Below are 140317 nucleotides of genomic sequence, written 5' to 3'. Positions count from 1 at the left end.
TGTCCTTACATATTCCACTTAAGGTTAACATGCATTAAAAAAAATCAATTACCACCAATACTTTTTTGATTTATGTTGTAGCACACACAAAAATATTAGCGAAATACGAATAAAACCCCCACGGCTGATAGTTGTATCCTGCTAGACACACCCAATACCCAGAGGTACAGGTATTCCCTGGGTTACATACGTTCTTAGGTTGAATATGTATGTAAGTCGGAACAGGTACATTATTTTAATAAATGCAATTAGGACAGATGTTTGCCTCAACATATTATTAGGCAGCATGGTGTCAGTTACTGTATCAAATCCTTAATGTAAGTTAATCACAAACAAAGCAAAAATAAAATGTATGGAGCCTAGACATTCATTAACTTCTGGAGCAAGCTGTGCTTTGATATACAAAAAGAACTGCAGAAGAGTTTGTCTTGGTCATTAAAGAGTTACAAAATATTACACATCAGCTCAGCTCTTAAGATCACCCACAACCTCAGATGTGTTTAGTAAAAGATTTCTTCTGCAAGTCATGCAAACCGCCCCCTCCCCCCATTAAGCCTCTGTCCTGCACACTAGCAAGCTGAGAAGCCCTGTTTGTATCTAGGAGTCGTCCGTATGTCTGATGTCATTAACTCGGATGACTACCTGTACTGTTTTTGTTATTGTCTGCTATTTGTTAGCAAAGTTTTTCAATCCTGGACCAGATCCATTCCAGGATTGTTGGATCACCCAGCTTCAATGATGAAAGTGTATGCTCTCCAGCCTTGGAGAGCTTTAATAAATCAGGTGCATTGACTGCATGGGCTTGTTTCATGTTGTTGACAATTACGGATCATGCCTGTGTATTGTATTTTGCAACAACCCATAAACAAGCCTTCGCTGACTTTTATAGATGCCATATGTTGCTGCAGATTTTGTGGAGAAGTTTAATTAACTGGCTTCATGACATTGAGCCAGAAGTGGTCTATGCCCACTCAATGGGCCTGATCTATTAAAGCAGCTGGAGAGGAAGCAGTTTCATCAGTAAAGCTGGGTGATCCAGCAAACCTGGAATGGATTTCTTCAAAGTCAATTGCTATTTGTACGCAAATGTTTTCAATCCTGGACCACATACATTCCAGGTTTGCTGAATCACCCAGCTTCACTGATGAAAGTGTATTTCCTCCACCTTGGAGAGCTTTAAGAAATCAGTCCCAAATGTTGACACAACCAATTTTAGTCTCACTCAGTAGACTGACAACACAGGATAACAGCTGGGAAACAAGGGGCAGAGCATTGTCACCCTATAGGAAGAAGTTAAACAAAGACTTTCATCCGCAGGTGTTATTTTAATAAAAAGCTGCAGATTTCCAAAACATTAAAAAACATTTTTGATATTGCATTAACATGTTGCAGATTATGTGAGATTTTAGTGATGGGGGTTACATTTACTTTAGGATGCCTTTAGGATATACTTTTAATTCCAAAAATGAAACTTACGTTGTACAGTAGCCTCGCTGAAAGCCCCCTTCAGTAACAATTTATGTATTCCTCTGCAAAATATGAAATAAAAGCAATCATATTAGAACACATACACATATAAAAACTTAAAGGTGTTGTGTACTTTTTACTTTCTAGTAACCAGCAAATCTCTTACTTGAAACCCCAAAATTTCTATAAATAGGAATAAAATACATAAGGGGGTCTAATGTTTTCACACAAGGTTCACAAGTATAACTGGAGTGAATTGTGAATCCAGTGTGAAAGCTGTGTGGATTTTGCACTTAACACATTTATAAATAGATGTCTCTAATGTTTAGCTTGGATTAAATATCTGCAGTCACTGCAATGAAAGTGTCAGCCAGCAGGGGGCAGGAGGTGGAAGCAGATTACCGGGACAACCAAAACAAACCGCATTATGAGGGTTGAATATGAGGTGACGGCTGAATCCAACAATTTTTTTAGACATAACTTGTTCAAAGTACATCTATTCATCTACTTTTTAACTGAAATATCTAATCCGCCATCATATGGTGACAACTCAGTACATTTATGCATGTAGACGATGTCATGATGACCTACTAAAGTTCCATCAGAGCATTACAATAGAGAAAATAATGGTTTAAATTACTTTGAATGCGGCGTGGTTGTTGGTGCTAGACGGGGTGGTCAGAGTATTTCAGAAACTGCTGATCTGCTGGGATTTTCATGCACAACCATCTCTAGGGCTTACAGGGAATGGCCTGAATATGTATTAAGTGGCAATTCTCTGGATGAAAAGGCCTTGTTGATGCCAGAGGAGAAAGGCCAAACTGGTCCAAGCTGACAGAAAGACAACAATAACTCAAATACCCATCCAATACAACCATGGTATGCAGGAAGACATTGAGCCTTGAAGCAGATGGGCTACAGAAGCAGGAGACCTCAGCGGGTGCTACTCCTATCAGCTAAGTACAGGCACCTAAAGCTATATCTCACATGGGCTCACCAAAACTTTACAAGAAAATTGGAAAAATGTCTCTGCTGTATAATTTGGATGGCAGGGTCAGACTTTGGCATCAACAATATGAAAACCAGTATCCATCAGGCTGACAATGAGTATGTAATGGAGTGGGGGATGTTTTCTTGGCACACTTTTTAGTTCCAACTGAGCATTGTTTAACCTCCCTGGCGGTATGATTATTTGAGCATTTTTACATGTCCATTCGGTACATTTGGCATGTAAAAATACTTCTAATTTTGAATTTGCCGCCGGTACCACAAGCCCCCCCTCTCCCCTGACACGGAAGAGCTGCCGCACACACATAACATTCCCACCCGGCATCTGCATCCTTTAGCCTTGCGTCTCCAATGCTCAAACGTCGGGATGCGGGGATGGGGCTGGGACCCCGATTCCAGCTGGGCATCACCAAGTGGACCTAGATGCTGGGCCAACATCGCTGGTAACCAGGTAAGTCCTTATTTCAAGAGGACTGTTTTCTGTAAAGAAGTTTTACCCCAAGCTACACTCCGGATACCGCCAGAGGGGTTAAATAACACTTTTCATAGTAATGGTACTAATACCTTTCATAGTAATATGGCTGACTTTGTCCATCCATTTCCATTCACAGTGTACCCATTTTCTGATAGCTACTTCCAGCAGCATACCATGCCATGTCACAAGGATCAAATCATCTCAGACTGGTTTCTCAAGTGGCCTCCACAGCAACCCGGTTTCCATCCAACAGAGCACCTTTGGGATGCAGTAGAACAAGGTATTCTCATAATGGATGTGCAACTATCAAACCTGCAATAATTGTGTGATGCTATCATGTCAATATGAACCACAATCCCTCAGGAATGTTTTCAGCAATTTATTGAATCTATGCCAGAAATTATCCAGCCATTCTCAACTCAAAAGATAGTCCAACCCAGAACTAGCAAAGTGCTGAAGAGTGTATATAATGCAAATGGTACCAAAATGGCATTGGAAATGTCTGCAGAAAATTGTGCTAGTTGAAAAAAGGAAACACAGGAAACAATCCTTTGTGAACGATTCCATTGACAGATGAACAAACCAGTTGTTCTGTTCAATGGAGTAAGGATGGCGATGGACAGGTGAGCGACCATCTCTGAAAACATCATTACCAATCAGTAGTTCATTATTCTGCTGTGGATTTAAATTATTTTTTTTTTAAACTGTCTCTTGGGGAGTGGTTTTTAGACAATGAGGGGTTCAAGGCAAATATAACATGGGAGTCTCAAATGTACAACATTCCAGTTCCCTGCACCCCTTGCCATTCAGTTGATTGGGACTGGAAATTGCACAGTTTGCCCCCCAGCCCTGGTTCCATATACCTGAAGGTTTGTACATGTTGATGTGTGCATAGAAAATAACACAAAGAACCATGTGGTATCATAAAATACTTAGCTTTCCAGACTCACATACAATTCCAGCTTTTTTTGGAGTAGGCAGCTAAAAGCAAAACACCACAATTTTCTTTATAAAGGTAATAAAACAATACCCCTAATAATCCTTCTTATCTGGTGCACTTCTACCATTGTTACTTATAGAATGGCCATGAGATGATAATGACAATGGTTAGGCATTAATGAAAAATAAAAGCCATTAGTGTCATCATTATGTACAATTAAATAATATTATAGGCATACAGTATGCAGATAATACATTATAATAAATGATAACAGTTATAGCATTTATGTAATATCATGCGTTAGAAAATTGAATTCTGCATGAAACTTCATGTATTAAAATATTGAAAAAATGATAATGAATTAAAAACCAATCCTAGAAAATATTATACTCCTATAAATGTAAAATATAGAACAGATTCAGTGACACGTAACGTAATATCTGAATTTTGGTTGAACATTCCTTCTAAAATCCAATATATTTCACAAATGAGTAATTTCATTTTGCTGCCCCCTGGTTTTAGGGTAAGTATTTTGATCCCATGGTGAAAAAAAAAACCTTGATGTAACACTTTGATGTACAATCAAAAAACGCCCAAAGATATTGGAAAGACGAGCCATTTATAGAATGAGACCAATGTTCACGGGTCAGTATTTCATTTAGGTATGAAGCAAAAAAAAAACATATTTTTGCAGCACATGCACATTTTTTGATCTGCTATCTCTTTAGAAACCTTACAAGTACAGAAAATGATATGATGAAATGCTCGACATCAAGGACGCTCTCAAATTTCTCTGGTGAGCTGACAACACTGTGCCCTTAGTGTTAGCCCTGATTGAGGTTTTCTCTGCTGGACTACAGATCATTCCTTCTGTTCTTACCTGTATAACATAAATGTTATGCATCCTGTAGTCCAGCAGTGGAAATCTCAGCCAGGGTCATTTGCAGCATGTAGACATTTGTATTCACATTTGAAACACATGTGTATTACTTCCCCCACCTTCTAGATTGTAAGCTCTTTGGGGCAGGGTCCTCTCCTCCTCCTGCGCAACTGTCTGTATCTGTCTGTCATATGCAACCCTTATTTAATGTACAGCACTGCATAATATGTTGGCGCTATATAAATCCTGTTTATTATTATTATTATTAATAATAATAATAATAATAATAATAATAATGTCAGACTGAAGTCAGCAATTGCAACGCATGGTTGAGAGGCCTAGGGCTACATTTAAACTGCTTTGCATTGCATTTTATGGACATGTTCTTTGTCTGATGCTTTTACATTGCTCAGATTCCTTGCATTGTGCATTCAGTCACATTTATTTCAACAGAGCTGCACTGGAAAAAGTTTGGACAACAATGCCTACACATGTCCTGGCACTGCTTGGAACTTTGGTACAGAAGAGGCACCACGTTGCCAGTTAAACAGGAAGTGATCAATATATTTTTGGCAGAACAACAGGGATTTATCTGCACCTGCATTACCACTCTGTACCTGTTTTTTCACTGCTGGTTTCAATCATCCTGTATGGCTGATACATCTGAAGGGACCCTCTTTCCAAACTGGTTGTTAGCATCTTAAGGAATTGATAATTATAATTCATCAAGCAATTGAACATTTATGGTTGTATGGATTCCTGGTATGAGGAAGCAGACAAATGTGCTGTGAAACGCGTTACCAATGGATATCATTAACAAAGATTTGTAATGATACAAGTAGTCCCTGAGTTAAGGACATCCAACATAAATACGACTCCTAGATACAAACAGGGCTTCACTGCTTGTTCCTGTGCAGGATGGAGGCTTGATGGGGGGAGGGACGGTTTGCATGACTTGCAGAAGAAATCCTTTGCTGTTCTGCAAGCTCTTGTAACTCTTTAATGACCGACACAAACTCTGCAGTTGTTTCTTTTTGCATATCAAAGCACAGCTTGCTCCAGAAGGTAATAAATGTCTAGGCTCCATAAAGTTTTTTTTTTTTTCGTTTTACGCTTTGTTCGTGATTAACTCACAGTGATGATTTTATACAGTAACTGACACCACACTGCTTAATATTATGTTGAGACAAACTTCTATGCTAATTGCATTTAATAAAATAATGTACATATTCCGACTTACATGCAAATTCAACTTAGGAACAAACCTACAGTCCCTATCTCATATGTAACTTGAGGACTACCTGTATTTACTGTACCTGTTTTAGCCCAAATCTTCGGCATTCCAGCTACCTGCACCCTGCAAAAGGGGAGCAATTGCCCAATGTGCCCTACCCTGAAACTAGCCCTATATGTTGCCACCTGTTCACCAGGTTTCCAATACAGACTACAAGTGGCCCTTTCAACCCTTAGAAATGCTATTTAGCCATTGCTAAGGTTCATCTATCCAGGCGCAGGGGATCAGTAGCACTGAGCACAGCAAAACGATAGAAAGAGCTGAAAATAAAGATTTGATATTTTTTGTTAAAATGACAATTGCTTATAATAAACAGTTCTACCGAAAACTAAATGTCATCCAGTTAGGGTTACATCTACTGTGATTGCTTTATTCAGCCAAGAAAAAAACAGTAATAGGATTTCAGCCCCTCAATAAAGAACCTTTTGTTCACAAACTTTATAGAGTTTTTCACTGAAGAACAAATCCAGAGCTGAACAAAGGAGAAAGAAGAGATGTTTAACCCGTTCAGAAATAGCAGTGGATAGAAGAGGGAATTTGTATTTATGATTTTTTTTTCATAATTCATATATTTTGTAACATATGTTAGGATTATTGGAGGTCTAAGGGACCCCAATTTTTGGCACACCATTTTAAAGCTTCTATTGATGCTTATAGGATTGTGGGCCAAAATTAAAGAGGAACTTTGCAATGGTTTATTGCAGAAAGGGCAGGTGATGTCTCTTCTGCAATAAAATAAACTTACCTGTCTGTTCACAATATTTTCTATAATTTACACTGTACATGCACAGCTCGGTGTATAATCCTGGGTTAGATGGCTGTAGAGAATGAATGATCTCCTGCACCTGGCCAATCAAGATGAGCGAAGATCCAGAGGAGGACTTGGGTGAAGATACCCGCACCCACAAGTGAGTGAGGAAAGGTGAATGTATTTACCATATTGTGACATGGCAGGTTAGTTAAGTTTATTGCAGAAGAGACATCATCTATTCCTTCTGCAATACAGAACTTACCTGCTTGCATGTTTTTTTTTTCTTTAGTTTCACTTTATAAAAGAAAGTCATCCAGCTCTCCTTCTGATGATGTGTATACAGCTGTATGTATTCTGGTAGGAAGGAAGAAAGGAACATTAAAAAAATGTTTAATTTAAATAAAACAATTCAACTAATGTTTGGACCTCTCCAAAATCCATATTTCTAACATTCAGAAATTCAATTGAATATTAAGAAAAAATGTTAAATTTTTTATATCATTGTGGATTCCATGAGGATTAGGGATACATAAAACAGATATTAATTGCAGGTTCACACCTGATTCAAGATAAAGCAATCCTATGCCTCTCCCTTGCACAATATTGTTGGTTCTTAAAGAACCAGCATCTGCGTATTTGGCATTGCCTATAGAGCTGCTACAATTTTCTTCTTCAGAGAGGCAGAGGTTCCTAGTTTGAGGAAGCAGTAAGCACACCCCAACCTCCCGCCAGTGTTAACCTAGCCTAACTTATATATTATCACCAACATTTTCAGTAAATTGCAGAGCCCCTGGAGATAGTATTATCTCTAAATGGTTGGACTGGGTAAGGGGGGGGGGGGACTTTACTTTAACGTTCATTTGTGTCCGTAGATAAAAGTTAAAGTAAAGCCAGGAAAACTAATTTTATTTTTTTTTTTATTTGTAATATGTTCCCACTATTCCCCCATGCCCAGTTCCAGCAATTTCAGTGGCAATACTTTGTTCATGGGGCTTTGCATTTAACTTGAAAAGTTAGCAAGTTACTTTAAAAACACCTTTTCCAACTATACTAGAAGTTTTATTATTTTTATTATTTAACTTGTGATGTATACCGACAGGACCACAGAAAACCCCAAGCAATTTTGGTGAACATACAATGTTTAGAGGCAATTACATTTATTTGTTAATTCAGCAAATTAAATGTGCAAAATGTCAAAATTTTATCTTTTATCTTTTTTTTTATCTGCACTCACTGAATTTTTTTTTTTGTTGCAAAATTAAAAATGTACCTGGATATTGGTAAGTAAAAGGTCTCTTTCGGGTTTAAGGTTTTTGTTGTGTTCTGTGCTATAACATATCATAGCAGAAAGTTTTAGAAAATCTCTCCAACACCAATGCCAGCCAATACTGTGTAAAAGTGTAAGAAGGTCCACAATGGTTTATCACTGTCTGTGCCTTTCTTTCCCAGTGTCTCACATACCACTGTTTGTGTATGTTATTGCAAGGCATCCTATGTGTAATAAAACTTTCGAGGTCCGTTGTAGTAAACACAAAGACAGATTATTAGGTTCATCCTGAAAACTATTTCACAAATGACTCTTCTGGATGTATCTGCTCATCATCTGAATTTAATCACCAGTCATTTGGGTCACATTGTACTGGAACTCTGAGACACGCACCATTAGCTTGCATTTCACTGGTGTGATTTATATTCGGGGGGATTCATTACTTAATCGTCAGCATGTATAGGAAGAGACAAATGTTTTCTTCTGGGACATATTAAACTCAAGTGGAACAAACTAAATGAGGTGGGAGCACTGAGGGGTTAAAGAAGAACTTTCCCCATGAACTGAATGCAGTGCAGTTAGCAATATTACTCCAATTTAATATCATAATGATCTTTTTTTAAAGAGAAATCAAGTAGTCCTGATAGTTCCTAAGCCTCTTGCACTCATTAATTAGAGTGTAAGCTCTGTGGGTCAGGGTCTTCTCCTTCTACTGTGTTATTGTTTGTGCTTTTCTGTTATGAAACTTTGTCATTTGCAACCCGTATTTATTGTACAGCGCTGCATAATATGCTTGGGATCCACAAATAAAGGTTAACAATGATAATAATAAAGATGTAGAAGTATAAAAATGCGGTCAAAACAACCCTCAGTCATAGGGGTCTGTTTATAAATGTTTTCACCCAAGATTTACTTTTGCCCAAAATGAACATATTTAGTAAATGTTACTTGTGATTCATACATTTTATGATTAAATCTAATGTAATATTGTTTAAATACAGGTAGTCCACGGGTTACAGACAAGATAGGGACTGTAGGTTTGTTCTCAAGTTGAATTAAGTAAGTCAGAACAGGTACATTATTTTAATAAATGCAATTAGGACAGATGTTTGTCTCAACATATTATTAGGCAGCGTGGTGTCAGTTAATGTAAAAAATCTTCACTGTGAGTTAATCACAAAAAAAGCAATAGAAAAACTTTATGTAGTCTAGACATTCATCAACTTCTGGAGCAAGCTGTGCTTTGATGTACAAAAAGAACAACTGCAGAGTTTGTCTTGGTCATTAAAGAGTTACAAGAGTTTGCAGAACAGCAAAAGACCTCTTCTGCAAGTCATGCGAACCACCCCTCCCCCATCAACCCTCCATCCTGCACACCATTGAGCAGGGAAGCCCTGTTTGTTTCTTAGAGTAGTCCATATTTCGGATGTCCTTATTGGGGACTACCTGCATTAGATAAAAATTAGGTAGGAAAATGTATAAATAGATTCCCATCAGTGAAACAATGAAGGCAATGCGTGAGACACAAAGGTGCAAATTTATAGAACAATGAATCTGACATTCCCCAAAACATTCACAAGTGGAGAATCAATTACTGCCATTGAAACACATAGACCTAAAAGATTCTCCACTGGGGTTTCAAGGAATGCCAGATTCACTGCTTTATAAATAGAACCCCCGAGACAGTGGTTCCCAATGACTTCCATTGAAATGCTCATACGGGAGCAGTCTTACCAGATAAACAAATGATTTGCATATTTTCACATTCAGTCCTCAGATTTACATGGAACATTACAGCCCAGGAGAATGGCACCATTTTTTTCTGATTTGGATCCTGTGGTGTTATTTGTACAGCAAGGGAGTAGCAGAAGACAGATGTCATCATTCCACTGTTCACTCTCCTCTCTCGTTTTATTACCATGTTGCTTCCCAGCACATTATTAATATTATTGTTATTAATATTATTATTATTAATATTATTATTATTATTATTATTATTATTAAACAGTATTTATATTGCACCAACATATTATGCAGTGCTGTACAATAAATAGAGGTAGTAAATGAAAGACAGATACAAACAATGACACAGGAGGAGTATAGAACTCTGCCCAGAAGAACTTACAATCTAAGAGAACGGGGAAATAGCACACATTTCAATGAAGCACACCTGAGCTTCCTCACTAACATCTTCAGTTTTGGACTTACCATACAAACTTGCATATAAACCAATTCAAATATAAACTAAGATACCTATCTTTACCTAAAAAACAAAACAAAAGAGACACTGCTTTGACACAAGTATAAACCTAGGGCACAAAATGTGGCTGTCACTGTTAACATTCATAAACGCAATCAATAGAAATGCCATTTTTAATAATGTGAATAAATATATTCAAATTACATGGGCACATGCTGTAGATCGTGTTTGGCCCTTTTTCCCGGTTAGAGTATTTTGTTTTTTTGAGTTGGATATAATGGGTCACTTGCTCTTCTAAAACATTTGTGCATGGTAGCTGTGGATATAGTAATTAAAGAAAGGGTTCCCTGAAGACCTGAGAGTTATTTTAAGGGTTCCCCGTGTTAAAAAGTTAGGAAAGGTTAGGGTAGACCATGAACAGGTCTTCTTGGGAGAAAAGGGCTACTGGAGGTCTATCAGCCATTTGTCTAGCTACTCCTGACATGACAAGGTATTTAAGCAACAATAAGCAATAAGAACTCAAAAAGACATTGAAGGCTCCACATTATGACTTTTATTGTGTACGTGGGGTTATATTGTGGTTTTGAGCAGATAATGTTGCATTGTGCTGTATGGTTTTGTGCTATAATTGGCCATCTTAGCCAAAAGGAAATAAAATGTTTTGTGTGAAATTTTAATATTTTACATGCATTCATTTCTGTTGCGTATTCCCTGCACTAATCTCTCCACAATATAGGGTGTCAGCCCTTATTCAAACCCCCCCATCTCTATAAGAGTCATGATAATTTTAGATGTCCATATCTATCACTGATGACAAAAAAACATCTGACAGTCCAATCTTTCCATGTATATTCAGCATTAGATGTAATAAGCCCTCTTCACATTAACACCCATTACTACACAAGAGGCGTTTTCATATTTTTTTCTTAATTAAAGGTTAAACAAATATTCCCAATAATCTTCTCATGCAGCATGTTGACAGACACGCTCCGTTATCTTTATAGAACATCAAATCACAACTGACAACTTTATGACAATGACCTAATTTTCTTAGATGAATTAATTTAGGGTTTTAGTTATGATCCATCATCATACTTAAGAAAAGATTGGCAGGTGGTATTTTGCATTTGTTTAGACTTAAAGCGTTTCCATGAAGCCCTTTTAATAAATCAAAAGAAGATTATTCGCTAAATCCTAAACTGTTAAGCACCGAATGTCATTTGATAAGGCAAAAGTGTGACAACTAAAGTGAGATCATTGAATAGCCCAATAAAGCTGATGTCAGGTGGACATCTTCAGTGCCATCTTTCACAATTTTAAGTCTATAAATAGTCAAATCAATAATTTTTGAATAAAATCTCTGTCAAGTTGTTTTTTTAGTGTCTGAGTGGGGAGGAAATCTCCCAAATGAGGGCAATTTCACTCCTTGGCAGTTGCCCCAGAAACAGTTGTTCTCATTAGAATATTTCCATTCACCTCTTTGGATTTTGGGGACAAGCCTAGACTTTTGCATTTCCCCTAATTTCTGTTCCATAAAACCTTGACAGAAGGTCTAACCCTTACCCAGTCAATGGTCAATGGTATTTCCCCTGCCAATGTTTTTCACCTAGAAATCTGGCATAACCATGCAAGTTATGATTAAAATGTATATTTCTGTAATGGAGTAGGGAAGGGTAAAACATCTAAAGCAGTGTTTCTCTTGGATGAACCCATAAAATATCCTTGAGGTCCAAAATCACCTAGCCCAGATGGGTTCTCAGCTTTATATTACAAGAAGTTTTCTGAAATCTTAACTCCCAAATTAGTTGATATGTTTAATTACATGAGAACCCACCCGGATCACCCAATGTGGCCTGGAAAGGACTCTTTGGACCCCCATAATTATCAGTCTGTTTTGCTTCTGAATGTCGATAAAAAAATTCTAACCAAAGTATTGGCCACCAGACCTAATCAGTTCCTTGATAACTTGATCCATAAGGACCAAGTTGGTTTTGCCCTGGGCAGACAAGCTTCAGACAGAACTAGGAAAATTATTAGTCTCATCCACCGTGTACACAAAGATTTGTTTATTTGCTGATGACATTCTGTTAACATATACCAAGCCAAGAAATTCACTTCCCAATTTAATGAATCTCCTTAAGCGATTTGCTACTGTATCAGGTTTAGTGGTTAATGAGCAAAAATCCGAAGCTTTAAAGTAGAGTACAACTCTACTACAAGAACAGTTCTATTTGAAGTGGGCGCCCAGCCATCTAGAGTACTTAGGTATTTATTTAAGCTTCTCGTTTTCAAAGCTTTTTGCTGCTGACTATCCCCCTTTATTTGCTGCACTTGGGAAATTATTGCAAAAATGGAGTTCTCATCCTATTTCCTGGATTGGCAGGATTAACTCGGTCAAAATGACAATTCTTTCGAAACTACTCTATTTCTTTAGAACACTCCCAGTATCTGTCCCCTCGCCAGTATAAAAGGCATTTCAGCGAAAGATTTTCTCCTTTATTTGGAACAGCAAAAGATCCAGAACTAGACGTGGCACTGTTTGCACATAAAACTTAGGGGGGTTTGGGAGTACCTAATATTACCAGGCGGCTCAAGTTACCCCGATAACCTCCCTTTTTGCTGGCCATAGAGCACTGTCCTGGGTATCTTTGGAAGCTTCCCTAATATCCCCAATAGCAGTGAGTTTGCTTCCATGGCTTCCCCTGAAGCTGCGCCCATCCTATATGAGCATCCATTTGCAACAGGTTCTCTAGGTCTGGGACGGTATTAGGTACTCGGCGGGTCACATGACCCGAGCACCAAATAGTGAATTGTTTCGCTATATCCAGTTAAGGCATTGGATAAAGTCTTTAACTTCCGGGGGGAACCTCTCGAATAGGCTGACATCCTTTGAGCATATTTGTTTAGGAAAGCCTCTCTGTCTGAAGTTGATCTCTATTGTCTATTCCCAACTGTCCAAAATCTCCCGGGCTTCCACACATGTATACAAAACACAATAGGAAAGGGACTTAAAGGGAACTAGAACATCTGAGGAATGGTTCCGCACATGGGCGGGAATAGCAACCTGCTCCATGAATGTTCATATTCTAGAGTCTGCCTTTAAGGTGATGATGAGATGGTATAAGGTACCTTCCAAAATGAAGTATATCTCCCCATCAGCATCTGAACTATGTTTTCGGGGATGTCAGGAACTAGGCACAGACTACCATATCTGGTGGACATGTCCCTCTGCTATTAGGTTTTTGGGGGAGAGTGTTTCGTATGCTGAGTACGTTTTTGCTTCTAAATAAGTTTGTAGGGACCCCTGAGTAGCATTGCTACATTTCTAACCGTATGGTTTTTCCAGGGCTCAATTTAAACTGTGTGTCTACATTCTGATTGCTACTAAACAAACCATTGCGAAACTTTGAAAAACCCAAGTACTACCGTTTTCGGAAGTTTAAAAGCGGGTTGACATTATTGCTGTATGGGAACCTTGGCAGCAGTATTCTTTGCCCAATGTGGGTCTTAGTTAACTAATTTTGTCTTTTGTTTATTTGAGTATCACTGAAATCAGTCCCCCTTCCCCTTTCTAACTTAAGTATTCCTTGTATTCCCCCTTGTCTTGTTTTTCTGTTTTTCTCATTGTAACTGTTTTGTCATGAATACACAAATCATCTCTTTTTTTTTTATTTGTACAACTAATTATTGCACTTATCTGTGTAGACATGATATTTTTACTGTATGCTACATTCATTTGTTCTTGTTATAAAAACTTATTCAAATTAATAAAAATTATTGAAACCAAAAGGGAAAAAAAATAAAAGAAAAAAGGGGGGAAAAAAACCCTTCTCTAATTACTACATCCACAGCCCATCATACATTAGCCTGATGGTCAGAAGGAAGATTGGGAGGTGCACATTGCTTATAACTTGGAAAAGCCAAATAAAGGAGAATTTTTTTTTGCAGTATGGTCTTGGACCACTAGGGGTCCAGGTTCCAATCTCTACCAAGACACTATCTAAATGAAGTTTGGATCCTCCCACAAAACAAAAATTTGAAAAAACATACTTGTAGGCTGAATGGCTTCCCCCAAAATTTGCTTTCAGCTAAGTTAATGAATTATGCTGCTGTTGAGACCAAAGTATTGTCAGCTCACTAGGTAGGCAGACCTTAAAATCCGCTGGATTAATTACAACTGGCTCTTGAATAATAATCTACGCAAGTTTGAAATTCAGTTTCTAAATGATATATGAGCCACCTAATTTAAACTAAAATTTTCCTTCCAAAACTTGCAAATCCTCTTTCATTTGGTTCTCCCATGCTTCCCTTCCCATACACTGCAGCTCACAGTGGGAGGGTTAGGACTAGGCGTGGCTAGGTCTTGAATGACCATCTACAGGCTTATAATTTAAATGCTAATCCACTGAATTCAGAAGCAGTGCAGTATTGTTGCCGCCACATATTAGGTGGACTTGAATGGCCGGACAAAGACATATTTATAGAAGAAGGAGATGCCATTATGCCATTGTTATTAGGCACTGCAGCACATTTTTTCAATTTTAAGCCAAATACACAGTTTTTAGCAGTAAAGTAAAATATGAGACAATATATTTTCTGGATAATTACTAGGAGCTGTTTTATTCCATATTTAGCTTTGTTATATTGTTAAGAATATGTGTGTTGTTAGATGGTAGCCTCTATATATGTGTTCATTTATTGTTCCTTTGAAATTGAAACTAGTAAATATTGTGCTGATACAGTCCCCATCGATTGTTACGTACAGAAGCTTTAGGCCGGGGGACATAAATTTGCTTGTTCCCATTAGAAGCAGTGACATTTACATAAGATTTAGAAGGTCATGACCTTCCTGGTTTTTTATCTGCCAGAAAGAAAATGAGTTTTCTTCAATGCCATAAATATCGAGGTGTTTTATTAGTACAACGTTTAGGAAATAGCGCCTGTAGCTTACACTGCTTTAATCTTTCAGAAAATAGATGAGTTTTGACTAAACTCTATAAATATGAAAGTTCCTGAGATATAGTTAAATGAAATATTTAGCAAGGTAATAGCCTGACTGAATATGGCACAATGAGCTGTCACCGTACAATGAATAGGTGTACTGGTGCTGATAGATTATACAAATCAATACAAGCTCAAGCCAAAACTCACACGTTAAAAATAAATAAAAATTACATAATATTACCATATCCTAAAAGAACACTATTTATAGTATATATTTCACATAAAGTCACTTTTTATTATAACAAAGCTGTGCTGTTAAGGTGCTGAGGCTTTTTGTTTTGTGAGATAAATTAAAAATATTGAAGATTAATATGTTGCATTCTGTTTTTGAGCCACCAGTGGCATTCTACTGCTTTTTTATATATCTGTAACCTAATCTTTTAACAGTTTGTTCTTTACAGGCTCCATAGCTTTATCTGCAATTTGCACACAATGTGCCATCATTACCTCCACTCACCCCGCACCCCACTTTAGCCATTAGCAGCTGTCCAGGAATTTCCAGGCTTCCATGTTCATTTCCTGGTCTGCACCATCCAACTCCTTGAAAACTTTTCCTTTGCTTCAGAGGACTATGATCTCCCCAAACATACTCCATTTGCTGATAGAATTGGAAACATCATCTAAGTTGCCTTAGCACTCCCTTTGGTGGCAAGTGGTGGTACCTACTTGTCACATAGTTTTCCCTATAGAGGGATGGAAATCAGTATGTTCCTTGAACAAGGAGGTTTTCATGGTCTCTTATTTCCAGGTTCCTGCTCTTGGATCTGGATATTGTTTTCTGGTCAGCCTGATTCCAAGAGGCTTGGTATGGTCAAGTAAATGAGAAACACACCTACACCCCTCCAATTTTTCCGTTCAGCCAGGTTCCAAGTATGAAAGGGTCTGGATTTAATATTGGGGGGACTCCACGCCAATGTTTTTGTTTTTTTAATGCAAAAAAAAAATACTCCTTCATTTGTATTGAAGAATTTGGCTAGCAAACGTTTGATGGAAATGCAAAGCCTCTGAACATGGTTTTGTCACCAAAGTTGTTGGAATATAGAGGGGCATACTTCTAAGCATAACCCTCTGAATATGAAAAAAAGTTTTGATAGGAAGATATGTTATTAAACCCATGGGGAGATCAATTTACATATAAATGACACAAATTAGCTTTTATTGATATTTCAATCTACAATAGTTTTTTTCAGTTGATCATTTGAAAATGTTTCTTGCAATGTTTGCACATCGTGGGACTTAGGGAAAAAACTTTTGCAGTATGTAGACACTTGAGGAGACAACATCAGACAGAGATCATCTCACTTTAATTTTCTAGATTTTCACAAAGTTGACAGTGCAGGTAATCCTTATGACCTACCCACCCTTCCTTGCAAACCTCTCAAAAAGTTCTTGATTTGCCCTTATTTTGAAGAACTGGTGCCACTATGTGCAAATTTAGGTCCTGCTGCCTGTCAATGTAATCACCTCCAAAACCTTAGCCAAATAACATGTACCAATCAATTTGTGGGGGCTCCTGTAGCTTCCCATTTATTCAATGCATCAGCAGGCTCTGGTCAAACTCTGTATGTGATGTCCTTCCTACCCACACTATTGAATAACCTATTGAGAATACCAGGCCTTTTATTTTTCTTACTGACCAATGACTCTGGATCATTTTACTTCCAAATGACCAGCTACATGGGGTTATGTTAACGTTACATTGACCAGCAACACCAGGTTATTTTTACCTTACCGTTTAACTATTGACACCTGGCCATTTCAATCTCATACTGACAAGTGATACTGGTTCATTTTCACCTCCCACTTTCTAGCAACATTGGATCATTTTTATCTGCTACTAATTATTGGAACCATGTTTTTTTTGCCCCCCACTGACCATCAGCACTTATTAGATTATTTTGACTGCCCACTGACAAACGACATCCGGATCATTTTTACCTTTACTGGCTAATGATATCAGATCGTTTTTATGTTTGGGTTTGTTTGTCCTGTTTGAATCAACGTAAGTTCAACTGGTCTATTGAAAGGAACAAGGGGGATTTAACACAAGCCAAAGATAGGCGCAAACCCAATTTTAATTCCTTGAAGGTTTAGGCATCTACAGGGTAATGGCTATTTGGCAGGTAAGCTGTGTCTTCTTTACCAATTTGAAATGCAACACTTTCATGTCTGATTGGAATGTATCCTTTATTATGTCATCAGGCCCGAGGAGAGGGGGGCGCAGCTGGTACATTACTTCAGGGCCTACGAAGCTCAAGGGGGCCCATGTAGCCCATAATTTTTATTAAAATTTGAACATTTATTTATTTAATTCATTTAATTTTTATTGTATTTTTTTTACATTTTGCAAGTCTGTTTAGTTTCAAAATTCAAAAGGCAAGTGGGTCACAGGGTACTTGACAGTAGTCAACAGTTTACAACGTAAGAGAGAGTAATGAAGGCCACCCTGGGAGAGAAGGGTATTCTACAAGGGTATTCCCCGCTCGGTAGGAAGTGACGAGGAGGAAGGGGTTCCAGACGCAGTCAGAAAAAAATCATCAGCCGGCAAACAAATACATCACGTCGCTGCGGTCTGAGATACTGCGAATTCGGGAAAGTGGACTAAGTATTCAGTATTGAGTCTGATCTAGCAAAACAGATTAATTTTGTTAATGTAATTCAGAGTTTCGCCAGGAAAAAGGCCAGAAAAGCACCTTTGTTCGGCAGACAATAAATGCTATTATAAATGTCTTTTACTATTATAAATATATTACTTTATTATTACATTTATAACTTTACATACTTATATAAATGTGTCAATGTAATCTTTGATTGTTTGAAATTAATATTATTACCACCATTTTCAGATATAGGTTCATTCCGCTCAAATCAACCAAAGTTCAACAGGTATGTTGAATGAGCGAAATTTAACCTAACTCAAATTCAAGAAAGGCTCGGACCCTAACTTCATTATTTTTGAGGGTTTAGCCATCCACACAGTAAGGACTATTCAGCAGGTAAGTTGAGACTTCTTTACTACTGAAATGCAATACTTTCACGTTTAACTGGGATGTAACTTTTAAATATGTGGAAAATGCCATTTGATACGTAGATTTCTATAATGTTCCCAATGACATAAGTAACTATTTAGAAAAAAGTTAGGTTTCCCTCCAAGATCCTTCTGCAGGTATGAAACTCAGGTGGCCAAGAACAAGCAGTGGGTGCACCTCTATTTTGGGATATGTTTTTTCTAATCAAATCATCCAAAGTTGAACAGATTCATTGAATGAAGAAGTGGGATTTAACTCAAATCCAAGAAAGGCTCAAACCAAAACTTCATTCTTTTTGAGGGTTTAGCAATATACACAGTAAGGGCAATTCAGCAAGTAGGCTGCGTCTTACTTACCAGTTTAAATGTACCTTTCAAATATGTGGCAAATACCATATGACATGCACATTTCTAAAGTGTTTTCCATGAGTTAAACAAATAATTAGGCTCTATTAGTCTGCTGTCAGTTTGGATGTATGAAAGCGTTAGTCCAATGACTAGTCTTGTTCCATGAAAGGTCAGGGTACATACTCTCCAATCTGCTGCTGTTAGCGCTGACTAATAAGGTGGCAGTGAAGTGTACAGGACTTGGCGGTTGCACAGCAGGCTTATTCGTTGGCACTCCAGGGAATTGTTTTCTGATTTTAATGCTCACATTCCTTCCAATGAACTCTTTCAAGCTTTTCTAATGTGAACAGAAACCCACTAAACACACTAGATTCATGAACACAGTTTGACCTGGTGAATTTGTTATAGGAATAATGGTCATTCTTAGTGCAACTGCCAGTCTTAATTACATTTCTACTTCTTATCCATGTGCCCAGTTTAATCATTAGTTATGTGAACGATTCCTGGAGAGTCAAACAAATAAAACCCTCATTATTTTGCTAAATTATATACATGGCAATGTTTGAAATGCATGGCAGACGTACATTGAGCAAAACATTACAGTTTGCTTCATGTTGCCATGGTGACTACAAAAAGGAGCAGATTGTAGAAATGATATCACTTTGATTTGTATTATAATGTTGGTGCATGACTTGTCCCTCTGTACTATGTGCAGCCAACAAAGGCGGGATGTATTACATTTGTTTTTTCGAAATAGTGAATAAAGTTTATGTTATTAACAAACTTCTCGTATTGTATAATATTCATTTAATAGGCACGTCAGTCTGAACAAACCTGGGACAAATACTGTCCTGTACAACTAGGTTGCTTTTTCAGCCCATTCTCATCATTACCAATTGTTGGCCTTACAAGTCAAGGCTGTACACTTGCTAAATTATTGTAGTCTAGTGAGTGCATAGCCGTCTGCCGAAGTGTCACCAATATATCCCGGTGGATCATTGAATGACTTGGGATGAGTGATGTATTATACTATGGAGCAGGATGCAGCGGGTTGCACCCTCACTCTTCCTCTACTCTTCTTCATCAGGAAAGATTGTTTTCAGCATCAGAATTACCATTTGTAAATTAAATTATTTTTTTTGTTGTTGGGCAAAATACAGTACAACAAATTTTGTATTTAAAAACCAATTGCCTATTGTGCCTGCTGTTTCCAGCTATTTATTGTATTCACCTTCTTGGAAACATTGATCATAATAAAGAGATACCTTTATGATTTAACAGATAAAGAGTTGATAAAAATAAGCCTCCCTAACAGTTACATGGAATTAAAACTGTTTCATTTACCCCTTGCCCCAGTTTCCCTTTGTGCTCCAGTGATGTTTGTAGCTTCTGTAGTTTCTTTTTGGGCTCCATTGATTCTGCGCTTTGTTGACTTTTTGTGCTCCTGTATCTAAATGACCTACGTTCTCCGAGGGCCCTGTGTGCTTCAGTGACCCCTTGTGCTTCATTTATCCTTGTGTGTTCCATTGACCCCTAGCTCCACTGGCTTTCTGGTACTGATTTATTAAAGTTCTCCAATACTGGAGAAGATAGACTATTATGGATGATGGGTGATCCAGTTATTCTTAAAAATCATTTGCTATCATTTGGAAAAATATTTTCAATTCTGGACCAGATCCATTCCAGGTCCATTGGATTACCCAGAGTCTCCCTTGATAGTCCATCTTCTTTAGTCTTGGAGAGCTTTAATATATTAAGCCCACTGTGTTCCAGTGACCCCTGTGTTTGAATGACAGTGAACTTCTGTGACTCCATACTTCAGCGAAATTGAGAAATGAATTTTCGCAAAACTTTCACAATTTTTATTCAACATAGTTAACATTACTATTCCAGAAGCCAGTAGAGCACAATGACATTGCTGTGCTTTAACAATATACAAAGCTTTATGTAGGGTCAGCTACCAACCCACTTGGTTTTAAGGTTTTTAGATCTGTGCAGTGCATTAATGTGCATTAACTTACCCTAACATGGAAAAACAATGCGCAGACCTTTTTTTTCTAACATTCTTAATAATGAATGGCATTGCAATGCAAGAATACATTACTTGTGTTATACCTGCAATGCCACAACAAATTCACCTAAATGTCTCTTTGTTTTAACACACCTTTTACTGCCAGTTTTGAATTTACCTATCACTTGTCCAGTAAAACCTTAGCAACGCAACCTTATGAGTTCCAAAAGCATCTGGAAATGTCCCCAACTAATGGGGAAAAGGTGGGTATATGACTTGCAGGGGGATTGAAATTTCAGTTTAAGGTAAACACAGAAATTGCAGTTCAAAATATTCCTTGACTGAAAGTATGCAATGCTTCTATTTTATGAGGGATATTTTACATAGAGATATACAATTCTCCTTTTATAAGCTATGAGAGACAAGTTCACTTTTGGCTGTGGCTAATTGACTAATGGGTTAGAAGCAATTATACCTAAATATTGTTTTATTTGCAAATAATTTAAAGCGTAATGGACATAAAGTAAAGCTGTGCTTTGGTCATACAGAGAAATAGGCAGATAATTGAAATGCTCCCTGCCTCATGACCACTTGGGACTACTAGGGACAAAATGCCTATCCCTGTCTAAATATTAATTGACTTTAAGTATTTATACACACCCACTATTATCCCACCTGAAAATGCACAATATAAAAGATAAAAAAGGGTTGGCCAAAGCCCTTCATTGGGGAAAAATGTTACATTCGAATTTTTAATAATTCATAAACAATTACCATTACCACCGTATAACCAACAATCTTGGCAAATGGAATTAATCACAACTAAGTCACAAAAAGAATGTTTTTTAATTAATTATTTAGTCAATCCGTGAGCAAATTAAATACATAAATCCAATCCACCTTTTTGGTGAAGGATCTGATCTATTTCTATTTGTCTTTTAGGTAGTTGCAGGTGGTTCATATCACTGGGAATTTCTATCAAGGACTAACACTTTAAAATACTGTTCTAAAGGACAGTATTTTTTCTTTCTATCTAAAATCACAATTTTCTGTGATTTACAGTTTTGTTTTGTTTTTCCATGTACATTTTGTTACAGGGACAACTTTTTTTATATTAATACCCTCCTCCAACAAACCACCCCCTTTTGCAGCTGGGATCTTTCCTGCATGATAGTAAACATATGTGGACCAGTCCAGCTGGGTTAATGCACTTTTCACTGTAAGTATATGGCACAGCCTGATTAATATATATTTCCAATGGAAAAATGTACCATATCTCCCATATTTCAATAGCCCAGATAGAACTCTGTCTCAATGAGAACAATATTTGGGTAATCAGTACTAATTGTGGCAGCTCTCTTCTTCTTCTGGGGTGAGTGTAGTAACTCATGGCAATTATAACACTAGGCCTTCATTTTACTTCTCTTGCTGTAATTCTAGTTTTCAGATCTCTGCTCCCAGTATAAAGATTCTGTAGATTATTGCAGTTCCTTTGAATCTGCAGAAACTGATCCATGGGAATCCCTCTTACTAATGGCCATGGGTGATGATTTCCCTAATTATACACAGAAGCATGTTTGTGTCTGACATCCAGATTAATGTTACTTGCACAACATTTGCTCTGGGTCAGCCATTTTATTGTTTATGTGCATTGTCAAGTCACAGAACAGTGCTGAGTGTTCCTAATCTCACAAGGGGAAATGTTCTATATTATTCAATGTAAAGGAAAGTGGTACATGTTCAGTGTTGTAACATTTGGCTTAGTTTCTTGTCTTTTAACAACATAATTATTATTTGTCTTTGTACGTATGTGCACTATGATGTGAAGAATAACTGCTTGCCCCACACACTCTTGGCATTGGTCCAACAAGTCCCCCTTGTCACAACTATTACTCTTTATAGACATAAAATGAAGGGGAGTGTGTCATGACTATGGGAGCCCGTATCCTGCCCTCCAGCCTTCCCCCCATTTACCCCCCTGATACCCAGCTTTACCTTTTCTCCTTGCCAGCCCCACTCTTCCCCTTTCCAATGAAAACTCCACACCTGTATGCATTTAAATTGGCTGGCAAGCAGCCGTTTATTTAACAAATTAACCATTTTAACAACATCATAAATTAACTTTATGCACATAATTAGGATAACAAACAACAAAATAAATAACTTGGAATAAATTTAAATAACATTTAAATAACATTTAAAGGAGCATTTAACATAAATATACTCAACACTATTAACATTAACCCTTAACAAACTAATCTATCACCCAAAACCACTAGGTTGCCGGTCCGGAAGGCAAAGTCTGCCACCACCACTTTTCCTTGAACACCACCATCATACCATTCTGGCCCCCTAGCAGCACAGCACCACCAAGGGGCCTCCAACATTCCACTTAACCGAAGGGGGAGGGTGGTTCACCACCACCTTGGGTGCCCCCCCCCCCTAACCGTAATTAAACCAGAGTCTTACCTTCCACCAACCTCAACCGCCCCACGCACCTAACTAACAGGGCGGGTGGGTGGGAATTTCTTTTCCCAAAAAATGTGCTGAGGATCCGTTACACCTTCCTTTTATCTCTTACACTCCTCTCCTTAAACTTCTGACCCCTCTCTCTTGTCCGACCCTCCCTTCCACTGTAACACAATCTCACACCTGCTCTCCCCCCCCCTTCTTCCGAGCAGCCAGCACGTGCCCCCTGTCATGTCGCCCCTTGCATATTCCCTGCTACGGGCCTCTCTGAACAATGCTAAAGACCTCTCTTTGTGCACAAAGGTCCCAGTTGCAGGATGCTAAGCCAGAGACATTGCCAGACAATTCAGTTCTAACACAACTCTATTGTTATTGGGTACAGACCTATTGATATTCATTCTAGTTCTGTTGATCATGTTGTGGGGGATAGTTGGATGAAAGTGAAGGTGTGGCACAATCCCAGACCACACTATAATAAGCCCTGGAAACCATCCAAAAACTTTGATTACATGACGCATCAGATATGTTCCCACATCTTTTCCTGCAGCATCAGTACAAGAAGAGGATCCCATAACTTAACCATTCTTGAAAACTTTGATAATGGTTGCCCTTAGAATAATCTCAGGAAGGCTAACTAGTGAACTTCTTTGTTCTTTTGTGATGAACCTGTAGCAATCTGAAACGAACCAAAACATGGTAAATTTACTACTTCTGTACCAACGAGACTAGAATTGAACAAACAAGATAATCCCAAATAAATGCAAACCTCACTAATCCAACATTCGTCCCTGAAATCTTTCTACTGGCTGCGGCCTAGTTAAACTGTACTAAGCAAAGAATTTCTCACTTTTTTTTAGATCCTTTTACCAAAGGCCCTAATATATCTCCAACCAGCAAACATAATGGATGCAAATTATTAAAGCTCTCCAAGACTAGAAGAGATAGCCTAAGGAAGAACCTTGGTGATCCAGCAAACCTGAAATGGATTTCTTCAAAATATTTTACATATTCCCTCATGATAGTCTATCTTGTCCAGTCTTGGAGAGCTTAAATAAATCCCAGTTGTCTGGCTCCCCCAACATCCTCACATTCTATTTAGGAATTATATTATTAAAATACCAAATGGCCAGCAAAATAGAAATCACTGGTTATGGGCTTGCACCCACAAAACTCCCCAAAAGTGTGATATGACCCTGGGCTCAGCATCTAGTTGGGGGTTCAACAGCTTTGGTTAGCCTTTACCCCATTAGGGCAATAGCCCTTACGGCATGTTCTAGCTGTATTTAGAAATGAACCCAATGGAATTGTACTCTTTATCACTGATACAGCCCACATTCCATGAGAATAACATAAGTTTGATGGTACAGGTAGTACCTTGAATGTTGCTGTACCCCAACCAAACATTGAGAGTATTTAAAAATAACACTTTTCCCTTTTCCAACCTTTATCCAACTTCATGATAAAGTCTTCCACCACAATGATATCAGTATTGTCATATTTCAAGTTCCATTCTAAAAATTATTCACCTTCGACTTCATTCCCAAACTGACAATCAGCAGAGCGACAGTTATATAACAACAGAGCTGTCTTAAATAACAACAATCAATGGCAAATCTTTCAACGCCAGGAACAAAAAAAATTAATTTTAAGTAAATTAAGTGTCCTCCAAAACCTGAAGAAAACTGAAGCGTGGAGTTGAGATTTAAATTTTTCTTCAAAGTTATTTGGTTTATGCATTTTGTCTAAAATCTGGCTTTATTGACTGTAATAGCACTTGATTATAAGGTAAGATGAATTTTATGTGCTGTCCTCTCAGCAAAGAATCAGAAAGCACTATCTGTCACACATAATTGCAAATGTTCCACCAAACAAACTCAAGTGTTTCTAAGGCATAAATTTTAGTTCTTCCTAGAATCCCCTCAAAACAATGCATTCAGTCACAGAATTGTCAAAATAGCACTCTGAACTCATATTAGAGTCACAATTTATTATCAAAATAAAACATGTATTGCTGCAGGAATGCATGAATATGTTTACATTTTTTTACAATTTTAGATGATACTGTTCTGTATACATATATAACAGGAGGTCTGAAATTTCAGTTTAGGGAATAAATGCCATCTTGTGAACTTGGTCACTTTTACAATTTATTCCAGATATTGTAACATAACTTCCAACAAGCCAAATCTATTTTGAACCCCCTTTCCAGACATAAACTGTGTATTATTGTTCCCTAGCACAATGCCCACTGTTAAGGTAATGTTTAAGCCAAACTCTAGTCTTGCATACTTGTGCAGTTTCCTCTACTGCACTGAAAATCAATTATCGGTAATACCTTATAACTGGATGTGGTCTGCCTGAGGTAAGGTGCTTTTAGTTTTTCTCTGCTTTAATTTATTATTTTATGTTTGGTTATATCAAATACCTGGAAAAGGAGCATGAGATGATGAAGACAGCCGCTCTTACTGTTCCAGTCCAATTCTGATATTAACAAGAAGGGGTCGGAAACATCGGGGTCAGAAACTCGCTGGTAAGGTGGTACCAATTCAGCAGGAAGAGACTGAGTCAGGAACAGGCCAACCCAGTAACTTGCCTGCAGTGAGGTACCAGAGTGTCAGGAAGAAGTCATAGTCAATGAACAAATCAGGGCCAATAGAAGAACAAATGAGCAAAGAAAAAAAGGGTTGCAGATGAGCAAAGGAACAAATCAGGTTAGTAACAGAAACAGGTCAGGTTGCAAGAATACTGCTGAAGACCTTTTAGCACTGATGCCTGGCAGGGCTGAAATATTTTGCTTGGTACCACTTGAAGCAATGAGCACACAGCCATGCACAATTCTATTCATGCAAACATGCACATGTACAGGTGCTCATGCTGGAATGTGGTATTCAGACTAGCACAATATTTCTGTCAGTTTGCATGTCAGAAAATCATGTTGGTCACACCGTAAAATCCAAAACTCCAAGTAGAGACTCATTGATCTTCAAATTCCCACAAATGGTCGTTTGTTCAGGTATGATTGGCATATTTATTTCTTGACTCTTTTTGGACACCAATATGTCCCATTCAAATGGTGCAAACCAAATCAAGCACATGTAAAAAGTTCAGGGAATCGGCACCCTAAAGACTATTCTTCAATAGAAAGCAAGGTCCTATGACTTTCTGAATATGTCAAGTGTACCCAGGTACAGAACCCCGATTTGTATTGTGACAATATCATCACAAAATATTATAATATTTACAATACTGACAATCAGTATCAATCACTTTATTTTTGCCATGCACTCCATATGAGCCAAGAGTCTTTGTATACAAACTGCAAACACAGAACAAAAATTTACTTTTTGCACTAGGGAGTGCACTTTAGTTATAAACACGTGGATGACTTTTATAGCAATATATTTATATTTCAAAGGAATTTGAAAGTGAAATATGGGAAGTTATGTTTTAATAAGATCTAAGTGTAATATTTATGATGTTTTTATTTTAGATCCTGGCAGTGAGCATCCCTGAATATTACCTAACTTTGTGACATGTGAAACAATTCTTTTTTATTGTTTAGATATATTATGGAAAGAAATTCACATTAATAAAAGCAAGTAGAATGATTTATAAATCATCTCAATTATATCCCTGTCTCAATCCACCAGAGAAACACTCAAGGGAAGCTCAGACTGATTAAAACTATATATCTACAAACTATATAGTGATCTACTTTACAAAAAGAGGTCAAACAATACCAAAATGGGAACAGATACTTTGCAAAAAAAGATTCTAACATACACACACAGTGTGTGTGTGTGTGTGTATATATATATATATATATATATATATATATATATATACAGTAAATATCTTTATGCTAACAGCTGTAGAATATCTTTCCAAATCTATAAAGTCCACTAAGAACTGCAGCAAATTAGTAGAATTTCAGCATACAAAGCTGGGGAGATTCGTCCCTCTACTTGTACTGGGGATCATTGTCAATTAAATCACTGAAAAAGAGGTGAAAATCAAAATGTTTACCTAAAAATGAAATGATAAAAAAACTTCTAGTAGGGATACCTGTTCTAGGAATAACTGTTTCCTTACTTTGCAAAATGTCTACTAACTTTCCGTTTTGTCTCTGGGACACAAAGTAAAGGGATAGCTGGAACCCACTTTCCAATATCAAGCTACAGTCCAAAAACAAACAGTTTTATGAGCTCAGGTGGTTTGCAGGAAAATGGTACAGCATGTTATTTCATGATAATCTGTCCCTTTCTCCACTCTCCATTATACTGAAGCATTGTGCTATACCATGAGCCTTTACAATGCTATAATCAATCGATGGGATATCCAGGAATCATTTCATCCATCTGGAATTGTTTGTTCATGGACTGCACCTATAACTTTGAGAATGAGCTAGAAACAGTGACAGCTAAAACACAGCACCAGCCATGGACAATACCAGCAATCTGACTATCTGACAACCAGTGAATTAAATATTCTCTAAATTACTGACCTGGAACAGGTCTACAGATAAATAGCTCTGACTTCATTCTTATTTTGTTTCCTGTCTTTTTGTTCTTGGTCAAAAGGAGGTGAGGAGAAACCTTCCAAAAAGAAAAAAAATTCTATGACAGTTGTCTACAAAGGGAATTCTAGGGAGATTTTCTCTTTTTCCTCACTTGTTATTATTCTGAAACCAGAAATAAAAATAAATATCCCCAATTTGGCACAATCCTGTTCCATAGGTGACCCCACAGAAGTCTAAATAGAACGACGTTGCAGGTGCAGAAAGACAAAGAAAGGGTTTTGTCCAAGAGATTAAAAGAGGATTTACAGTCTGACATAACATGCAGAAGAAACCTGTCCCCAACCCCTATTGCCCACAGTTATCCTTTAAGACTTTGCTCCAAAGTAAAGGCATCGGTGTAGGAACCCAATGCTCCCCTACTGATTTTTCACAGGGGCATTTTATATTTCCATTGAAATAAGGATATTTTTCCCACTGATACCAGAGCATTTAGGACTCCCATTGATGCCAGGGTATTACTTTACCTATGAACATTGATGCAGGAGCAGTATATACTCTAATTGGTGCTTGGGCATTTTTTTCTCCAATAGCCCTCTGATGCATGGGTATTTTTTGACCAATTCGACTTTAGACTGATGAAGCAGTATTTATATTTTCCTTCACAACTGGGCAGTTCACTCCCACAAACTAATGATGCAGGGGAATGATTTACTCGAAAGAAGGAAGATGACAGCACTGGATGCTATGGTGAGTGCTGGAGAGAAGAGGAAAGTTTGGTTTGGCATCACCTTCAGGTTAGGTAGGTTTAACATGAGGGGCCAATATTTTCAATCAAAATGTTTATTTTTTATTTAAGTATTGATCCTTCAACATCACTATGTTATTCGGGCAACTTGTACTTTTCAAAAGTAAATTAGTACAATGTTTATTATATATTTATTTTATATAATATGGTATTTATTACATATTTATTATTAAATTCTATTACTTGTCTTTTAAAAAATCTACTAAGCAGTCTCATTGTTCTGCCATCCTAAACTTAGCAACAGGAAATCAATGATGCCTAAAAACAAATCGGGCGGGCGCAGAACGCCAGCTCAGTTTGTATTTACAGGAAAAAGGCGGGCCAGTGACGCATCGCCGACCACGTTCCCGAGAACCAATCCGCACAGTGGGCGGGGCCACACGAGTTCTCTGTTTTCATTGTCCCTTTCCTTTCTGCCTCAGACCGTCTCTTTCTATGACGTAAAGATCAGCGTGTACTTTCCTTGGGAATATACCCTGGCGGACTGTACCATACATTAAGAAGAAAACAGAGAGCCGTCGGAGGTAAAAGCCCAAATCTATCATGTAGTGTAATACAATACCGTCTATTATATTAACTTTATGTTTAATTAGCCAGTGGCTTAACGAAGAGGGAGAATCATTTGTTTCTTTACACCCCCTGTTTGGTGTAATGGTTCAGTCTTGCACTGTATCTGTGTTGTATGATGTAGTTGTTGGTTCGGGAAGTACCACTGTTACGGGAATTGTAAGTAATAAGTTTGTATCCTGGTTTGTGTCTGTGTTGGATTCTAGTAATAAACTATACTTTAATGTTTGTGTACGAGCGGTGTTAGTGTGGTTGTGTTTACTTTGTTGTAGTTAGTTTACATGCATATAGCCCCCCAGGCTGTGGGGTGTTGGTATGATCCAGAGTGGGTGATGATAGGGGATGTCCATGCTGGTGTAGTAAGCAGGAGAAGCAAGCAGGGGGATCAGGCTGGATTCTACTCTATAGGACAGAGGTGAGTACATTCGCTGCCCATGTGTTCTACATGTGAGCAGGCACACTTTGTCCTCCAATACCTACAGCCTGAGATCACCTACAGTAGGCAGAATATTATTATACACAATGATGGCACACACTGTACTATGAGATCACTTACAACAATGAAATTACTATACCCTGACTTAACAATCACTTACATCACTTGTATTTTGTCTTCTCTCCTTTGTTGTTCTTTGTACTTGTTATGGAATCAAGTTGGTCATCTACAGCCTCAGTTTTTTGTACAGTGCTATGATATGTTGGTGCTTTATAACCTATTGGTAATAAGTAGATTGATTTGAGCAACATTGATTTGGCCGGCGATGAAATTTCCCTAAAACTAGTGCAACTCTTGTTGTTGTTTTTCCTTATTTAGGTCAGTGTTTCTCGACCAGTGTTTTGTAGTTTCCTCCAGAGATTACTAGGGGGTTCCTTGTGCGATGAGCCTGTTGGGTCAGTTTACTGATACCAATGATGTTTTTGGCTATCTGTAAAGGTGACATTCTTCCTACTGACCATCATACCAATATACTGTGATCTGTGGATGTAGTAATTATTTGCAGAGGATCCCTAAAAGTTCTTTGAACGGTTGAGACACACTGATTTAGATGGTGTCTTTAGGAGTGTTCTTTAGGGGTCTATAGTTAAAGGTTTCTACCCTATTTAATGTACAACGCTGCGTAATATGTTGGCACTATATAAATCCTGTTTATTAATAATACCCAAGATTCCAGGTTTAAAGTTTTGTTGATCTTGTGTTCTTGTGTAAAAACCTTCATATGTAGATCCCTTTGTGTTCTTTGTATTTTTCTTTTGTGCAATGTAGTGTTTTATCATTTTATTTTGCTGCTGCTTTCTGCAAAAAAAAAACATAAAATACTAAAGTGGATGGGGGATGTTTTTGAAACAAGAGCTGGTCAGGACATGTTAAAAGGAGTTACATAGAACTCAGTGTTCTTGGAGCTTACAGTGCAATTTTTAACACCCCTCCCCTCTGGATTTTGCTGAATTGACTTGATTGTTCAGGAATTCTTTCTATCACTTTGATCCCTATTGATTTGTGACAGTATGCAATGCCCTACAGCTAAGATCCCCAACTTATTTTTGCTTGATGGTGTGTTGATCTCTCTTGTGTACCGTCCTAACAAGGTAACACCAGTGACCACAAAACACTGGAATACTTGTTTTGTAACAATGATATATTCTATACCACAAATATAAACCTGATATTGTTGATTACTTGCTGGATTAGCTGTGAAAGTTATGTCATGCCTTTGTAAGAGTGTTACCATCCTTTGCAAAAAAGGGGATAGTTTGTATTATGTCTGCACGCATTCATTCCTTTGTTGTCTATTCTTCATGTGTGCTGCTGGAGTTGTTGTGATGCTATCAAAGTGTCTGCTGACACCATGGGGGGTGCAAGACAAGAAACATAGCCTGAAGGTCTGTAAACTGGCCAAAGTGTGGGCATCACAAACAGTTTGCATTCACAAGGTACTCAAATGATAACTAAATTATCACAACTTCTTTTTATTACTTTCCTGTTTAAACCTTTGCTGTTTTTTATTTCTTAGTAGTAGGCCCCTTCTCCCAGTGTTCCTTTGCAGTAATGTGTGCCAGTGCAACATTTTATATTATTAAACAGTATTTATATTGGACCAACATATTACGTAGCGCTGTACATTATTAGGGGTTGCAAATCAGACAGTGAGGACCTGCCCCAAAGAGCTTACAATCTAGGTATAGTAATGTAGAATTTACAGTGCCATATATTTTGAAGGGCATCCTGATATACTCTACAGCACATGGCAATGCATGTTCCTTGTGTTGTGGGGTGCAGTATAAATAAATAAAAATAGAAAGCTTTTCCACTTTTGGGCTATTATTGCCCTTAAAAAGCCTGGAAAACATTCCCTGCATTGGGTTCTCCCCATGAGCCCAGACTTTTATATAAACACTCTTGTATCATTGCAGGTGGGAAAGTGAGCATTTCCAGATAAATATATATAAATATTTTTTTTTTTAAATAGATCTTACTCCAGCCCACATACACCAGCATATACTTGTCTTTTCCACACTCCCCGCCACTCCCTTTAGCAGCAGGAAAACACCTGGTACTTTTGGTGTTTGGTTTCATGCAGCTCAGTCCATGTAACTGCTTTGAGCAAGTTAGTATTGTTAAACAAGGAACCTATGACCCTGTTTAGCTATGATTGCAATGTCAAATCCCTCCACAGTTCTTGTCCCACCTTCTGACCCCTAGCTGCTCTCTTTGCTCCTCTAACCTACTAATACATTCTCAACTCATAACCTCAATACACGCATGGCTCCAAGACTTTTCTAGAGCTGCCCCGACTCTCTGGAATGGTCTTCCTTGACCTTTTTGGGTTGCGCCTACTTTCTGCACATTTAAAAGAGCATTCAAAAACCCATCTTTTCAAATTTGCCTACCCGTCTTTTCCCGTCTCTTAAAACCCCCACTACTTGCCCCCCATTCCATATCTCCCCTCCTATTGTGGGAGACTTCCTCCACCTCCTAGATTGTAAGCTATTCTGGTCCTCTCCTCTTCCTGTGTCACTGTCTGTATCTGTCTGTCATTTGCACCCCCTATTTAATGTACAGCGCTGCATAATATGTTGGTGCTAGATAAATCCCTGTATATTAATAATAACGTCTTTCCGTCCAAAACACAATCATATTGTAGCAGTAATTTTAGGGAAGTTTTTGGCATTAGACTGCTTAGCGGCTCAGGGGTCAGACTCAACCTTTCTAACATAAGGAAAGCCTTTAAATTACTTTCAGAACTTAGGGAATTTCCTCTATAATTACTGAATATGCACAGCTCACATACATTAGTATGGTGGTCAATAGAATCCTTCTTACATTGCTGGCCATTGAGAACACTGTCACCCCTACAGATAGCCAAAAAGATCAACCTCCTATTGCTCAAGGAACCCCTAGCTACCTCTGGAGGAACCCAAGGGTTCCATGGGACTTTGTTTGAGAAACACAGATCTAAATAGTTCTACTTAAATCAATGTTGTTCTTCAATACCAAAGAGCTTTACACTGCTGGCAAATGTACAGAAATCAGCCAGCATAATTTAGTTTTAAATAAGTTTCAAAAGTATAAAACAAAATGCAGTAAAAATTCTGATTTGTGGTTCCCAGTGATCCCTCTGCCGATGTAAACAAGGAAAGTTTTCTGTACATTTATTTGTTTTCAGGATGTTTTTGTTATGAATTTCCAGAGCTCCATTCTTCTCCATCCCCCTGAGGTTGCCTTATGCAAAGTTTATTAACAAAGCATTTTAGAAAGGGCAGCGTGTGACTTCCTGATTATGTTTTCAGACACAATAGATTGCAGATAGTGTATTGCACTTTAACTTGATTCATTGTTGCCTTTATTTGAATTGTGCAAAAAGTGTGCAAATGTGACTGGGTAACATCTGTGTTGGGTTGCCTTAGTCATTTCACAGTACATAACCTCCCACTCTCTTCCTGAATTGTAATGTGCAGACAGTTGGCATTGTTTTCTACACAACAATTTAGAAGTAGGCTGGAGTAAGATGCAGTAAAAAAAAGTTTTCTTGAGAAAAGACTTTCAATGTAGTTGTGCATGTTCAATATAGCTGGAGAAGAGTCCTAAGCAGCTGTGGTTTTGTACTACACAGGTATGACTATTATACATGCAGACGGTAGTAAAGGTTTATTTTTATAAGTGCAGCTAGTCCCCGGGTTACATACGAGATAGGGACTGTAGGTTTGTTCTTAAGTTGAATTTTTATGTAAGTTGGAACAGGTAAATTGTTTTAATAAATGCAATTAGGACAGATGTTTGTCTCAACATAATATTAGGCAGCGTTGTGTCAGTTAATCACAAACAAAGCAAAAACAAAAAAAATATTTATGGAGCCTAGACATTCATTAACTTCCGCAGTAGGCTGTGCTTTGATATGCAAAAAAAAACAACTGCATAGTTTGTCTTGGTCATTAAAGAGTTACAAGAGCTTGCAGAAGAGTTCAGTCTCAGCTGTGTTTAGCAAAAGATTTCTTCTGCAAGTCATGCCAACTGCCTCCCTCCAAGCCTCTGTCCTGCACTCGAGGGAGCAGGGAAGCCCCGTTCGAATCTAGGAGTCGTCTGTATGTTGTATGTCCTTAATCCCCGGACTACCTGTACTGATGTCCTTTAATTTGCATGTAAACCCCAGGGGTTTAAACTGCAGAGAAAATACCCCTTCATTTATTGCCCTGGGGAGGCAATAGACTTAAGAGGAAAACTGTCCAAAGTGAGCGATGTGGATTTCCTTCTTTGTTACTGGGACAGCTTCACCCTTATATCATGTCTTGAAGTGCTAAAATTTTAGACTTTCCATCACTTTGTCTCATTGACAGTGACATTTAGATAGGGAAAACTGGCTTGGACTTCATAAGCAGCTCTGCTACAATATAGCAGAACCTAGCTCTGGCACTTGGTACCTGAAGTATATAGACAGGGCATAATTGGAAGTAAGAAGCTTGTATGCTTATATCCTATGCATGTAAATACCAAGTATCTGTATATAACCCCATTATGGCACCATAAGGCTCCCTTCAGACTTGCAGTAAACCAAAGTGTCCGGAATTTTTTTTTAGCTGAGTGGGAGGAAACTGTAGTTGGGTGGCAGTCCCTGTATTGTGGCCCAAATTTACAGTAACCATCCAAAAACCACCGGGTGGTTACTGAAATGTGCCGGGTGCTGCACCCGGCCAAAAGGGCCTAGGGAGAACACTGTTGTCATAACTCATGCTCACCCTCTCACCCAACTTCTCCCATTCAGCTTTATTGGAGCAGTTAGTACAGGCATATGCACACAGATGTAGTGGGGTTGTGGCATGGTTCCTGGAAGCAACATATTGCTTCTTGCCATGTGGTTTCTTTCCCTCTGGAGGAAGAACCATATTCAATCACTTGACAAGCCTTTGCAAAATGCTGTGATGTACTTTAAAAACTGCACATATTTGAGCAACTAAGCACGTTGTTCCTGACCCCAAGTCTGAAAGCGACCTAAGTGTCTGCTGGCCTGTGGATTCATAGATAGAATCAATATATTTTTGCTGACTCCAACTCCACGTACATGTTAATTACTTCTGGCTCCACAACCCTACAGTGACGAGCTTTGTTTCTTGTTTTTTCTTACAAGATTCCTTTAAGCATGCCGACCATTTGCCCTAGCAGTGTGGTGTAACATTTCACAGAAAATTCTTCAGTATGTGCTAATTGTTTTTGAACCGATGAATTTTATTTGGGAGAACTCCCAAACAGACATCGTCATCTGCTTTTTGCACATGCTTTTTTTCTTATATCGTGAGTCTGAGTCAATAGTAAACATGCACTGAACATTCCAAACAAAACTGTTAGTTATGTGATCTGTAAATGTGTTTGTCATACACAATGTTCTGTGCGGGCTTGTGTGGCCCCATAAAACACTGGATTTCTCTGTGTTCAGCCACCACAAAAGCCAGTGACCCCCGGCCTTTGGGACACGGTTCATTGCTCTGCAAGTGTTAGAGGCTGTTCAGTACCGCCAGCATTTTCCGCTTGATTATTTCTACAACAAGCTGTTTGAACTCTAGGCTGGCTTGCAAATTATATAGTGCTGCTTTGATCGCGGGCCAGTTTTTGACAGGAACATTGGAATATGTGAGTTTGTTGCCATTTTTTTTTCAGTCAGTCGTGTTTGTATCTTTATATCTGTGTTTCTGGCCCTTTTAACATAGGGGAACCTTTGAAAGAACTTTTGGGTCTTCATGAAACCTCTGCTATAATTGCTATATTTACAGCTCACAGTAAATTAGTTTGGTGATCAATGATAAGAATGCCTCATTTCTGGTCGTTAAGTTAGTCACCCTTACCAAAAGTTTGTGTCGGTTAAACTGAGCCAAGAGGAACAAACTACTCCATGCTCAAGGAACCCCTAGCAAGCTCTGGAGGAATCCCGGTTTAGAAATGCTGATCCATCTAAATTCTTGGCTGTTCTGAAATGCAACCTGGAATATTTTGGATAATGTTGACACTTGCTGTTACCTCCCACTTCACAATGATGGGTTGCTCCCCTGCCAATGAAAATTAACCGGGTGCCCCACCTGGCACTTTTCAGTAATCGCCTGTTTTTGGGTGGTTGCTGAAAAGTTGGGTCATAATACAGGTATGGCCACCCATCTACAGCTTCTTCACACCCAGTTTAAAAATATTTCTGGGGAGAATACTGCCATGTAATCAGGCTGTCTGCAAAGTATGAGGAAGCCACTGGCTTAATACCTTGTGTATGTAAGGATATATTGGTTTATTAGATAAAAGAACACTGAGCTTCGGAATTCCTGTGTTTGTTCCCGTTTCATCCACTAAAAGGACCAAATGTGTTATGACAAAACAGACAAAAGTTTTGTGTGTACAGTTGTTGGTGCTCTCGCTGCCCAAACAGCTGTGTTTGCCTGGACCTTTTATATTTTTTCCTCAGAAGCTCTCTAATAATAAACTTTTTCTCTTTCACTCAGGGGCACCATGGCTGAAGAGGAGCAGTTTGTGAACATTGACTTGAATGACGACAATGTATGCAGTATCTGCAAGCTGGGCACTGACATTGAGACCCTGTCGTTTTGCCATGTCTGCTTTGAGCTGAATATTGAGGGTAAGATTGACTTGTCGGCTCGTGTTTACATGATGGGGCCATGGCTGTATGATGCCCCAGTACACAAATGCTTTTTCGTCCTATTTATAGAATTTGGTTGGACATATCGGATTCAGGCAAACGTTTGAATAATTGTGACGATTCCTCTGACTTTCTTGGTATAGTAAATGAATGATACTATCATCAAGTTCAATTCAATATATGAGAGGTAACAATAAATTAAGTAGCACTTACATTTTTACAGTTTCAAAATATACTTCAGAAAAATTAGGCTGGCATTGTATTGTCTACGGGCAAATTTTCACCTCTCTGGATAGGCTCTACTTCTTAGTTTTATTTGGGTTAATTCACTGATTTGCCCATTTTATTATTTTAAGGTGCCCAAAACTTTAGTTTGATGCAAGATATTCAGTTTAAACCCAAATTTTGCCACTTGTGGAGACTTACCCTCCTTTCCCCAAACTATATAAGTCACCAAGATGTCAGGATAGAGCGGTTCCCAGTGGCTGGCATTTTGTTCCTAAAGAACCTATGTCTGCAGATTTGACAGTGAGTGGTACTCTAACGCTCATTGACGCCCCACCGATTTGTTTTATATGAAGCTGCCGTGGGTAGAATCTACATGTAGCAGGGATTCACTGGCATGACGAAACAGTGACCACATCACAACTTCATTCCCAGTCTGAACCTATGAGGATAGAATACTATGAGGATGTACCTATGAGGATAGAATACTTCCTGATTTTCCTAATTAAGCCCCCCACCAATGCTATGACTGTTCCTGGAAACAATATTTCATGATCGTTTCCAGTCACAGAATAATGAAAAGAACGCTGTACACACAGTGCTGTTATGTTCTATGGGAAGGAGAGGAATTAGAAAGTGGCATTGTGCTTTCCTCCATAGAAAAGCACAGCTGTTGTTCTCAACCAGTCCTCCATGGCGAAGCCGGCAGATTTTCACCCAAGACAAAGAAGACGTTTTTATTAGATGACAATCTTCTTGCAGGGGTCGCCAAACAGTGGTCCGTGGCTCTCGCAGGTGCATCCCCAAGCGGGGTCAGGAGAAGGACCCTGCTGGGGGGTGCACTGCCAGAGCCGCGAACCATGTCCCCCGTACAGATCGCAGGCTCAGGGAAGTGGGCGGGTTGTGGCTCCGACCTGCAATAGGAGAGTGAGCAGGTTCTGACATGACATAACTCAGGAAAGTTTCCTCCCCTTTGAGTGTCACACGGCTCCCCGCACATGTGCGGTCCAAAGCCGAAAATTTAGTGGCCCGTGGGTTTGAGAAGGTTGGCGACCACTGCTCCAATCATCAAATTTTTGTCTCGGCAGGGGGGATGGGTATGGTAGACCTCTACAAAGAAATTACTGATACTCCAAAGAGAACCGAAGGTCAGATTGCTTTGATCAAGATAAGATTTTTTTTTGTGTAAAGCTACGTACACACTTCCAATTATTATCGTTGGAAAACGAACGATCCTGCACGATATATACGAACGATCGTTTAGCACCGATCCTGCACATAGAGCAGAATAATGAAAAGAACGCTGTACACACAGTGCTGTTATGTTCTATGGGAAGGAGAGGAATTAGAAAGTGGCATTGTGCTTTCCTCCATAGAAATGCACAGCTGTTGTTCTCAACCAGTCCTCCATGGCGAAGTCGGCAGATTTTCACCCAAGACAAACAAGACTGTTTATATTAGATGACAATCTTCTTGCAGGGGTCGCCAAACAGTGGTCCGTGGCTCTCGCAGGTGCATCCCCAAGCGGGGTCAGGAGAAGGAACCTGCTGGGGGATGCACTGCCAGAGCCGCGAACCATGTCCCCCGTACAGATCGCAGGCTCAGGGAAGTGGGCGGGTTGTGGCTCCGACCTGCGATAGGAGAGTGAGCAGGTTCTGACATGACATCACTCAGGAAAGTTTCCTCCCCTTTGAGTGACACACGGCTCCCCGCACATGTGCGGTCCAAAGCCGAAAATTTAGTGGCCCATGGGTTTGAGAAGGTTGGCGACCACTGCTCCAATCATCAAATTTTTGTCTCAGCAGGGGGGAGGGTATGGAAAAGGGAATGGTAGACCTCTACAAAGAAATTACTGATACTCCAAAGAGAACCGAAGGTCAGATTGCTTTGATCAAGATAAGATTTTTATTTGTGTAAGTTAAGTAAATGGTAAATACCGGCAACAGAAATACCCTGACAGACATGATAACCCTTCCCATTCCAAAAAAAATGTTTTGGCTTTAAGAATATGTTTAGCATTCCACTTAAAAAGCCATAACGCTGCCACTTTCTCAAAGCTGGACTATATAAATAATGAGTTGCCTACAGTAATTGACTGCTGACAGTTTTGTTGCGTAGGTTGGAAAACCAGGGCAAACATCCTGGTTTAACTTGCAGTGACAGGCGTATGACGTACATGTCAAGTAGATCTTTCCCAATGCTTGAATATAGATAAACCATCCCAAAACGGTGGTCCTGGGCTGTCACGCTAGGAAAAATCCAGCCAGTGTACTCATGGTCCCATAGCCCCCTGAGCCACTGAGCTTCAAGGATACAAATACAAATCTTACACTTCAAAAACTTTTACATTTAAGAGCTAATCAACTCTTTTGCACTCCCAGTTCTGCAACTGTGAACTGATGTATGGAAGTTGTAGAAGTATAGGTTCAGGATTCCAACACCATAAGTATGAGGAGCATTGGTGTCTAAGGAAACAAATAGATTCTGTTTTCAAACACTTGCGTTCTTGCAAGAACGTTAGCGTTTATCATATCTTTATGTAAATGTCATTGCCTGTTAATGAATGTTTGTGTTACAGGATCATTGCAGGGATTTTTGTTTTTCCTTTTGGCTTCTCTATGTTGTGTTCCTGTTTTGTGCCATATGATTGTGTAAATGTGCAGTGCCATAACTTAGGGGAGTGATCAGTCAATTTTCAATGTTAGTTGTGATGGCTCCCACAGATCCCACAATGCTGTTTTGTTGTGCATGATTTTAGATTTACCAATATTAAGCAAATCATTGATTTCATATTTTTACCCCTGATACAGAAAGTAAAGCTGTGACATTTTGCTGCTGTGCCAAGGACAATCCAAGACCTTTCGGCTAGGGACTCTTCACCTGAGGGGGGTCCTGCCTCTTGCGGCTGTGGGCCCCTTCGCCTCGAGCGGTCCTGCCACTTGCGGCCGTGAGCCCCTTCGCCTCAAGCAGTCCTGCCTCTTGCAGCTGTGGGCCCCTTCGCCTAGAGCCGTTCTGCCTCTTGCGGCCGTGGGCCCCTTCGCCTCGAGCGGTCCAGCCTCTTGCGGCCGTGGGCCCCACCGTTCGCCTCGAGCGGTCCTGCCTCTTGCGGCCGTAGGCCTCTTCGATCTGAGCGGTCCTGCCTCTTGCGGCCGTAGGCCTCTTCGATCTGAGCGGTCCTGCCTCTTGCGGCCGGGGCCTTTTCGCCTGGAGTGGTCCTGCTTTATGCTGCTGCGGACCCTTTGCTTGAAACCAGAAGTTGTTGCAACTCTGTTGCAAAAAAAAAAAAGAACTAGCAAGTGGCACATAACTCAATGTTTTCTGATCATTTCAGAACATTTTTACTTTTCCTGTAGTTCTTGTGCTCTAAAGAAATGAAAAGTAAAATCTAATTGCAGTGGGTAGGCTCCATTTCCCATATCAGTCTAGCTAAGCACATCCTTATTTCAAAAGCCTGATCGTGACGGATTTGTTTACAGCAGCCGGCTGGAACTTTTCCGTCTTCGTCTATTTTCACCGTGGTCTCTGTGGAATTTTTCCTTCTCAGTCCAACATCCTGTTTTCCGAACCTTCTAACAACAAGTCGCTGTATATGTCTTGCACTTGCCATACTCTCAATGTCCCTTCTGACACTGATTATACATTATCTGCAGCTTGTCTGAGTTTATTTTCATTCCAAAACTAGATAACTTTGTTTAAATTGATTTTATATAGTGCTGGCTCAAGTGTTTACTGCCAAAACTGCTTTATTTCTCCAGAGGTCTTGTGCATCACATGACTACCACATTCTAGAATGTTTCATTATTTTAGGTCCCCCATTCTGATATTATATCCTATTTATTCTGTTTATTGTAAAGGGAACCTGTCACATTCTATCTGTACATAATCATGCCACATACTGGTTCTAGGGCTGTTTGAACAAATGTGGCGTTCCTCTGCAAATTATGGTATGTAAATCTGTAGAGGCATGAACAGGGCTTTCTGTGTGGGAACTTTCTTTTTACATTGCCTATCCTAGAGCAAGGTTCCAAACTGCAGTACGGAGCATCGTGTTCTTTATGGATGGTTGTTGACAGGCAATTATTTGTGCCCTTCCAGAAGGATGGAGAGTAGCATTTTTCTGGTCTGGCTATAGTAGACCACTCCAAAGATAACAATTAATCTGTTAGCAATCCCATTACTTTGCAAGTTGTTGGCATAAGGGAAGGATTTCTCTTCTGACATGGCTCTGTAGAGTCAGTCATCCTCTTTTTTTAACTTTGGAATTATTTCAAATTTCTCAGTTGGTATGCTGGTCTTTAAACCACACCCAATTTATTTAGATAAATTTATTAACCAGTTGATTCCCTTTCAGTCTTAATTTGCCCAGCTGCTGCCTCATTGCTATAATCGGTTTGAAAGCAAAGTTGCAATATTAAAAAGAACACAAAACTTTTCCAATACAGTTTGGAAGCTTAGCCATTGTCTCCAGTATTTACATAGACACCTCCTAAACATGGGGTCAAATTAGTCACATGGTCTAACTCAGTGTTTCTCATCCAGTGTTCTGTGGAACCCAAGGGTTCCTCCAGAGGTAGCTAGGGGTTCCTTGAACCATGGACCTCTTGGGTCAACTTAAAGCAGATCTAAACCCAGCTGGCTCATCTGTATGCGTTCTAGTGCCAGGTGCCATTTCTGGACGATCTTCAGCCAGTTTGAGTGACCATGCCATGATGACATACCAAGTGCAGGTGAGTAAGAATTAATTCATCCCAGTGCACTTCGGGAATGCTGTGTTTCCCTGTTAACTAAAGCTGATTCTTGCGATCATTTTGCCTATCTTTAAAGATGATTAGCCAGCAATGTAGGAGGCACTGACCGCCACACTAATGTACAGTGATTTGTTAATATAGAAATTATAGCAGGGTTTGACCTGAAAATTATGTTCATGTTTTCCCTTATGTTTGAGAAAGACTTCTCTAACCAATAGGTGTTTGACCCAACAAAGGTATACATGTGCTTTTTGGTTAATTTCCACCCCATTTTCTGAGCTCATATATTTTACTATAATAATATCTGCCTTTATGCTGGATTGTCTCACATTAGTTAAATCAGTCTTGCAGTAGAAGTGCCTCTTCTGTCATCTGATTGGTGTTACTAGGTATTAGGAGAAGGAACCAGAGCTCAATTTGATGTTGACAAGGAGTCCAGAGTGCAGACGAGTTGATGGCCCAGATTTGTTCCAAGTGTGTATTTACCCATTTTCCTTGATTTGTCCAGTTCTTTATCAGTGCTTAAGCAAGGCTGATAATCAGTGTGAGAAAAGATGTGAAGCTTCTTTGGAGATGTTGTAAACTCTTATGGATATTTACATTAGGATAGCAAATTCATTGTTGCTTTTTTAATCTTAACTTAGGCACTGATAACTTTTTCTTTGAAGTTGGAGGATCTCCCTGCGTAATAAAGTTCCTCTAAGGCTGGCCATGCACTATATATGTTTAATCACTTGAAAACATTGGCTTGGATCAAAATAATTCCACTTAGCTTTGTTTATGGTTGATACTCTAAAAATTGATTGGACAAGTCCTAATTCCAGTTGCTTATTCTTGGATGAGGAAGTCCATTCCAGAGAGTCGGGGCAGTTCTAAGAAAAGTCTTGGGAGCCATTCGTGTGATGAGGTTATAAGTGAGGAAGTCATTAGTAGGTTGGAGGACCGAAGACAGCAGCTTAGGGGTCAGAAAGGTAACTAGAATAAGAACTGTGGAGGGATTTGAAGGCAAAGCACAGGAGCTTGAATTTGATTTCAAAGGTGAAATAGAAGCCAATGGAGAGAACTACAAAGAGATGCAGCTGAGGAAGAGTGGTGGGAAGGATGGATGAGTCTGGCTGCAGCATTCATAATAGATTGAAGAGGATTGTTCATAGTTTATAAGGGTTTCCTTGTTTGCGTATCTCTTCCCAATGTTTACATTCCATTACATTTGAGCAAGGATGGAGGTATTCTATTTTGTGTGCAGTGAGGTGCAAAAAATGAACTTCCCTATGCGGAGTGCTCACTGTCCTCTGCAGCATGATCTCCAAAATCTGCGTAATCAGGCTATATAATGGGAAATTAACGGCGCTGGGTACATTACATGGAACAGACCTAATGAGCTGGGAGAAGTTCACCCTGTGGAAATGGAAGCGCCATTATCTGTGGAATATATAGTGCTGTTGTTTTTCTATTTCGGAGATAACATTTAGCATAGCACATTAACCGCTCAAATGTTTCCACAGTCAGGGCTTCTGTTTCACTTGGCAAATGTTTGTTTTGTTGTTTTTTTTTAGGCATTTTTTTTCAATATTACCCAGGAGATATGTTCTGTCTAATTCAAGAATACAGGCTATGGCATGGGACGGGAGCTATTCTGTATATTAAAGGAGACTGCTACAAAAATTGAGGTTTCAAACTGCTTGTGGCAGCCTTGATCTAACCATTTTGGAATTTATAGCCCAGTGTGCGCTATGACTCGGGCAACTTTTTGGTTGCTGAAGTCTGTGTAGCTTAAAGAGAACGAGTGCTTGCACATTGCTGTTTTGCAGCATTTTACTTGCAATTCAGATTAGCTTGGGATCATTCAGAATGTCTTCACAGGTTTTTCTGACCTGTTTCTGACCTACCTTTGATCACATTCTAAGCTGCTTCAACCTTCTTATTTCCCAGAAGATTCTTTGCATTGACTTGTATAGAAAGTCAATTCCTGTTAGCTTAGCAATTCTAACACAAACAAATGCTGATTTATATATAACTTTATATATCTATTATAAAACTATGATGATATATATAATATATGATGTAATATAACTTTATTGTTCTGTATTTATATTTTGGTACAGTGTGAATTTCTCTAAGTAAAGTTCTCTAGTAACTTTCTTTCTGTCCTACTCCTGTTTTTCTTCATTTATAAGGTGTCAATTTTGATATTTGTGGCACCGAATCCAAAGTCCTGGCATGCTGAAATAACACGCCTTCACCATCCTTCCCTACTATGCAGGACTTGCATTAGCCCTGCATTGTGTGTGATGTCAGAACTGCAGCTGGCAGGGTAACAACGTAAAGCGGCTCCGAGAGACTGGTTACGTGGAACAAACCAAGCCTCTGCTACTGAGGTTTAAATACGTATTTGTATTAATTTCTTTTCTACCTTGCCTAATTAGCATTTAACCTATGTTGTGCAGGAATGGAGAGCAACACTGCAGCACCCCAGAGTAAAGCTATAAAAGGTGTAGCCACAGGCTTGGAAGGATTCCGGTCACTGCACTTTAATGCTTAAAATAAATGTGGACTGGAATAGGGGAATGAGCCTGAATCTGTACTCCATATACTGGCTTTTTCAGATGTATTGAGATCTTTGCAGAATCCTAAAAAACTTGTTTAAAGCAAATCTGTTATGAAAACTGTATGTATAATCCAACATGCCTACACAAGCACAGACATCATAAAGATACCGCACACACCCATATATCCTGCTTGATTCCAGTAATCCCTATACTTTTACTATGCAAATTCCCCAAGATGTCGTTTAACCCTAACATTATATCACAGAGCAATGGGAGCCATTTTTCATTTTTAACACACCTGCTAAAAGATGACTTTATATACTTATCTTTCCAGGAACCCATTTCTGGAAAACCCACCATTTCAATGTTCTCTCCCCTCTACAAGTGTTTACACACTTTGGGGTTTATGTCCCCGCTATGGTCTCTCTCATTGGCTTGTATGTCAGTACTTCCTCAAGCCAGCAAGAGAAATTAAAACCAATGATGAAGACTGCCATTTGACCCATCGATGTGTTACAAAGACAAGTAAACTGTACCATCAGGTGTCCTTTTAAGTTCATCTTTTATTAACATGTGCCTTTAAAAAAAAAATTAAGGTGACCCTGTAACTATAACATCACATTGACTGCTTCTAACAAACTTTTTTTATGCCAAGTCTTAGATCAAAGCCACTTTAAAGGTTTGATGTTTTACTGCATCGTAAGGGTTCTCTGGCAGTTTTTATGCCTTACTTTGTCGCTTGCACTTCCAGAATATAAACTGGGCTGCATTGCTCACACAGATGCTCATTCCACAGCTGAGCACTTGCGCATGTCTCTACTGACTGAACTCAGGAAGCCCATTTACTGCAAAGAACATGGGACATATAAAGATCTCTGTTCTGTTCTTTAGCACTTGCTAAATTCTGCTCTGAATTTTACCATATAAAAACCAAGCAATATAACATTCATACTGCTTGGCTCTCCATTTAAAGTCAACCTGTTGTGTTAAATAAATAAAAAGTACCCAGCTAGAACCTGGTTCTAACACTAAGCTATTTATACTGCTTCACTCTGAGACTTTTTGTTTTTTCAGTAAAAAGGGTCTGCTTATAGTTTGTTCATAGGGAACAGCTGTGGTCTGTAAACCATATAGCCATACTTCACCCACCCTCATTTTCCGGCTTCATGGTACCATATGGCTAGCTTGTACCCATCACTGGCCCTGATTCATTAAAGCTCTCCAAGGCTAGAGAGTATACTCTTTTATCAGTGAACCTGGATAATCCTGGAATGGATCTGGTCCAGAATCCAAAACATTTGCCAACAAATAGCTAATGACTTTACCAAATCCATTCCGGGTTTGCTTGATCTCCCAGTTTCACTGATAAACGTGTATCCTCTAAAGCATGGAGAGCTTTAATAAATCGGGCCCACGGTGTGCACACTCAACTGCTATAGCCACAGCCTTCTTGGACTGTTGAATACCCTAAATCTTGTTATATGGCCCTCACCATGCTTGAAGCCACACCAGATAACTGGGAAGGAGAAGTCATAGACACACACTTCTCCATTGTACCATTAGTAGACTTGAAAACACACAAATATTCATTTTCAGTAAAAAAAAGTTTGTTGTTTTTCCTAAGATTGTATGTATATTCCTAGTTTGGTAATATGTGCTGCTTACTTTGACAAAAGTTTCACTATTCAGATTTTTCTTTGTCTTCTATTGACATAACAGTGCCTCAAATTTCTAAAGCCATTTATTGTGTCTAGAATTGAAAAATGATTGTAGAGTCATCCTAGCTGAAAGGCTTTGAGAACTGTGATTCTGGGGCAGTGGTAAGTGCCCAGTCTCCGATGGATTAATGTCATTTGATGGAGTGGAAAGACTAAAGTCATGCTTAGCCGCTTACAACACAAAATGCACAAACATAATAGAGGTTAAACAAGCAGGCGATTGCTGACTGGTTCCTTCTCTATAAAATGACATTTGTTGGCTTAAATGGCGAGGAGTCTTCACGCTCCAAAGCCCCTCTCTGATATTTTTTAGCCTTTATTTTTTTAGCTCTACTTTAGTGTATTATTGGTTGCTTGTTACCATACGATCCCAACACACCTGTTGGATTGCCCAATGTGATCTGAGCAAACTTGAGTTGCTTGGGTTTGATGTTTAGAGCCAGTGGTCTGTGTGCCGCCTTAGCACTATTTGTTTTTGGAGAAAAGGGGAGCTAGTGCTGGTTCTTTCAGCCTTGGTTCCACCAGAATTCTCCTGCAACTCAGAGCATGAACTTCAGTGATGGTAAACTTGTGGCCTTATGTGAGGCCTTCAGAAGACTCATGCTCAGCTCATCCAATCTTTTTGATGGGTAACTTTTTGCCCCATTCAATTCCTAACCTTTATACAGAGCCATTTCGGGTCTGTAACCCTAAACATATATGCAGATTAGCAATGCTGACCTGGCTTGTTGCACGCTTGGGTTAGTTACCTAGAATGCATTGAAGCCAAAAATAGAAATGCAAATATTTTCAGAAGGTCACCAGTGGCCATCAACATAAAGAAATGCTTAGCCGCTTACAACACAAAATGCACAAACATAATAGAGGTTAAACAAGCAGGCGATTGCTGACTGGTTCCTTCTCTATAAAATGACATTTGTTGGCTTAAATGGCGAGGAGTCTTCACGCTCCAAAGCCCCTCTCTGATATTTTTTAGCCTTTATTTTTTTAGCTCTACTTTAGTGTATTATTGGTTGCTTGTTACCACACCTGTTGGATTGCCCAATGTGATCTGAGCAAACTTGAGTTGCTTGGGTTTGATGTTTAGAGCCAGTGGTCTGTGTGCCGCCTTAGCACTATTTGTTTTTGGAGAAAAGTGGAGCTAGTGCTGGTTCTTTCAGCCTTGGTTCCACCAGAATTCTCCTGCAACTCAGAGCATGAACTTCAGTGATGGTAAACTTGTGGCCTTATGTCAGGCCTTCAGAAGACTCATGCTCAGCTCATCCAATCTTTTTGGTGGGTAACATTTTGCCCCATTCAATTCCTAACCTTTATACAGAGCCATTTCGGGTCTGTAACCCTAAACATATATGCAGATTAGCAATGCTGACCTGGCTTGTTGCACGCTTGGGTTAGTTACCTAGAATGCATTGAAGCCAAAAATAGAAATGCAAATATTTTCAGAAGGTCACCAGTGGCCATCAACATAAAGAAGTTCCAAAATGTCCAAAAGTCTGTGGCAACCATTGCTGATGTCTAAGGCATCTCTTGTAACTTTTGATGCCGTATATGAAACCTTTTGGAAGATAATATGATGATATTATGATTGTTTTGTGATTAAACTGCAAACATGCTGGATTTGACTTTTCTGTGTCTGTTGCATACACATATATTGTGCCTTTTATTAGGAATGCAATGTCATACAAACTGCTATGCGTAATGGGGAAGCCTGGCTTGCATTGTGATATACAGTAGTGTGACTATGTATACTGGAGGAGTTCTGCAATGTTCTGTATGTGTCACAGTTAGGAATTTGCTGTATATATGTGAAGCAGGGGGACGGTTACCCAGCTGCCAACTGCTCAGCTACATTTGTCCGCTATCCACAGAAGGATAACCCGAGCCTCCAGCCTTGTATTTTAGCAATATGCTCTGAGCCGGAGATGCACATTCCATGCCTGAGGCTTGTATCTGAGCTCAGACGAGAGTCTGCCTTTATTATCCTGTCTCTTTCCAATTTAGCACATAAGCCTAAATCCCAGCTGACCAGTTTAGCCAGGAATATGCTAGCTGCTCGTCTATCTACGACAAGGCTGCACAACGTTGTTCCTAGAGGACCACATAAACAGCCTTTCTGGGGCAGGCCTGGTCATTTTGCTTAGGGAACTTCAATTCATTGTCTTTTTAGTGGAATGAAATCTTAAATTGTAAGAATTTTAAAGAACTTATACAATGGTGGCTCACATTGCTCATTAAGACTTACAGTTTAAATGTTTATGACAAAGCACATAGACAAGGTCACAGGGTCATAGAAAATCAACTTATTCTACAAATTGGTTTTCTCTTTCTATTCAGAATTGATTACTTCTAAACATGTATCCCTAGAATTGTATTTTTTATATTATATGATAAAGAGTATGTAGAACCTCCTGTTGTTTCATTGTGGTCTCCTCCTGTTTTCTTTTTGGCCACCTGGAGTTCCGAATGGTATAGCATTTACCAGAATTGGAAAAACAGAATATTCTTCCAATGTCCACTCATTTCAATCATATCTGTCATTTAAGTAAATAATTCCTACACACCCAAATTTTACTTAGAGGTACACTATAGGGTCCAACAATAGATTTACAAAACATGAAAGTACTACCAGAAGTGTGCATTTGCATTGTAGATATTCCATGACTAGGCTTTTTCCTAAAGCTATAATTACAATAAAAGGGAGATGCAGGACTTCCAGCTCTCAATGTCATTATGGAGCCTTGTTTTTCAACCAGGGCTCCTCCAGAGGTTGATGGGGGTTCCTTGAGCAATGAGCAATTTGTGCCTCCTGGATCAGTTAAGTGACACCAATGGCCAGGGATATAAAAGGCATTCTTCCGACTGACTACCATGCTATTATACTGTGAACTGTGGATTTAATAATTATAGAAGGGTTCCCTCAGACCTGAAAGTTATAATGGTTGCGAAAGGCTGTTATAGAGTGATCATGTGACATGAGTGGTGGCCTTTTTGACAAAAAGTCTATGGAAAAGGAAGTAAAATGCTACAGTGCCTAAGCTTCTTGTAGCTATAGTTTAAAAAAATAAAGCTGAGACCAAAAAGGTGCCTAATGTTTATCTTTTTAACTTCCTAAATCAAAGCTTGACAAATCCTCACTGCCATTTTTAAACTACACAGGCTGTAGACTGACATAGGTGCCTCATAGTGGATGCATTTTGGAATACACGGATCCTTCTATTTCGCTCTCATCATTGTGAACACCCAGCATGAATGAGACGACTTGCTGCATTGGGTAACATGTATTACTGGTCTCATTCGATTCCCCTAAGGAAGCCACGCAACAAAACGTGTCAGGACAAGAGACACATATCTTTAACCCTCATTGTTGTTACCTAGTCAGGGATCCTTTATGTATAGTTATTGGTCTTTTTACCCCATGATATTCGAATGGGCATGACCACTTGCTACAATTGTTGGACTTTGCTGTTCCTATAATACTTATGTAAAAGCAACTTTAATACAAACATACTTTGCCAAAAAAAACTGCTTTTCTGTCTTCAATTTTTTACCCATATCTACTATTTCAGGGGTGTCAATTGCCAAAAAATACAAGAAGGATTGCTATCATTACTTCTCATACACTTGACAAATCCTTGTCAACAGGTCACCTTGGTGTTTGTTTCTTCATTAAATACTTTGGTTACCGGCTCTTCATTTTTTTTTTATTTGGCTCCCACTTCCCATTTCAGTTTGCCCCCACTATTCATGTACATTTGTCCATCTCTGTTGTGAGTTTGAACTCATACGTAGACATTCAGATGTCTAGTGATGGAAGCTTAGACGCCACAAAATAGCTATGTAATAGGCTTGTTGAGTGGTAGGGTCAGGACATTGCTCTAAGATGAGTTTCAAGTTAAGGCTCTTCACTCTGAGCAATATGGGAATCTGGGCCTGCAAACAATAAATTAGAGTTAAGTTCTGAAGTCAAAATTATGTAACCCAAGGTGCTTAGTCCTCCCCCCTATATGTTGGGGATCAGTGCTCCCTGATGGGCCACTTTGCTTCCCATATGGTATGGTCTGAAAACCAATAACTGTGAATTTCTAATCATAATACATGGACTGTAATACGTTCCCTTTTTAAGCGGGAAAAAGTCTCACACTATATTAAGACTACAAGTGACCTAATTTTTCTTTACATTCCCTTCTGTCAAACGTTTCATGTCCACAACCCCTGTCAAGAATTTCACATCCCTTTGTGAAATCGGCTAATAAGCGTGAAATTAAAACATTCTCAATCCTATCTCTGTTCCACAGTCCTACCTGATTTCAGGACAAGCCGTCTGTTCAGAGGGAAATTCTTTTAACATTTTCAGTCTCGTTTTAAGCCCTGGGTACTAAGCTTTTCATTTGCAAACAGGCGATTCCATTAAAAAAAGTATAAGTACTTTTAACCATAATCCTTTGGAAGAATAGTTTTCAGAGTTTGCCTTGAAGTACAGCGTTGAAAGAAAGTTCACCATTCGGGATTCTTGTTTAAAAACAAAGTGAAACATTGGTATTTTCAATAGTAACCTCAACAAACACCAGTGTGTTTGCAAAATTGAATAACTAGGCGAAAAAATGAAAAAAACAAATTTATTGTATATGAGGAAAAAATAGGGATGCCAGATTCACATCAGCATTTGTTTTTAAAGCACCAATACACCCAGAGGCTCTTGTAGTTGTCCCTACTGAGGACTTTAGCAGTGTAATCTGTAGCCCTCCAGATATGTTTGCTCCTCCTTTTACCTTGACATTGCTGTAATACAATTGAAAAACAACCAAGCAATGTGGAACACTCCTAATTATGACTGAGATAAGTTGTCAGAATTGGGAAGTAGGGCACAGATATTTTTACTGTTGGAGTTACTGGACTATCTGTTGATCCTTTTTCCACCATTGGCTAAACGGGACATTTATAGTGCTTCTCTATAGCTTGGAGACAAGAATTGGTCACATCATGCACTCCAGTCCAATTTTTATATTGCCTACAGTCAACTTAAACTCTAGGCAAGCTGGCACAGGAGTGAATGAGAACCGAGGGGGTCTTCCTTTGGTTATATACATGTTCTACTGATCAAACTAGACTGAATTCATTCATTTCCTGGCATTGGGAGAGACACAACAGTAAAGCTCTAATTGAGGTTATAACCCTCTTTTTGGCTATAAAAAGTATACACACCAGAGAACAAAAATGTAATCGATTGGAGTTTTACTGGTCCATGGATAGGACGGAACCCTGTTTTAATCCTCTGATCTTGCATACAACATATTTTCTGTCCTTGGGTCACAACACCACACCGTATCCCTATGCAGCCTAGTCACCTAAGGACAGTGTATTAGGACTAAAAACACCTCCTCCTTTCTTTTTCTTTAAAACAAAAAAAGGGAAGCTGCTTTGAAGTCTCTAGAGAGAACTGGTAACAATGCTTACAGATCCCTGTAGTAGAGCACAATATAATATATTAGACTAAAAAGAAGGTAATAGAAATTCATAGGCAGGGTTTACAAAATGAACAGACATAGTTGATACCATTTGCTGGTGATTGTTATCTGTTTTTGATATTTGCACTTTACATTTTTTTTTTTTTTTTTTTACTGCTCTTACTCATCGCTTTGTTGTTTTTGTTCTAATGGCTTTTTTTTATCAGGTGGAAAATAAATTATTTCATTTGGCATATAAATGCATATTTAAATTGTTCTTTGTTTTTTCCAAGGTATCCCCAGGACTGATCTTCTGCACACCAGCTCTGTACGAGGACATAAAGACTGTTTTGAGAAATTTCATAAGATTGCAAACCAGGGTTGTTCCCGCTCCAAACTCCCTAAAAGTCCCTATGAGGAAGTCAAAAACATCTTGAGCAAAAAGATCAGCCAGATTGTCCACTACGCACAGAATAAAGATTTGTACGCAGATACAGAGTGCTCCAAACAGACTCCTCAAAAGCTTTATAAGTTCAGGCAGCTGAATGACGGGTCCTTCCTTCCCCAGTATGACTCGCAAGTACCACGCTACTCTGAGAAATGGCTGGACACAGGAACACGTGGCCTTTCTAGCTGTAGTATGGAACAAAGCAACACTCTACAAAATCCCAGGACTGCTTTCTGCAATAGTCAGCTGTGGCCAAGTACCAGCCAATCGAGTGAGAAATCTGCCTTGGAATCCAGACTTACTGCACAAAGAAGACCTCAGCTATACAGCAGCGAGCAATGTAAGTTTGTTAAACTTATTAAAATTTACTGTGTTCAACCGTCATAGCATCCATTTACTTCCTAGCTCTCTTCCATTGCAGTACTTTGTTTACACATATACAGTAAACAACTATTTTCCACCACCCTCCACTTATAGTGAAACAAAAGTTTTACAAATGCTCGGTCAGGCAAGTCATTGTTGCAAAAAGACTGTTGATGTCCCTTCTTCAAATATCTCTCCTACCTGCCTAATCACTCTGGGTTTTTGGCGACAAAGCTGAGCTGGGCATGCACAGCATTAGTTTTGTTGTCAGGTAGACCCAACAATCCTGACTTCACTTGCATGTGCCGCGGATGAATTTTCGCTCTTCGCTCTGCTTTGTTAAGAAAGCTTGATGGTGTTTATAAAGAAGTAATTTTATTGTCTTCCCACTCTGCATCTCCGTCCCAGTGACTGACTTCAGAGGCCAGAGCAAGGTCACATCTCTTACATTGCCTTACAACCCTATTAACTGCCTTAAGAAGTTTGCATGCCTTAGAAAAGTTGTCGCTTTTGAATGACCGTAACACTAATGGACCATGACTGGCTCAGTACACATAAGTGTTTTAGGTTTTGCAAGCTTGTGTTCATGTAAATGTTTTTTTTTAATTCTTTGCATGTTATAAATGTTCAAAGATAAGCACTGAACATGTGCAAACTTGTCTGCATATACCTGATGTAATAGAGTGCAGAAATATTGTCCATTATATTCCAATGTAACACTGTTTGCTGGTCAGCTGGTGTAAATCTTGTTGACCATATTATATCAGACTTGAAACAGGGCTTGTGGTGTGAAACCTGTGCCCAAAAAGGAAGGCAGGGGACACCAAAAGACTAGTCCTCAGATAGCTATTTACAGCTGACCTTTTTCTCATTACAGACTTTCCATGCCCTGTTTGGCACTTTGTGTGAAGGTGTCTTTGTAAGAATAGAACTTTTGCTTCCTGTAGTTGGAGCTTGATTGATGACCTCATTGATGACTGCTGAAATTATAACAACAGGGTAGAAAACCACAGGTGATTAGAGTGTATGAAGCAGGGGAGAGCTTAGGACTGCATGTTCACAGATTTAGCTTCCTCTCCAGCAAGTAGCCCAGCAATCTTGCCAGTTATGGCACAGACTTACTTGTGTGCAGCCAGAGATATGGGCAGGAGTTGCATCATTAGCTGTCATCCAGTGGCGGAGGAGAATCTCGGACTTCTCTGAAGTGAAGGTGAAGATGGTGGCTTCCCCTAATGCAGCCATGACAGGTCCTGGTCCTGTCAGCACTGGACGGTGGCTTTTACTTTTGGGAACAATGAGATTATCTTCTGTTATTGGATGGCCAATATTAAAAATTCTTCTTAAAAGCAAGAACAACCAATATCTGTTAACCAATGTATGCAAGAGGTTCCACCTCTTTGGCTTCCTCTGAAACAGATTTACATTTTTAATAGGTAACAATGTTCTCCCCAGCTATTTTTAGCTGGGCGCACCACCTGGCACTTTTCAGTAATCACCCGGCTGTTTTTGGGTGGTTAATGAAGAGTTGGGTCACATTACAAGGGCCACCACCTACCTACACTTTCTTCCCACCCGGGTTAAACACTGGGTAATAAATCTCCAATAAAGAGCTTAGACTAGCAGCCGTCAGCAGTGTCTTGGATGATCTCACACTTTTGCACATTTTACATATTGTGGAGATCACTAATATTTTTCAGTATAAATTCAGGACAGAAGGATCTACCTGGACACAATTCACATTTCTATAGGATGATAATTTACCTTTTCGTGTTCATACCACTTTCATTTGGAGAGTGAGGAGAAATTAGAATTCATTAACTTGAAGTTAAATTATTTTAATGAGTCGGCAGTTTTTCAGCGCACCTCATGCCATTTCCATTCTGTGTCACCTGTCCGATTTAGGAGATAATCCTGCCCTCTAACAAAGTCATGCTGGCAGACGTTGTCATTATGATCTATGGCATGGCTCTTGCTGCTTGATTGCATAGACCTGAGTTAATAGCAGAGACTTCATGGGTCTCTAGTGCTGAGCCTCCCCCGCTGTGGAAATCAGTACAGCTCCGTCTAGTTCTGCTAAAGTCTCTGCAAAGTGACTGTAAACTATTAGCAAGTTCAGACTGGATCACTGCCCACCAGAAGTTTGCAGGAATGTTGGTGTGCGTTTTGTGTGAAGTAACTTCAAACTGAAAAAAAAAATATGATTAATGATTTACTAAAGATTAATATTATTACACAGTATTTATATAGTGCGGACATGTTACACAGCGCTGTACAAAGTCTATAGTCATCACTAACTGTCCATCAGAGGGGCTCACAATCTAATGTCTCTACCATAGTCATGTCATTAACACAGTACGAGGACAATTTTCGAGGGAAGCCAAATAACCTAAATGCATGTCTTTGGAATGTGGGAGGAAACCAGAGTACCCAGAGGAAACCCACACAAACATAGGGAGAACATGCAAACTCCTTGCAAAGAACCTGGGACCTAGCGCTGCAAAGGCCACATTGCTAACCACTGAGCCACCGTGATGCCCACTCCTTGACTATTGTGCTAACTCCCTGCCATTAATATTTGGGTTTATGATCCAAAACACATATTTAGAACTAAAAGGAAACAAAGTCTTTATACATCCTAATTCCGGTTCAGGAAGTCAAAATGGCCATATGAAAGTTCAACTTTATCAGAGAAAAGCCGTAGCTCCACAGCTCCACCTGACAATGATAAATGCTTGGAAAAACTGAACACTGTTATCAACAGTAGAAAGGTAGATCCTGCTGTTGACATAGGAGGTGAGGTTCCTTAAAGTGGAACAAAACACTTTTTAAAGAAAAAAAATTGCAGAAGAGACAGGCAATGTTACTTCTGTAAGAGAATAACCTTACCTGTCCTATCGTAAAATTTTAAAATCCACTCACCTGTCCCTGTTCCATTGAGGAAGCCGCCATCTTCTTCCTTCGCTTTGTTCTTGTTTTGATCTTCAGCCATCCAGAGGAAACCAGGTTGTGCTGATTGGTCAGCAATTTTTGACTGATGAGAAGTGCAGGCAGGTAAGAATGTTTTATAGCAGAAGGGATATCACTTTACCCCTTTCTGTAATAAAACCCTTCCTGTTTGCAGATTTTGAAAGCAAAACTTTAGTTCCACTTCCACTCCCTAGTTTCTTTTTTAACAGAAGTTTTTTAAACTGATTCAGCCCAACTAATTCTGGTCAGCCTGTACACCTTTAGAACTTTGAAATTTTCCCCTGCGCTGTACAGTTCTAGCTTTGCTTACTCTACCTATTAACTCTATATTACCCCAGGCACTGAAGACCTACAGTTTAATGAAACTACCACAGGAGCCATATAATTGGAATAAAGCAATTACTGTACCATAGCATTGCCAAATGTGCTATCAGCCAGGAGGGAATATTGCAGTGGATTGTGGGTGATAATAGGAGACACCCAGCTAACATGCTGTGCGATATAAAAGAATTTGCCAAGAGCTATTTCTAATTGGCAAGTAAGCTGGGCGGTCCCTTGCTTTCTAGTCACGAATGGGTTGACCAGAAAAATTCTTTGCTTTTATTTTTAGTATTGATCGCAACTAGAATTAGAGTGTCAGTAGGAAGAACTTATTGCTTGATCGGGGCAACTGTTCTATAGCCCCTTTAGCTCAAATAAGTCTACCCTAGTGGCAAATTTAGGGTGGACCGACCTTGCTAATACATTATATTGAAAATGTCAGAATTAATTATGTAGTCAACCTCAGTGTGCTGTTAAAATTTTCAAGGATTGCTATTTTCCTATTGGAATATTTGAGTAACTGACTGTGTGCTTCTCCCCCTCTTTTAGTGAATTTGATGAACACAGAAGAACTGGGACGAATAAAAGAACATCTCCTCCGGCAAATCAAGGGTACGTCTGAAAATCAAACATCTGGGGCGTTCTCTGGAGATCAGGGGGCTTCGGCTTTATGTAGTCTTCCGCTGCCTGTGTGTTTACAAGTTCTGTGTAAGGTTGTTGTGTACTTCGGGCACAAATAAAGAGATTTTTATTCATCTAAACCTGACTATCAACTGCGAACAGTGAAATCTATGGCCTGGTTTTTAACGATGTGTTTATTACATGTCATTCTCTTTATAATAAAGCTGAATTCCAGGCAGATCCAAAATACACAAAGGAAAGTAGTTCTGTATTCGCCAATATGTTTACTTTTTTATGCTGCCAGTTTATCCTGATTTGACTTGATATCAGCTTCTTGCAATCTTCTATGCCAACTTTTTAAATATGGGGGAAACCTTGAAATAACTTTCAGGTCCTTGGGAACCCCTGATGATAATATTATCCCCAGCTCATAGTGCATTGGCTTATTGGTCGGTGGAAGGAATGTCGGCTTTACAGACAGCCAAAAAGATTATTGGTATCAGTAATAACAAACCTGAGAGGCTCAAAGTGCTGCCTACTCCCCTAGCAACCGCTAGAAGAATCCTAAGGTTCCATGGAACAAACCATGGTTGAGAATCACTTCCCTGTATAATAGCACTTGGGCTTAGGGGCAGGACTGGTAAACCTGGTGCCAAAGCACAGCGGAGTTGGTATATGATATGGGCCTATTAGTCTGCTGCTGTCTTTTACTGTACATTTAGCAGGCTATGGGTAGGTAGGAGACGCCACTGATATCTTTTCTGTAAGCTGTAGAATCCTCCTGCCTATGAGGTCTGCCAAGATATGTGTTGATCTTAGGAAGTGATGGACAGGAAAAAATGGATGTCTCAACCGTTTATCGGGCTCCTTGCCTGGAATTCAGCTTTAAACTCCCATTGTCCACTAGCTGACCTTTTATCCTTTATATCACCGAAACATTCCCCAGTGTTGAATATTCTTGGTTCATGTGTTTAATTGGGGAATACCAGATTCACTGCTCAATAAATCGACCCATTACTGTTCATAAAATACCTAACAGCACACAACTTAGGCTTCATACACACGTCAGATGATTCTCATCTGATTAACGCTTGGGGCTAGTATGGGACGAGCATCTAACATGTGTACAGTGGCCGTCCGATATCATTCATGGATTCATTCTGGCAGGTCGACAACCATAATGAAAGGGGAGAGTGCGCAGTATGGTGTCGTTCACTCATACTCCCCTCTATAGAGCGGAAGAGCTCTCATTATTGCATCTTTCAGTCTTTTGTCCTTGGAAAGGATCGTGAAAGATCCTTTCCAATGACACAAATCTAACGTGTACACAGCCTTACAGTTTCCCTAACACACAAACAAAGGTGTCTTTACAGTAGGGCCACTCATTGCTTGTTATGTTTTTACACAGTGTGGATGGAAATGCTAGCACCTTCTCAAAACCAATCCAAAAATAGGAAAATGCATACCCTGATGAATATACCCCGGGGAGCTGTGTAGATTGGCATACATTGATATCTAATAAAGCACTGGCTGTGCTATAGTAGAACGGACCATCTATGTGCAGTTTCTACAGCCTTGTCTGCTGCACATTAGGCCTTCACAGTAAAGCCCAAAGCTGACCGCTGGGCATGTTTGTCATATGTATCCCAATAACAATTTGTACAATTAAAGCAGTTGCAAGGAAGCCATAAAGGAGTGGTACTGTTGGGACCACGTCCTCCATTCCACCATCTTTCAATCCCCATCGGCCCTTGTATTTTTTAGCTGGAGATTACACTTCTTTGCTGATAATCTGCATGTTGAGGCTGTGCCCATTCTGTCTTTTAAAAAGTCTTTTAAAAAAATGTCTTTTTTTGCGCTTAGTCACTCTTGAAGTGAGTTGCTTTGTTTTAATGAGGTTTTACCAGAGGAAGCGGTTCCTATTGTCAGGCAATCAGTAGAACATCGCCACAGCAGCTGTAGATGTGCAGTAATCTAAGCCGCCAGCTAAGTATAGGTTACAGTAAAGCTTATCAGTGCTTGATAGCATTAAAGCTTTTATTTTTAGCCTCTGCTTTACAAGGCAGAATAGCTTTAACAGCATTAAGTGGCATATTTTACTGAATGCAGGCATTTTTGTAACACAGTGATTCACATAATATAACCCTCTCATTGTATTCAGGTTTTCTTTAGTGATTTGAATAAGTGGGGTATGTAAAGAAGAGGACTGAACTCCTGAAATATATTCTTCTAAAGTAAAGTCCTCTTTCATGGTTGTCATTCTTTAGAAGACCTGAGATGATATTTGAGAGTGTAAAATAAAAAAAAAAAAAAAACTCTCATCATATGCAATGCACATGGCTGTGTTGTTAGTAAAGTCCAATTATAATTGCCACCATCTAATAGCACACACATGTTCCGTGTTATCTTTTTTGCACCAACATAGTCCGGTGTGTGCACACGTGACAACTACGGGTCTTTAAACGGTGGAGGGATGAGGATCCAAATGGTGGAAATATGGCCTAATAGCCAAAAGTATGTGGCCATTTCTCCAAATGAGTTCAGTTATTTCCAGGCAAGGCTGTAAATAAAGCTACAGAATATAAAGAATTTTTAGACGATTATGTGCTTTCTGCAGTGGCAGTTGTTTAAGGAGTGCCCTTTTCTGTTCCAATATGATTGTGCCCAAAGCTAAGCCCATAAAGTAATATATGTTTTTAGTGGGTTGATGTGGATTAATTGGAGTAGCCTTAAGAGTTCTGACTTCAAGAAGAACGTAAACCCTGTGTTACTTGCCTGTCCCTTTTCTTTCGCAGGGTGCTCCCATTTTGTTCTTTCTTCGCTTCCTCCAATGGTCAGCTTGGGACGACACAACTTCCATGCAGGCGCACGGGCGTTCATTCATTACTGGCATGTGCAAAGGAAGCCAGAAATGTGGGGTACCCTAGTATCTAAAGCTGGCACTGCACATGTGTAGCTCAGCTTTGTCACCAGAAACCCAGAGAGATTATTGTAGAATGGACTTCACCTTTCTGCAATAATGACCTGCCTGATCTGTATACTTAAAAGTGGAACTTTAATTCTGCTTTCAGCTCTGTTTACCTTTTATGATGAATTGGAATTCTGATTATGAGAAAGAACATAAGATAAGAAGAACATAATGTTCTTTTGGCTGAATGGAAACAACCACAGTCATACTGGGAAAGCTGCTTACTATGAAAATCCTTGGAAACCTTTCCTTAGAAGAGTTCATTATAACAGCACAGGGAAGGCCATCTCTATATTAATAAGAGAACCAATAACTTCATATAGACGAGTGAATGCCCACAACTTTACCCATATAGTGTTTTACCAATCACATATTGTGCCTGACAAACTGGTATTTAGAACTGTCAATTTACTCTTTTGCATATTTATTTATTTTTATATATTTTTTTAATTTAGATGTATTTGAGGACCTCAGCAGCGTTGTCCAAGAAAAGGACGCTCTGTCATCGGAACTCCACGTGCGTCACATTGCCATAGAACAGCTTCTAAAGAACTGCTCAAAGCTTCCTTGTCTCCAGATGGGTCGGGCAGGAATGAAAGTTAATTTGACAATCAATAACTAATGCAAGCAAGGTTCGGTTGCACAGTGAATGGGCAACTAATCAGCCTCCAGCAAACAACCATAAAGATGACTCCATTGAATCTCATCCATACCATGGAAGAGAGAAGCTATGTACAAAGATCAACTCTGTGGTTGGCATTTTACTTCGGCTTTCAAGATGAATATGCTAAAACCATTCCATTTTTGTGGAATGAAAAGATTTCTTACCAACTTCATACAGAAAATATTTTTCTACAGATATTTAACTTGTAATTTGTGAAGACAATTGCTGGCTCTTGATTCCCTTGCACGTAATGTGCAGGATTTTTCTATCCAGACAGAGACAGTTAGTTGTGGGCTGTGCCCGACCTACTATTAGCAGGATGTTTTGGAGTAAAAAATTATCTAAAATGGCTCCATCTGCTTAACAAAAAACAGCTTTTTTATACTATAACAACATCTCTGGCTTTGCTCTTCAGGAGCATCTTGTATGCCACTTTTTATACTGGCAAGTATTGTGACAGACCATGCAGCCTCAGTGCCTATTAGAAGAAGTTGTGGAAAGTTATGGGTTACATTTTTATAGTTGCACCTTGTTCTTCCAAAAAGCAGCGTTGGTCTGTATAATACTTACTAAAACTAGGGCTTATGTAGTGGGTGCTTTTTGTCTGCCCTTGGGTGCTTTTCCTGCAATTGTGGTCAGATTGCCGATGATTCGGGTATTTGAGATCTTGGACACCACGAACAGTGTTCCTTTGAGCCCTTTGTATGTATGCAGCAATAAACATGAGAATACTTAGCGGAGCAGGACAATAGCCTGAAGAATATTGTAATATATGTGGGTATTTACTGTTTGTTTTTCTGGGTGATTTGACCAGGAGCTCCCTTTTGGGATCGGTCATATCATATTTTTTCTCAGCCACTTCATCCGAATTGGGCTCCCTCTTCCAGACTCCATTAAGCCAAAGGGCCTTCAGACTTGTGTCCGTGGCATCTGAGAAGCTGTTGAGATCATTGACAAGCTTGATTTGACCTGCAGCCCCCATTCTTGCCAGAATTTCAGCCATTTCATGCAGGTTTTACTGCAAATGTTTTTCTGTGCAGCAGAGGAACCTTCCCTTATTTGATGTATGCTGTGCAGAAAGCAAAGCTCTATCTTGGTGCTTTTAGACTACAGTGTTGGTAATGCAATTTCAGGGCATATAAAGAGTGCAAACTAAGAGCTATGAATGTGCAGTTTACCATAACATGGAATAAAAGGTGCTGTGCACTGTTTTTTTTCCCTTTAGGAATTCTCAAGTGTATTGCTGTGTATCCACCCCATTGAGTACTTGCTCACCAGAACTCTGCAAACACATGAATGGTCCAGGCCGTATGTACTCCTAGTTGTCCATGGACTGATTTAGAGGTTTTTTCTTATCTAAGAAAGGCCTGAATAAATGAAAAGAGGGTCTGTGTTGTATAAAATGCTTACATTAATATTTCTGGACCCTTTTCTATGTTTACAATGAGACTTTTACTATCTACTGTTTTTTACAAAGAAAACCTATTTTGGTACATTTTGTAATAATTCTTTATGAAATCTTTGCTTCATATAGTGTTCTGCTTTGCACACATTATTACAATTGTGGGCAGAGGATTTATTTATTCTTATCTATAACTTGTGTTTTCCTTTTCTTTGCTTTTTTAGGGGTTTGAATGCACTAGTTAGGCGGATGCTGGCATATATGGATTTGTAGCATTGGGTTTTTTTTTTTTGTATTTCCATTCTAGTGTTCAGCATAAATTCAGAGCTTTTGAAGCCATAGTATACACACCTTTCCTTTGCACCTCTTAATTACTTCATTGAATGCTGGGCACATTGAGTATGGGCAAATGTCACACACATTTACAAAAATGGGCCAATCAGCGCTGCAATATTTGGAATCTTTAACTAAAGCTATGTACAGAATTCACAATTGTATGTTATTGTGTAAAAGCTGCACAACTGACTTTGATCCTAATTGTTGCAGTTCTTGCTGTTGAAGATCAACACTTTCCAACATGGCTGGAGAGGCATGCTGAGATATGTAGTTCCTTAGGAGCTGAATCTAGAGGATGAGCTTTAGACTATCATATGAAATATAAATACACAAATCTGCTTCATTTTGCTGGTTCAGCACAACCAAAGTTTCCATTATTATTTCTTTATTGCCATGGAAGGAACTGTTAATTAACCCTGTATGGAATGCTGTGTCTGTTCTGGCATTCTGTAGACAGTGATAATCTACAATTTAAATAATAAAGCAGGGTGGAGGGCAGAATGGGGGCATGTACAAACCTATCTGTTGGGTCTATTAAGCAGGTCCCACTGCACCTGGCGTCAATCCACAGTGACTGTGGCTTCTGCTGACATCTTTGCCTACAATGCCAAGCTTATGGGGGTCATGTGACCCAACACCAGGCGCGTGCCCTGGAACTAAAGCACAAGGGTGTCTCTGCTTAATTGTATCTGACGTGAAAGTTTAATCACATTCCTTCACCTTCTAATGCCCCATATGGCTTCTTACTTAAAGCAGACCTGAACTAAAGGTTTAAATTTGCTTTATTTAAGAACCAGAGTTTTTAAATCCACTGTTCTTGAAGTAGCATTTAGAATGGCAATGTTTTTACTAGTCCCTGCTCCAAAGTTTGGACAAAGCTCATCCTATCTTTCAGAACTTACAACGGCAGATATAACAAATTATTTGGAAATTTCTTGATGGTTATAGTGTGACAAAGATTCCCAACCACCCCCTGTGTGTGCCCGGAGACAAATATCGATAGTTTCTGTGTGCTGGAAAGTCATTGCCTTTTTTTTTTGTTTCCCCTCCCTGGTACCAGCTGCTGCCAGCTCTCGCCAAAAGTTGCTCCAGTTGTATAGATGGCATGGAGTACGGGGTACCCTGTTTATTTCAGAAGGGTCCTGATTCTTTAATGTCAAATGTTTTGGTGAATATACAATCTGCCTTTCATATTTTTTTTGTGTGTGTTTTTGCTTTAATTTAGTAGCCCGGTGTTTTGGTTTTACCACTTCCCAACACACACTGATCCTATTGTACTTCCCTCACTGCCAAAGTAAGACACGTTTTCATTGTGAGTTTGTGTGTATTTTTTTATCAGTATTTGTGATAGTCATTACTTTGTTTTCCTTTTTTTTTTCTTTTTTAGGGTTTAGTTTCTTCATTTATTTATAAAAAACAAGATTGTTTTAGGGTAATTGTTACCTGACCAACCAATTTATGTGTTTATATGTGTGGGCTGAGAAATGTCTTACAATGTATGTTTTGTATTTGAAAGATCTTTACACTGTTAAAAAGCTGTGCTTTTTAGAAAGCATTTTATAAAAAAAAAATAATAATAATAAAACAAAAGTATTTTTTATTTAGGTTTTTTTTTTTAGCATGTTTTGCTTTTAAGCTGTTCATCATTGCTTTGCATTACCTTTGTGTTGCACTGTGTGCTGTTTTTTTTTTCATTGGTTTTGAAATAAAATATTATTAATAACATCCGGATGTCTTGTTTTTACTATTAGGGTATCTTTGGTAATCCTGTCTTAGAAAAAAAATGGTAACACATGACAACAGACAAAGTAAGGTTAAAGTTTCATGGCATTTCATGGGTTTGGGGTGTTTTAGATGCTTTGGGTCTGATTTAATAAAGCTCTCCAAGACTGTAGAAGATAGATTATCATGGGAGAACTTAGGGTATTCAGCAAACCAGGAATGGATCTGGTCCAGGATTGAAAATATTTGCCAAATAGTAGCAAATTATTTTTAGGAAATCTATTCCTGGTTTGCTGAATCACCTAGGTTCACCTATGTTAGTCTATTCTCTTCAGTCATGGTGAGCTTTAATAAATCGGAGCATTTGTCTTCTTGCCCATTCAGTATAAAGGTGGTTGGGCACATCTATTGCATGGTTCCCGCAGACTACATATATCCACAGCTCGAAATGACCTTCATTAGAGACTACAGTTACATGTGCATTCATGATGGTGAAATATGCCTTCATATTCGTACTACAGTAACGATGTCTAAGGACACATTCTTTGTATTCTAGCTCACAAAGCTCTTAATTTGCAGAAATCTAGAAGTCAGAAACCACTGCTGGGCTGACTTATTAAAAAGCTCAGTATGGTTTGCCAATTCAGTGTCATAAAATACACTAGAACATCCTAAATGTAAATTTCTAATATTAAAATGTTATACAAGATGTAAAAAAATGTAATGGAAGAAAACAAAAATAATTCCAGTTTTTTTTTAATTTCCCATTGCCACTGCACATCAACTGATATTTCAAAGCAAGCAAATAATGGAACAGAGCAGCTCTGATATGGCATTATGCCTGTGGCTTCAAGGCATAATTTCACAAAGCCTAAATCGCTGATCTTTCATACACAGCGTTGTTATAATACTTTGTGCCCCCTTCCCTTACACTATACTAACCAACTGTTTATCATCATGGATGTAGTGCTTCCCAAGATCTGATGACTGGTGGTTCTCCTAGGTTTTTACATCTATCACCCAGGTTGCGTCAGTTCAGTACATCCCTATAGACTTCTACAAAGCAGGTAAATGAATCGGGCTACCAGCTCTTTTGAGGTCTTTGGGGCTTTAATGCACAGACACTGACAGGACATCACTGAATGTGAGCCAACAGCGGACCATGACCTCATGACAACCTTTCTATCCAAAGAGCCATAAAGCTGTATTAGCAACATTTTCTTTCTAGCACAGCTTCATCCTCCAGGTGTATTCTTGGAATCTTTATGACAACATACATCAGGCAGGGAAGTAGACTCGAAAAGATGAGCAACTTGAAGCTCTGGACCTCCCTACGAACTGGCCAGTTGGGATCCCATAAGACCCAAGTTTTTAAACAAGCACCTGGAAGTGTTAAAGGACTTTATTGAAAGATATGTTCAAATTCAGTTGATTTTATTCTTTCATTATGTTTACTCTGCAAATATAATTTAATGTTGAACATAGATTTTAAAAAGTTAAATATATAGACTGCTAATTTACCCGGATACATTAGCTGGGAGTAGTTGCAGTGAATGTGATGAAATGTCTTCTCTCAGGTAGAAGTAATGCCTGACCTTTCTTCTCTAATAAACCATTCATTCTCCTTAAATTATAGCACTTGGCAACTGAACCGGGACGATCATATGACTGCAAAGAAAGTTCAGAGCTGCCTGTGGCTAACCAATGAACTGTACAATTATGACACCCTCTGGTGATCTGTCCTACAGCTACTGTGGATTCTAAATTAGGAGTAACGTGATGAATGCTATGATGTGCTGACAATATAGAGCATGGTGGCTGTGATACGAACACTGTCCCTTCAATGCCAATCTTTGTACTTAGAAGGGTTCTTTCAGCAGTTGGAAGACTATTAACCCTTAAAGTTGAATTAAACAAAAGTTTTAAACTTCCGCAGATCCCTGTGGAGGTTTCCTGGTTTGGGTCTCATGCCAACACAGAGGAAGCAACAGGCGCTGCCATTTTGTTTCATCTTACTCCTGCTTCTACCTGTCACCTGATTCTGCACTGATGTGAGATCGAGTGGCGTAGTCTGCTGTAAATGGAGAAAAAAAAGAGTGCCAATCTCCCTGCTCATGCGTGAGATCAACATTTTTTTTTCCCCGTTAAAGAAAAAGCTCCTTGATCTTGGGTATACGCAGAAGGAGCAGCTGGAAGCCTCCTGGGATGGGTGACGTATGTACTCTGCACTACCATTCAGGGGAAGGGCTTCACCATTTTACCAATATGTACCAAATGTCTTAACAAACAACACACCATACATTTTATCTGTATTTAGACAAAGTTATTGACTAAAGGTGATGAAACATTTTTGTTATCTTCAAGCAAACTCATTCAGTAGCTGATGCTCAGATTCGGAAGCATTTTGGCCCAATCCTGCATAGGAAATATTTTCAGTTTGTATATATTTGTGGAATGTCTTCCTACTCCCCCTTAAAGTTATTTAGGTTATTGGTTAAGCCAGATGAGCTAAGTCTGTCTGGGTTTCTTATCTCTTGAATACTCCCAATACTGCCATCTTCCTGCCTTTCCTACCCCTGTTCATGTCCTTTGTGTGTTGCAGCTGCCATCTTTGTTTATCATGAGGCTTACCACCCACTTCCTGAACCAAGATGTTGATGGCATCTGAAAATCACTCCTGGTACCTGTGCAGGTCTGTGCAGTTCTTGGTTCATAGAAGTCCAGCATAGGTTAGCCCATGCTGCAGCCTCTTAAGGTACAGGGACGCAGTCTGAGCACTGAGGCATAGACACTTCCTCCAGGGAGCAGAAGACTGATGACATTATGCCAGTCAAGGCAAAACCCCTAACAAAAAGAGCTCAAGAACTGCCTTAGGCTAAATTCAGGTGCCTTTTTTTTTCTTTAAGACTACTACTTTGATTTCCACCATCAACCAGTACTGAACCACTTTAACCACCACCTTTTACTGAAATGAATGGAAGGAGTTGAAATCTCAATTTTTGCAGGCTTTTGAAGGTGGTGCTGTTGCAATGCATTTTTTCAATCGCTACATGTGGATTCCCAAGCAGATTCCACATGACCCTTTGCAACATGGGGGCAAAAGAACCGCAATTGAACGACATCTGCTTAACATCTCCACCGTCCATCTGAACCCAGCCTATTAATGATAAACAGAATGGAAAAGTTTGAAATAATATTCTGTTACTCTATATTGTGCCACTAATATTGTTCACTCTTTTTAAAATGTTTATGAATCCCAAGATGTATAATATTACAATTTATCAGTTCCTAGATGTGTTGACTGCTTTAATTTTATCCTTTCTGGTACCCCCCCTTTTTTGAAACTGGACATTCTATAAATAACATACAACGTTGTTTACCAATCCACTGTATATATGGAGGCAGCCATGGTTGTACCCCAGATGGACTACTCATAAATCTGTGTTTGTTCATATCTATTAGTGGCTGATGGGATTAGAACATAGCAAAAACAATAAGATAACATGGACATTGCATTTTCATCAAGATCAACAGGTCTTGTTTGTACTTTCCGAAAATATTCTTAACCTGAAAAAGGTAACTACTGCAGCCACCGTAAAAAAGAACACATATATATATATATTACTTTTCTGGAGGGGGGGTATACAAACAAAAGATATAAATGTATCAATAAAGTAGATAATTTAGCAATACAGACATCACATCTGTATATACTTTTTTAAATATTAAAGAGAAATTCATTAAAAGATGTCCTGACTGCTACATGGTGCAAGTATGGCACTGTGACTCTGAAACCCTTATTATGTCCCAATTAGTCCTGAGCAATGCATGTCTCCCTGCATCATATCTTAATACACCCGGGCTAAACAGCTTGCCTTTAGAGATGTTCCGCTAATACAAGCTTCTGATTTATGCAGGCTTTTCCCCGGGCCTTTTATCTATATTATAATTAGCTAATGCAGACTTTCCAAGTCTGTGATGGGTTTATCCGTAATTAGGGTTATGGCTCCCAATGCTTACCAGTCTTGCTGTTTCTCTCGTTATTATGCAGAATGATTAGTATATTTCCAATTTAGTTGTTACCAGATTTGAACTTTTATTTCTACCTGGAAACATTAAAGTATAATACATAATGGTCATGTTCTGTATGTAAACATTCCCAATGCATGTTCTCTGCAAATGTCTATAATTTGACAAGACAGGGATTATACTACTTTACATTTCATTAAGGTTTAGCCAGTCAAAATCAGTTGGGTTTGCTGAAATGTAGACATTAAATATTGTAATGATGAGCAGGGATTATGTTGCTGTAATCTGACAGCAAAGTATGGTTGTGATTTATGACTAGAGTTGGGAATATGGCTAATGCTAACAGACTGGCACCATGTAAAAGCCATTTTTTTGTTTGGCAGGGTAAAATCTCAGATGGTAAAGTAAGATTATGCTAATGAACGGGAGATGGCTGATCTCCTATACACTACTGCTGCAAAAAAAAGAGCCGGGGCAAATAGGTGGGGGGATTTCCCTGTAGGCCTAAAAAATGGAACATTTTCATATTAACCATAGAAGAGGTTAGCATTATTATAAATAAAAAGAGCTTCAGAGCAATACTCACCATCAATTCAGAAGAAGAATGATCAAGTTGGCTCAAATGCATGTGCATACTTTTGTATATGTGCCAAGTCACCACCAACAGGTTTGTGGGGTAGGGAAGCTGCCCTCACCATTTTGGGCATCCACTAGGTATGTAACCATAGGGTTTTTTTTTTGCCTTGCTTTAGATCAATAGTGTCAATGGAGTTTTATCAAGGATATGTTGGTTTGTAGTATGTTCATTTCCTTGCTGGTTGAACTTAATGGAGTTGCAACTTAAGCTGCGTACACACATCAGATTTTTCTCACCCGATAATCGGCATCGGCCAGATATCGGGCGAAAATCTGGCGTGTGTACAGTCGGCGTCGTCCATCGTCTGAACGACCGTCCTGGCGGAACCACGGACGATGAACGACGACCGATCCTAATGAAAGGGAAGGGGGAGAGCGCGCAGCAGGGTGCCGCTCCGTCGCTCTCCCCCTCCCCTCTCCATGGAGCAGAACGGTGCTGTATGTACAGCACCGTTCATGCATCATGTAGTCCTTTGTCGTTGGAAAGGATCGTGAAAGATCCTTTCCAACGACAAAAATTGCACGTGTGTACACAGCTTTAGTTGTAGTAAATCTTTATTGACACTGGATGCCGGTAATCTGATAGGGTAAACGACAGCCAACATCTATCAACCCAGCCTAGGCCTTCGTTAGAGAGCTCAAATTGGGAAAAGGTCCTTCATTTCCCTCACCCAGGCTCTCTTTCAGACTCAGAAAGTCAGAGCATATAAGTTTACTGCCACTTGCACTATTCAGCTACAGGCTGGGCTGGGACAAAACCCATAGGTGTAACTTACCTGCAGCAGAGAAAAATCATATTTTCTGCCCTGCCAGACAGGATGGTAATTTATGATAGAGCTGAAAACTCCTTTACAACACAGATGGACAAACACACAAGTTCTTTGCCTTATAAAACAGCTTCCATATTATAATTATCCTGTATTTACTAATTTATATATTGTAACCTGTATATCCTCGTATATAGTGCCGACATGCTACCCAGTGCTTTACAAAGTCCATAATTGTCCCTCAAATGGGTTCACAATCTAATGTCCCTACCATAGTCCTATGTCATTAACATAGTCTAAGGACATTTTTTTTTTCTTTAGGGAAAACTGATTACCTAACCGAATGTTTTTTGGCATGTGGGAGTAAACTGGAGTACCCAGGGGGAACCCACGCAGACACGGGGAGAACCTGCAAACATCTTGCAGACAGAGTCCTGCCCAAGATTCAAATCTGTGACCATATTTGTTTTTTGATCTGATTGTTTGGAGTTCAGACTAAAAGAAAATTGGTTGGTAGGGAGTGAGTGAGTGAAATATTTCCACTGTGCGACAATGGTGGAAGTGAGAAAAGTTGAAATCAATTCAGAATTTTGACTGTGTCAATTTCATTGTTTTTATTCTGAGTTTGCAGAAACCCCACTACTGATTACTGTCTCGGCCAAACAGAAAAGTCATTTTCCCTAGCAACCAATTCAAATGTAGTCCACCAGCTCACAATATTGGTGTCTTTGCAGCCAAGAGATTTCTGTAGGTTTAGATGTGTAGTTAGGAGATGGATTGGAGAAAGATATAAAGATGGAGAAAAAAAAATTGATAGAGTTGATGAATACTGAAGGAAAGGCAAGACATTGAAGGAGAGAATGAAGATTGATGGATGATGGAAATGTTGTAGATGTAGGAGGGAGATTGAAGGAGTAGAGAAAAGTGGATCCACAATGGCAAACTGATGAACAACCAATTGGGAATGACCACTGTGCACTCCTAAAAAGAAGAGCACAGAGGGGTACGGCTCACTCGTCCTCCCCCTTCTCCCCTCCATAAAACAGAACATCACTATGTGTACAGCAATCATCTGTCACTGGATGCAATCACAGAACATCATTTTCAGCGACAATCATTTGACGTCTGTACAGGGTTTTAGAGAACTTTGTCGTAGTCATTTACTCATCCACCATATTTCCTATTTGATGAATTCTTTCTGAATTCTCCTTTAAATTCTACAATATTCACATTTGACATTTATTTTGCTACACTTTATCTAACTGCCAGCAGCACTCACCTGACTATTTCCCCTTCTCAGTGTTTGGAAAATAACACTTTACTTGTTTGTTTAGATGATGATTGACTTGAGCGTCCCCCATGTAAGCCGCTCGTCCTCTGTGAGTCAGTATGTGACTCATATTCGTTGACAGGGATCATGCTAATTGGACAGAGGTCAGAATCCTCCAGATTGCTGCTAGACATTTAGAGACACTTCTCTGTGAAGTATTCTTATCCTCCTGTTGTGTAACAGCCACCAACAGTCACCGCCGGCTTCCTGTCACCACACATCAAATTCTTCCTCTGACATTTTATTCTTGCATCTCTTCAACAATATACTGGTAATATTACACAACTACCTACCTGGGCGGATTAGGCCGATGCTATAGCGTTACCCTATATTGACCTTGGGGTTGTGCTAAAGGATTTTCATAATATGGAATTGTTACAGCTGTAGTCCAGAAATAGTAAAAAAAATTATCATATACTTAAGTGTTTACTAAAAAATAGATTATTGTATATTTAAATAAAATTGGTGCAGGTAATTGTCTTGTTTCCAACTTCATGAAACTGCATGCACACCACCAGCACTGAAAGCCAATCAGGGTCTGCGGTAGTCCACATGTGCTGACAACATGCTGATACGTGATACGTGCTTATACTCGTTCACCATCCAATCAGCAGGCTGGAGGTGTGTTTTGCAGCAGGGAAGCTTAAGAACTATATAGAGAACACATATTTTTTCTTAAGATTCTCCCAAAACAATGGTGGAAGTGAGAAAAGTTGAAATCAATTCAGAATTTTGACTGTGTCAATTTCATTGTTTTTATTCTGAGTTTGCAGAAACCCCACTACTGATTACTGTCTCGGCCAAACAGAAAAGTCATTTTCCCTAGCAACCAATTCAAATGTAGTCCACCAGCTCACAATATTGGTGTCTTTGCAGCCAAGAGATTTCTGTAGGTTTAGATGTGTAGTTAGGAGATGGATTGGAGAAAGATATAAAGATGGAGAAAAAAAAATTGATAGAGTTGATGAATACTGAAGGAAAGGCAAGACATTGAAGGAGAGAATGAAGATTGATGGATGATGGAAATGTTGTAGATGTAGGAGGGAGATTGAAGGAGTAGAGAAAAGTGGATCCACAATGGCAAACTGATGAACAACCAATTGGGAATGACCACTGTGCACTCCTAAAAAGAAGAGCACAGAGGGGTACGGCTCACTCGTCCTCCCCCTTCTCCCCTCCATAAAACAGAACATCACTATGTGTACAGCAATCATCTGTCACTGGATGCAATCACAGAACATCATTTTCAGCGACAATCATTTGACGTCTGTACAGGGTTTTAGAGAACTTTGTCATAGTCATTTACTCATCCACCATATTTCCTATTTGATGAATTCTTTCTGAATTCTCCTTTAAATTCTACAATATTCACATTTGACATTTATTTTGCTACACTTTATCTAACTGCCAGCAGCACTCACCTATTTCCCCTTCTCAGTGTTTGGAAAATAACACTTTACTTGTTTGTTTAGATGATGATTGACTTGAGCGTCCCCCATGTAAGCCGCTCGTCCTCTGTGAGTCAGTATGTGACTCATATTCGTTGACAGGGATCATGCTAATTGGACAGAGGTCAGAATCCTCCAGATTGCTGCTAGACATTTAGAGACACTTCTCTGTGAAGTATTCTTATCCTCCTGTTGTGTAACAGCCACCAACAGTCACCGCCGGCTTCCTGTCACCACACATCAAATTCTTCCTCTGACATTTTATTCTTGCATCTCTTCAACAATATACTGGTAATATTACACAACTACCTACCTGGGCGGATTAGGCCGATGCTATAGCGTTACCCTATATTGACCTTGGGGTTGTGCTAAAGGATTTTCATAATATGGAATTGTTACAGCTGTAGTCCAGAAATAGTAAAAAAAATTATCATATACTTAAGTGTTTACTAAAAAATAGATTATTGTATATTTAAATAAAATTGGTGCAGGTAATTGTCTTGTTTCCAACTTCATGAAACTGCATGCACACCACCAGCACTGAAAGCCAATCAGGGTCTGCGGTAGTCCACATGTGCTGACAACATGCTGATACGTGATACGTGCTTATACTCGTTCACCATCCAATCAGCAGGCTGGAGGTGTGTTTTGCAGCAGGGAAGCTTAAGAACTATATAGAGAACACATATTTTTTCTTAAGATTCTCCCAAATATTTTCTCTGTGGGACCTTTATATTTTACTATACAAAACTACAAATCCTTTGAAGGGTAAAACAGTATACAGTGTTCTCCCCAGCCCCTTTTAGTCGGGCACACCACCCGGCACTTTTCAGTAACCACCGGCTGTTTTTGAGTGGTTACTGAAGAATTGGATCAAAATACAGGGCCACCAAGTACATCAAAATTGTACTTATTGTAATTGTTCATGCCAACATGATGCTGGAAACTTTCCTCAAGGATTTTGGTCCATATGGACATGGTTGCATTATGAAATTTCTGCAGATCCCTTATGTAAATCTTCAGTTCTACTCACCCCAAAAGTATTGGATTGAGATCTGGTGACTGTGGAGGCCATTTGAGTAGTGAGATTTTAGCTTTGTGGTATGTTGCTTAATCCTGCTAGTAACAATCAAAAGATGGGGACACTTTGGGATGGACATGGTCAACAATAATACTAAGGCAGGCTGTGTCACATTGGACCCCTTATTTGGTACTAAGGGGACCAAAGTGTGTCAAGAAAATATCCCCCACACCATTTTACCACCACCAGCTTGAACTGGTACGCCTGTTCAATTGATTGCTAACACAAATATCACAATGGATCCATGTTTTCATGTTGTTGACCTCAAATTCTGACCCAACTATATGAAAGTCACAGCCGAGACTCAACAGACCAGGCAAGGTTTTTCCAATTTCTGTGGTCCAGTTATGGTGAGCTTGTTGAAATGTAGCCTCAGGTGCCTGATCTTAGCTGACAATGGTAGCTCCCAGTGTGGTCTCCTGCTGCTGAAGGACATGTTGTGCATTCAGAGAAGCTCTTCTGCAGACCTTGGGTGTAATGAGTGGGTATTTGAGTTATTTTCTATCAGCTCAAACCAAGATTTTTGGGCCAGAGAACTACCTCTCAATGAATTGTTTTCTTTTTTGGACCATTGTTTGTAAATTTCAAAGATGGTTTTGCATAAAAATCCTAGCAGATCAAAAGCTTCTGAAATACTCAGACCAACTTTTTTGGCACCAACAACCATGCTTTATTCAAAGAAACGTAAATCACCTTACTTCCACATTCTGATGTCCAGTTTGAATTTCAGTGGATTGCCTTAAGAATGTCTTCATACCTAAATGGGATATAACAGTAAACCCTATGTCTGCTAAACCCTCACTACTTCCCACCACTACATATCGCCCATCCTATTGTGTGTGAAATTCCCCCACCTACTAGATTGTAAGCTCTTCGGGGCAGGGTCCTCTCCTCCTGTATCACTGTCTGTATTAGTCTGTCATTTGCAATCCCTATTTATTGTACAGCGCTGCGTAATATGTTGGTGCTATATAAATCCTGTTTAATAATAATAATAATAATAAACAGTAAAAATCCAAGAGGGGTATCCTGAAAACGTGATATAAGAAATGAAATTGCCTAGCCTGAAAGTGTCACTTTTGAAATAAAGGAAAAGAGAGAAGGAAAGACATATGACATATGAATGCCTTCAAACGCCTGTCTTTCCTTCCCTCTTTTTCTTTATTTCAAAAATACATACCTAAATATATTGAGTTGGTGCCATGTGATTGGCTGATATTTGTGTTAGCAAGCAATTGAACAGGCGTACCTAATATAGTGGCTTGCAAATGTCAGCAAATGTTGCTTTGTGGAGAGATTTTTAAAACTTTATCTGTATGCTGTACGAAATAAGCTTTTTGTATCCTCTGTTACTAAAAAGTTTGGAAATTATTCTTAGTCACGGCTACAAATGTGCAGGGAAATTGCACAGAGACCAGCGCATTCCCTTAGTTATAAACTAGAATTGTAACAGGAGAATTATAGAGGGTGAATCAACACAGGAGCCAGTAAATATACAATTTGATAGGTCAATCTAGCGGGTAAATTCATTCTTGGTGATAATTTTCTCTCAATCCAGCAGAGAAGTAACAGATGGTAAATAATATGCAAATCACCTTCAACAATGTCTTCTCCACTGGATGTTAATTTATTCCATTTACAAACATTTCTCTTCCTACTTTTACTGTAAATTCTCTGACGAATCCCTCAAGCCATCACCAGTCATCATCATTAACATATGTCTAACTCCCTCGATACTTTACTGTTGACAACTAACACAACTGTCTTTATCGGTATCCTCAGATGATCTCCTAGAAAGACTTTTTTCCAGTAGTTTCTCTTCTGTTATGTTAGCAGTGTAAATCCCCAGACAGGCTCAGTGTCAGGATTTGTGAGAGAGCAAGATCTAAACCTTCATTGTGACCTGTCGTTACGCCAAAACCATTCCCAAAAGAATCAGCCGAATTCCACCAGGGAATCATAGCACAGGTTATTCTATGCTGCCTATCTGACACAGTGTACATACATATTTGTCATTTGACATATTGCAGCAATCATTTCTGCTTTATTATTTACATTATTATATAGTTTTGGTTGCATGATCACAGTATTACTATGGTATTTTTTATATTGTAATAATGGTATGGAAACTAGCTTCAATGTTTGGGTTGGTGATACAAGTTGGCTTTAGGAAGAAAGTTGAGAACAAGGGTTTAGCTTTAGGGGTAAGGTAGAAGTAGGGTTTAGATGTGGGGACTAAGTTGAATATAAGCTTTAGTTGACAGGTTGAAGTTAGATATGTAGGCTTAGAAGGTAGGTTGAGGATATGGATTTAACATTAGGAGATAGATGGAGAATAAGGGTTTAGCTTTAGGTGGTAGGTTGAGGGTAATCATTTAGCCCGAAGGGGTAAGTTCATGATAGGTGCTTAACCGGAATGGGCATCTTGAAGATAAGGGTTTAGGTTTAGAGGGTAGGTTGAGGATTTTGGTTTAGCAATAGGAGATATATGGAGAAGAAGGGTTTAGTTTTAGGTAGTAGGTTGAAGGTAATCATTTACAGGGTAAGTTCATGATAGGAGCCTAACCTGAATGAGTGCCTTGAACATACAGCAGGCTGAGGATATGGGTTTAGCATTATGGGGTAGATGATGGAGAATAAGGGTTAAGCTATAGGTGTAGTTTGATGGTAATTGTTTAGTGGTAAGTTCATGATTGGAGCTTAACATGAATGAGCGAATTGAGGATAAACTTTAAGTTTAGTTGGTATGTTGAGGATAAAGATTTGGGTTTAAATGGTAGGTAGGCAGAAGAGGGTGGTTGAGAATAAGGAGGAGGAGGGAAGGAAGTTTAGTTTATGGGGAGATGCTCAGAAAAATCATGGGGCCAGTTTAAGGATAAGGGTTTATGAAGAGAAGAGTTAAGGTTAAGGGTTGGCTTCAGAGCAATGGTTCTTCATTTACTAGTTTTAGATTTAATATTCAGTAATGTAAATGGTACAGAATACTGTCAGACTGCAGAGAAAGAAAGTTCAAAGAGTGGAAACATTATACAGGTGTGGTTGTTGCCTGAAGACAACTGCAAATGGAAATCAGAGACTGGGGACATGTTGCCGGAGACTGCTAAAGATCATTGACCTTACTGTTTCTATACAAATCATTGCTCCCCTTACCAGATGCTAGCATTAAAAGGCACACAGCTAATAGCAAGGATGTGTGGTCCTTTGGCTGCACATATGACACCTGGTCATTAGAGGTTAGCATATGATCTAGCACTAGAGTTTGGTTTAAATTAGGGAGAAGTGAATTCAAGGGATAATTTGAGGTTTTGGTTTGGTTGAGTTGGCCACAGATATTAAAACATAGAGAGTAACATTTTTGTATTATATTCTGTATTGCCTATAATGCCTATATTCTCTTTTACCTTAAACAGGTGTTTTTTAGTGCCAAAGCATGTAGTGGATAACAGACATTGGCTTGTCGTTTATTAGACTGTCATGTAACATATTTCTCATAAAAATGCACCAACTAGCCCATACAGTGCAAATCTTGAATTAATATTACTATTTTTAGGACCAAAAATGTATTTGTTGAAAAACATTTACTATAATATGTCTATGTCAAAATCAGACCCAGTTTTTAGGAGTCTGAAATCAAGCTCATAAAAGAGGTGGCCTGCCAGGATATGCCAACAATATTTCCAGAACAAACGTGCCTGCGGATGGCTCAGATCAATAATTCAATAATACCCGGACATTCAATTTCTAGCAAGTAATTGTGTAGAGAACTAATAATACTAGAACAGGACTCATTTCAGTACTTTGTTTTACTAAAAATAAACCTTTGCTAAGCTGCTTTTGTTGATCTCCTGTAAAATGCTGGCTGCCTGGCTGTTATGTTGATCCCCTGGTTTAAGAATTCAGACTTAAGCTCCATACAGATGTCAGATAGATCCCATCATTTTTTAGGATCCTTTCCAGTGACAGATGAACGTATGAGGACCAGTTTTTGCTATTGCTGACTACCATACAAGGCCACCATAGCAAAGTATTAAATCAAAAGTAGTAGTAACAATAACCGAAAAATAAAGGCATATGTGTGCAACATATACATTGGGCCTGATTTATTAATCCTCCAAAGCTGGAAAGGATACACAGGGTGATCCAGCAAACCTGGTATGGATTTCTTCAAAGTTTCTTCAAAGCTAACAAATGTTTTGAATCCTAGACCAGATCCATTCCAGGTTTGCTGAATCACCCAGATTCACTGATGAAAGTGTATTCTTCCCAGCCTTGGAAAGCTTTATTAAATCAAGCCCATTGAATCTGCCTATAATATATTAAGCCATGCTCCTTTGGCATGTTAAATATTTTGCACAAGGCTGCCAAACCCACACATTTTATCATAGAGCACTGTGCACACTGTATGTTATCTGCACCAAGTATTGTTTGTCAAACTTTACAGCAGAGAGAAATAGACAGGCAAACAAGTACAGAGGAACACATGGGACATATTGAGATGGATTTAATAAACCTCTTTAAGACTGGAGAAGATAGAGTATCATGGGAGAATCTGGGTGATCAGCAAACCTGGAATGGATTTCTTAAAAATCATTTGCTATTAAGCAAAAATTTTTAATCCAGGACCAGATCCATTTCAGGTTTCGGGGATCACCCAGGTCCTCCCATCTTCTCCAATCTTTGAGTGCTTTAATAAATCAGGTCCAACAGAAGAATGTTGAACATGGGCAAGGAATGGATAATCACTGTCCATGGGTAGTGTTTAGGCCTATAGAAATTTCAGGAAGGTACATGCAGGTCCCGAGGACAACAAATTGGACTGGAAATAAGAATTTAGATTTTTAAGTTATACTTAATGAATCTGTGTATGTGAACAAACATCAGAAACCAAGCACTGAATCTTGGAAACAATTTTCATCTCGTAAAAGCAAAATAAACAGCCTAATACTCCAGAGTAAGATGTTATAAGTTCTGCAAGAATTCATTGCTGCAAAGCATTTAGTAACATTCCAATACTCCTTGGAATGTAACTGTTATTCATTGATTATAAGTGTTTTCCAACAGATCATGCCTTACGAATGTATCTTTCCAATATTCCCACTACGCCATTCTCCTACTTGTTGTGACAATTATTTTTGAAGCACAATTATTAAGGATTACGGTAAGCCTAATGATACGTTGCCACTAAGTGGGGATATTTATTATATCTTCATATTATTTTCGCTGAGCTGCCCAGGGATAAGATGGTGGGCGGAATCTTACCAGAGATAGATTATGATAATATTGTCAGCCTGTCTCCTGAAATCAATTCCCTAGTGATGGTAAAATGTGCAAGGCCTTGATAGATGAGCTGCATTTTATCATTTGTACTTAGCAATTAGCAGCCAATTAATCAACACCCCCCTCTTGCGGTAAGTTGTGCTAACAACAGCGCAGCAGTCATATAATTAAGAAACATTTAATCAGCCCCGTTCCCTTGCGATCAGCTACTCATGTTTATAATGAGATTTTCTTTTCTTGCTGTAAAAAAAGCAAGATTTTATGAGATACATGGAATAATTTGTGCTGGTGCTTGCCTGTAAGGAAGCTTGCAATCAAATATTCCTATTGTAGACTTTAATTTCTTACAAACAAAATAAAGTCATTAAAAGACCATGATTTTTTTTTTAATATTAATTTGCAGTCCCATCTCAGATAAATCCTAATATAGGTTGACAACACTCTGTCTCTCTCTACCACTTCTGCTCATATCATTCTATCCCAGCGATTCCCAACCAGGGTTCCTCCTTAGGGGTCCTTGAGAAATGATCAATTTGTGCCCCTCAGGTCAGTTACCACTAACACCAATTATATATTTGGGTATCTGTAAGAGTGATCCCTACATGTGTAATGTGTGCAATGTATTCAGCTCATGTATGTTATCATGTTATTTTTAACTTTCCCTGATTTTTCACAATGGGAAGAGGCATATAAGATTTTAAATACATTTTTTAAAAAGTATGTAAAAGTATGATAATTTATGATATCTAACTGCCATTAATGTCCCATATTTTGATATTTTTTATATTCATGATTTATCTTTAAAGGTGCCTTTCTTCCCACTGGCCAACAATGTAAGAGTCATTCTTCCCACTGACAACCAGGCAAATGTACCATTAGGCATATCATAAAATTTGTCAAGAGTTCCCTGAGACCTTAAAGTATGTTCAAGGGTTCCCAAGGGTTCTCAAGGGATAAAAACTACAAGTATCTATTTCACACGTAAACAATGCCCTATTCAGCCAACGCTGGGGTGCATGCATGTAGATTGGGTGGAGGAGGGTGCAGAAGATTAGCAGCACTGAGCAGCAAAATATGGATGATATGGATGACAAAAAAGTGAAAACATTATTTTGTAACAAAACAAACACAGCATCAGTTTTTTATAGACACATCAGTGCCTAAATATCATTAGATGTAACATCTACTTTAAATACGGGTAGTCCCGAGTTAAAGACATCCGACATATGGAGGACTCCTAGATACGAACGAGGCTTCCCTGCTCATTCGTGTGCAGGACAGAGGCTTGATGGGGGGGAGGGGGCAGTTCGCATGACTTGCAGAAGAAGTCTTTTGCTGTTTTGTAACCTCTTGAAACCTCTTTAATGACCAATCAAACTTTTGATTTACTCACAGTGAGGAGTTTATACAGTAACTGACATCATGCTGCCTAACAATATATTGAGACAAACATCTGTCCTAATTGCATTTTGTAAAATAATGTACCTGTTCCTACTTACAAATTCAACTTAAGAACAAACCTAAAATCTCATATGTAACCTGAGGACTGCCTGTATAGGAACTGTCTTTACTGGCATAATACCAACAATTCAGAATCTGTGTGTCATCAACCTGATCCTGGATGTATTACTTACTGATTAGCTGAGCTGGAACAAGCATGCAGTCAATGAAGTCTGAATGTCTGACTCCCTGATGATTGGAAATATGGCACCTGTACCTTAAACACTAGCAGTTCCTAAAGGTTGTCTTACTTTAAAAAGGATCTGTACTGAGCAAGCTGTGCCAAAGTTGGCAAGCAAAGGTCAAAGACTTTTTCACCAGTATTTATTGGGGTCTACGTGGATCTTTTCTCCATTGCTGATTAACCATGCTTTGTTCTGCATTCATCTCTTTGTGAAGGTGGCCATCTTGGTAGGGCAGGATTTTTCCTATGAGAGCAGTTCATCCGATAGCTGGCAATCTGATGTCTGGTGGGGTAATATTCAAGATGCAGCTGAAGAGGTACAAAAAGCACAGATCTACAGAATGAATAAAGCAGGGAGATCCTTGTGCTTTGGATCCTCAGGTACACTTTTCTCTCCAGCAAGTAAACAGCATAGTAATGCCATCACCCAACCTCACTCCAAATCTCCTGAGACCAGAAGTCACCAGCAGCAATGCCTGAGATCTCACACTGGAAATGCATTGCTATTTTTCAGACTGAAATAAAGATGAAAAGTTGACTTGCCAGGATTCTGCTTAGGCACAATGAACATCTCTGGATATTCCCTATAAGATAGGGGTTATAGGTTTAGGTTCACTTTAAAACAGCTCTGCTATGAGATAACTACCGGGGCTGCCATTGCTGGCCACTTCTGTAAATATTAGTTACCTGTTATGTGTACATGATGGCTTTAATGCTTTTTGAGGCACTGACATGGATGGAAGAAGTATTTTAGGAAAATCTGAGAAACGTCCTTTTCTGCATTGTCCCTGGTATATTGGCATACATAATGAAATTCAGATCATCATTTTGACCATCTGTCATCAGGACAGGCAATGGCAAACTAGAAAGTTTTTTTTTATTAAATGGTGGGAGACTAATATAGAGTGCATTGGTACATCCCTAATAGTAGTCAGTGTTTAACAATGCCATCTGGCTGCACAAGAGAAGATGATATTATAGGGGCTGTGATGTAGAGTTAAATGTCTTCACTAATGGGAGGAAGTGTGCTATGGAGAATTCTATACATATTATATTCTATATATATTCAGTGCAAATAATGGGTTATTTAAGGGGAGGTTCACTTCCATTTAGTAAATTGCCCCAATGGTGCTAATCAGGCTCTTGCAACCAAGCACCTGGTACTGATAACATAGCAGTGTTTAAGCAGTGGTAAGATGGCATAATAGACATAATAAAAATACTGTTATCAAGGCATTGCTTGAGCTCCTGGTGACATGATACTTTTAGCTGTATTTCATATACCTTGTTGTATTTCTCTCCACTCTTACATATATATCATCAATATGTTATCTGCACAAGAATACAATCGGATTTATGTGGGATTCAACCTAAATTGTTTAGCCTTGCTTGATCCAGATATATGCCAACAACTCGTGCACCCATTACCTTTCTGGAAATGTTATCTATGATGTGCAAAACCTCATATCAAATTCTATAGACCCATGTCTCTGTGCCCTTTCCCTTTGTCAGATAGCACAGCTTTAAGCAATTTTTAGAGCACAGATTTCACTGTTGTCTTTGATACACTTTAGATACACTGGAGATGATTCACTGGAGAATTTTAAGCTATTCACTTACCGAGGTGAATTATCACTTAGTTCACTTAGCTTAGTGAATGTCATGATAGTTTTCTTTTAAAAGAATAGTCAATCACATGCAAGGAGATATTTAAAAGATACAGGGATTTTCCCTTTACATGATTGAATAGTTGAAGTCAGCAGAGTTCCATCTCATGTGCTAGATTAAATAAAATACCCCCTTGCAAGGAGATATTTCACTTTGCTTTGTCACTCACAATGAGTTTACTTTATACTTTACAGGTTTAAAGCTATCAATCCCTCCACAAACCGAATCCAATAGGTCCCACGCCTACACGGCTTCCTTCTTCTTTCTGGCATGTACTGGACAGTGGGCCCGGTGATCCTCTTTCTTCTTCTTCTTCTGCTTACATCATCTGACCTCACACCCTGATCTGGTGACAATAGGTAATGGACGGAAAATTTATTTTAATATTTGCCATCACAAATTTCTACAGCCCATGCTAACTAAACTTCCCGGGCCCTGTGTCAAAAAGTTTCAGCATTGTAAAAAGTCAAGCTCGTTTGATCAGGGGTTATCCCCCCAGAAGGTGGCCCTGTCCATGGGTAAAGGATATTTATCCTGTTAGTTTCTGTGGATTACAGGGTCAGCCTTTGACATGACTTCATAGATTTTTTTGGTTAGTTTATATAGGGTATGCAATGTTTAGCTAAGATTAATACTTGGGTGCAATATATTGTGTATAATGTGTATTGTTAGCTAATACCTGAGGCTTATTCACATTATTATACTTAACAACTAATATAAGGTTAGTGTAGATTAGGAAATATAACAATGCTATTGGGTACATTCACTACTTACCAAGGATCCTTCTGAGTTCCATTGGTGGTGCCATTGACTTCCTACAAAGCTGTTTCAAGCTACTTTTGCATTCTCATCGACTTGGCAGAGAAGAAGTGATTCCAGCGTAAATAAATGCCCATGTACACAGGCTCTTAGTCTTGGACCGCATTCTTGGTTCTGTACTGGAAGATCATTACTTCTTGTCAATATTAAATTAATTAATTTATAGTTAATGATTCATTTCAGTACAATAAACCAGGTGTTTTAAATGAGTACAGCAATAGATATAAAGGATTTGTGACAATGGAGTTCATTTGAAATTAGTTTAGGATGCGTCTACATTTAAAATTCATTAATGCGTAAATTTGCCCTGCAGTTGACCTCCTTCTGACCTGGTTCAGGTAAGTTGTGAATTACCATAGACGTGTATGAGAAAGCAAAATCTACCTAATGCAAACAAAAGCCCAATAACTCAAATCCTAGAGCATTTTGATAAGAAACACAAAAAATAATCATAGTACCTTTTTTCTTGTAATATATTCTTGTTAGAGGTACCGGAAAATATCAACCGGAAAGCTTGCTTAGAATTTATGAGCTATAGAACAGTCTGGGGTCTCATTTAGTTAAAATTGTTAAACTGCCTGGAGACCAGGAAGAAGAAATAAGAGGCCCACATGTGTTCCCATAAACACTTTTTAGCCATGCCTGCCATAAACAATCATGAGCATAACTTATCACAGTCATACGGAATGTGCTAATTGGCAATGTTCACTGCAAGCCGTCATTTTTTTCTTCTCACTTACCCTTAGTGGCTCTGGGGTAGTGACATTGCTCAAAATGTAACTTAATATGTTTGTTTTTATGTGCTGCTGTTGTTGACTGTTAAATAATGTCTATGATGTATGTTATAGTTTTAGATTTTCCATGAATACAAAAATAAATCAGTATATATAATTTTATCCACATTGATTCAGTAATAATCAAGCCCCAGGGACAGTTTCTGGCATTGTCACCGGCTGACTGACTTTCCCAGCACTGTGTGACAAATAGGAATATCAGGAAAAGATGTACATCCCTAACCGTTCACTTCACTTCTCCAATGACCTACTAATGACTTCCTCTCTCATAACCTCATCACACGCATGGCTCCAAGACTTTTCTAGAGCTGCCCCGACTCTCTGCAATGCGCTTCCTCGTCCTATTCAGCTTCCTCCTACTTTCTACTCATTTAAAAGAGCCCCTAAAATCCATCTTTTCAAACATGTCTAGCCATTTTTTGTCTTTTAAAACCTCACTTCTTACCCACTATGCCATATCCTTTCGTACTGCCTGCTACTTCCTCGCCTCTTAAATTGTAAGCTCTTTCGAGCAAGGTCCTCTCCTCTTCCTGTGTTAATGTTTCATTCTGTTTGTCATTTGCAATCCCTTTTTATTGTACAGGGCTGCATAATATGTTGGTGCTATATAAATACTGATTATTATTATTACTATTAATAATAATAAACAGGATTTTTATAGTGCCAAAATATTACGGAGCACAGTACATTAAATAGTTTATTTATAATATTAAAAATGTTCCTTCTCTCCTGAATTTGAATTTCATCTACCACTGCAGATCTACAAGATTCCTGAAAAACTTTAACCTCTGTAACCTCTACCCTCTGTGTTATGTGATTATGATGGTGCTCCTGAGTTAGTGTGCCTTCTAGGGGTTAAGCTACGTACACACTTCCAATTATTATCGTTGGAAAACGAACGACGAACGATCCTGCACGATATATACGAACGATCGTATAGCACCGATCCTGCACATAGAGATAACGACACGATCGTTCGTAGATATTGTGCACACAATAGATACGATTGTTTAAGCGATAGAGGAACTATGTGCACGACAGGAAAGTGAACGGACGTTCGTTCATCACGCATGCTCTGAACATGGACGATCAACGAACGACCGTACACACGAACGATGTTCAACGATCGTCGTCCAATCCGATCCGCCGGTCCGGTCGTTCGTTTCCAACGAGTTTCCTCGTTCGTCGGCGTCGTTGGTTACTTTTTTACGAACAATTTTTTGCCCAATCGATCGTCCGTCGTTCAATTGGAACGATAAAAATTGGAAGTGTGTACGCACCTTAAGGATCAGTAATCAAATGCCCACCGTGGGCCTATGCCATTTGATCCTCCAATATCATATTATCACTTTCCTCTTTAGAATCCTGAAAGGACCGTGCAACTGGACATCGAATAGAGGGATTCAACATCATGGAACAAAAACATAGAATCCAGAATAACCATCCCATTCTGCAGTACAGATAACGTGATGTAGGAATTCTAGCCAAGGTTGTGTTTTACCACAATTGTTCAGAGATAGACAAAAGAGTGAAGCTTATAAAAAAAAGTGTAGACTTGGTCATGAAATGATAAAAGGAAATGCCATCAAGATTTATGTGTTGCCTAATAAATGAACAAATAGAATGGCAAAGGGGGGCACCGTGGCTAGTACTGTTGTTTTGAGGCATTATGGCCCAGGGTTCAAATGTTGATTACAACCCTATATGAATGAAGTTTTTATGTTCCTAAATTTCTGTGGTTTGTCTGGGTTTCTTTCCACATCAGTTAGTTAGATACTTCCATGATCAACAGAATTTTTGACCTGAACAAAAATTGGTGATATATGGGTTGTCTTTCCTAAGCAGTTGAAATCAAGTTGAGAACTGAAAGAGCTAAGAGCCCATAAGCTTTGGGCTTTTGTTGAAGGCATCATTTAAATGCTTATCATTCAGAAATCATTGACAGGTCCATCTGACCTGCAGTTGACCTCCTTCTGACCTAGAGTTGCCCACCTTTAGGTGAGTTTTGCATACCCATAGATCTGTATGTGAATGGAAAACCCATCTGAAATGAACAAAATCCAGTTGACCAGAGCACAAGGCCTAGTATCCAGTTGCTTGAAGCACTTGAAGCCCTTGAAACACACTCCAATTCCATTAAAAGTCATCATGGTTGTGTTGCCCAGTCATGAAAGTCTACTGCAGTGTTTCTCCACCCTAATAACATGGAGGAACCCCTTGAAATAACTTTCAGGCCCTAAGGAAACCCCTGCTATAATTTCTAAGTCCACAGCTCACAATATATTAGTGTAGTGGTCAATAGGAAGAAGGCCTCTTACATTGTTGGCCATTGGGAAGAATGTCACCCTTACAGATAGCCAAAAAAAATTGGTATGATTTAAACTGAACCACAAATTGCTAGATTCCCAAGGAACCCAAAGCAACCTCTGGAGGAACCCTTGTTGGTAAACTCTGGTCTACAGCATAGCTCTGTGTTGCTCTATTTTTTTTAAAATAGAAAACTAAGCAAAGCTAAACCGTGCCATTCTTTTCTTGCCACAGAAGGCATTTTAGAGGCTTCATAAATTCTCTCTTTCTCCTAGAAAATAATGTAAGTCCATACTGCTATAAATATTTCTTCCTGGGACATTTAGATTTATGGAATTGGACCCCAATCTAATATCTAATGTAGCAAAGGACTTTGCAGATCAAGTTGACAAGCAGTGCCAGAGGTTGGTACACAATATATCTTTGCCAGGGGGTGTTTGTATGCAGAGTGAAAAGTATAAATAAATATATGCGCAATCAACTTAATCATTAAGGATATTAACCACATACAGGGATTGGAATCATTTAAAACATTTTGTTATCACCATATCACAACATCATTCCCCTTTCAGACTGAATATTCAGATTCTTGTGAGAACCAGGTGACATGACCAATTCTCTAAAATGCTGAAACACCTTTTTTTCCGCTTAGATGCATTGCTGTAACGCACAACGCACCAGGATGCCAAGGTTTGAATAGCTCCTATTATTCTTATATACTGTCAAGTATTCTAGTTAGACATAAAAGTCTGTTAACTTTGAAAGCAGTCAGAGGCAAATAACTGAAAAGCTCACTTCTTTACAATAAATTGCATGAAGGTCCAACCTTCCATCTCATTTATCATATACTTGTATGCTCAATTGTTCCTTTAATGTATCTTCATTTTGTCATGCAGATTTGGACCACTCATCTCCTGTATGCAGATCCTTGTCTTGATGAATCTTGCGCGCCCTCACACCCACACAGGATAATTATCGTTATTAATGAACAATGGCTCACAGCAAGCACTAACTGTACAAGCTCAGTATCATGTGTTCTGCAAGGATAAATGTGCGCAGTTCAGAAATTCACAGGAAGGTTTGTCAGTCTATTTGTGTTTAATAAAGCTACTTATTGCATTTTCAGCCTGAAAAGGTTCTGGATTCAGATCTCTGCACATTATGCGGTTATATCCATGTCCCCTAGTGTTAAATCTCCAGCAGTTTTCATTTTATCTTTGGAAATTCTGTTTTCTGCTAATGTAAAAGTATATTTTTTATGGAAGAAAATGAAACAGATCTGTCATTGAGCAAACATGCCATCTTGTGGATGAAGATTGTTTTGCACTGCAGAAAAAGTTACTTTATACGGTATTACCTACTGCATATATTTATTAAAGACTTGTACCTAATACCCATATATTAAAGCAGAAAGTTTGTAGTTCAAGTGTTTGGGTAAATTTTTTTATTATAAATTCAAGCTAGCTAATCTGGTATGAATCCTCCATCAGGCTTTACAGTTGTTCCAAAAGTCTTTCTTTTGGGACAAAATTCCTGTGTCTCTCTTTATCCATCTTTTAGAACTGCTGTATAGATCTGTATATGTAACTGGCATGTTTAAAGTGTCCAGCCACCAAGAGATTACGGGCACCATTGTAGTATATTGCACAGGGTGTCCCCTGCTGAGTACTGTGGTTCCTCCAGCCAGTTGCTATGTCCTACAAGAAACAAAAATGACCAGGCACACATTCTACCGATATGAGCTCACTGAGTTCAGTAACAGAAGAATTCCCTTTAAATCTGTATCCAATAGTTCTCTCAGAATGCATACACCTATTTATGAGAATCCCTTTAAACCAGATTTAAGTAGACACATAGTGTGAGGCTATGTATCTGTATGTTACTTTGAGGTGTAGAGCAACTATACCTATAGCATGTGTAGAAAAAGTATAGGTATCCATTTGGCCTACCCCCTCTATGAGCTAAAGGAGTGCCATCCTCCAGTCCAGCGGTCCCTAACCTGTGGTCCGCAAGACATTTTTGGTGGTCTGCAGCTTTGGCCTGAGCACCCCTCATTGGGGATCCTGCTTAGGGGGGCGCACTGGCCAGAGCTGCTGACCATGTCTCCTGTATGCATTGCAGGCTCAAGGCAGTGAACAGGTTGTATCTCTGGACACAACCCACCCACTCTTCCATTGCAGGTTTAGGCTTGGGATGGGGGAGAGGGTTCTGCCATCATGACTTCACTATAGGGGAAGTTTCTGTGGAGTGACCCGGCTTCCTGCTCATGCACAGTCTGGAGTCTGTAAATTTAGTGGTCCGTGACATCCAAAAGGTTGGCGACCACTGATCTAGTCCATGTGCATGGGGCCATCTCCTGGTAAAGGAGATGTTTGTAGACAGCCCCAGGTCCAAAACAAATGAGTCCCTTAGGGCAGGGCACACCTGCCTCTGCATTGTACTATTTTGTGTGGCTCCCTGCAGCTGGCACCTTGCCAGCCACTCAAACACTTGAACGACAGCATTCATTCTTAAAGAGACAGCGACTGCACACATGATAGGTGTTGGCAGTGAGCGTTATACATGTTGCGTCTCCCTGAGAGGCAGCGGTTCTTATACATAAATCAGTGGAATCCTTGTACATGAATATGCCACAAAAAGATGGAATAGCAGCATTTGATAGGAAATTGGAACAAAAAAACTTACCTACAGAACAAGTCACACACTTTATACATTTTATTCTAACATGCAAAAATTTTGGAGAGGATTTTAAGCTGTAAAAAATGGGAATGGAAATAGGAGCGCAGTTTGTATCACAATACATAATTCTATTTTTTTGGCAAGACTTCTCATCTGCTTGTGCCACCATACCAAAGACATTCCTTCAGTATACCAACAATATTCTCATGATCCAAACTGCATATTAAGGAGCACCTGTTACTGAGGTCTCTCACTGGGGGTATGTCACTAAAGGATCTGAAACTATGGTCCATCACTGGGAATCTGATACTGGGGTTTGTTACTAAAGGACCTCTGACAGTCTACCACTGGGGTGCTGTTACTGGGGGTCCATCACTGAGGTCTACCAATGGGTTCTGTTAGTGAGCTTTATTACCAAGGAGGTTCGTTACTAGGGTCTCCTAATTGGTCTGTCACTGTAGTGTATTCCTTGGTTCTATCACTAAGGCTCAGTGTTGCCAACCATGCATAAAGTCATAGACAGCCTGTAAAAAAAGACTTTTAGCTCTTTATACGTTATTCTGATAAACAAAGATTTTGAAAAGAACTTTAGCTGCAACATATGGCAATAGAAAAAAGGAGTGTAATTTGCACCACAATACATAAATCTCCTAATGGCAGAACCAGAGGATACATACTTATCCATCTGTACCACGAAACCAACGACATACCTTCAGTATATCAATGATGTTCTCATCATCTAAACTACTTTTAGGAGGACTTGTTAGAGAAGTAAATCACTGAGGGGTCTGTTACTAGGCTCTGACACTGGGGGTCTGTTTCTGGGGTCTATCATTAAAGATCTGCATGTACTGTCAATTATTGGGGTTCTGGTACTGAGTTCTGTCACTAAATAATCTATCACTAGGGGTTCACCACTGCGCTCTGGTAATGAGGTCTGGTATTCATCACTCAGGTATGTCACTGAGGGTCCATCACTCAGGTATGTCACTGAGGGTCCGTCACTGGAGTCTGTCACTGAGGGTTCATCACTCGGGTCTGTCACCGAGGGTCAGTCACTCGGGTCTGTCACTGAGGGTTCATCACTCGGGTCTGTCACTGAGGGTTCGTCACTCGGGTCTGTCACTAGGGGTCTGTTTCTAGCGTCTGTAACAGGGGATCTGTCACTGTGACTGTCTGTAAGGTTCTTTTACTGTCACTAGAAGGTCTGCCCTCTGGGTTTGTTACTGGCGGTCTGTTTTGGGGGGGGGGCGTTAACAAAGTCTGGCTTTGGGGTCTGTTTTAAGGGTCTATTAGTAAGATCTACCCTATAAGGGGGTATGTTACTAGGGTCTGTTACTAAGGTTGGTCACTGGGTTCTGTCACTAAGGTCAGTGTTGCCATCCATACAGTCACAAAATAATAGGCACAATATTAATACCACTTTGTAAGGAGTCTAGACATATTTTTCATAATCCAAAGAATAGACACAATGAAAAATACAATGTGTTCTGGTGGCCAAACCAATCCTTTTTGTCAGAGCTATAGAAAGTATAAAACAAAAAAAATATATATATTTATATAGAAATTCAGTAGTAGAGGTAGAATGAAATCTATATATCTATCTATATATATATATATATATATATATACCGTATATATATATATATATATATATATATATAAAATGCCTATTTAACATTTGGACAAGCGCTGTACACATGTCAGATTCTTGTCCGATACCAGCCTTGAGGTGATAATTGGACAAGAATCATCTGACGTGTGTACATAGCCTTATTTTTAACCAGAGTCCCCAATGTTCCTTCTCCTTTATACCCCCTTGCTAGCATAGGCAGCCTTCAAGTAGAGTAAGTGAGTGACTCTCCACCTTTCTTCAGTCATTCCAAGCCCCGCCATGAGTCCATCACAATAGCCAAAATATCTGATAATATAGCTCTAATCATTCTATGCTGACGTTATAAAGTCGACAATGTGACCACGGCAACTAATTAACCACATCCTCCATCTTCCATTCATCCTTCATTTCCCCACAGAGGACACCCCTTATCTTTAAAGAAATTAGGTTTCCATAATTTTTTGGACTTCTGTCAAAAATAAATTAGGAATACGGTTAGCAATTTGCCTGAGGGTTGGTCACTGTCATAGGAGGCCTGTCACTAGAGGGTTAATCTAAAAGAAGTTGTGTTATCTTATAACTAATCTGTAATTACTTTGGGATGAAGACAGGTAGGATAATTATATGGACAAATAAAAGTAAGTAAACCATTTATTGTATGGTATACTAGACTGCAATTCTACTAAAAAAATAAGAGTGCCACGATAACATGAGCTTGGCTAACGATATTAGACCCAAAAGCTTAGGCTAGGTTCACACCTGCGATGAGGTTGGGGTGCAGTTACTGCCTCCTCATGCCAGGAACTACACAGTAGTGTCTCCCTGCAGCAGCCCCATAGGGAATGAATAGGGGCGGCAGTGAGTGGTACCGGTAGGAACCAGCACTGCCGTGTGAGTGTTCAAACAGCTGACAAGGGGCCAGCCTTGGAAAGCCACAGGATGGCATAATTCAGAAGCAGGTCTGAATTTGCCTTAACAGATTTGGGATCCAAACAGTAGCCTAGGTGAATTGGTGAATGCATAGGTTGGGTCATACTAAAGACTTTACATTTGCACTTTGGGCTCCCTTACTTGGCATGTAGCCTGTAGAGGGGAAACTGGTTAGCCCAGTGTCAAATTGGGTAAGTGGGTAGGCTGGGTATCTTTGCCAGCTGTCCCGGTGAGCACCCCTGCACAACTTAGACACCAATTTCATATTGCTTTAACATTGTTGTCATTAGAAACCAATCAATTTCTTGCCTTGGTGAAATATCTTGTATGTTCCATGCTTTCAATCAATGTAGAAAATAATATTTTGTATAGTATTAAAAGTGAACTAAACTCAAATTTAGAAAAAAAGTCACCAGGAGGGAAAAGTTTCTGGCAGAAACCACATGCAAAATCGCTTTTGCCAAAAAATTGACCCATCAGCAGTGATGATGGTGATTGCGGAGGATATAGTGGTGACAGAATCCGGGACCTTTCAATGCTGCAGGGTGCAAAAGGAAAAGTAAATATATGGCACAAGCAAGAGTCATAGACATCATAAACTAAGCTGGCATGGAGTTCAGGACTCTATCTACTGACAATCAATTTGATGCTGCAGGTATGGTATATCTATGCATAGTAGAAAAAAAATGGAAAACCTTTCTAAACATAAATTGCACTTACAGTTTTCTTCTCTCTCAGTAACAGACAGCAGAGAGGGGTGTAAATAATAATCTCACTGATAGGGCTTTTATTTAATACTAGCTGATCACCCCGCGTTGCCCGGGTATTTATTTATTACAATCTTATTTTATACAGGAAAAGGAATCAAAAAAGCTATAGTGATTTTCTTGTCTACAGTGTTATTTTTTTTTTTTTCCTTTGATTGCACTCGGCCAATTGCCTTACGTTTTCTCAAAGGCATTATTACAGGCCAGAAATTTGTAAAAGAGTCCAAATAATGTATTTAAAAATATAAGCAAAAGGCACACTGTCACTGAGCAATACATACACACATGCATACTTACATACATACACACACACATACATACATACACACACATACATACATACATACGCAGACGCAAAGAGTTGTTCTTTGTAATGATCTCAAAGTGAATAATTGGGAAGAGAGTTCTCTATATGGACTGTTTATATATTTATACGGGGTGATTAATTGTGTGTTATTCAACCCCACATTCAACTTTCACTTTCAGATCACTTCTCACATACAGACAGACACCACCACCCTTTTGTTTAACTCTGTCTCTACGAAAGAGAGTATACCCAGGAATATTGACAGCCCAGTCACGTGAAGAAAAAAGCCAGGATTCAGCAATGTCAACTAAGTAATAATTCTCTTCACTCATTAAGGCTTCTAACTCGGCTATTATGTTTGCTAGACACCAATCCTTCAATTTACAGCTTAGTGGGCTCCCTTACATTTTTAATGTATTTTTAGGTAAAATCATGGTGGAATCGGGACTTATAACTGCAGGGATACATTATACAGAAATGTATGACTACATATGTTAATTCTAATCTGCAGATTTTGACCACTTTAAAGTAGATTTTTGGTAAGATCAAGTAATAGAATAATTCTGCTGGGCAAAAATTCGACTTAATTCCACTTGAATGTTCCTGGCATCATACGGTTTGACCTCTGTACACAGGGTACAGGGTGTATCAAACTCTTTACAGTTAGTAGTTCAGTGGGGAGGTCCCAAGTCTTTGTTGTCCTTAAGTTGAATTTGTATGTAAGTCAGAACAACTACAACATTTTAATAAATGCAATTAGAACAGATGTTTGTCTCAACATATTTTTAGGCAGCATGGTGTCAGTTACTGTAAAAAATCCTCACAGTGAGTTAATCGCAAACAAATCAAAAAAAACTTTATGGAGCCTAGACATTCATTACCTTCTGGAGCAAGCTGTGCTTTGATATGCAAAAAGAAACAACTTCAGAGTTTGTCTTGTTGATTAAAGAGTTTTAAGATGTTGCAGAACAGCTCAGCTCCTAAGATCACCCACAACCTCAGCTGTGTTTAGCAAAAGACTTCTTCTGCAAGTCATGCAAACCCCCCGCCCTCCATTTACCCTCCGTCCTGCACACAAGGGAGCAGGGAAGCCCCGTTCGTATCTAGGAGTCAGATGTCCTTAACTCTGGGACTCACTGGCTGGATTTATTGAGTTGTATGTTGTGTTTATCATCAACCACCAGCTGGATTAGCAGAGCTGGACACTATGCCATTTATTGACAGAAGGTCAATGACAGGTTGATAAGGTGATTACAGGTACAGGTCAACTAATAATTGTGTGTTATTCAACCCCACATTCAACTTTCACTTTCAGATCACTTCTCACATACAGACAGACACCACCACCCTTTTGTTTAACTCTGTCTTTACGAAAGAGAGTATACCCAGGAATATTGACAGCCCAGTCATGCGAAGAACAAAGCCAGGATTCAGCAATGTCAACTAAGTAATAATTCTCTTCACTCATTAAGGCTTCTAACTCCCCTATTATGTTTGCTAGACTTCTAGCATTGGTGAACAGGCTCTTTAATTTATTGCTACATTTACCAGCACTGTTTGCCAAATCGTTTTCCTTTTCAGTACAACTAGTACTGCACTGGTACAATCCCCAGTTATATTCTGTGCTTCTAGAAAAGCATCCAGATTTTTCTTAAAGCAATCTATAGTAGTTGCTGAAACTATTTTGCTGAGGGAGCCGATTCCACATTTTCACAGAGATAGCTGAATTTTAATCCCATTCAAGCCCACCAAAGAAAAATTCTGCTTTGTATTCTGGTACCTGGGGTGCTTGTAGGGCAGCCAAATACAACAAAAATGGCTTCCGAAGATCCCCACATGTGTACAGAACACATTTTTGTTAGAAATAGTTTTGGTTGAATTTGCTTTTGTTTCTTTTGCCAACAGTTTTCCCCCATGGATCCCAATGTTTAAGTTACATAGCTGGTCAGGTTGAAAAAAGGGGGTGATCTCTATAGCCTTGGGGAAGGACATTTTGTGTGATTTTTAGAGCATCATAGGAGAGACACTTGAATGTTCCTGGCATCATACGGTTTGACCTCTGTACACAGGGTACAGGGTGTATCAAATTCTTTACAGTTAGTAGTTCAGTGGGGAGGTCCCAAGTCTTTGTTGTCCTTAAGTTGAATTTGTATGTAAGTCAGAACAACTACAATATTTTAATAAATGCAATTAGAACAGATGTTTGTCTCAACATATTTTTAGGCAGCATGGTGCAAATTACTGTAAAAAATCCTCACAGTGAGTTAATCGCAAACAAAGCAAAAAAAAACTTTATGGAGCATAGACATTCATTACCTTCTGGAGCAAGCTGTGCTTTGATATGCAAAGAAACAACTTCAGAGTTTGTCTTGTTGATTAAAGAGTTTTAAGATGTTTCAGAACAGCTTAGTCTTTAAGATTACCCACAACCTCAGCTGTGTTTAGCAAAAGACTTCTTCTGCAAGTCATCCAAACCCCGCCCTCCATTCACCCTCCGTCCTGCACACAAGGGAGCAGGGGAGCCCCGTTCGTATCTAGGAGTCAGATGTCCTTAACTCTGGGACTCACTGGCTGGATTTATTGAGTTGTATGTTGTGTTTATCATCAGCCACCAGCTGGATTAGCAGAGCTGGACACTATGCCATTTATTGACAGAAGGTCAATGACAGGTTGATAAGGTGATTACAGGTACAGGTCAACTAATCCAGACAGAGATACCCAAGGAAGCTTGAGAGAACCAGGGCATTTATTAGAGAGGACCATCCTAGGAGCCAATTCTGATCACCGAACAATTGTAATGTTTGACTTTTTTTGCTTAGGCCGAATGACCGATGTTCAGATCGAATTCGATACCCAAAAGCATTAGACACTGCACGCAGCTTTTTTCTTCTTAAATCCCTCAAAGTGTATTTGCTAATTATTGACAAATGTTGGCAACCACATGGCAGGTACACATGCTAATATTGGTAATCCCACAACCGAATGTGTTAGAAGAATTTTAGGGCTATAATTTGTTTATATCGAAAATATTCAGTTGCAGCTGCCATCATTTTATTAAATATAGGTCCTCTGCTTACTGAAATATATCATTTTTGGTTTTTAAGGTCATGTGAAAGTGGAACTAAACTTTCACTTTTATGTTTATATGATCAGGCCAGTCATTATTGCAGAAAGAGACAGGCGATGTCCCTTGTGCAGTAATGTGACTTACCTGTCTGATTGCTCCAGGTATCTGGCAAAAAGCTGAACTGAGTGTGCACAGCGTCAGCTTTAGTTGCCAGGGAAAGCCGGCATTCCTGTTTTCCCATCTGTGTTTGCTGGGGTGACATATGGGTATGTCAATCGGCGTCTCCAACCATGATGGCCAAAGATCATCCAAAAGCATAAATATATTGTGTGCTGTTTCCCTACCTCCTAGATCAGTGGAGTCAAACTCAGGCCCGCGGGCTGATCTGGCTGGCACATCAATCAGGACTCACAAGCGCCCCCTCCTCTGTTGACATTCATTCGCGACCTTCCTTAAATGTAAATATTTTTTCAAAAAATATCAAGGTTGGCCCGCAACTTTGTCTAACTTTTTTTTTTTTTTGGCCCACTGTGTATTTGAGTTTGACACCCCTGTCCTAGATTGTAAGCTCTTTGGGTCCTCCTCTCCTCCTGTGTCACTGTCTGTATCTGTCTGTCATTTGCAGATCCTATTTAATGTATAGCGCTGCATAATATGTTGGTGCCATATAAATCTGTTTACTAATAATATTAAAATGGCCCTGGTGCGTGGATAGGTGAGCTGGCCAGGTTTAGTTCTGCTTTGTAAACTATATAATATAATATATAATAATATCATATTATAAAGTGCATTTAAAAAAAAAAAGGAAGAAAAAGTGGTTTGGCCTCAAAAGAGTTAAGATACTCCCTTTCATATCCAAAAACTACATTTCAGTTCTCCTTTAACTAACACAGCCCATACTTTGTAAGGTTGGAAGTTCATTCAGCGCTATCCCCCTCCTCCTCCTTTTTGGCATGTTGCCCAAAACAAAGATGGCATCCGGGGTTTTCACATCTGAATTGTGATTGGATGAGAATGGTAGCAGCGGCCTCTAGCGGTACAAACTGGAAACTCCCAATGAACTCGACCCCAGATGGCCGCTTGACGTCAGCGAGCGGGAGGGCAGGCGGGAGCTGGCCGGACACAGCTTTCTCCTTCAGCATCACTTCGTTCCCGGGCAGCGAGTCCGGCTTCAATGAGAGCTACCTGGGGTAAGACAGAGCGCTGGGCTGCTGGGAGAGGGAACTTTTCTGGGTGACCACTCTTCATTTTGGGTTGAGGTATTCGGGGTAAAGTCTTATGTTACACTTGCTGGCTCCCTTACCATCCGATTGTATACTTCAAACCAGCAAAGGATTTCTAGTCACAGCTTCCAACTTTCCTAGTGAGTCACCCCTTCCCTCAGCCTTCAGACACTGCTGCAATGAGGAGTGCAGTAAAAGTTGCCCATAGCAACCTGCCAGACTTGTATGGGGTCATAGGGGTCATATATATGGGGCGGCTGTGTCAGGGACTGCTATTGAAGTTGAATTGTTACCCATGGCAACCAGTTGAACATTGATTGAGTGCACTCGCCACCAATAGCTTAACTCAATGAGAGAAGCTATCCCTGCTATTGGTGGCCAGAGCAGGAAGGGGTGGGAGCATCAATTAGGGGCTGATTGATGGCTGCATGGTAACAATATCTAGGCGCTATTGATCGTTTATCGGATTTTTCACCTGTCGGTCAATGTACGCCCGGACTCTGTGCAATATGTCATTGAAAGACTTTTGTAGAAAATCTTGGTAATCCTACCAGAAATCTAGTGCTCTGATAACTTCCTGTGCCTTATACTGCACTGCATCCATTAACATGGTTCTCAGATCTCTCTGAGGACTACAAATCCCCCCCCCCCCCTATGTTATAGAGAAGAGGAGGGGTGATCTGCAATTATGGAACCAATCTGTCCTTGGGTGACAACATTGCTTCTCTATAGATACAGTACAGTCAGCGTTGTCACCCTGGGACAGGAAGTTACTGGATTAGCTAAGTTAAAGGGGGAGGGGAGTAAAGTGACAATAAAAATGGCTCTGGCTACAATGTATTACAATTGTTTATCATGGGTTTAGATCTACTTTCCCTGTATTGCTGTCTTGGGGTCTGACATGTCTCCTAGATCAGCGGTTGCCAACCTTTCGGACCTTAAAGAATACTAAATTCAAAATTTTAAATCCCACACACCATTAATTTGAATTTATTTAAAAAGATAAATACAATTGTAAAAAAATTGATCTTTCTGATGGTTCAGGCTCTGATTCATTGATCAGCTCACGGTAAGTATTACTATTATTATCATTAGTTGCATTACCTTTGGTATTATAAAGAAATGCTAAATATTAGTTTGCATGTACTCACTCATTTTAAGTTTATTTCATTAAAATCTAAGACCAAACAAGAAATGATAGTTATCAAAGTCAAACTATTTGCTACCATTAAATATAGCGGGTAAAGAAAATGCACAGTTAAGGTCATACTTACCTAAAGGAGCATCTGAGAAATAAACAAATGAAATAAAACAATTTGATGAGAATCGGTATTGGCGGAGCGGGGTGACTGTTGTAATGGTGGAAACAATACTGAAGTGTAAAGCTCGGCAATGTGTTACAACTTATTGTGTTACTAAACTGACGTCACACTGCGCCTCCCGTGTTTTTCTGTCTCTAGCACACTACGTGAATTTAGTGCAATATAAAGGTGAAAATTGTCATTCAGCATATCAGAATTTATTAGAAGATTATTTTTGTTTTATTATTAATAATACATATTTTTTTGTGGACCCCCAAAATTTTCTCGTGGACCACCAGTGGTTCAAATACCACCTGTTGGTGACCACTGTCCTGGGGGATATTATACTGCAGGTGACAGGTTCTCTTATATAAGGGATCTGTTCGGTACTGTCATTCATCGCACACACGTGATTGGGTGGCTGTACAGACCATTGCATGTGAAATCTCGGTACTGGGAGAAGAAGATAATCGGTCATCTGGTGCAGTGTTCGGGAGTTTGTGTTCTAGCAGTGCCCGTGATGTGTGCTGTGCTGGCAACAAGGGCCGTTACAGAGACATGATGAGCTGCTATGGGTTCCACTACTCCCATTCAAGTGAATAGGAGCTACTGAGAACTATTTTTTGCAAGCTGCTGCAGCTAATGGCAGCCTGGTTCCCAAAAGTAAAAAATCCATTTTAGCTGCATAGTTATTGTTTTAAAATTTGACAATGTAAGTGGTTACCACTACTTGTAATAATTGCATGTGCCACATCCTTTATAATATAAATAGAATTTACAGGACAACAGACGATTTTTTGGGGACTTTTAAGGCACCAGATTCTCAATGTTTAGTATAACAAACACTTTAATTAACAAATATTATACAAAAAGAATTTTTTAGAGTACAGAAAATAACATAATTTCTAAAAATCACATATTAATACATATAGCACGGAAGTAATGCTGGATTCTCGACGTGTTTCGTGGAGCTAGTCCACTTCTTCAGGAGGAAAAAAAGAAATATAAAAGTCCACATGGCATCATGGTTTCCCCAATTGTTTTCAGATAGCAGATCACTGCAGGAGAGCAATGGGATAGATCTCAGTTCCACTGATCTCATTAAAAGCTGTCCAACATCACACGTCATGCCCCATACGTCATAAGGAACTGCAGCATTTCTTTCTTTTCACAGCAGTATTACCATGCTGTTTAAAATCAGCAGCCACGTGCACAGGAGGTTACTGATTGCTTGCTGAGCTGCCAACCACGCAGGAAAAAAAACCTACACATGTGAAAAGGCCTTAAGGCTTCGATCACACTGCATGCGATATACAAAAACATCAGACTAATGTCTGGCATTTTCAGTGTATGCAGTTCATACAATGCACACATGTCCAGGATTTTCCCCAGCTCCTTTTAGATAGGTGCACCACCCGGCACTTTTCAGTAACCACCCGGCTGTTTTTGTGTGCTTACTGAAGAGTTGGGTCGCAATACATGGGCTGCCACCCAGCTTAAAGAAAATCCAGGTTGAACCCCGATGTCTGTCCATTTTTGTAATAAATGACAGCGATGAAGGTGATTTTGCCATGGGTTGCAGTATAATGTACGACAACATGCGTTCCTATTGTATGAATGAGGTCCAATGGATTGAAGGTCACTACGTTTGTTACAATCTGACCACATCATCTGTCAACAACCATATTATACCAAGGTGCTGATTGGATAGTCCCTGGAGGTCCTCATATACTTTATATACTAGTTTTTGTAGATCTATGTTCGGCCGTACACACATAGTCAGATTATTCAGTTTTAAAGTAACATAAAATCACCTGGAAGTGAAGCTAACAGACACAAGCGACCTGCAATGTCTCTTCTGTCAAAAAAAAAAAAAATAATGCCCTGGTGGCTTTTTGTTTGAACTGTAAACTGTATGGCCCTGCACCGTGTAGTATAGAGTTTGGCTCGGTGTGCAGCAACAATGGCGCCTGCAGAGGGTGCAGCGATCATCACTGAAGGGCAGCTGCACACACACATTCAATAATTGTCGCTGTAAAGGATCGTAGAAAAAGACTGAATGAGTGCTGTACATACAACTGTTCTTCTCTATGGAGAGATGAAAACGTGTGAGCAGCACCCCGCTGTGCTCTCCCCCCTTCACTTGGATTATGATTGTTCATGGATTCGCCATGAATGATGTTGGATGAGCGCTGTACACACATCAGATTCTCGCCTGATACCAGCGATTGTCGGACAAGAATTATCTTACATGAAGTCTGTGCTATAAACGGCACAGATATTAGACTTCTAGTTTGTTGCATTTTCTGCACCTTTTTGGTTCCCACCACCACAGTCCACATTTACACAGCAACAGTTCTGTGCGATGGAGCAGTACAGTTCAGCGGCGCGATTCATCTGCATTTTGCTGCATTTCTTTGGTCTGCAGATCCTATTGCTGTTTGATTTGAATTGCAGGCAGAGCAGGTCAGCTCTTTTCTTATCAAATACTTGGCTCTGTGCTTCAAAGCAAAAGGCAGCACTTTATTTGGATGCTGGTTTGTAGGAGCCCCTATCCTGTGCTTCCCAGAGCCTTGTACCATGACCAGGTCAGGTAGAGTGCTGCCGCGCATGATTTTGTATATTGCATTCCACATTCCACATAATGCATTGCCTCCACATAATGTATATCTAATTAGAAATAAAATAAGAAGCTTTCAGTGTCTGCTGTCATTTTCCAGTCACCAGGACCAAGATGCTGAAACTATTCAAGTTTGCTGCAAGATCTCACTTCCAAAATTAGTTTTTCTCTTAAAGAATGAGCTTCTGTCCGGCTCTGCTCACACAGGTGTTTGCTTCTTGCCAGGTATTGAATGAGAAGCTTTAGAAACACAAAGAATATATTCTTGTTGTGCAAAGTATGTTAAGACCACATTGTGTGATGAGACACAAACCCCCTCAGCAGCAATGTCCTTGGACATCGGATTAGGACTGTGTAGTGACCGAGCAACAATTCCATTTGTGTCTTTTTGGGCAATCAGAGCCCGATGGTTACCAAACAATGGTGACTTGGTGAGGGTAACAATTGTAAAGCTACAATATTTAGAATAACTTTGTCCATCTGGAGCCTCCCTGTGTAGTATTGTACTTTTTATGTGGGTGAGGAGGAGACTTTAATCTGACTAAAGAAACGTAGAGATAACAAACGTTTCCCCTCCCTTATGTGACATCGGTGGGACAGTCCTCAAGCACAAGAAATGTTATATAAGGAAAGTGAGAGAGATTTGCTTCTCTGCACCTTGTGGTACCAGTCATTTTCTTTGCTAGTGAGTGTTGCTGGGATGAGGGTATTTATAACAGCTTTGGGATGAATCATGTAACCCACCCAGTCATCTCTTTAGTACAGCACAGTAAATGTGTACTTGGACTAAACATGTTGTTGATTGTGGCCCAAATGTACCCATGAGCAGCAATGACAGGCCCAGGACTGGTCATCCTTGGAAGGCGGCATCTTCATCGCCAGCCGCACAGTGGACTTCTGTGAAGACAGCCATCCTCTTCAGCCATTGGTGGACCAACTGACGACGTGTCCACAGGATTTACAGCTTTGTGTCCGGCTTGGCCATATACAGAGCTGAGCTTTACACTATAAGGTACAATCACAGTATAGTGTAGAGCTTAAAGAGGAAGGTAACTCAAATCTGCCCAAAACAAAAAAACACCTTCATCGCCACAGAGCAGTCAATCGGTCTGGAGGTTTCCTTCCATCAGGGCCCGTGTTGTCCCGGTTTCCATTTTCGAGCCGCCGTGCTAGGCTCCCCCACCTTTTCCTCTTCTTCCGGGTTCTTCTTCCTACATCACCCGACGCAGGCGTGAGATCGGGTGACGTATTTTGGGAACAATCCCTGCGCATATATGAGAACGGCAATTTTCTGCCCTTTTCACGAAAGGGCTCAGAAGGCATGCACAGAAGCAGCATCCAAGAGCCTCTTGGGACGCGTTTTTTTTATAATGTATAGAAGTGTAACTGTTTTTCTGTTCGTTACAACACTTCACTCTCCTCCAAAGTATTTCCTTTTTTTAGTTCTGATTATTCATACATCCCTGTCATGTCTCAGATATGTGGTCACTTTTTGTTCAGGGTTGAAAAATGCAGTCTTTGTGTCTTTTCCCGTAGATTGCCATCCATATCAGTGATTAATGCTTGAAAGTTCTGGCTTCTGTGGTTGAATAAAGTTTCCGTATCTCAGAGTAGCCTTCCTCATGTTTAATCTGTTATGGGTGGATGATGGGAGGCCCAAGTAAGTTTCTATCTTGCCAGCCTACATGCTTTTTATTTGGGTTAGATGGATATGAGAATGGGAAGCTAGGGTTAAGCAAGAATATAATAATGTGAAGTTTATGGCACTTTTCAGCAACCTCCTGGCTGTTTTTGGGTGGTTACTGAAGAGTTGGGTTACAATACAGGGGCTGCCACTCTCCTACAATTTCTTCCCATCTGGCTTAAAAAAAAAATGCCTGGTTTGAACACTGGTAATTTTTGGAGAGTTCCTTGAAGAACTAAAAGATATTTCAAGGGTTCCCCCACAATAAAAAGGTTGGGTAAAGCTGCAAAGCAACTTTAGGTGGTGGCCAATAGTTGACCAAACACAAATGCATATTGGTGCCAATAAAAATATTTTCATGGATGACCCTAGTTTGGCGCAAGAGTTGAAATTGTTCTAGTTGTTGGCTGCTTTTTTGACCCTCTTGCTGTACTGATATGGACAGATTTGTACCTATGCTCTTCTTGCTTTTTCAACAAATGTACAAGTTGTGGGTCAGTAACTCCATTATAGAGGTTATTGGGTCACTGTTATCGGATAATATTTTCAGAAGGTCAGTGATGGTCACTTCTATATGTTTCTGAACAGTTTGAGCTGTCTATGTGGCAGTCTCAAAGTTGTATGTGTTGTATAGGAACCTCCAAAACCACAGTTACATCATTTACCACCCGTCCATCAGATTACCACAGCACATTCCTCGGAATCTGGCTTTTACATCGAATATTCTACACAGCCCTTCCAGGAACACTTACTGTGCTGAATCTGTGGAAAAGGATTTCAAGAGAAGCTTCGATGCACTTTGCTTTTAGAAATATACTTGTGTTCTTTTTTGCTGCAAACAGGAAGAAAATTGGCACTAGAAAATGTAGAGCTTGACGTTCTAAATGGTGGTTTCGCATGCTATATATAGGGAATTTTAGGTACGTAAAAACTGCAAAGTTAGCTCAACAGAATTACAAATATTTTGGCAGGTAAAACTATTTATGTATTTGGTGGCTATTCTGTTATTCAAGAGCCAGGATCTGCACACATTTTTGGCATTTCATTTATATTCAGTAGTGGGTGAAGTACAATACAGCTTACAAAGAGCCTAAAAATTACTTTGGTTATACAGAACTGGCTTGTATTGGGGTCCTTTACCTGATTTAGACTAGGGATTAAAATGTATTTGGCTCCATATTGTAATCATTATTGATGTTACCCCTTCTTGATCGGCTTTTATTGTGTATGCTTGAAGCTTGTAAAACACTTAGGGTTCTGTGGATGCATCTAACAGTGTACACTCATTGTGCCCAGAGGCCCATGTATGCTCTTCTGCAGCGGTCGCCACCTTTGGGACCTCACGGACCACTAAATTCATAATTTTTAATCCCGTGGACCATTAGTATAATAAAAAATAGAAATTCATTTTAAAATAATTATCTTCCTAATGGTGCCTCATAAGGACTATGGAGGCTCTGATTCATTGATCAGCTCACGGTTAGGTGAAGTATTACTACTGTTACTATTATCATTAGTTGCATTATCTTTGGTATTACTTAAATGCAAAATAATTATTTGCTTTTTCTCACTCTATATGGGTTTATTTCATTGGAATCTAAGACCAAACAAGAAATGATAGTTATTAAAGTCAAACTATTTGATGCCATTAAATATAACGGTTAAAGAAAATACACAGTTAAGGTCATACTTGCCTAAAAGAGCATCTGCGAATTAAACAATGTATTGTGACCCAACTTTTCAGTAACTACCCAAATACAGCCGGGTGGCTACTGAAAAGTGCCCAGTTTTGCGCCCGCCTAAAAGGGGCTGGGGAGAACACTGTTTATTACACTTTTTTATTTTAGGTGAAACCAGCTCAAGTGGTCTTTGCTGGTCACATCATTTGTTCGGAGACTAAATACGCTAAATTATTAGGAAACATTATGGCCCCTTTAATTCTTTCCTTAGGAAATCACAGCCGTTAAGCCACCCAGCTTTGTCTTCTATGCCGTCAACCACTTTGTCATGTGGTTGAGATGCAGTTCTTACTCTGCAACCACTTGGCCAGAAATGACAGTCGCATTCAAAAACATCAAGTAAACTAAAATCACACTTCACCTATTAAATGTGCATTGATATGCAAGCTCCAGACAATTGAGGACTTTGGTGTGTTGGTTCCTGCACATTGGCCCTTATTTATTAAGACTTTCAAAGACTAGAGAGGATAGACTATCCTGGGTGATCCTGCAAACCCGGAATTGATTTCTTCAAATCATTTGCTAATATTGGCAAAGATTTTCAATCCTGGACTAGATCCATTACAGGTTTGATTGATATGTTGGCGCTATATAAATCCTGTTTAATAATAATAATAATAATAATCACCCAGTTTTCAGTGATAGTTTATTCCCTCCAGTCTTGGAGAGCTTTAGGAATTAGGCCCGAATTTTGTCTGTATTCACATTCTCTGTTTTAAATCCTTACATTGTAAATATTATTCTTATCTTTGAATATCATAATCGAGTAATAAAATTAATTTATATTGCTGACTTTCATGAGTCCTTTTAATGTATTTTCTGTATTACACAATATGGTAACCGTGTTCTGTTTGTAAACTTTTTTTTTTTTTGTTATACGCTACATGGGTGATCTTTAGTCCGTCATTATTATTTGCCGTCTGTCATTAAACAAACATTTTTTTTCTCTGATATTTGTTACGGATCATTGTAAGTATGACAGATTTACCGCCTGCTGTAAAATTTCCATTGGTGTCTGAAGCCTTGTGCATGTCAAAACTTGCATAGGAGAGCCGTGCAGCAAATTAACCTTTTCTGGTCGCTGGTTAAAACTTCACCTGAAGCAGAAAGCTGCCCTGACAGATTGAAATAGAAAAGAAACAGAATATGGGCAATATTTACGAGTGGAGTGTTGTCAGAGTGAAGACCATCGGTGACCTTTAAGTCTGCTGAAGTTGGGTTGCTGAATTGTTCAAGCTGAAAGTCACTGAAAAACATTAGGTGTGAGATGGGGATCAACGTGGTGGTCTGCTTCTTTTCATAGAGCCCTTTAAATATGATAATTGTAAAATATTGACAGGTTGGAGAAACACAGCAGAGATTTAGGCTTTGTACACACAAGGATTCTTGTCCGATAATCGCCTCAGGGCTGAGAATCTGACGTGACGACGCTTCTCATTCATGGATCTATCCTGGCGGATCTACGAACAATCGTAATGAAAGTGAAGGGGAGAGAAGGCAGTGGGGTGCCACTCCGTCGTTCCCCCCTCAGAGCAGAACGGTGCTGTATGTACTGCGCTTGTTCATGCATTGTGCAGTCTTTTGTTGTTGGATAGGATCATGAAAGATCCTTTCAAACGACAAATATTGTACGTGTGTACGCTGTTCTTTGGCTCACCCAACATGGCCTGTGTATAGAAGCTGTTGTAAGTTCCATATCAGAGCTGTCAAACATTTTCCCTTGCTTGGCCATATTTTCCAACTGACCAAGTCAGAAAACATTTAATAACGTTTGCCTGACATGCCCTATCAAAAAAAAAAAAAAAATTGCACCTTACAACATGAGATATATTAAGCTTGTGTAGCACTTGTGCTAACAAAATACTAAAGCGCATATAAACTCACCACACTGTTTATTAGCAAGAATAAAACTAATGTACATCCCACTGAGTACAGGGGTCAAGCAGCGTGTAATGTAAAGGGTGCAGGGGTCAGGAGTAAAATATTATACAGGCCAGAAAACAAGGTGCGCAGTTCAAAATTATATAATGTAACTATGAAAGGGTTAGGAGTATAGTCCACAGAACCCTACATTCATTCCTTTAACCCCTAACATAGCAGATCAGTACCCCAATGAGATGTTCCAATAATGCCTACACTCTTACACTTGCAAAGATATGCCCATCCACACACAACTAATACATAAATATAACCCCTCAAGCCTCTTTAGTTCTTTGTCCTCTGGGCTCCTTCAGATTTTTCCGCAGGGACATGCACTTAATACACAGCAGCCGCTCACTACTTTTATGTGTAAACAAAACCAGTGCAGGAGATCTCATGCTACTTGCTTTCTTTGTCTGGTTCTGCTACATCATCTGTTAGAACCCAGAGAGCAAGCAAGTAATTAAAGTCCTTTGTTTACAGGTTGCAGCTGTGGTGTAATAGATGCAGGTCTGTGCATACAGCAGTGTAATTTGGCAAACTGAGATTTGCCCACAAGTTGTGCTAAACAACCCAGTGCTCAAATGTAAAGAAAACCCAGGATGGCAACTCTAAAACACAGCAAAAATTTACATGAACACATTTTGTTTTGTTTTTCTTTATCCCCTAATTCTTTTTCCACTAGATGGCCTAACCCAAAAAATAAATCCCAGCCAACTGGAAGAGGAGCAAAGAGGTATATATATATATATATATATATAAAACATTTGTGTGTAAAAAAAACCATTTACCTTTAAAGTGGAACTAAACCCTGCTACTTGCCTATCCCTATTCCATCACAGGGCTCTATCATCTGGCTTCTTTTCTTCTTCTTACTCTTAAGTTTTTCAGCCATCTTGCCTGGCCATGCTTGGATAAGGAAACTCCCCCCATTGGCACATGGAAGTTCATTTTCAGCACATGCAAGGGAAGCTGGGTTTGCCTGGGAACCACTGTTAAGCTGCGCATGCTCAACAAAGGGACATTGTCTGTTTCTTTTTCCAAAAACCATGTGCCTGAATTGTTAATGTTAAAAGCAGAACTTTAGTGAAGATCTGATTTTTCACAACTGCTATCCAGGGAATGCTAGAGAGCTGTGACCAGCAGAGAGAAGGAACAATAAAGTATTGCTGATAGCACTGGGCTGGTAAATGTCTGCAGACACCTCACCTATGAGAAAAGATGCTGTACATATTTGGAAATGTCTGTACTGGGTTATGTTTGGCAACCAAACTCTTCACTTACACCCACACAATATTCAAGAACTCTAAAAATGATTTGTTTGGAATATGAAAGTCTTTTATCAGAGGTATTAGCAGCACCTGGTAGTTTCAGATGACTGAGAAGAATCCTTGGTTAAACATCTGTCACGTGTAGGAGTCAGATAATGCAGGGAATTTTTGGGGTATGCGATGTGAAACAAAGAATGGGTGACTCAACAAAATAAACTTCTTGTGTAGAGGTGGTATTACTAGTAGCTGTATGAGAATGGCTCATGGGTAGGTGTCTGTTACCAGTGCTGTGACAAATGAAAATATATATTAGGAATGAGCATGAGAACATCTTCTCTCTTGTATATAAAGGTAGGTGCAATCCTCATAGAAGACAAAGAAATCTAATCGTCCCTTGGATCCAGTACAGAGCGCAAGTAGCAGTCAGAGGTAAAATTGACAGTTTAAGAAATGCCCATTAAAGAGTCCACGGTTTTCTCCCCAACCCCTTTTAACTGTGCGCTTCACTTGGCACTTTTAAGTAGACGTCTAGCTGTCATCAAACAACCACTGTAGCTGGATTTTCTGTAGAGAGAGCTGTCAGAAAGTTTGGGCATAATAGGAAGGTACATAAATGATGCAAATATATATATTATGCATACTAAGGGCAAAGCATTAAAGTTAGGACAAAGTAAAGGGGGGGCCGGGCAATAGAAAGGGGCCACACATAGAAGTTACAGGATGCCTATGGCACAAAACTGGGAATACCAAATTTGGCATGTATTGCACCGCCCATGTTTTGACCACCCGGCTACATCCTTATCCCTACGGGGCTATAAAAAATAACACTCTGGGGAGAACGCTGGTCCATATTGCTTTCATCCTTAAAAATAATAGGAATTAGGAGTAGAACGTTTTATGTGCTACAAATAAATCTCACACAAGTAACTGAATTGACGTGTGAGAATTTTGAGGAAAGTCCCTGTAATTTTCTGCAGGCCTTAGGTAGGAGTGTTTGAGATCAGCATTTATTGTTGGAAAAGCCCAAAGTAAACCTTTACTCGAGAAATAAATATTTGGTTTGTTATATAGAACATTTAGAATTCTTAAAGTGGCACTAAAGTCCCAAAATGGGGCAGGTGGGTATTTTAAAATTTTGTTTTTACAAAATTTTTCTTTTCTGCCCAATCACTGCTCAGCTGCCAATTTTTGCTGACCTGTGCATTTCAGGAGAGTTTGCTAGGAAAACCGGGCATTCTTGGCTTCCATAGCACATGCTGGAAATGAATAAATTCTTGGGAGCCTGAATGGAAGTGAAATCATCCTGATGACCAAAGAACATAAGGACGGAGATGAAAAGCAGGAAGATGGCAGCACCCAGCGATGGAATGAGGATAGGTAAGTAGTGTGGGTTTAGTTTCACTTGAAATGTGCCTAGGCAGTCCTATGCAGAAAAAGGTACCATTTGTCTAGAAAATCTGAAAAGTGAGCTCCCAGGCCACATATTTGTATTGTGAACCATGGGCAAGGCTGCCCCAACTACCGGTACTAATCTCACAAAATTTGCTTTAAGATTTGGTAAAGTCTCCCTGATCTCATTGCTAGAGAGGAGAGGAAGCAAAGCCACAGGCAATAATCGGTTAGTCATTTTTTTCCTCTGCTTGCCTTTTTTGAGCCTCAGCTTCCTCGGTTTACATCTTCTCAATATTCATCATACTAATTCTCCTTAGTCGGCTACATTCAAACTGCTTCATACAGTGTAAAATATAGACTAGCTTCTAGTATCGTCAAGAAACAAGATTAGCAGAATAATCTTTATCTTTTTAAATACTAACAATGGTAATATTTTAAGAACAAACCAAGAAATGCATGGAAAAAGCACAGCCTAGAAATTGCTTTTCAGCACAGGTATTCTTGTAATGACACGGTAATGCATTAAGTAGACAAACAGATTTCTTAAGATCTCCCACATCTGTTCTGTTCTCCTTCCACCAGATGTCTTACCAATGTAATTTGCAATTTGTTTTTGTCTTTCCTAGTAATACTAGAACTTTGCAATGGGAGATTTTTGGTACTGGAGCCAATGAAGAGTGTGAAAAGCCAGTGATCACTTTAACACACCAGACTATATCCATTGATAAAATTGTTGTTTGCCATACTGACCCCTTAAATCTCCTACTTCTGTATAAACCAGTGCCTGAGCCGTGTAATTATGTAATTCATTACTCCTGAACATAGCAGACTGCATGCAGGACAAAAACTTGTACATCAAAAAACTAAAGTTACTCCATAAAGGTTGCATTGCCTCTTTATTTTAATCTTTTTTTGGAAAGTACGTTGAGCAGCACATGCAGAGCTAATGCCAGGCATATTGGCATCCCCCTGGGCTGCTGGCAAAGAAGTAACTCCTTTGCACATGCACTGGTGTTTTATCTTTAAGGCCTGGACAATCTGGAACCCAAAAGAGGACTAAATGAAGAAACGACACCTGCAATAGAGAGTGCAATAAAAAAAAAACTGCGACCAGACAGGTAAGTTTATTATAGAAGGGATATCGCCATTCTGTCCATTCTGCAATCGGCAACCTGCCTGCTTACAATTTGTTTCAGTTCTACTTTAAAGCGCCCAGTAGCACTGTTAGGTGTGACACCTTTTAATTTTTGCCTTTTCAACACTTCGAAGCAATATCATCGTTGATAAAGATTTACTTCCATTGACCTGTAGCGTGTGTGTGTTCCCCCTCACTCCTGTTGTGGTGTTTCCTGTGTTGATGGATACAGGATATTTTCCATTGTTCCATTCTTTGATCACTGACCACAATACGTCATTTCTTGTTCTGTCTCTTCAAAACAAGGTATTTTCAGCATGAAAGTTTATAGCAGGTGTTTGAACCAGTTAGGTGACACAAACCTCTAGTTATTTTTTTCTTTTATATTTTACTTGGTATTTTATCACATTCTATTTATTAGTAATGGAAGGGAGTTGCAATCTGAAAAGGGGTAGCTGCAGTTGTGTGAACTTCCTCATGAATTGTCATGGAAGGCCACTCTTTATTCTCATCTTGTCATTCTTGCCTTTGGTCTAAGGTATAGATCCAAATAATTAGGGTTCCAAGGGCAGGCACTGAAATGTGGTTTCTTTTAGGATTCATGGGCATACACCCAATTGTAGAAAAAGAATCGTAGCACTCGTATTGTTTCTGATTGAATGTGAGGTACCAGCTGAGAAAGTTTGGCATATTACAAGGGTGCCCTATGGAAGAAAGCTTCTAAAGCTGTAGCAGACCCCTCCAACATAGAGGCAGCCCTGGGGCAGATCTCTCAAAGGGTTGAATTCCTCAGCTTAGTATAGAGCAGCCTATTTCTCCTCTACATGACTGAGCAGCTCGACTATGGTGATATGTGGACGAGTGATAATGCAGCATATAAGTTTAGGCGTACCTAAAAATTTATTTTACATGTGTTCTCTTTTCTTTGTTATTATTGAGCACTAATACCCTGTTATTTTGTGTCTTCTTTCAGGTCTTGCAACAGTCACATTTTTTAATTTTTTTTTACTTTTTGATTTACTTTTTTGCGTGGGGTAGAAGATGAAGAACGAAATTTCTGCAGTTGTGTTTTTTCTGTCCAAGCTATTGAAAAATAATGTAAATTTAAGGTTGGAAGACATTGAGACGTTTTCTGAAGAACTGAGCAGAATTCTGTATGAGAAGTATGTCAATCACTGGTACCCGGATACCCCATCCAAAGGACAAGCATATAGGTATGGGAATACCAGTCACAAAAGGGCTGGCTCGCCCTAATTGTTAACTATAACTGGCTTTTGTTTTAGGCAGGTTATTAAAAGCTGAACTTAAGGCACAACTAAACCCCTGTGATTGGCCTGTCGACGTTCCATTGCAGTGCATTGTCATCTTCCTACTAAAGACTATCTTCATAAGTCTCAATTGTTCATGCTGGGATGACTTAACTTCCATGCGGGCACATGTGAGTTAAATCATCCCCGACACGGGCAAGGGAACCCTGGCATTCAGTCAGGTAAGTAAGACAGATTGCAGAAGAGATATCATACATCCCCTTCTGCAATAATGAATTGCCTGATTGAACATTAATAAAAGTGGAAGTTTAGGCAGGTAGCTATGTACTACTTTTTCTGCCAATAGGGTTTGTATGTTTGTCTGTCCATTACTGAGCTTTATACAGCTTTTGTATTTTGGGTATAGGCCGTACCAAGATGTTCTATCTAAAACTTTCAGCCTGCTGATTTGTCAATGAGCGAGCAGCAGATAAGGTCAAATCTCTGTTTACTACGTTATCGGCTTGTCTCTTGTCAGCATTTTGGCATGCTACATGCCTGATATTCTCAAAACGGTGCCTTAATGGATATTGTGCTGTCTTGGTTGTGTACCTACCTAAAGTTCAGCTTTAATCAATAGGTGTCTTACTTCTCACTTGAGCTATTTTTACAAACTGGTAAATCAGATGAGTGAACTTTTTGGTTTGTTGGTTTGAATGACTTCTAATCTCAACACTTCTAGGAGCATAGCCTGTCATTGTTGCCCCAATGATGTCTTCTTTTGGGTTCATGTGAAGCCCATACAAGTCACTAAAGGAGGCCTGTGCTGGTAGAAAGGTTTGGTATTTTCTTAAAGGAGGCTTTTATTCATTTTAATGAAGTCACAGAAATGTGCAATCAGACAGTCCTGAACACCTTTATTGCATGGGCTTACCTACTTGGTGATCTGGTTCAGAGTCTGTGAAGGGAGTTTAGTTTGATTGTGTACAGTCCAGCAGGCACCAGAGAAAGCCAATGCACTCCGTAATGTAAAGGACTTGGTCAGACGCACATTACCCCCTTTCCTTGCAGTTCAAGTCTGTGTAAGGATACTTGCACTGATGGTTGGGATGTTGTTCAGCTCTGCCAGCATAGGGCACTAGGGTGAGAGCTGGAAACAACCTTTTTCTATAAATTGCCTACTTTATACCAATGTAACTAAAATAGTGATTCCAGTACATGTAAAAACAAATTTTTTTCTCCCCTTCTCAGATGTATCCGTGTGAACAGATATCAAGGCGTTGATCCGGACCTCCAGAAGGCTTGTTTCAACAGTGGTCTAGTGTATGAAGACTTGGGATTACCCAAAGAAATGACTTTATGGGTGGATCCCTGTGAAGTGTGCTGCAGGTAAATCATGACAATGTAAGGTGGCCATAGACCTCAAAGACTATTTGGATATGGAAGCACAAATCTGATAAACTTTTCTTTAGCCATACACAGGGACTCATCGCTTGTTCTTTCAGTTTGGGGAGAGCCCCCAATTCCATGTGCTTTGCTGTCATAAACCTTGCGTATTGCATCCAACTCCCCTCTACTCAATGCACTAAAGCTGACCTGCTCTGATTTTTTTTGTAAGTTGAGCTAATACGTGTACTGACTTCCACCTGCTTGTTTTTGCAACTCGTTTCTTCTTCTTTTTCAAGTCCATGAAACCTAAAACTGTCTTGATACATTTCAGACAAAAGTCTTATATTTTTATTTTTTTTTCCTAAAAAGCAGCCACAGCACAAGTTAGAAGCCCGTCCCTTGTCTACTGGCTTTTTGACATTTGGCCCTGCTCCCCTTAATATGCTCTGTTTTTTCCAATATTGTTAGTCTATCCAGGATTTACCAAAAACATAAAGAAATCTCTGACTTGTGTATCCTCCCATATCCTATTAGGCTCTGGCTGCAGAGGGTTGTCTGTTTTACTCTCTTGTCCCCCTAGGTATGGAGAGAAGAACCCATCCTTTGTGGTGGCTACTTTTGACCGTACAGATGATGATGATGATAAGATGGAGATTCCTCAGCAAGTGAATTATGCCATGGAGAAAGTTACATCCGATTACCATTCCGGCTCTTCTTCAGATGACGAAGTGTACATAAGTCATAAAAATACCCCACCTGCTCCATTAACTCCATTAACACCCAGGACTTGTGATGTTTACCAGGTATGTGAATGGATTTGTCTGTTTTCAGCATGCTTGGGGGGTCATTAAATCTCCTTTCAGTTTAGGTCAGTAAACAAAATTTAGGGAAGAGGAGGGGGTTGGCTACATGATTTGCATGGGTCATCATTTTCTTGTATCCTGGTAAATGAAATGGTGTAGCTCTGTTTCAATTTGCTATAGAAATTGAGAAATTATCCTCTGCATGATAGGAAAATCTTCAATCCAACCCATTTTTAGGATCCCTCATTCCTTCTTTAGTACAATGCTAGCTTATCACATTTGATGCTCCAAATTCTAAATCCTAATTCCAGCTGTCCTCTGGCCAGTTAAGTGCTGCAGTACTCTGAGCTAAAGCCAGGAAGGCGACGTTCCCACCCCTAAAAATGTGTCCCTGACCGCCTGGACTCTGGGTTCAATAATGTTGACTGTTATGCACAAGTGCATTGAACTGTTATTGTATATGATCTTTGGATTTGTCCATTGCAATAACTTGTGAATAATTGCACATTTTACTGTCAGATTCTATTTTAAAAGGACTTCTAATGTAAATGTTGACTAGACTAAGTAGCTTCCCATCTGGTTTCACCTGTAACCCTAAAACAGGTAAAAGTATTCAGATAAAAGTATAAAGCACAACAAAAGACTCATGTTCCCCTTTAGCTAACTTACCCCATCATATTACACATCACATTATAACATTTTAAAATCTGCAAGAAAGACATTTTTGCGCTTGCCCTTATCCAAGCAACCCACCCCCATAACATTCACCAGTTTACTAAACCTTTATTGGAATATTTAGGTGTTATGCTGTGTGCTGACCACATTTTGTTCCGTGCATTGACTTCCCTTTACACATTTATAGATCTATTATAAAACAGAATTTAACTTTCACTGAGACATTTGCTGATGCAGACCTTGAAAATTCTCCACCAGAGAATGTTTCAGTGAATGTCAGGTTTGGTGTTTTAAAAATCCCCCCTAAGATTTGTTTCTATAAATCTGAACGACTCGTTACCACACTGATCAAAATGTATTTGTGTGCCCTTCCATTACACATCGGAAATGTTACAGGGCGATGAAGGAGTTAATGATCTGTGCAGCTGAGTGGAGCTGAGGTCAGGATAAATCTGATGTCATATCTTCTCATTTCCTTGTTTTCTTGCATTTCAGTGTCAGGCTCATTTGCTCCTAAGCAACAGATCTTTGTGCTAAAATAAGCTGTAAATACCCCTATAAGGCGGAATTTCTTGGAAATACTGAAACTGCAGGGATGTTATAAATAGAAGAAAGTGTATATCCTTTATCTAGATTTGTACCAGCTCACAATTCTGATCAATTCTGTAGCTTCGCCAGGATTTTAGGTTTTCAGAATTTGTTCCATCAGCTCCTTCAGCTTCATCCTTCATTTTGGCCCCAAAATCAGAATTGCTTATTCAAGGCCATGTATCAATATGGAATTTTAATTGGAACTTAACCAGGAAAGAAATATGTGCCATAGCTGACTTGTAAAGATGGAGGTCTCTGGGTTGTTATACATGTCCTTTTGTGAACTCAATCACCTATGTTAGAATCAGAATGAACATCCTGAAGAGTATACCATCTAAAACAGGTTCTCTTTATTATTATATTCTTTAGTGATCTCAACCCCAGAATATTATTTTGTTAAAATTATTATCATTCTAAAACTACACACGGCAGATAATCGTCACCCAAGCAAAACAGTCATACTCGTCTCGGGCAAAAATCTGATGTTATTTATGGATTTATGAACAACGCATCAGGAACCAATACAGTGCTTCATCATCTGTCACTGAAAACTATCAAAAAACTGTTTTCATTGTCAGTTCTCTGATCTCCATCGGACGCGGCATAAGTGTTTTTTTGCCTCCTAGTATCCGATAAGATTTAAGCTATGTTGTAAATAGTTGGAGAATGGAGATCTCTATCTGACTGATTGTGAGATGATTCTGATGAAATAAGACCTCTCATTCACTAGGGATGCAGCCATTCCTTTAAGAGTTGGCCAGCACCTTGGTCTTTGGGTTTTTATCCCCAGAAGCCACAGACCCAGATTGTAAATTAACCTCCCTAGCGGTAACCCTGAGAGTGACTCGGGGTAGAAAAAAGTTGCTACAAGTGGTAACCCCGAGTCACTCTCGGGGTTGGAACACCTAGGGAAGGTTAGTAAATAGAGCGCTTACCTGATCAGCCGGGGTCCCGCGCCGCCCAGCGCCGCGATCTTCGTCTTCTTTCTTCTTCCTGCTTCTGCTCTGATGAGTCACCGGGGGAGTTTCCGATGATGTCGGTGCGCGTGTACGGCCGGGCGGGGCGGGAAATTCAAAATCCACTTGTATTGCATTCAATACAAAATAACTGTATTGAAAGCAATGCATTGGATTTTTATGTGTAAAAGCAGTACATTGATTTCAAGAACATTTATTTTAATGTTTTTTTTTTTTTTTTAATTTATTCAATGTATAGTTTTTAAATGATTTTGTGTTTCAAACTTTATTATTCTCATACTATTATATTATACTGTAAAATAAACTTTCATGAAAAACAATGTACCGCTTTTAGACATATAAAACCAGAAAGAAATGAACCGCTAGGGAGGTTAAAGGAATATAATAGGCTTTGCAATTGATAACTCTCATTATCTTAACCCCCCTAGCGGTCTAATTATGTCAGAATTTGTATGTCAAAAGCGGTACATTGTTTTGCGTGGAAATTTGTTGTTTAATTTAGTCCTGTAATTCTTAGGAATAACTCTCGGGTAGGATAAAGTTTTAAACACAAATCCTGAATAATATTATAATATAAAATTTCAAATATATCAAATTTTATTTGTTTTTTTTTAAATAATTTTTTTAAAATTTGTCCAAACAAGGGTACAATATTAGAATAAACTTTTGGATTTATTATGATTTTTTTTTATTTAACATTATCACTGAGATCAATCTTTTAAAAGCAGATTACAATGTAATCTGCTTTTAAATTTCCCACCAGGCCACGCCTTCCCAGCATACTGTGGCTTCACGCATCACATCAATAAAGCCGAGAATGTGATGCAGGAGCCGGCTGGGGATCCCTGGCGTCCACTGGATCGTGGGAAGCACGGCAGTTAATGTGATGAAGGGGTGCTGACTGCAATCATCCCATGCAAGCAGAAATCATTTGCTTTTGTTTTTTACATTCCCTTGTGCACGATTGGGTATTCCTTGCACAATGAATTTTCATCACATTCACAAAGCTAAATGAATTATCTCTTGCAGAGTGTTAATTCACCTTGGTAAATAGCCTAAACTTTAGTAAATCGACCCCATTGACTCGGAACGTGGTAAGTGGTGCAACCCTAATAACTTTTGCTCAGTGTTCTTTGTCTAGTGTTGCACTGTTCTCCCAGAAGTTGGGTGGGAAAAAGCTGTAGTCAGCTGGTCAAAAATTGAGCAGAGCAACACAAATTTATTGTTCCATAGGAATCTCTCAACCCCTATAATTCTGTCAGCTTTCTACTGCCCCCTATACTATGTTTCAACTTTCTAATGGCCACCTACTTAGTTTGCCCTAAGTGTCCAGTGCTCTTGTATTGTGACCTAACATTTCAGTAACCACCAAAAGCTGCTGGGTGGTTTAATCTAAAGTTATGGTCAGAGTGCCCAGCTAAAAGGGGCTGTGGAGGACATAGTGTTGATTTGGTAACCCATTCTTGTATGTTCTTTTCCAGGTGCCTGAGTTTGTGCCACAACTGACTTTTCCTACTTGGAATAAGAACCCAAAGAGGAGGCTGAGCTCCCACTACCAATATCAGCCGCGTTTGCCTGCTTACCAACAAGGAAGAAATAAGGTTTATGGGCAGGTGCCTTGGATCCCACCTGTGATGCAGAATGAACGGAACCACTGGGCTAATTTACATATGCTAAGCGCTGGCCGTCAGTGCTTGGCCTAAGGTTCAAGTGTAGTCACAATATGGAGGGAGTGTGCACATGTGCGCAACACAGAAATTAACAGGCGACTGTATTGTGGTGCGAGGAGTGCACTAATTATTTCCAAAGCTTTAGAAATCCCCTTTTTTTTTTTTATTTAGCACTTTCTTGTGTAGTACATGGAGGACTTACCCTTCGGCAGCACCTAACCGGACTTCATAGTCTATCAACAGCACTACCTACAGGCCAAATGTAACATTGCAGTTGTTGGTCTTCAGTCCTCCTGCTGGGAGGTTAAAATGCCTCCAATGTTACTTCAGACGTGTTCCAAGCAGCTTGGGGCTTTCTAATTTTCTTTTTTATTATCATGTTTAATATGTATTAACAAAAGGATTGCACAACCCATCATAGGCAGATGTTGCCATATTTTTGTTCTTTCTGAACCGCAAAAAGGAATGCGGTCAGCGCAGAGAAACATGTAGTTCAGAGTGTGGTCACTACACTATGAATACAAATATACAAAGTCAAATATTATTGCTGGACCAAATTGCATAAGCATCCTTTTTCTACTTTTTTTCTTTTTTTTATTTAACAAAACTTTGTTGCACTTTTTGTAATTTGCAGAACACTTTTCTTTTGGTTAGGGTTCTAGTTAAGTGCCTGAGTATTTTTTAATATTTATATATTGTGACTTGCACAGAATCATGTTAATCAATTGTCGTCCTGGAAGTTTCTATACCAAATGTATTTATTTACAAAGTCAATTTAATATTTTATGTATTAGACTAATAAATGACATTTTTATTGTAATAATTATAGTTAATAAAAATAATGTATTGCAGCAACGTTGAACAATGGAGAAATTATTGAGTTGATGTTACAGAGATGCTGACATTTGGAACCTATTTATGTGTTGGTAACACTGATATGGTGTACCGCACTGCACATTCTGGGTCATGAATAGTTGGTTGGTCATTTTTAAGCAATAAGATGACATTCTCGGTGCTGTTTGTGTGCAGCCATTGAGGTAAAATCATTAGAAATGCCAAAGAGAAATTGAAAGAAAATTTACTTCTTTCTCTTGTTATCCCCCTAGTAGTATCTTTACTACTAGTAATAGTAAATAGTTTCTAATAGCTTAATAATCACACAGATCTTAAATACCAAGATATTTATTAACAGAGAAACTTCACATAGACAAAGTAAAATGATACGTTACGCAAAGAGCCCGTCCTCTGTATTCTACACCTTGGCTGGGTTCCAAGAAGATTTGAGAGAGAAAAGTGAAAGATTTGGGGCAGTTGTACCTTACTATATACCCCTTGCCATACCCATGCATCCTCCCATTACTCAGGTGTCCTCCCACTTCTGGAAATACACCGTTCACAGGTGCCCGCTGATATTCTCCAGTAGGTGCCATTGTTGTATTTGGGGGCAAGTCCTCTGACTCGGCTGACCAGCTGGTTCTGGCTCCTTTGGGTGTCAACTGATAACAACAATGTTTACACACCTGGCAGTGTATTTGGGGAAGTCCTTAAAGTAGACTTCTCAATGCACACCCCCCCATACCCAACAACTGGTATGTAGTGCCATTCCTGCTTACAAGGATATCTTCATCTGGCTGATTGGTTCCGACCTCCAGCTGGAATCATCTTGCTAAGTTTGCTCTCGGAGGCATTTCAGAGTCAACCCCATCAAGGTTCACCAACACCAGACTTATCATTTCCAAAAAAAGGTTGCTTATGAGTGCTAGTTTGCTACAATTCATGTTGCACATTCCAACACAAAAGCAAGCGGTAAATGTAGTATTGCATTAAAAAAAATAAAGCCAGCCAGTTTCAGGAGTCACACTCTTCATCAGGGCTACAGCATACCTAAAAACCTAATAGGAGAATGTAGGCACTGGATATGTATTTTTATGCAGATAAGTACAGGTAGTCCCTGTGTTACGAGATAGGGACTGTAGGTCGATTGTAGTTGAATTTGTATGTAAGTCGGAACAGGTACATTATTTTAATAAATGTAAATAGGAAAGATGTTTGTCTCAACATATTAGGCAGCATGGTGTCAGTTACTGTATAAAATCCTCACTGTGAGTTCATCGCTAACAAAGCAAAAAAAATTAATGAAGCCTAGGCATTCATTAACTTCTGGAGCAAGCTGTCCTTTCATATGCAAAAAACAACTGCAGTTTGTCTTGGTCATTAAAGAGTTACAACCAAAAGACATCTGCAAGTCATGCAAACCGCCTTCCTCCCCCCAACAATCTTACGTCCTGTAGCTGTTTCTATCTAGGGGTTGTCCCTATGTCGGATGTCGTTAACTCGGGGGCTACCTGTATATAAATGAATGCAGAATCTGTGACAATGACCAGACATACTCTGACAACAGACATCCGAGCACTGATTCTTGGAACCATCAATCCTCCAGGGCGGCTTGATAAATGACGTTAGATTTTCTTCCGAGATTGAATGGCTGGCTGTGCTTGTTCCTCTCTAGCGGCAATTATCTGATGTGTGTACGTGGCCTTAGATACTACTTAGGGGACCTGATTTAATAAAGCCCTCCAAGGCTTGAGAGAATACACTTTCATCAGTGAAGCTGGGTGATCCAGCAAATCTTTAATAGATCTGGTCCAGGATTGAAAACATTTGCCAACCCCCCCGGGAATCTAATTCTAACCAAATTTCTATGCAAAAAGCGTTACTTTTTTGCATGGAAATTTATTTTACATTGTAACCTATAATTCTTAGGCATTACTAAAAAATTTTTGTTATTTTTCATCTCATATCTTGCCGGATTATGGATTAGAATGAAAGTAGAAATCTCTCCTTACTAAACCTAAAATACTTAATTCAAAATGATTCAGGTTAATCAAATTTGCATAGCAATGTTCACAATGATAGGCATGTACTAAATCGATTACATTACTGGGTCTCTAACTTTCCCTTCATGTTAAATAGGGGGTCACTTCTTCTTAACTCTATTTAGGGCCCCAACTGCCAGGACTGAAATGTGCACTGAGCTGAGGGCCCATTATCCATGCAGGTGGCTGGCAATCATAATATCTTATTATGGTGGCTAAAACATCAAAAGTGAAACTCGGGTATCAACTTGTCATGTATTTATATTCATAGCCTCAAAGACCGGCATCAGGTAGCATGAAAAACATGTATGGGTTTGTTTTACCTAGCATTTCTATCCAGTTCTGTGATTTGCATAGCAAACCCGATTTTTTTTCTTTTTTGCAGTTTTATATTATTTTACAAGGAAAATGAAAGGCGAAGCATCAGACTGATCATTTTATCTCTGGTGTCGTTCTCCCCTCTTATAAACATGCAGAACAGTACAAACATTTAATAATCTATTACTGATTACAAAGCTACCACTACATAGAAAATTGGGAAGACAGTTTTATTTATATTTACATATTCACAGTAAACAGTTTGTTACAATTTTTCATGATACAAATCATATCCCCGTGTGTCTCATCAATTGAGAGAAAAATATTGATTTAAGTTGCTGGTTTTGCTGACTTTAGGTTCAGTTTGTATTATTAGGAGAATGCAGATATAAGATATTTGTTCTCTTTTTGACTTGTTTCTTATTGATCTGCTATTTGAGACATCCAATGAAAGTAAAGAAAGAGGCAAATTTTTCTGCCAACTGGAAACTCATAGGCTGTCAAAGTTAGCAAGGGCAATCATTGGGTGGCTGGAGAAACACCTAAACCATCCTAACCCAAAAATAAAACCAAAAAATAACATTTTTATGAATTAATCAAATCTTTGAATTAAGACCGTAAAAACTTCAGTTAGGACAAAATCTCAGTCTGATAATACAAACAGTCTGATAATACAAAACTTTAAGGCACCAAAGGTCCCAAAGCTGTGTGTATAGGGGAGCAGCTACAGCCAAGCACAGATCCACCGTAAGGTTTTTATTTTGCAAGGTTCCATAAATTATATTCATAATTTATATTAGTCATCATCATTGCTTCAAGAATTTTCCTTGTTTAGTTTTTGAGTTTATTCAGGCTTTAAATTCCCATTTTAAACAACCATTCTGTACGACCTGTATGATGGAACCCAACAGTAAAATCATTAAAGGTATGTATGTAAGATATAGTAAATATAAAAAGGGTTCCCCCATATTATAAGTTTAGGAAAGGCTGGGGTAGACTGATGAAACCAGGAAGACATGAATCCTATGTTTTACCAATAATAGAAAAGTCGTCTCTGCTTCTAGAAACATAATCATCACTCTTTTGTCATATTTTTAAAAGTGAGGACAGATTTTGTTCCCTTTTGCTCTGCTTTTAAAAGTACCTCAATACCTCTAAAGTAGAGAGCGTATGTTTCATTCACTTTAATGGAGTAAATGTTCTCCACCCCTTTGTTCAGGTTGTGGCTGTTAGAGGTAGCAGCCTATTAACTTTTATTTTTTGCAGCTATTAACAGTTACTTTCTAAAATAATCTGAAGCAAAACTGGTAAACAGGTTTTTCCAAATACAGTACGGTTTCCTATGGTGTTCACCACTTTCTAAGTAAGCATTGTAAGTGGCAAAAAAGTCATGAACTTACTATAACTTTGAGAAGTATAATACAATGTATCAGTTTTGGGGGATAACTATAACATTTATAATTGAAAAAGTCAGCACTTTTTCTGGTGCCAGCACTTTGTCCCCTATGGGTCAGAAGGACCCCGTATAGTGATGGCCACCAGTCAAGGATCTTAGATCTGGGTTCACCTTTAGGGTGCTGTCACATTAACAGTTCAATCATTAAAATATTTAGATAATTTCTTTTTTCCCCAGCCATTTAATTTTGTTCTTTCCAGTAATCAAATGATTAACCTTTGCTCCTTCCGGCAATAAACATTTTATGTGGAGATTTTATGGCTGCTTATCCTTAACATACATCGGTCAGGAAGGAAATATGAGGGATGCCAATGCCGACCTTTCTGCAAATGCTGTTTTGTTGCATCATTGGTTTCATTAGTTTAAGTTACTGACCTAACGCAAATCTTGGTTTCTTCTCTCCATACGTGTTTTTTGTTGGTGGCTTGAGCTATTTAAGCCATTAATGACATTTTGTGAAATAATGCTCTGCAATTTATTTCACTGCTGTAAGGTTTACTTTCATGGGGCATTGTGGGGTCAGTAAAACCTTGTACATACAATTATCACTCCGCAAGGTGAAGCTCTGACCCTCCAACCACATACAAATAAAAATCATGCTCTTTTACATTTCCTTGCACATGATTGGGTATTTGTAGCAATATGAATGTTCATTATATTCATCGTGCTGATAAATCGCTTTGCTTCGCGAACTAAACATAAACTTTCATTTCAATCAACCTGATTTACAATATTAGTATTAGCATAGTGGTTTGTTCAGGTCCAGGTTCACTTTTATTGTATTTACTAATGGTAATATATTTGTTTTGTGTTATTTTTCCAATCCTTTTTATGTACTTACATGTTTTCTCTTGTTTTTAGAAATGGAATGGAAGTTATTTCAGGTGTTTGGTAAAATTGGATTGGAAGGACCAGGTGGGACTTTGTCTGGACCATCTGAATTAATATTTGGTAAATTATGACTATCCATTATTTGTAAAATTGCTCTTTAAACAAGTGATAGTATAAGAAGGGGACATGCTTCTGAGATATACCACCACCAGCTACTTAGTCAAAGGTGAAGGCAAGTTGGTGCTTGGCACACTATTGTCGATCTTGTGTGTTTTAGGACATGAACATTATGGAGATAATGCAAGGCTTAGATGTTTGGAAACCATTGTGTTCTCCATGTGTCTTCAGTCTTTAGCTGGATGAAGTATCAGGGACATTGAGAAGAAAGAAGCTAAGCAATGATTAAAAAAACTTATGTTGAGTCCTCAGCTTGAGCGAATCTCCCATCCTTGAAATGTTCACAGGTTCAGAAATTTACCGTCCATCATTGTAAGGCAGTGACACCGCACAGCTCGTGTAAACTAGATTTGGGTTTCAGAACACAAATCATCCAAAGGAGCGTCAGTAAAATAATTCTGGTGTCCGTGTCCCAGACGCAGCTCGGGTCCAAGATTTCCACTTTATACAACAGTTAAGCCATGATACTTGAATGAAGGAAAGAAAAGGAATGTTAGATATTATAAACATTGTGTATCTAGGTGGAGATTCACTGTTGTGGATATGTTGAGCTTTACAAATAGTGGTGTAAATGTGCAGATTATGCAAGTCTTCTTTGGAAGTTGCTAGGGGTCCCTTGAACCTCAAGCAATTTGTACTGCTTATGTCAATTTTCCCAACACCAATGATCTTTTTAAGCTAGGTGTAAGGACGACATTCGTCGCACTGGCCAGCAATGCAACCTGCAGGTGATGGCAAATTAGTAATCACAATGCAATGGAATATTTTTTCCTTTTCAAGGGTGTCCTGGTGAGCCCAATCCTAATAGGCAAATACTAGCTTCAGCTGAAATATTATACTTTATTCCTGCACCCACCCATATACTAGTGGTTACTATTAGGTATCACTGGTATCGGACGCCATGTATAATACTGAAGGACAACAACCCAACTTTCTAGGTAAAAGTCTAGCTGGGTAATAATGTAGCACAGGATATTTGATAAAGGTGAAGGCATAATTCATTTTTGAACTACAACTGAATCACATAAAAAGACTGAAAATAAATAGAGAGCAAAATTTTGCCTGCATTTACATGGGGTTCTGTTGCATTGAGGTTACAAGCAACCAGGTTTTTACATAGACATGAATGGGAATGCTTTGCAACTTGCATTATTAGCAGTTGCAATGCATTGAAATGGTTCTGAAGGACATCAGATGACATCTAATGCTTTGCAACATAGGACCACTTATCTGGAAAGTTTCAGCAAATTAATATTAATATATTATTACACAGTATTTATATAGAGCCATCATATTACACAGTTCTGTACAATGTCCATAGTGTCACTAACTGTCCCTCAAAGGGGATCACAATCTAATGTCCCTACCATAGTCATATGTCCAAAATAGTCTATGGACAATTTTAGGGGGAAGCCAATTAACCTGACTGCATGTTTATGGAATGTGGGAGGAAACCAGAATACCCGGAGGAAACCCACAAAAACACAGGGAGAACCTGCAAACTCCATGCAGATAGTGTCCTGGCTGGGACCTAAGCACTGCAAAGACCAGAGTGCTAACCAGAGAGCCCCAGTGCGACCCAATGCTCATAAATACATGTCAATGTCCCCATTATCAGTTCTCCCCAGTACATAGTGAATGGAAGCGAGTGCTTAAGAACCACAGTCTGTATTTTTTCTTATTCTGACCAACTAGCAAAGACTGATTTCAACAAAAACAGAAATAAATGCTCTAAAAATGAATTGAATTGATGTAACCTACAAAATCATCACAAGGTGGCAGCAGATAACTGAATTAAGTTTTCCTGCTGATCTGGGAGAGTGAAAAGAAAGTGAATGTTGGGAACACTGAACCAAATTAATCACCTGTGGGACAAGATCATGGTGCTGCACATCAAAATACATAGATTTTAGTTTTCAACTGCCATTGTCTGGTAATGCCATGTAACAGTGATTGGAGAAGTACTGAAGCCAGGGGATCAATATAACACACAGGTCATTTGTATTTTCAGAAAAATGGAAACATATCTAAATACTGGTTTCTCTATCCATATCCTTATTTTAAATTTCTATATAAAATAAATAATATAAATCCATAACGGGTTACACCCTCATAAAGTACCCCAATATGCAGTCTGTAGATGTGAAATATAAGGTCAGACATGAAATACTATGATACTTACCATTGTTCCCATCTTTTTTCCTGAAAACAGGTTTACAATATATAAAAGGACCAATTTTTAATGGAAGTATACATTAAAAACGAAATAGCGAGCGAGCAGGGTGTTCATTACGGAAGAACAGGCAATGTTCCTACTGCAGCCATTTTACCTGTCCTTTCACAATTCTTATATAAAGTACATCGAGCTGCTAAGTGCACAACCCCAGCATACCCGGCTACAAGGAATGAATGCGCATGCTTAACAATTATGTCATTCCAGCCTGGCCAATCAAGTTGGCTGAAGACCTAACCATGAAACAGGAGCGGGTGAAAAAGGCAGTGCCGATCCTAGAGAGATGACTAAAGCTACGTACACACTTCCAATTATTATCGTTGGAAAACGAACGACGAACGATCCTGCACGATATCTACGAACGATCGTATAGCACCGATCCTGTACATACAGATAACGACACGATCGTTCGTAGATATTGTACACACAATAGATACGATCGTTTGAGCGATAGAGGAACTATGTGCACGACAGGAAGTGAACGAACGTTCGTTCATTACGCATGCTCAGCCCATGGACGATCAACGAACGATCGTACACACGAACGATGGTCAACGATCATCGTCCAATCCGATCCGCCGGTCCGGTCGTTCGTTTCCAACGACTTTCCTCGTTCGTCGGCGTCGTTGGTTACTTTTTTCACGAATGATTTTTGCCCAATCGATCGTTCGTTCGTCGTTCATTTTGAACGATAAAAATTGGAAGTGTGTACGCACCTTAAGTGTGCATGACCTGTGTGAATGATTCTATCTGCTTGATCAAACCAAAGAGCTGGCCTGCCGCCAGGATCGCTCCCTAAACCACCAGCCGAGGACAATTCTCGACAACCAGTATAGCTGTAAAGTAAACTATGGGGAGAATTACCATTTTCTAGCTGTTTATCGTAGTGGTCGCCAACCTTTTTGTACCTACGGACCAGTAAACTCACAGGCTCCGGACTGCGCATGCGTGGGAAACGGTGTTTCACTTCAAGAGGAAGAAACTTCCCTGAGAGACATCATGATGCCAGAACCCGCCTGCAATTGGAAAGTGGGCAGGTTGTGCCCTGAGCCTGCAATGTCTCCAGGAGACATGGTTCGCGGCTCTGGTTGGAAATTACAGATGGTCACGAGAAAAAAAAGTTCAACTGTCTTTAGCTTTGCTTACAGCAAACATTCGCCCTAGTACATTTGGTAAGTTTACACAATGCCACCACATGTATTTCTATCCAGAGTTGTACTATTTTTTGCCAAGATCTCGTCTTGATGGTAGGAGAGTCGGACCGGTATGTAAAGTCTTCACCAGCCCATCCCAAAGATTATCAATGTTCTGGACTATGGTGGCCAATCCATGTGTGATAATGTCGTCTCATACTCCTCAAACCTTTCGCAATTAAATCCCTAATAATCCTGGCATTGTCATCTTGGAATATGTCCATTCCAATCCATTGATGGAAAACCTGGTTAGTCTGTATATTGAAATAGCTGACCTCATTTGGTCACAATGTTGCTGAACCTAGACCTGACCAACTAAAAGAGTAAACTCAAAAGTGCTCAAAACAAAAAAAAAAAAAATACACTTACCTTTAATCCTGCAGAGCAGTCAGTCGGTCCGGAAGTTTCTTCCATCCTGGTATCCGTTTTTCAGGCCAGCACCCGAAGCGCCGCCTACTTCTCCTCTTCTACTTGGTGGTTCTTCCTGTCACCCGATGCAGGCGTGAGATCAGGTGACGTAGTTTGGGAGAAAAAAGACTTGCCGATCTCACTGCTCATGCGTGAGATTGGCTCCACCCCCTTTTGACGAAAGGGCTCCTTCTGCACATGCCCGAGGGCAGTGCTGCACCCTTTAAAAAAAAAAAAATTTCACCTTACATAAAAGAGTTGTCTACCCTTTTAAGTAAAGTGAAAAGGTATGCTTTAAGCATCCCCAGATCATAACGCTGCCCTTCACAGGCTTGGTGACTCATGGTAAACAATATTTTTATTGAATCTAATATATGCATCATGGCCAGATTTCAGATGTTTGGAATGTTTTCAGATGTTTTGGAACATATACAATCTTTTAGGTGACGTGGACAAAATGGCAGCTGCGCTGTATAAATGGACGAGGCACACTAGGTCATGTACTAAACAAGCAAGAGCTAATATAACTCTAATCTCCGGTGATAGCTGACCAAACAATTTCCAATTTATATTTAAATGGGAAAGTAAACCAAAGCTTTTACTTCAGTCAGCAAACAAAAGGCAACTTATCGCATGAATTACCATTGATTGTTTAAAGGAAATGGCGACTCCTCTGTAATTAAACCGATCGTTGTGTTACAAGGAGATAAGAGGCAGGTTGTTTATAAATCACCCAACCATGAAAGGACACCGGAGATAGAACCTGCTGGCCCAAAGCACAAAGTAGCCTTTTTGTAAAGCTAACGGACAACATAAGCTGTAGCAGGAACTAAACATCATGGCTGTGGTTTACATGACAAGATGGCTCTCTTGTATGTAGCCCGATGCGGATTTTCATGCGTCTTCAGGAAAAACGACCAAAGTCACTTATGCAATATTTTCAATGTCAAAAACATAATTATAATTTTAAGGCACATCAACAATACCAATCAAACAGATAACAATCAAAAATGAACTGAGCAATATATTTGGTGTTGATTGGAAGGTCATTGTATTGAAATATAAATACTTTTTTTGTGGCATTATTGATATTTCAGGTCAACAAAACGTTAAAATTAAGGTATTGTACTGGGCCAGGCCCTGTGAAATATGCAATCTTGTTTCTGTATTTGGAAATATCCAGTTGGTCAGTAGCTAAGCTCTTCTATATTAGACAATGGGAGCAATGTATTGGCCTTACACTTTTCCAGAATAATGTCCTAGACCTCCTCTCTTCTCTATCGGTACAAGTTACACGGAGACAAATTCTAAAATATTCACCTGTTGGTATCATGTCCTAACCATGTTACACACTATATATCCAGGGGTTCCAGATCTTTGCTAGAGGTGCAAAGGGAATCATAGCTCTCTTGCACATATCCTGGAGTTGCCCAAAGAATCAACCATTCTATAATGTAGGGTGCAATCTTTAGTGAAGACGTTCATAGATCAAATTTTACCATTCGAGCCATCTCCCCCACCATTAAACCTGAGGAGCCATCATGCCTCAAATTCATTTACTCAAAATGGCTACGTCCTGCATTAGAGCACTGTGCCATCAGCCAAGTGCACCATTGATAGCACATTAGCTTTTTACAATGCTGGAAAATGTTGGCTGTTCTCATTTGGCTGGAGAATTAGGATTCCCTTGCATTAGATACCCCCTGACTTGCCCTACTAGGCACTAGGTTTACTAACTAGGACTTCTCCAGGGGTCATATGCCCATTTTTGTTTCTAGATATGCACATGAATATGGGTCCACATGGGACCCACATCCTCCCTTCCCCATCACTTTTTCTTATCCTGCTTTCTTTTACTTTGTATGCCTTGGCATTATCTCTTTTCTTCATCTGATGTTGAACTGCCTATCTCTAACAAGTTGTACATAATTGCACCCACAGAAACAAACTCTGTTTGTGTCCTGTGGAATATATTTTTTTGTGACGAGCCAGCTCTGTCCCTTTACCTTTTTGTATTGTAGGAGTATGATGACCTTTCCATTCATGTAGAACAACTTTTTTTATGATAACTGGACTAGTTTGGCCATCTTCTATTAAGTATTTAAAGCAAACCTAAACTCAGAAATTTCACTTTACTTAAAAAGGTTAGATAACCCTTTTATGTAAAAGTTCTTTAAAAAAAAAAAAAAAAAAAAAAAGGGGTGCAGCACCACCCCCTTAATTGTCCATTGCCTAGGTGATTGAAAATGAATGGGAGCGCAAAGCCTCCTGGGATATCACACATCCCGGGAGGCTCTTGGGTGCTCCTCCTGTGCATGCTCCAGCATCTCAGGCATGCACAGAAGGAGCCCTTTTGTCAAAAGGAAAGAAAATTGCCAATCCCACGGATGTGCAGTGAGATCAGCAAGTTGTTTTTCCCACCTATGTCACCCGATCTCGTACCTGAGTCGGGTGACATAGGGGAAAAAAAAAGCCGGAAGAAGAGAAGATGGCGGCGCCCGAAGTGCCGGCCAGAAGACCAGTGGATGGATCAGACTGCCCTGCGAGATTGAAAGTAAGTGTATTTTTGTTATGGGGACTTTTGAGTTTAGTTCCTCTTTAGTATAATTTAAAATAAAAAGAAAGGTGGGATGGTACATACAAGGAGGGTCATGGTTTAGTTATCCTTTAATGCAACTAAGGTAACCCACATCTAAATTGTGCGCACTGCTCATACAGGTGACCGGGTACCAACCTATCCTGTGCAACTTCCCTCCATTCCTGTAGGACAGAAGGCACCAAAGATGGATTGCTTACCCTCAATATAAACTGTATTTGGTGTCCTATGAATATCAGATTACTGCCAATAAGGTGAGTTTAGGTATCGAATACATGGTGCAATACAGTTCTATGAGAACAGTCCTGTATAGTTTAGACACTGGATGGCATTCTAAGCTTAGCTGGCACCTAGACTAAGACCTAGCTGGGAAGTAAGGGACTCTCCTCTTCCCTAGGTCTATGTTCAGGGCACAATAATAACTTACTAAACAAACAGATTCAAGCTATAATTACCACAGCATAACCACGCCACACAAGATTGCAGAGGAAGCTATTGTCTTGTGTTCATTTCCAGCATCTGGTATCAGAAGGGTTAAACAGTGGAACATTTATATGTATTACCAATAATCCAATGATGAGAGGAGATGATTGGGCTGTTGCATGACATCACCAGGTGTTGATGGCTATATATTACAAGAAGATATAAGGCCACTGCTGGTTAAAGACCTGGAAATCAAACATGACATTCACTTGACAAGCCTAATACAGAATGATTCCCATAAACGTCATCTATGAGGCGCCTTCCCTCCCCAATGTGCACACAAATGACAGATTATATTTTTAGACCTGCTGAGAGTTTGGCTAGGAGACACCTTCACACAGGGTGTCTCATAATGACATTGCCGCTTCCAAATATCTGCAAAGGAGAAAGTGAATACTTACCTTGTACACGACTAAATGAGATTACAAAAAAAAAAAAAATACTGGGTGAAGTCTGTTCAAAAAATTTAATTTAAGGAAGTATCTATCTCCCATGTGCCCCTTTCATGCACATTGGATTCTCCCAATAATCCCTACTGTGCTCTGAAAGGGGAACTAAACTGAAAGTAAAAAAACTAACTCACTTACCTTTACAGTTTTCTCCCCAGCCCCTTTTAGCTGGGCGCACCACCCAGAGCTTTTCAGTAACCACCCTGGCTGATTTTTGTTGGTTAATAAAAAGTTCAGTCACAATACAGGGGTTGCCACCCACCTACAATTTCTAACCACCCAGCTTAAAAAAAAAAAAAAAAAATTGAGTTGGACACTACCTTTACTTCGACCCCAGGGGAGATGTCTTGCCATCAGTCTTTGCGCTGACGTAGAGGAAGCACCATATGCCCGTCGTCTGGCTATGCCACCCCACCCACTCCATAGGCGCGAGATTGGGTGACGTAGCCAGCTGTAAAGGGGAAAGAAAAGTGTCGCTCTCACTGCCCATGCTTGAGATCGGCATTTTTTTCCCCCCCAATGTATTAAAATGTCCCTTTGAAATCGGACATGCACTGAAGAAACAGCCAGGAGCCTCCTGGTATGCATGATGTAGGTATCCCAGGAGTAATGTAAAAATGTTGGTGATAGGTCCATTTAAGTCAGTATTGGGGCTCAGCTGGAGGAACCACAAGATGAAGCGTATGAACACAGAGGATTAACACTTCCTTGAAGTGTTGGGCCTGAGCAATCTTTACCCAAGCAGAGCTCTGTAATAATGTATTTTACATTATCAGAATAGAAAAAACACTGCATAAAAAATACAGGTTCCCTTAAACTGTTGCAGGGACAGGATGACATGTCCTAGGATCCTAGTCTGGTGACAAGTAAAACCATAGGACCACATACAGGTCAGGGTTTTCATTTCTAATTTCTGAACCTCTGTAAACCCCACCCAACTAAGTTTACAACCCAAGGAATACCAATAATGTGTGTGGATCCCAGCCCTCATGGACTGCAGAACATATACTACAAAAATGACTTTTCACCTGAATCTTAAATACAAAACCAGAAGAAAGGTTGGAATTCTGTGATTTGTGAAGTTATGAAGCAGAGGAACAGAATCAGGAAGAATCAGTTAGTGTTTTTATTGAAAGATTTCATTCTGAAAATCAAACTGCTGACAAAAAGCGTAAAGACAAGTCTGAATTTATCCAGTAATTTTTTTTTTATTTTAAAAAGTACAGAAGTTTCACAAAACTACGAAAAATCTTACAAGTCTGAAAGCCCTTAGTGTACATAAAAAAAGAAACTGAACAAGAGTGTCGTTCATTTAGAAAGATATAAAAACGGTAAGCGATAATTGTGCTCGACCAGACCATCTGAAGAAGACACACCCCATGGGGGGAGGGGGGGGGATCAGATCCGCTGTGCCACAATTGCCAGACCTACCTTTCTGATCAGGTGTATGATTGATATGTACAGCTGATATCATTGCATTTCATAAGTGTCATTGTTTGCTTTGGGATGTCAGCAAGATTGATATGTACAGATCTGATATCATTGCATTAGATAAATGTAATTGTTTGCTTTGGGATGTCAGCAATCAGATATGTAGGAACAATGTCTGTATTACAACACTACCTTGTGAACAATTGAAATCTGGAACAGGTACATTTGTTAACAATTAAAACAATGCAATCAGACAAAACATACATATTCACCAAATTAGATTTTAGAACATTTGTAAGATTGACACGCTCCATCATCACATAACAGAACCTCAAAATCTGTCTTGGTGCACTGACCAAAGATGTGGCATTATATGGAAAAAAAAAGGGGAACTGGATTCTACAGGACTACAGCTCTTCAATATTACAAAATTATAATTTGTGGTTCCCGAGATCATCTGCACACTATTGCAGCTTATACACCAATAGTCACTGCCTACCTAGCTAACAAGACTTTATCCCACCCATTATTTCCTCGTCCAATGACAATATCAGGGGAAGGAGCCGTGACCTCTGCAACATTGGAAACTGCAAGAGGACTGCTGACTGGTCAGAGTGGAATGTGCCAGAGCTAAAGAAAACTCTTCACCAAAAATCCTAATAAAGTGACTTTGGACATTTAATGTCCACAGATAAACCACCTTACAAGCGGCTCTATTTATTCTATCACACTCCCTGGCCATTTCTAGCCAACACTGCAGCCCTAAGCTTTAAAACAAAAAAAAAAAAACAAGGCTTTTGCGTATGGCAGAGAGCACATAATCTCCCTATGTGCCAATTTTCAACTCTAAGTGGGTAATCCCCAAGTTTAAACATTGTCCCATGGGGGAGGAAGGTAAGGTACCATCATCCTTTAGTCTATGCCCCAACACCAAAGCCCAGACACTGCATCAAGGAGGTAATAAGCGTGGCTTAGGAAGTATTAAAACCCAAAGCTTATGATTAGACAAACTCTTTAAACAAACTAAAACCCCTTTTAAGTTAAATAAGCCAAAGCAGTGAGTTGGTTTATATCAAACAAAAGTGAATAGGGTTTCCAGGAACTCACCCATATAATTTAGAATTTTGGATGAAGTTGGGGGAAGCTTACCAAGCCAAACTTTTCCAAGCTGTCCTACTGCCCAGTATTCCATTAATAGACCCCTAGAACAAATACTCTCTTTAGCAAAAGAAAATGGTTGACTATTACAGGTACAGCAGCTTACAACATCTGTAGTCACAAGTAATACCAATAGCTCTTTAACAGAAAACTTCAGTTTAAGTGGTGCTTTAACATACTACCCTGGAACGAACAGATTCCTATAAGTACAGTGCAGTTTGGGTAGTGATGGAGCGTGTCAATATGTAGCAGGAAAATAAAGCGAGCTTGTCGTCATACTCAGGCTTATAAACTCATTTATAGGATGATATACAGCGCCTTTTCCAATGTTTTGCTCAGTCATACTGCATTGTTTCTCCACCCGAGTATGAGGACGGTTGTGACATAGAAACACTGAATCATTCAGTAGAGTTAGAAAGGTCAGGTGACATAAAAAGTCAGCGGCTTCACATTTAAAGCACCTTAAGAAAGACAAATGTAGGCACACGTGTCTTCGGAGATACATTCCTGCATAAGGTTTTTGACTTGAAAAGGCACCATCGGGGTGATCGGGAGCAGGTGTGACCAGGAATTGTACTGCACGTGTCTGTACAGCAGCACAACAAGACTATCCGAGGATGAAATATAAACCAGCACTTGCAATGGCACTTTGTTAACCCTCACCGATGTGAACAGACTCAACCACAGTCAAGACAAACCAGCAACCCCCCCCCCCCTGAATTCTGGAAAAATAATCTGTTACATCTTTACAGCCCCCAAGAACCCTGGCATTGAGAAAACGGCTTGGCTATTAACCTAGGCATCACATGATCAGTTTCTCATAAGTTCTGAATCAAAAAGCAGATACTGCAGTTTCATGTCATTTGTCCTCTATTGCATGCTTTACCGGTGGACAAATATTCACTAGGAGAGTTTAGGATCGATTTGTTTATATGGGATATTATTGGCCAAGTTATATGAGGATTTTTAACTAAATGACAAAGGGTTCCCAGAGCTCTAGGGATAATCTAAAGAGCCTTACTGCACAGCTTGCTTAGCAGTTACCTTAATTTTGTCAAGATGACCATTTAGGTTTAGTCCTAATGCTAATCGGCAAAGAAAACATCTAAATATAATCCAAGCCCGAAGGTGATGTTCCAGCCAGAGTCCCAGAGAGCAGCAAAGACCTAAAAGCAGGTAACAAAGGTTAAGGAAGTGCAAAGTGCAGATATCCAGGGGAATTAGATCCATAACCAAGAAGCAAAAAAATACATCTTGGTCCAACATGGCAATTAAATTGTCTGCCATTACCACTGATAAACAATGAGTATGGATGCCAGATGGATTAGAATATAGACCTAACAAACACCCAGCCCCAGATTGGTTTTGTTCAGCTAAATTGTTTCTAAATTCACATAGTAGCCCACTCCTACTCAATCACAAATCTCCTTACTCCAGAAAGCTTGTGACATAGGCAAAAGGTACCATTTGCAGCTGTCTAGAGATTACCTGCACCTACTTCAAGGGACAACAGCTGCCTTCATAATATATATACACAGGTAGTAAAACATCCGCCCATAAATATGCTGACTACGTCAATTAAAATGTAAATTGATTCATACCCGGATGTCTGCTACACTGCAGATAAACTGTTTTTTTTATGCACTACTTATAAGCAATGAAACAAAATAATAAATAAAAAAAAAATAACAATACAAAGATTGAAGCTTTGCCTGACATTCCCGCACTTACACGAATGCCATAATCAGTGGCTTTAATAGAAACAAGACCAACCTTCCCAACTGTCAAAAACAACAGTTATACAAGAGAGCCTAATACTTGACTGGTACCTTCTGCAAGAAATCTGAAATATGGGGACATGTCAACGTCTTCTGCACTTCAGCTTTTTTACCCTCACCCCCTGTAAATTGCCAGCCTGAAATTTATAGGTTTGTTAGATATATGACTGAGCACATAAGTAGAACAGTAACTGCTGTGCAGAACCAGGTATTAAGCTGAATGTACAGGTGAGGTCAGTCAGTGGTGGATCCTTATGGAATGTGCGGGGAAGGAACAAAACCAAGAAGTCTTATGGGTGTGGTGCCACCTGTGTATACAGGGCACACAATTAACCTTTCACACTATGGAACCATCCTTGTTCTGTGCTGGGATCATGACAGGAATGGCTCCCATTCTGCTAAGATTTGGACCGGCTACCTTGGGTGCTGTGAAACTTGGATTCTGACTGGCAGGACGTTTGTGTTCTTCGCTTGGTACCTGGTTGTAATGGGCCTTTGAATAGCCATCCATGTTTGATGGAGACAAGGAGCCCAATGAGGAGTGATTGCTTCCTATGTAGCTCCGAGCGGTGGAAGTGCGGCTCTTTGGTGGAGCGACATCCTCTCTGGAGTAGTAAAAAGAATTAGATACAATAAACAAATGGAACATAAAGTGCTAACATTCGTGGAGAAAATAAAATACCATTTTTGTAATCTATGTGAAATCTTGAGGTCCATTGAGACAAAAGAATTTTAACCTTCAGCTCATGTGGACACCTACCGGTGTACTGTATACAGACACACAAAAACCTGTAAGCCAGCTCAGAATACCCTCAACCCTACTGACATCATGTCTTTGTTTTGTAGCAAAACAGTGCTGAAACAACTAACACAGAGGGGTAGGACTCCTGTTGGGTTGTCTAACCTTTTATGTAAAGTGAAAATTGTGAGTTTAGGTACACTTAAGTATACAATTCTAATTTTTTATCTCATCCATTGGGACACAGAAAGACTTTAGTTATAGGGCATTTAAAAGGAGCCCAACTTAACAATGCAGCAATCATGTCTAAGAAAACTGGGTCAGTAAATAAGCCATTCATCCATCAGGTAAAACTTAAGAATGTGTGATTGACCAGATGGTAGCCTTTAAGTCTGGGAAAGATGTTAGATGTCAGAAAGCCCTTACAAATCTGGAAGAGTGCAACTTGGCAGTAAAGGTGGAGACCCAGGACTTAAGCCTAAATGATGGCCTGTCACCTACTGAAAGATGGTTAAGTAGGAAGCCAGTGCACCTGGAAAACCTCACAGTTCCATTTTTACCATAATGCAGTCTGTAAAGTGAAATCCAGCCTGAAGGTCACTTCCAAACTATTTAAACACACATATATAATTGGTTAGTGTTAACCACAAAAGAGCTGAAGATCAGACAACTGTCCTAAGTCACTATCTGGAAATTGGTTGGTTATAGGAGGGACTATGCTAGGTTTGTCCAGTTCTCTTAAGGGCAGCAGTATAACCCAAATGTAAAGTCTTCTTGTGCTCCTCAAAGCAAGAAAAAAAAAAAAGAGATATTAAGTTTGAGCATCTGTTCTATCAGGCATGAAGGTACAAACACAGTTGAGGAATATATGAATTTTTAAATTTTTGTGTTGCGATGCTCAGCTTTGTGTAGATGCACTACAATTTTATTTAAAATAAATAGCACTGTTGCACACGGCTTAATGTGTTCCTGTAGAGAAGACATGCACTACCTGGAGCCCCAACTCCATGTACTAGTCATCACTAGATGCATAGTTTCTGCAATTCCAATAAAATACATTTATACTCTTGAATATTTAAGGGTAAAAAACAAATCCCACCTTATTTCATGTTGAATTTCCTTCTCATACTTTTTCTCTTTTTGTTTTCTGCAGCAACAAAAGATCAAAATCCCCAGGATGATAAGGAAGAGTAACGTCCCAATAATGGCTCCAGCAATAATCCCAGCTGTGTTTGCAGCTAAACAGAGAATAAATCAAACTTTCATTAGAACATCGTTATTCCATGTCAGTTCTCATTTAATATATTACAGTAAAACAAGATGTATAGGACATCTCCTATCCAAACTAAATGAAGTAAATTACAATTATTTGCCCATTCACCCAGCACAAGCCTAGATGTGTCCCAGAACCCAGATTGGGTGGATGGGGGCTTTCATCACGAACATGAATGGTGTGGTATTATTTACGATCAAGTGGCTGAGTATTTTAGAGTTTTGTATGTGGTAGAGGATTTTCAGGGTGAAGGCCTGAGTACCTGCTTATGAGCCAAGCCTTCATTAGAAGTCCCCAGACAGAAATTATTATTATCCAGAAGGTATATAGCACTAACATATTATGCAGCTCTTTAGAAAGTCTATAGTTATGTCATTAACTGTCCCTCAAAGGGGCTCACAATCTAATGTCCCTACCATAGTTTTATGTTATTACCACAGTCTGAGGACAATTTTTGAGGGGAAGCCAATTAACCTAACTGCATATTTTTGGAATGTTGGAGGAATCCAGAGCAGTGTATGTAACCTGCCAAATGAGCTCATCACTGCTTTTATCCGCATACTTCCTACATGGGAAAAAAAAACAATTCTCCCCCCCAAAAAACTAATATATAAAATACTGCAAGAGGCTAATATGAGGCAAAAAGGTAATGTACTTGGCAACTTGTATTTTTTAAAAATTAATTTATGATATATAATATGAACACAGAGCTGCATTATCTGTGTATTTTTATCTCCTTAAACGTCAGCCTTAGCATTTACAATAATGAAAACCTTACCCTTCGAACTATATGAATCATCAGTTTTACAAAATGAACTTTACTTTCTTCATCTAAATTTATCTTTACACGCTCCTTCTTATCTCAGGATTTGCTGAACTGAAGACGGTGCCCATTTTAGGACATTTCTACCCAGTGCAGTGAATTAGGTGATGTCAGGCTGGGAAGGGATGGGACAGTTAAGTCAAATGAATAAACTTCTTTGCCAATGGAAAGGCCCACAACATGATCAGTTCTCATACGGATGATCACTGAAGGAAATGTTTGCTAAAACTGCAGGGGAAAATTGTATTCACTGCAAGCTGCCTACAGGGGCGAATACTAGACCAGTCACCCTGCACAAGGGTAAAGAGCAGCAGTGACTGGTCCTGATGGAGGAAGCTACTACAATGATACAATATTTCATATTACATGTATGTGGAATACACAAAGCATGCCAAGATTCAAGTAAAAACACACATCCCTTCTATGAAGACATTTTTTGCATGTGCCAGGGCTCAGCTTTAGCATACAATTAATTGCAGCCAATCTAGACAGAAATGTGGCTGTGGAGGTTTTCTTTTACCTCTTGGCATTGTCACAGGAATAGAAATGAGTGAAGCAGAACAAGGTTCTGGCCTTCTCTTACACAAAAATAAATAACTTTTTTATTGCAATTTCCCTCCCTGATAGACAGACTTCTAAACATTTCCTTGTCCCAGTAACATGTCTCTTAATATCTACTCAAAAATAATGTGTGTTTCACTCTATATTTTATTACCTTTTACTTATATTACAGCTAGCCAGTCTTTAGATGTGGGAGCTGCCTTAGCCTTAAGTCAGAAATTACATGTTGATCCTCCCAGAAAGATTAGAACTAAAGACTAGAAGTGATCAGCTTTCTGTGAACTACTGGAAATCTCCTCCCCTATTTAATGGAGATAGAGAGGTGTGTAATGCAATTTAGTTGCAATTAGTTGCAAGCAGATGCAATGTTACAAGGAGGTATTACCATGGGAACCTGTTATACCATCACCAGCAGTAAGGCATTTGCATTTCCTCCTTGTTTTCCTTAAGCCTTACTTACCTGTAGTATAAGGTGCGTGTTCAAATATTTCAGTCCAATAACATGCTATTATTATTTTGTAGCAGCTAATAATGTGCTCAGGAGTTCCAACCCATGGACAGTTCCCAATAGCACCAAAAATAAATAAAAAAAAGGACTCACTACGCCTAAAACATTGTGCAGTGTTGGATCCGAGGTGACAGATGAGAGGCTTCAGGGCGCCCCTAGGTATTCTGAATGCACATACAACAAGCCATAAAGTAAATTAAAAGATACAATCATAGTTCATTCTGTGAAGAAAACACCAATGGAATACTTACGGGGAACAACATTGAGGATGACCAGGCACTCATCAGTACCAACTCTGTTTCGGGATGTACATTTGTATGTACCACTAAACTCCTGTGAAACATTTTTTACACTGAGAACACTTCCTGTTGAGTCTAAATAAAATAATTAAAAAAAAAAAGATGAACAGAGTTAGCATCATATGACCATAAATATATAAACCACAATATAGTAGGCTAAATCAAATCTATGACAAGTCTGGACAATTAGCAAAAGATGATACAAATGCTGAAGCAGAAGTTATTTCCCAAATGTAAAGGCATTTTCCAATGTATTTTTTGTAATAGTTGCGCTCAGGCCAACCCTCTTCCAATTCTCTAGCCTTTATATTGCTCCTTCAAAAGCAATAGGTCCAAGAGAATGAAACACAATGTGGACTAAGCTCTGCTTTTAAAAGTTGTTCCTAACTTAAGGCTTTGTTCACATTGCCCATTAGCTTGCAGTGTGGTTACCACTTCCTCATGCCACTGATCTGCTACCACAGGAAAGACGCTACATGTAGCTACTCCTTGCAGTTCTCCCATAAGAAATGAATGGGGATGGCAGGGAGCAGTACCAGCACCACTTACTGTCACCAGCTGTCAAATGTGCAGAAACGTGCAAGCCACGCAGAATTGCTCCATCCCAAAGCAGGCCTGAACCTGCCAACATTACCTCCCATTAACCTGGTTTTATTCACACAGAACTGATATGAACCTTCATTATTCCCCACTGCACTGGGAAGCTTATTGGTTGATAGGGACAACACATAGTAAATGGCCCACAACAATATTATAGGTTGCAGATGTTACCAAAGACAGAATTTAAAAGATCTCACCAGATGTTGCAGTTGGTGGAAGTTTCTCCAGCCCACTCATCTTCTGCCAGGAGTAGGAAAGTGGCGCTGATCCTTCTTTGGCATTACATTTTAGAGCAAGGTCTTTCCCAATCTCCTGCTTTCCTTCAATGTAGCACCTGGTCTTTGCTGGCTTAACTGTATGAACAAACAAAGTAGATTAACTCAATGTACTTTATCACAGACATTATTTTCATGCTGCCGGTGGTGGTCTTTAATAGTACTTACCATACACAGTCAGGGGCATCTTCCTGTTTTGGTAGCCGGGAATCTTCTTCACTTTGCACTGATATGTCCCGGTGTCTGATTCCTGCAGGTTATTGATCTCTATGGAGCCATCTCCATCTCTGGGGTCTGGAGATACAAACTGCACTCGATCTTTCAGTGGCCCGTTGTGTTGGTACACAACATCCCTATGATAATTAATGACCTGTTCAAAAACAGAACAAAAAAAAAACTTTTGTTTAACAAGTCAGACAGTTGGAGTCACTGTGCGCACATTTTGTACTGCTGAAAAGTAAAAAGAATTTTCTCTAGTGGTTAAGAACCCAGAAACAGATTAGTAGCAGTGGTTTAAAGAAAGAAGGAAATAGAATGACATCTGGGGCAGGTGTTTTGGGAGTAAAAAATGCCCACAGGGGCTCCAGGAATGACAAAACTGTACAATACAGTGTACACAGACAGGAGAGTCTATCCAGTACTATGCACACTGTGGGGAAGCAAGCTCTGAAGCCAAGCGTTTCCCCCATTAGGAATAGAATCAGGATTTTTTTTCCCCTCTCATCCGTGCTCCATTAGGAAGATTTGTTGTCCTGTACACACAATAGGGAGCAATATTAAATCTTTTCAAAGTGATGAAAATCCCCTTAAAAAGCCTTACAGGCACAGGTGTCCCCAATAAGAAGCAGAGTACAAATGTCAAATAATCACCACCTGGGAGGAACATTCCTGCTTATCTTGAGCAAAAAAAAAAAAAAAAAATACCATGAGCACACTGGTACAACGAGGTCATTCATTAATTCGCCATAGCAGATTGATAAATGACTGAATGGGACCCAATTCTGGTCACTCATGGAGGAAAGAACGACAGGGTGCCACTTGCTCATCTTCTCCCCTTCCAACCTCTCTCCATAGAACAGAAAAGCACAGTGTGTACAGCGCTCATTCGTTCATCTGACACCGGAAGGTAATTTTCAAAGAAAAATCACCCATGTCCAATAGATGTCTGCATGAGGCTAAAAACTTTAGTCTTTAAAAGAATAACCCTATAAGGTGAAGAGCAGACAATCACTGCCCCATCTATAATGAAGAAATGTAAAGGGCACTTCCTACGCGGGTAAGTATACTTAATGTGGCACACTGCACCCCTGGCTTTGTTCCTCGGAGCAGCTCACTAGTGGGCAACTGGTATCCGGTCAACTTCTAGCTCTAGGTCAGGTGCTAGTTGGGAAATCAGAGCCATAAGAGAGACACAGCAAGTATATCAAACGGCACATCTCTGTTAACAGGCAATTTTATCCTCATGAACCCCAGAAATTACATTTACTTTCAACATTCTAACTCTAGCCATTTGCCATATGAGTTATGAGGATGTCCGTCTTGCAGCTGGGCTTTATGTTGTATAGCAAACAATAAGCACAACTTTTTGTTTTGAGCTGGAAATATGAATACAAGATTTTACCATTTGGAGACAGCAAAAAAGAGTGAATGCTTCCAACACCTTGGCATTCACCCAAAACGGAAAAATCAATCTTGGCTGAACTTTAAACAGAAAGGACCAGTAAAACTAGAACAGTTTCAGTACAGAAAAGCTTTGATGCCATTTGCAGACAGTAAGTTTTAGGGAATCAGATACAGAATTATCTTAGATAAAGCTTTTCTCATAAGACTGTACTTTCCATTGAGTAATCTTAATGAAAACCCTGCAGACCAACCTTCACAAAAATACAGATTTATTTTTGAAGATTTCAACTACTGGTAATAAATTCTGAGCATACCATAATGTATGCATAGCACAGAAATTGTGATATTAGTGCCCACTATAAATCATCATCAGTATGGTCTGGTAATCGCCAAAACTGGTATTATTTCTAGGTGTACAAAAAGCAGCTTTCTGGCTTTGCCTAGCTTCAATAGTAACCTGGAAGAAGCATGAAGAACAGAACAGACTCTTGAAATGAAGAGTTTAAAAAAGTACTAAAAAAAAAAAAAAAAAAGACACTAAATCATAATGAATGCTGAAAACTACAGCATTACAGAAATGTAAAATGCTAAAGATAAAACCACCATACAAAAATCCGTGCAGTGGCAATACCTAAGAAACTGGACGGATACTCAATGTCCTATGAGACTCCTTATGTTTCTCAACCATGGGTCCAATGAGCAATTTATGACTCTCAGGCAGTTTAACT

General features: G+C 39.3%; 3 protein-coding genes and 1 long non-coding RNA gene across 7 annotated transcripts in view; 3 read left to right on the top strand and 1 right to left on the bottom strand.

The window, feature by feature from the left end:
• The first annotated feature begins 28883 nt into the window (after window positions 1-28883).
• On the top strand, window positions 28884-59549 carry C1H21orf91 (chromosome 1 C21orf91 homolog). 3 transcript variants are annotated; one of them, XM_072432140.1, is made up of 5 exons: window positions 28884-28990; window positions 36009-36142; window positions 51141-51635; window positions 55496-55558; window positions 58991-59549. In XM_072432140.1, exons 2-5 carry the CDS (start codon window positions 36016-36018, stop codon window positions 59155-59157), a joined length of 852 nt encoding a protein of 283 aa, XP_072288241.1. In that variant the 5' UTR covers window positions 28884-28990; window positions 36009-36015; the 3' UTR covers window positions 59158-59549. The 3 variants fall into 3 exon arrangements, with proteins under 3 accessions (XP_072288241.1, XP_072288224.1, XP_072288233.1); XM_072432123.1 differs by lacking the exon at window positions 28884-28990 and adding an exon at window positions 29376-29448; XM_072432132.1 differs by lacking the exon at window positions 28884-28990 and adding an exon at window positions 35006-35154.
• A 4942-nt stretch (window positions 59550-64491) lies between these two features.
• On the top strand, window positions 64492-85616 carry LOC140322840 (uncharacterized). Its single transcript, XR_011919258.1, has 3 exons — window positions 64492-64873; window positions 80774-80938; window positions 85396-85616. It is a non-coding gene; the product is annotated as an uncharacterized lncRNA (long non-coding RNA).
• A 9291-nt stretch (window positions 85617-94907) lies between these two features.
• Window positions 94908-116366, top strand: BTG3 (BTG anti-proliferation factor 3). The gene is made up of 5 exons (XM_072432114.1): window positions 94908-95054; window positions 109123-109363; window positions 110648-110785; window positions 111366-111588; window positions 115313-116366. Exons 2-5 carry the CDS (start codon window positions 109191-109193, stop codon window positions 115532-115534), a joined length of 756 nt encoding a protein of 251 aa, XP_072288215.1. The 5' UTR covers window positions 94908-95054; window positions 109123-109190; the 3' UTR covers window positions 115535-116366.
• A 13339-nt stretch (window positions 116367-129705) lies between these two features.
• Window positions 129706-140317, bottom strand: part of CXADR (CXADR Ig-like cell adhesion molecule) — a 34113-nt gene continuing 23501 nt past the window's right edge. For both annotated transcript variants that reach the window (XM_072432105.1, XM_072432101.1), the window contains 5 exons: window positions 138135-138336; window positions 137889-138044; window positions 137044-137166; window positions 134727-134865; window positions 129706-133493 (listed from right to left, as the gene is read on the bottom strand). In XM_072432105.1, coding sequence (XP_072288206.1) covers window positions 133226-133493; window positions 134727-134865; window positions 137044-137166; window positions 137889-138044; window positions 138135-138336 — 888 coding nt within the window. In that variant the 3' untranslated portion in view covers window positions 129706-133225. The remainder of the gene's footprint in view (window positions 133494-134726; window positions 134866-137043; window positions 137167-137888; window positions 138045-138134; window positions 138337-140317) is intronic.

The sequence above is a fragment of the Pyxicephalus adspersus genome, chromosome 1 (genome assembly GCF_032062135.1).
Source record: "Pyxicephalus adspersus chromosome 1, UCB_Pads_2.0, whole genome shotgun sequence".
Taxonomy (NCBI): domain Eukaryota; kingdom Metazoa; phylum Chordata; class Amphibia; order Anura; family Pyxicephalidae; genus Pyxicephalus; species Pyxicephalus adspersus.
This window is presented reverse-complemented; position numbering and strand designations above follow the sequence as displayed.

Excerpts from the sequence above, each read along its gene's own strand:
- C1H21orf91 (XM_072432132.1), top strand. Across the intron at positions 36,143-51,140 it reads CTTTGAGCTGAATATTGAGG|GTATCCCCAGGACTGATCTT; the intron begins GTAAGATTGACT and ends GTTTTTTCCAAG. Across the intron at positions 51,636-55,495 it reads GCTATACAGCAGCGAGCAAT|TGAATTTGATGAACACAGAA; the intron begins GTAAGTTTGTTA and ends CCCCTCTTTTAG.
- BTG3 (XM_072432114.1), top strand. The coding sequence starts at position 109,191 with ATGAAGAACGAAATTTCTGCAGTTGTGTTTTTTCTGTCCAAGCTATTG. Across the intron at positions 110,786-111,365 it reads CCCTGTGAAGTGTGCTGCAG|GTATGGAGAGAAGAACCCAT; the intron begins GTAAATCATGAC and ends TTGTCCCCCTAG. Across the intron at positions 111,589-115,312 it reads GGACTTGTGATGTTTACCAG|GTGCCTGAGTTTGTGCCACA; the intron begins GTATGTGAATGG and ends GTTCTTTTCCAG.